Source organism: Neoarius graeffei, chromosome 5 (assembly GCF_027579695.1).
Source record: "Neoarius graeffei isolate fNeoGra1 chromosome 5, fNeoGra1.pri, whole genome shotgun sequence".
Taxonomy (NCBI): Eukaryota; Metazoa; Chordata; class Actinopteri; order Siluriformes; family Ariidae; genus Neoarius; species Neoarius graeffei.
Genome location: NC_083573.1, coordinates 8,923,476 through 9,051,411, shown reverse-complemented (window position 1 = coordinate 9,051,411; position 127,936 = coordinate 8,923,476). Strand labels below are relative to the sequence as shown.

The window sequence follows — 127,936 nt, the reverse complement described above, 5'->3', positions numbered from 1 at the left end:
TAAATGATAGTTATTGGGTAATCAATTGCTAAACTAGGTTTTACAGAATAACCATGAACAGCAGTCTTTTTGTAGTTTCTATCCACCTTGCTTAATCCAGTCCTACTATGCAGAAGTCTTAGGCACATGCTAAGAAATACTGTCGACCAAATATAGCTTAAAAATAATGAAATGAAATGTTTCAACATTAAAAAAAATACTATAAACAGTAAGCCTGTAAATGAAACAAAATCAATATTTGGTGTGAGACGACCCTTGGCTTTAAAAAAAATTGTAATCTCAAGTACAATCAGTGCAGTTTTATGCGGAAACGAGCTGTAGGTTTTACTGAGCATCTTCCAGAACCAGCCACAGTTCTTCTGGACACTCTCACTACGTTCACACTGCAGGCTGAAGTGACTCAAATCCGATTTTTTTCGCCCACATGTGACCTGTATCCGATCTTTTATTGACAATATGAACGACACAGATCCGATTTTTTTCAAATCCGACCCAGGCCGTTTGGATATGTGGTCCTAATTCCGATCCCTATCCGATCTTTTCATATGCGACTTCAGTCTGAACCGCCAGGTCGCATTCATCCGACTTACACGTCATCAACAAGCCACAAACGCCACTATTCTGCGCTGAAGTAGGCGGCGGGTCTCTCAAAAAAAAGTTACAACAACATGGCTTTGATGTTCCTTTGAATGGAGGTTGCAGTCACTACCCCGCAGAACGCCTGAGCCAAAACCCTTGCCCTCTTCCTTCTCAACCTCCTCCTTAACATCAGGCTATTGTGCATGTTCTGGCTCCGTCGCAACAACAACCGCATCATCGCCAGGTACTCCATGCTGGCTACTGTCATACACAGGAAACTTTAGATTACTTCCGTAAACACTGGCCATGCTCACTGCGTGTGACGTCGTCGTATCCTGCAATGCGCATGCGGAACACTTTTAGGTCGCTTTTCGTTCATACTGAGGATCACATACAAGTCGCATATATTTGTTAATGTGAACGACCTCACAAAAAAATCGGATTTCACAAAAAAATCGGAATTGAGCATTAAGCCTTGCAGTGTGAACGTAGTGTCTGACTGTCACACTCGCGTCTTCATTTTGCACCAAAACCCAGTCGCTTTCTTTTTTTAATCTGAAAAGTGTTCTCTTATGTCATATGCTGCTCAGATACAAACTTTGTTTTTCTGTAACATTTAATTTTGTGTTGGAAAAGAACCCAAACGTTTGGAACTCGAAAATGGTTTTGTAACGTACTGACTCGATAATGTCAAAGTCATAAAATAGAAATCTCTAAGGGTGCCTAAGACTTTTGCACAGTACTGTATTTATATTCAATATTACATTTATACACGTCTTCCATTTTCAGCATATCACCATACAGTAGAAGCTAAAGCCAACATTGTGGTGAATTACCAGCAGGCTGGATTTGAGGAGGAACGAATAGTGGCCTAATATAGAACCTTGTGGGACACCATGTTGCACTTTTTCAGGCTCAGAATAATCTCGGCTTATGATCAGGTTTAGTAGGCATGTTTGTGCAGAATGTTTGTTTCATGTTTCACAAGAAGTGCTCACTGTCTGAGCACCATAAGTGTAACCCTTCAGCACAAGGTGAGAACATTAATAGATTTCAGCAGTCGGCAGGGATCTGCTTACTAGCCAGAATCGACAGTCTAACTGACTTGCTAGCCTCCTGGTTTACTTTAGCTTAGTGCTAATTAGTTAGCATACAGTATATAGATATTTAGTTGACATACATCACTATGTCGACTGTCACGTACGCATAGTACTTTGCTGCTAAACAGTGAGTAGGTACAGATATTGTACATGATCTACAAAATCCTGTCACCAAACCAACTTACTGATGTACTCATTAACTAGCTTCCTAACCACCTAGAATAAATATAAGTATTCATGTCCGATGAATTGTCAGGCACAGGTGGCCTAGTTGAATCCATGATACTGTGGTAAATGGTAAAGTATATTTGGTAGGAAAAGTATTTCCATTGTCCAAGATATTATTACTGTGTTAAGCTACACTCTGAGAAGTATTCAGTGCGTATACTCTGAAAATTTACAGGCTGGTTCTAGCTGGTCAGGCCAGTTTTAGCTGGTCAAGTTTGTTCCAACTGGTCTGGCGAGTTGGGTTTGATGGTTTTAGATGGGTTTTGAAGATTTATAGACTAGTTCTAGCTGGTTCTGGATGGTCACGCTGACCAGTCTGCTTGGTCAGGGTGGTTTCAACTGGTCAGGTCGGTTCTAGCTGGTCAAGTTTGTTCCAACTGGTCTGGCGAGTTGGGTTTGATGGTTTTAGGTGGGGTTTGAAGATTTGTAGACTAGTTCTAGTTGGTTCTGGATGGTCACACTGACCAGCCTGCTTGTTCAAGATGGTTCTAGCTTGTCAGGCTGGTTCTAGCTGGTCTGGCTAGTTCGGCTGGGTTTGATGATTTTCGATGAGTTTTGAATATTTGTAGGCTAGTTCTAGCTGGTTCTGGATGGTCAGGCTGACCAGCCTGCTTCATCAGGATGGTTTCAACTGGTTAGGTCGGTTCTAGCTGGTCAGGTTGTTTCCGGATGGTCTGGCGAGTTGGGTTTGATGGTTTTAGGTAGGTTTTGAAGATTTATAGACTAGTTCTAGCTGGTTCTGGATGGTCACGCTGACCAGCCTGCCTGGTCAGGATGGTTCTAGCTGGTCTGGCTAGTTGGGTTGGGTTTGATGGTTTTAGATGGGTTTTGAAGATTTGTAGGCCAGTTCTTGCTGATTCTGGATGGTCAGGCTGACCAGCCTGCTTCGTCAGGAGGATGGTTTCAACTGGTTAGGTCGGTTCTAGCTGGTCAGGTTGTTTCCGGATGGTCTGGCGAGTTGGGTTTTATGGTTTTATGTAGGTTTTAAAGATTTATAAACTAGTTCTTGCTGGTTCTGGATGGTCACGCTGACCAGGTTGCTTGGTCAGAATGGTTCTAGCTTGTCAGGTTGTTTCTAGCTGGTCTGGCTAGTTTAGTTGGGTTTGATGGTTTTAGATGGGTTTTGAAGATTTGTAGGCCAGTTCTAGCTGGTTCTGGATGGTCAGGCTGACCAGCCTGCTTCGTCAGGATGGTTTCAACTGGTCAGGTTGGTTCTGGATGGTCTGGCTAGTTGGGTTTGATGCTTTTAGATGGGTTTTGAAGATTTGTAATCTAGTTCTAGCTGGTTCTGGATGGTCAGGCTAACCAGCCTGCTTGGTCAGGATGGTTCCAACTGGTCAAGTTGGTTCCAGTCGGTCAGGTTGGTTCTAGCTGGTCAGTTTGGTTTGGTTCGATGTTTTAGAGGGGTTTTTGGATGCTTGCAGGCTGGTTTTAACTGGTTGGGTTGGTTTTAACTGCTCAGACTGGTCCTAACAAGTCCAGCTTATTCTACCTTGTCACTCTAGAAGACCAACTAACCCCTGCCAGATTAGGAGGCAAACTGGACAACAAACTTGACCAGCTTAACACCAGCTAGACCAGCGTGAGAGATTATCTAAACCAGCTAAGACCAGGTAATTATGGTGAGCCATATATTTAGGGAAAATATGAGTAAAATATCCTTTTATTAACTGTTGACCGTGTTCCCCTTGTAGCACGAGTGTAAAAGTAAAGACACGAACACGAAACATGTCTTGGCTTTTTGATAAATAAGGGCTAGATTAGCATTTTTGGCCCAACACTCACCATAAGGGAGGCCAATGTGTGTGTTCAGTGTATGTCTGTCATTTCCTCAGCACACACATTCAGAGTCACAGCTTGGTTCTTTATTCCTCACAGCTGGAAAATGAAAGCAGATACAATGAAAAATGGTACAAAGGAAGAAAAAAAATGAACTGAATAAACAGCAATAGAAAATGTCTCAGCTTTAGACATTTAAAAAGTACATCATGAAACTCAGAATGAATTTCATATAAACTACATATATATATACATCTCTTTTCATCTTTGATCCCACTGGAATAAAATAGATGCTTAGCAATACATTTTTTTTTTGTTTCAAAGCTTCAGTTTGTAAACTGCTTATTATTATTATTATAATTTTTTTTTTCATTGAAACGAGTCATCGTTTCTTGGCACCATTTGGAAGTTTGTGTTTGGACTACAAATTGGCGTATGGACTACAGGTAAGATGGCAGCACAAAGAGGAGCAGAGTGATGAGCTCGTAGCAACATGCATCTTTGTAATCAACAACTACAGCAGCGCCAGCGGCATCGGTTCAATTTGGAGGACTGACTCTGAGAATCAGTGGCAGTTATTGGCTGTGGTTTGATGTAGATGAAGCCTCTAGAAAAAATAGAGACCTGTTTCTTCCAGTTACGTCCCAGAATTCCACAGGAGATGACACACACACACACACCTCTGCACTACTGAAGAAGACACAAGTGCCAATATGCACCCTTGTTGACTTCCATTCATGACTTGAAATACAGGCTAGTATTGAATCTTGCTAACTAGCCGATGTGCTAGTTCCACGTAGAACCCTTGAGGAGCCCTTATTTTCTTAATGTACATAATAAAGTTTTGTTCATGTTTATAAATATCGATATATTTCAGTGGCTATTTATGGTGAGATATACTGTATTTCGGGGAAAATTTGACTAAAATAGCTTTCCATTAACTGTTAGCGACGTTTAGTTTTACGCGACAATAATACAACGTACAACACTCGACTTTGGCAGCAGTGCGGTTGATGCTGTTTACTTTTAACAGTCACATCAGCTTGCTAACAAACCTATGTGCGAGTTAGCCTGCGTCCTAGCTCGATCAGAAAATGAAGTAGCTACGTTTCACAAATGTTTCACAAAAGTCGCATTGTAAATGTAACATTTGAATGATTGTATAATAAAATAAAGTGTAAATCTAGCTATGGTTACATAGTTACAGGTCGTATTTGTTTGTCGAGACACAGCATTCTGTCAGGCATCTATCTTACTAGTTAGCCGGTGACGTATCAGATTATTTACTAGTTATGGCATTTTTACTGACTCACGCTTATGTTGCAGTATTTCTGTGAACCAAACACCATCTACTTTTAGTTTCTCTTAATTCTACTTCCTAGCATGAATTGTAATCAGAACTAATATCAAGCTAATGTATGGAGCAGTGGCGTGCACAGACGTTTTGGGGGGCAAGTGCTCTGGGGCACTTTTTTGCGCATGTGGAACACCTTATTATAAAAGTCTGAGATTTAACCCTCCTCTTGTGTTCATAATCATATCAAAGTTTTGGGTATTTTTCTGTAGTTCCATCTTTAAAAAGTCTGATAAAGTCTGAAAGTCTGATCTTCCCGTCACTGACTTGAGTCTCAAGACTGTGTTTATTCACAGATTTCCGCGAGATCATCTTAAAATTTGTAACGAAATATACACACTCAATGGGCTCAACGGAGCTCTCCTTTATTTGCATAACGGTGTGCGTACTAGCATAACGTGATGTTCTTAATCATGTTATAAAAACAGGTCGGAATTGATGGAGAGTGGGGTTGCCTCAATGGTTTAGGCTACATTTAAAATGCTGTTCAGTTTGTTTCTCCATATGGAAAGGGAGCAAATAAGCTGGCAAAGGCTGCCATGTGCAGTTGTTTCTGTATGCGACGGGCTACTTCACGACAAAATAATTACAGCTTGGGCTGAGAGGGCAAACAATACATTTTCACTCGATTCATGTGTTACCTGGCTGGTGGGGCAGGGGAAGAGCTGACTGACTGCCCGATGTGTTGTCTGCGCTACGACAAGGCCGTGGCTTCCAGGACGCTATGCTGCTGCAACCTCACATTGAATGCACTGCACGCTTGTTCACGTGACAGAGCAAGAGAGACAGAGGTCCGGTGTGTGTGCAGAGGGGGCACACATCGGGACATTATTTTCACACACGCTTTTAATGCCGCGGTTTTTCTAAAAGATCATGTCGACATTGGCCTCAGTAAACTGTAAAAAAAAAAAATTCAAAAGGGCACTTTTTTGGACAGAGGGCAGAGGGGCAGGTGCTTGAGCACCACCTCGTGTCTATCTGTGCACGCCACTGGTATGGAGGGAATAAACTCTGAGAAAAAAGGGTTCCTCCAAGGTTCCTTCTCGTATATTATAAAGGTTCTTGGTGTCCGAAATGGGTTATCTCTGACAGGGAAATCCTGTTGTACAGGTCTACTCAATGTGCTAAACTGATGAATCGTTTAGGGTTCAAGTTTTCACTGTTACTTCTAATAGTTTTGCCCCTGCTTTGGATATCTTATATATTTTATTGCCCTTGTTTACATTTAGAAATCTCATCTCATCTCATTATCTCTAGCCGCTTTATCCTTCTACAGGGTCGCAGGCAAGCTGGAGCCTATCCCAGCTGACTACGGGCGAAAGGCGGGGTACACCCTGGACAAGTCGCCAGATCATCACAGGGCTGACACATAGACACAGACAACCATTCACACTCACACCTACGGTCAATTTAGAGTCACCAGTTAACCTAACCTGAATGTCTTTGGACTGTGGGGGAAACCGGAGCACCCGGAGGAAACCCACGCGGACACGGGGAGAACATGCAAACTCCACACAGAAAGGCCCTCGCCGGCCCCGGGGCTCGAACCCAGGACCTTCTTGCTGTGAGGCGACAGTGCTAACATTTAGAAATAACAGCCTGATTTTTTTTTTTAAAAGGAAATCAGATTTCAATGCCTTCTGGGTTCTGTTCCTGACTCCTCTAGCCATGCTGCCTGAAAAGGCTCATCTAACTAACTTTGTTTGCACTGACTCAGCTAAAATGTGTCACTATTGTATATTGCCCATTACGATGGGCACGGGTTTTCCTAAGAAAGAATTACCTGGGAAAGTCAACAAGGGCATGATAAAAATTAGACTGGAACACGGCCCTGAGCCTGTCTATTTCGCCTCTTGTGTCCTTTTTCCTAGAACTTCCCATTGCTGATATCGAACACCTCTCAACCAAGTTTAAAAAAAATTGCAAAGGGAAGATAACAAGTGGGAGTTAGACCAGTACTGGAACACAGGGTCAGACTGATGGTACTTCACAGCCTCTAACAGATGCCAAAACAGACATTTACACACCTTTCCTTAAAAAATAAGGAACAGCTCCACTATATAACAGTCTGATGTGCTACTCTCTCTGGATTCTATCAGGAACAATTAACACTTTTATTTTAAAAAATATACTGTTTTATAGTATTTTCCACCTTCTAAAAATGGTTTCATCATCTTCCTTACCTTCTTGCTGTTAATCATCTTCCTACTTCTCGCTTCTTCCTCGTCTCTCATATCCCAATCTTTCACTTTCATCTTCCTTATGGGCCTTTCGTGCTCTCTGATGAAGATTCATGATCCTCTTACCTCCTAACGCTCCACACAGTGCCCTACGATAAATTCACAGCCAGGCAGTGTTTCAACTTCATACTCTACCTCTGGCAATAAGCAGATCAACGGATTGGATAGAAACCTCATTTTTGGTGTCTCCAGGGCTTTGATAAACAGGGGATCAATTGCAATGAATACTGGGCCTGGTGTGCTGAAATTGAGACCAACTTGGGGTCAGACTTGTCTAGAATGACTATGACTAAGGAGAAATTCCCACTTGACAGCGAAATGCAAATTGTTTTTACGGGTAGAAAGAACCGTGGTGAGATAAACATATGACCAAATATCACACTATAAGTTAATACAAGATTAAACATATTGTGTACTGCTTTTGGAAATAGCATTTGTAATTATCATGGTCTTCTATAATTCCATGGTGGTCTTCACTGACATCAAGAAAGCCTTCCCTGGTATCAACGGTGGTCCACTCAGATATCAAGAATGGTCCTCCCTGACACCAAGAACAGTCTTCCCTGGTATCAAGAAGAGACCTCCCTGACATCAAGAGTGGTCCACCCAGACATCAAGAATGGTCCTCCCTGACATCAAGAACAGTCTTCCCCTGACATCAAGAGTGGTCCACCCAAACATCAAGAAGAGTTTTCCCTTGGCATCAAGAATAGACGTCCCTGACATCAAGAGTGGTCTACCCAGACATCAAGAACGGTCTTCCCCTGGCATCAAGAGTGGTCCTCCCTAACATCAAGAGTGGTGCACCCAGACATCAAGAAAGGTCCTCCCCTGGCATCAAGAACGGTCTTCCCCTGGCATCAAGAACGGTCCTCCCAGACATCAAGAACGGTCCTCCCAGACATCAAGAACGGTCTTCCCCTGGCATCAAGAATAGACCTCCCTGACATCAAGAGTGGTCCTCCCTGACATCAAGAATGGTCCTCCCTGACATCAAGAATGGTCCTCCCTGACATCAAGAATGGTCCTCCCCTGACATCAAGAACAGTCTTCCCTGATATCAAGAATGGTCCTTCCTGACATCAAAAGTGGTCTTCCCTGACATCAATGGTGGTCCTCTCTAACATCAAGAGCAGTCCTCCCTGACATCAAGAATGTACCTCCCTAACATCAAAGGTGTTCCTAGCTGACATGAGTGTCGATCCTCCCTGACATCAGTGGTGGTTCTAGGTGACATCAACGATAGCCCTATCCAACACCAATGATGGTCCTTCCTTCAAAAGTGGTTCTCCCAAACATCAAGAATGAGCCTCCCTTAAATCAAGAGTGGTCCTCCCTGACTTCATAGATTAGTTAAGCATGCATGCATGATGAGAATAAGGAGTGCAGGTTTGTGCTCATGATAGAGTTTTCCCAAATCACTCTTCGACATTTCATCTTAGCTCGGGAGAGAATACTGAAGAGGATTTAATTCCTTTTATTGGAACAAAGCCAAGTCTACCAATGTTCATTGCAACTGATCTTTTTTTGTAGTCCACAAGCACATGACTAATGTGTGTTTGAGGTGCTGCACTGGTTTAAAGCACATCTCGCATCATCATCACACAGCTCGACGCACAGAAGCCGAAAGCACAGAACGATGACTGGAATAAATAGAGGTACAAATAGAAATATACAGCTTATGGCACAAAAGTTCACAATACACACCTGCAACGTTGTCGTGCTTTTCCAAAAGGTCCACATCCCACCCAACCTTCCCCATCCCGCTCCGGTTTCATATAACAACCCCACAACCCTCCCCCTCCCCCACAGCGAAGTTAGGAATGTAAACAAAAATAAAGATATTTAATATCGTTGAATATACAATTTGACATTAGCAGCTTAGCGAATGGTAACTTGGCACTACAGATTTGAGTACTTTGTAGTGTAAGGCCTTCAGAAATCCTCACACGGATGAGATTTTCTGATATCTGGCAATCATAGAGTGAAAAATGCCCATGTAGGGTCTGTCCCAAACGCTAGCATTCTATTATAACATCAGCCATTAAAAAAAAATAATAAAAATAAAAATAAATCTCAAACGCAAGAACACAGAATCCATTTTACCAAGCTTTCTGGTTGTTACAAAGTTTTTCTCACTGGTAACACAAACAATTGTGTACTACCCATCCATAATGAGTGTATGTAGGCTACAAGCAGTGAGTGAGGTTAGCAAATGTAAAATTGGAATGATTGTGTAGTAAATTCAAGTGTAAAGTTAACTCAGTGTTCACAGACACTGTGTTCTGTCAGGCTTGAGCTGAAGGTGTTGATTTACGTAGCTAGAGTTTGATCGCGCTAGTCAACCACGAGCTAGCAGACTATTAGCTAGCTGCAAGAGCTGTACCTTATTTTCATTTTTCGGGACCCTTCTTTGTGTTGAGGTATTTTTTTGTGAACCATACAATGTCTACTTTCATGTTTTCTCAAAAGGTAGCTACTAGCAATCTCTAGCGTCTGGGACTTCACCTCAGTGTTTTCGAAGGCAGAATGTTGTTTCGGCAAAACGTTCTCCTGATTGCAGCTGGCTTGGATGAAAAAATGATAACGTCAGGGGTCATATTTTTTACTTACGATTTCATTCATAGGATTTTCACGACTGCTCCGAACTTTACGAAACACTTGCCATCGGTTGCCTGAACCAGTGATTCCACAATGAGAAGACACCTTGATAATGGCTACCATTGAGATGGGCTGACAGCAACCAAGACAACAGTTACCAGGTGACTCGCAAAGTCTGACATCAAGGACTTTACCCTCTGACTTCATGAAGTGTGAAGAATGTTAAAGGGCAAGAGCTGCACAAGAAAGGCTGGGCTTTAGATGGAGTGTGTGTGTGTGTGTGTGTGTGTGTAGGATCAGAAACTTTTTGAAATTGTGGTTACGTCCACACTAATACATTTTAGTCTTAAAGCACATCATTTTTGCTACATTTACGCTTGGTGTCTACACTACTCCAAAGTTTTCGAGCCCCAAAACCAGAGACTTTTGGAAATGTTCTTGGCCCCGTTTTAGATTGAAAACTCCGAGGTAGCATTTTAACATAGACGGGAGAAAACGGAGACCCTTGGAAACGAGGACGCAGACACCCACGCTTACTTCCTGATTGGGTCTTCCTTGATTTGTCACATTCCTATCCTATCATGTGACTCTTTTCCTGAAGAAAACAAACGGCATCAGCTGTTCATACCAGCACAGCACACGCGTCCCCAGTTTATGTGAACGGTCCTGTGATATGCATTTTCAGGCGCGATAGTATGGATAGAATTTGTTTCTGACACGGACGGAGACCGTTTTCATTTTAAAATGCCGTTTTCAAACTAAAACGTATTAGTGTGGACGTTGCCTGTATTTCCATTCAGCTTCCCAAAGAACACTGAAATACAGACAGTGTAACAGCAATAAAAAATAACAGTGCACCATTTTGAAAATCATAAAACCAAAAACCACTGAATATAACATTTGAACTGAAAAAAAAGAGAAAGACATACTGTATTTAGATGCCCGGTGATGAAAATTGGACAAAAATCAACCGAAGTGATTAAGTTCATTCATATCTTCCCATCCTGGCTTTAGAATTGGTCAAGTGGGAGTCTGTAAATGAAGAGTTTAAGTAGTACGGTAGGAAACGTCCTGAAAGAAAATCACTGTAAGAATTTCCAAACTTCCAAACTGTGTGGACCATCCGTCCACTATTGGTCAAAAGAGGGTGGAGCTGTAACAAAAAGGAGAGTGAGGCCATCAAGAAATCCAGTTTCTGAAGGTTGTGTGTGGCCATCGGCAGCCAGAGTGAGGAAACAGTTGGGGGCGTATCATCAGGGCGGAGGTGGAATCTGGACTCCCAGCAGCTCGTAAGCGAAGATGTTCCAGAAGATGGCGAAGAGTAGGAAGGTGACGAAGGAGAAGACGAGGACCCACCATGAGCACTGCTTGTGCAGCGACTCCTCGTAGCTGCGCAGGATAAGCAGGCCCATGCTGATACCCACCACGGCACCCGACAGGTGGGCCATGAAGCTCGGCTGCGGCCCTGACGAGGGCAACGGCGGCGAGAAGCGCAGCCACACGGCTCGGCCCACCTCTGAACTCACTACGGCAGAGAAAGTGAGAAAGCGAAGGTATTACACTGCAAAAAATGATATCTTGGCAAGTGAAAATATCTTGCAAAAAGTTGAAACAATCTAGAATTTCCTATTAGAAGAATACAAGACACCAATTCTGAGATTATTAAACCTAGTTCTAGATTGCGACCAACTAGTTCTAAGATCTCTTATCAAGTAAAAATATCTGTCCATGCATCAAGATAATATCACGAATATTAACCTCCTAAGGCCCAAGCTGTTTTTTTACATGCATTTTTTATTTCTCTTTGCTATTTGGGCTTATTAGAACCTGATTAGAATAAAAACTAAGCATCATCTTTTGATAAGATGTACTTTTAGAGAAAAAGTATGTCCACATATGTGGATTCTTGTTCCGAATTTCTAAAAAGTGCTGTCCACGCATGTGACCGCTAAGCCCTAGGAGGTTAAGTCATTTTCTCCTCAAATTCAGTTTTAAATTTTTTTTGCAGTGTAGTTCTTGGTTACAACGGCGTTAAAGCAAATTCCTCGATTGTTCATACAGTCAGTGAGACTTGCACACATCTCCTGAATGAAGTCATGGATATGAGAGATATAATGAAAGCCCCGGGTTTCCTGAACAAAATGAGAGGACTATTAGCTAATCTTCCATCGACTTTATGGCCACGGTGGTAGCGATAACATGAAATTGGAGTGCAAACATATTTGCAAGATTTGCTTCTGGCAGGTTCTGTTCTTCAAATTAACCTTTTACGCGTTTTGAAAAATGCAATTATGTACAGTATTTTGCGGACTAAATGTCTGCATGAATAGTTCAGCACAGCTATAAGCAGTCGTTCCCTCACCAGCCTCACTTTTTATTTCTCGTGAAAGTAATAAGACAAAACAAACACAGCTTATGTTACTGAGAAAGTGGAACCGTTTGGCCTGAAGACTTTCCCATGGTGGAAATGTTCCAGCTTTACCTTTGACTGATACAAAGTGTTGCCATTGGAGGCTCCTTCTCTAAAAGGTTCAATGAACATCTCCTTCTTGATTAAACAAAAAACACCACATCAACAATTATATTTTTCTTTGTTAAATACCAACGTGATCAATCAGCACTGTCGAATAAGTTTCCCTGAAATTAATGCATACAGTGTCTTGCAAAAGTGTTCATCCCCTTTGGTGTTAGTCCTGTTTTGTTGCATTACAAGATGGAATTAAAATGGATTTTTGGAGGGTTGGCACCATTTGATTTAGGCCGAATCCCATTTCACCCCTTGGACCAACCCCTTGGCCCTTCCCCTCCATTTTGCGCGTTCACGTGAAGGGGTAGGGGTATCCCAATCCCAGTTAACGCGGAGGGGTAGGGGAAGGGGTAGGGCTTCTGTACCCCTCCAAACGGAGATTTTCCTGGAGCTGACTCCGAACGAAGGGGTTTGAGTGATTTCCCACAATGCCATGCGGATTTCAGCGAGATTTCATGCGGATTTCAGAAAGATGGCGGTTCCCGCGGCGAAAGATTGTCATAAATGTATTTTCTCCATTATTTACGTGTTTTAAGTTGTTATCCAGAGGAAACACGCCGCTCGATTCGCTTTCGAGCTGAGAATGAGCAGCGATTTCTGAAATCCAAGCTGTTGCTAAAAAGCTTTGGGAGTGAGTATTGTTTTCGGTTGCTTGACTGCGTACGTTTTGTTCTGTTATTCTCGCTTTTATTGTTTACATGAGTGTTCTGACACCTCATTCTGTCGGATGTGGTGCACGAAGCGCCAAAGATATCCCATTCAGTGGTGTTAGTTAACAAATCACACCCTGCCAGCAGAGATTTCTGGTTCTGGCTCTGACTGTAGCGGCTGGTCGCAGCCAATGACGCATTTGGTCGCGTTTTGCTAACGTAAACGCTGACGGAGGTACGCGATGACGTATGCGATCGTTGAAGGGCTATCCCAATACGTAAGGGTTGAATTTCAAGCCCTATCCCTTGTAGCTCAGTTTCAAGGGGAGGGGCCAAGGGGAAGGGGTAGGGGTAGGGTTAGAAATTAGAATTGGGATTGGGCCTTACACAACATGCCTACCACTTTAAAGGTGCAAATTGTTGTTGTTTTATTGTGACACAAACAATAATTAAAATGAAAAAAAAAAAACAACAACCCAGAAATCTGGGGTGTGCACAGGTATTCACCCCCTTTCGTACAAAACCCCCTAAATAAGAGCTGGTCCAACCAATTCACTTCATAAGTCACATAATTAGTTGATTAAGATCCACCTGTGTGCAGTCACAGTGTCACATGATGTCTGTATAAATCAACCTGTTCTGGAAGGACCCTGACTCTGCAACACTACTAAGCAAGCAACATGAAAACCAAGCAGCCTCCAAACAGGTCAGAGACAAAGTTGTGAAAAAAAGTATAGATCAGGGTTGGGTTCTCAAAAATATCCCAAACTTTGAATATCCCATGAAGTACCATTAAATCCATTATAGCAAAATGGAAAGAATATGGCACCACTACAAACCTGACAAGAGAAGGCCGCCCACCAAAACTCACAGACCGGGCAAGGAGGGCATTAATCAGAGATGCAACAAAGACACCAACGAGAACGCTGAAGGAGCTGCAAAGATCCACAGCGGAGATGGGAGTATCTGTCCATACAACCACTTGAAGCCGTACACTCCACAGAGCGGGGTTTTATGGAAGAGTGGCCAGAAAAAAGCCATTGCTTCAGAAAACACGTTTGGAGGTTGCCCAACAGCATGTGGCAGACTCCCCAAACACACAGAAGAAGATTCTCTGATCAAATGAGACTAAAATTGATCTTTTTGGCCATCATGGGAAACGCCACGTGTGGCACAAACCCAACACCCTGAGAACACCATTTCTACAGTGAAGCATGGTGGTGGCAGCATCATGCTGTGGGGATGTTTTTCATCTGCAGGGACAGGAAAGCTGGTCAGGACTGAAAGAAAGATGGATGGCACGAAATACAGGGCAATTCTGGAGGAAAACCTGTTTGAGACTGGGTCAAAGGTTCACTTTCCAGAAGGACGATGACCCTAAACATACTGCTAAAGCTACACTGGAGTGGTTTAAAAGGGAAACATTTAAATGTCTTGGAATGGCCGAATCAAAGCCCAGACCTCAATCCAGTTGAGAATCTGTGGCATAACTTGAAGATTGCTGTACACCAACGCAACCCATCTAACTTGAAGGAGTTGGAGCAGTTTTGTCTTGAAGAATGGACAAAAATCCCAGTGGCTAGATGTGCTAAGCTAATAGAGACATACCCCAAGAGACTTGCAGCTGTAATTGCAGCAAAAGGTGGTTCTACAAAGTATTGACTTCGGAGGGTGAATACCGATGCACAATCCAGATTTCTGTTTTTTCATCTAAATTATTGTTTGGGTCACAATAAAACAACAGTGTGCACCTTTAAAGTGGTCGGCATGTTGTGTGAATCAAATGGTGCTAGCCCGGCAAAAATCCATTTTAATTCCAGCTTGTAATGTGACAAAACAGGACAAACACTAAGGGGGGGGGGGTGAATACTTTTGCAAGACACGGTATATGCTTGCCTTATTGCCAAATGGGTTATACAAACAGAACAGACACAATCTACGGACTACTGATCCACACTGTCCAGGTTTTTATTCTTCTTTGGTCCACAATTGCGTCCAAAGACAGAAATGAACCTGACTGATCATGTGAAAACACAAGAAACAGCCCTTTGATTATGCCGCAGTGTCCTATCAAATTGAACTAAGAAAAGCTCTCGTCTCCTCAGAAAAGCTGCACTGCCTTGGTGCTGTCCTGCTTTTCCTGCTGATTTCGTCTCTTGGATTGTTTTAGGAATATCATGTGATGATCCCATCGGATATAACCCAAAGACATCAAAGTTCACTGCTACCATGATACCAAAGATATATGCGATCCATATAAAAAGTGTAAAAATGAAACCATAATCAATCATGTCAGACAGGAATGTTTTAGGGGAAAGACAATACAAAGAAAAAAAAACGTATGATAACCTGGTTGCATCTCCTTGGTTTCATCCGACTACTGAAGCCACAAAAGTCGGCAAAAGTTTGGAAAGAGTATGTACGGAATCTCAGTCACAAAACCAAGATATATGTGATGTGAAAAATGAGACATAAAAAGATATGTTTGGTGCAAAAATAAGACCGCGTATCACCCAGAGAACACCATACCCATGATGAAGCATGGTGGTGGCAGCGTCATGTTCAGTTGGAACTGGGGCTCTAGTCAAGCTCGATGGGCTCATAGATAGCTCAATATATATACATGTTATGTAGCAGCTGGGAGGTCCGTATGGTGAAATACCGTGACCGAGGTCTTGAAAGTACTGAGCGAGGCCCAGGTCACGGTATTTCACCATACGGACCGACCTTAAGCTGGTAAATAATGTTTATTTTTTTCTTTTCCAAATTCTAACAGAAAACGAGAGCGCCCGAAAGGGAAAACCGAGCCGAGCCGCCATTTTGAATCCTCATTCACGGCTGTAATGCAAATGGCTTCCTTCTCGGTATACAAGTGCACTTCCATGGCAGGAAAAAAACCCCCTATATTTTGCAGCCTATGTAGTCCCCTATTTATACAAAATTGTGTCATTCAGGATTCAGACATGTTTTTGCTCGGCGTTAGCAAGTTAGAGGTTTTAGCTTTCTCCTGAAATGTTTTCTTTTATTTCTTCTTCCTCAGGGTAGTAAAACTCGCTTTCGCTGTGAACACTGTCGTTATCGCTGTCCATGCTGTAAAATTAATACTATTCTCCTGAGAAATGCTGACAAAAATTGATAAGATTTTTGATAATCTTATAAATAAATCTTATTAAAAAAAGATAAATGTTGACAAAAAAAAATGCGACCATGTTTGTTGTTGTGAACGAACGAGTCGCCAGAGGTCCATAACCGGGGTCCGTATTGTAGGATACGGACCCGCTCGCCAGCCAATCAGAGCGCAGGATTTGATGGAAACCGGACCGCGAAAAAAATAAGCTGAATTATTTTGACACAAAACCTGCAAGACTCTGATAGACAGCTGATGATGCAGAAATATTTCACTTTCCAGCATTCACGACCCGAAGAACAAAGAAGAAGAAGAGCAAGGTTTCAGAATGGCTGAGTCAGAGCCCAGCTCTAAATCCTATTGAAATCCTATGGAGTGACATGTAGAGCACTGTGCACATGACATTCCCTTGCAGTTTGATAGATCTTGAGCATTTTTCTGCAAGGAAGTCTGGAATAAAATTGCCAAATCAAGATGTCCTACGTTGGGAGACTCTTCCTCAAAAAGACTGAGTTGACCTTGCCCGGGACGGAGTCCACCAGGAGGCGAGGTATTGTTTTCGGTGGGGTTTGTTTGCTTGTTTTTTGTGCGCAACGTTACTGGAAAACGGCTGGACGAATCTTCATGAAACTTTCAGGATAGATGGGCATTGGTCTCAAATAGAACCTCCAACATTTTGAGGGTCATCCAATCAAGGTCAAGGTCACCAAAAAGGGCAAAATTGTTTTATTTTTTCATGATATCTTCTTTCATATTCATCCTGTTTACTTCAAACCAATTCCAAAATGTTCATCTTTCAATTCTGCTTCCATCGATATGCTACATGATGGGGTATCTCTCATAGTTTTCTTAGCAGTTGGGGGTCAAATGTCGGGGGGGGTCAAGGTCATTGCTAAAATTTGCAAATTTTCCATTATAACTCGAAAACGGTTAGAGACAGAGAGATGTTTATCATTATCAACATATAGGAAGTCATATATGGGCTTTCATTTGGCACCATGACCTTTGACCTTGTTTGCTTGTTTGTGTGTGCGTCTGTCTGTTAACAATCTAGCGTCTAGACGGTTGCACCGAATGACTTCAAATTTTCAGGGTAGGTGGGCAATGGTCCGTAGATTACCTGATTAAATTTTGGGGGTAATCGGATCAAGGTGAACGTCAAGGTCACGAGAAAGGTCAACCTTTCGGTCAAAATAACATTTTCCATTATAACCCAAAAACGGTTGCCGATAGACAAATGTTTACTATTATAAGCATATAGGAACTCCTATATGGCCTATATGGCCTCCTATCTTTGACCTCTAAAGGTCAAACTCAAGGTCACGGATTTTCAGAGGGTTATAACTTGAAAACGGTTGATGGTAGACAGATGTTTACCATTATCAACTTCTAAGAAGTGCCACATGGGCTTTCATCTGGCACCGTGACCTTTGACCTTGAATGACTCTGAAATGTCAAACTCAAGGTCATGGATTTTCAGAGGACTATAACCTGACAGCTGATGATTGAGAAATATTACCATTATCAACATATAGATCTAAAATAAGTGCTGCCGGGCGAGTTTTTTTGCCTGGCAACACTTGTTTAAGATAGGATTAGTTAAGGGGTGTGAACACTTATGCAACCAGGTTATTGTAAGGAGAACAGGAGGGGAAGAGAGCCGATTACAGAGGCTGCACATTCCAGGCGTGTTGTAAGAGGTAATGATAAGCTACTGAAGCATGGAATTATTTCCATAACATTACTAATAACCCATTATAATCTTCCAGTAAGCAGCAATACTGATTGTTATATTAATCCGCTGAGGGGGTCAGAGGATATCTCATGAACCAAAAGTTACATTTAAATCACAGAATTTGTACTAATCCAATACTCTGGGGTCAAAGAAACAGGAGAAGGGGGAAATCCTGCCGCTCCAATGGAGCATAAAGGGCTTTAAAAAAAAAAACGTTCAAGGGCACAATGATGGTGGGCAGTTTCCTGTGGTTATAATTAGCACACACACACTTAGAGCTGTATTTGCTGCTGCTAAACATAAAATTAGAAAGAATGCAGTCTGAAAGAATCAGCCACAGAACAGCGTGATAGGAGGATCGTATGAGTCATGTGACTTCCATACGTGCAGCGTTTATGGAGCACTTGCATGTGACGTCACAGCCGATCCAGATTGTGACAGACGCCATCTTGTCGGTCAAACGCCATATTTCCGCCTTCTACTTCTGGTTCTACTTCTACCTTTTCTTCTGGAAAACCCTACTATATACAATTCTACTACAACGGCTGTGGCTACAAGCTCTCCCTACCTGTGCACGTTTTTTATGTTTTCTGTGTGTATTTTTGTGTGTTGTTCGTCTGTACCGGACTTCAATATCCACTACAACCGTATGGACTTACTGGACATTGGTTTCCAGCAGAAAATGACGGTTTGTAGCGATTTCCATCGCATGCACAACATTCCGGACGAGATAGCGAGACCAGCGGGGTCTCCGTGGATTGTTATCGGAAGCAAAGCGAAGGAGGCGGCGCCGGGAGCGGAAGCAAAAGCGAGGCTGCAGAGCCGGCCTGTTGACTAAGCTCAGAAAACAGCCACTCAAATCTCCACTGCTAAGCCTCTATCTCTCCAACGCCAGATCCATGGTAAACAAAACGGACGATTTGGAATTACAGCTGGAATTACCTTATTCTATTCTATAATCGGCTGGTCAGTGCTATACTAGATACTGATATAAATAGTGCTAGTACTCAATACTTAAGTGACTTACCCGTCCAATGAGGATTGTTATTTTCTTGTTTACAAGATGCCACATCTGAGTCGCTGACAAATCCTGAATTTCTGTAAAGATAACTGTCCAGAGATTTATAAGCACGCAGTGCTTCACCACTGAACAGCGAGGGAAAGTTAATGAGGTAATTATACACGTCCGGGTATTCCGCTGGCAGTTCAACATCCACCGACACGGTCGTGAAAACTCCGTCCAGTAAGCCATAAGGGTCACTAATCTGTAGATCGTTTATTTTAGACATATATCTAGTTATCTGTTCATTAGAAAAATGAGCCGTGTAGTCCGTCGGTTAAAATTGATCCATTCTGTACACGAGTGCAGCAGTATTCAGCTGCGTTTTTTACCGACAAGATGGCGGCTGTGTACTTTCCGGTCACGTGACTGCAAGATCTCTATACCTTTACTGATTTTGGAGGTCTACCTGCCTGAGAATCTGGTAGTTTCAGAATCATGAGTGCTTTCAAAGGAAACACTAGTTTCATGGGCATTTCACAATATTAAATGTGATGGATGAAAACTATGAAGCACCTTCCTTTTTTTTTTTTCTTAAATTGGAAGCAAACAAAGAATCCTTACAAGACGGTATTTTTCCCTGAATCCACTTCACATGAATGCGGTCATTGTATAAACACTAGATTTTACAAGAACCCCGATAAAATCTTCTGCTTCTTATGTTGGAGCTAATTAGTGACACTTACTGCAAACCAGTGCAAGGATCATCCGCAGTAACTTGTACGGACACTTCATCCCGGCCCAGTTCTGAAGTACACACACACACACACACACACACACACACACACACACACACACACACACACACACACACACACGATGGTTAGTGAGGAAAGTGCATACCCAGCCATGTGTTTGTATGTATGAAGTAATTTTGAGATAAAAGCTATTCATGATTCATGATGGAATAAAAACACACACAGACCAGACGGAACTAAAGTGACTCACTCTGCTCCACTCTCCAGCCTTATTTGGCACAATAAATCTTACACTTTTACTCGCTCTGAACACAGAGAACACACACACACACTTGTGTACTGCGGTTTCCATTCACAATGATCAGTGATCACACCTGTTCCTACATCAATGTCTTTTTATGTCCCATTATGTGTTTTTCTGTCCCAAACACTGGAACACTAACTCCCTTTGTCTTGTGATTTTATTAGTGTGCTTGGCAAAGGCAAGCACACTATTGTTCTTCTTAAGTTTACATATTCTGCCTTATTCCGACACATTTTTTGGATCCACTACTCCTCCTAGGGCGTTCGAGATGGAGACACTGTTCCAACTCTGAGACGTCTGGCCCGAAGTGGTGTAGTGTGCTTGTATACAGCTTTTGGATCAACGTGCCCGTTCTCTTGTTCTTGTTGTTTTTCTTTTGTTTTTTTCCCCATAGAGAATGAACAGGGCTCATGAATCGAATCGTCCTACTCGGACACGCTCCATCGCAGATGCACGAACCTCATGTGATACTTCAGGCCAACTCCCCTGACACATACATGCAATCGGTTCTGACCCGCACTCATATATTTTTCCTTTCTTTTTGCTCATCCCTTTTTCCTCCATAAGCTTGCATTGATTTTTGGCCCCATTGAAAATGAATGGTGTTTCAGGAGAAAAACTTTCACTCTCCATCAATTTTTTTTTTTAATCAAGTGACCAAACTTCAAGAAACTTCACTTGATGCCTCAGCCCAAGTCCCCGCACAGATCCATCCCCTCATCTGAGACCTGCACTCGTCTTTTCCTTGGTTTTCACACATCTCTTTTTACCTCCTTAGGCTTCCATTGATTTTTGGCCCCATTCAAATGAATGGAGTTTTGCTCAGTAACACTTCACCACACATCCACCAAACTTCATACGGCACCTCAGGCCAAATCACCATCACACACACGATATCGGTTCTGACCCGCACTCGTCTTTGTCTTGCCTTTCATCCGTCCATTTTTTCTCCATTTTGCCGCTAATTAGTGGAAGCTTGACTGAGGCCCTGTCCACACGGCAACGGATTCAGGTGAATCCGATACAATTGCTTATCGTTTAGGCCTGGCGTCCACATGGCACCGGCGTTTTGGGTGCCCAAAACACAATCTTTTTGAGAACGGGTTCCAGAGTGGAAAGATCTGGCAACGTTGCCGTTGCAAAGTCGTCTGGATGAGTAGAACGGATTTGTTTACAATGACGTCACAACCACATGACTGTGAGTGCTTCACGCCGGGTAGAAGTGTAACGAACTCGATGCGAGTTGTCAACAAATCCTATAACTTGGTTCATGAAACGCACTTACAAAATATTTTCACTGTGAATATTTATTGTGTAATGGCGCAAAGTGAGAGAGAGAGAGAGAGAGAGAGAGAGAAAATAGCCCTTAGGGCAGAGTCAATCCCGCCAGCAAAAATAGGGGAAAAAAGGAGCGATCTCACCTCTTCAGATGTTGGTTTAAGTCCTACAATACATTCCTCAAAAAGGGCGTAGAACAACAAATTAATCCATCAACGTGTCGCATTCAATTTATTCCGGACCATTAAAGACGCCGCCTTCCGCGTAGAATCATACGTCATCCTCGCCGCCATAGCGGAGAATAAAGATGCCTCATTCATGTGCTGCGTTTAACTGTACCAACAGGTTTGCCGTCCAAACGAGATCACATGGGATTACCTTTCACAGGTGAGACTGGAAAAATACTTTTCATTGTATTTGGTCATTATAATGTAATTTTACGAACAGATTTTCCTGACTTTGTGGCTAATATGAAGTCTCGCGCATAATAGTTTATGCGCATGCGTCCTTACTTCTTCTATTGTTCTGGTGTCTCCGAAGGGACCGTCTTACAGCGCCCCTAGAGGTGTGGCATGTGTATTGCATCGTTTTCAGCAAGCGTTGCGTTGCCATATAGACCTGATATTTTACTGATCGTTGCCCATTTGGACGCAATATATTTTTAAATAACATCTCGTTGCCGTTGTCGTGTGGATGTAGCCTGAGTCATTCTTCCCTTCCCCCATAGATGATGATGCATTTGGCAAGGATCTGCTCATTTGAGACTTTGACAGCAAATCAACTTCAACTCAATGGCCACTTTATTAGGAGTACTTACACACACACACACGATAGCAATTAGCATATAAGCATTCACATGTTACCATGCTAGCTGTTAGCATGTTACCCATTATGATATCATGCCTGCTGTTAGCTCGTGAGTTGTTAGCATGTTCACCATTAGTATGTTAGCATGAGAGCTGTTAACATGTTAGGATTAGCATGGTAGCATGCAGAGTTCGCATGTTTGCTGTTAGCATGTCACCCTCAGTGTGCTAGCATGCTAAAAGTTAACATACTAGCCATTAGCATGTTAGCCTGTTAGCATGATAGCTGTCAGCATATTAGCCTTAAAGTGTTAGAATTTTAACAAATAGCATGTTAATCATTAGCATGTTAGAATGCTAGCTGTTAGCATGTTATCTATTAGCATGTTATCTATTAGCATGTTAGCATTAACATGTTAACATGCTAGCTTTTAGCATGTGAGTATGCTGTTAGCATGTTAGTATGTTAACTGTTAGCATGTTAGTATGCTAACTGTTAGCATGCTAGTTGTTAGCATGTTGGCATTAGCATGTTGGCATGCTAGCTTTTAGCATACTAGCATGATAGCTGTTCTGCTACAGCTCAGCAAGCACACTTTGCATTTTCTCTACAGAAATGCAGTCTAGTTTTATTTTGTGATTTCTAATTCAAACTCTTTAGTCATCTCATTTCCTTCACTTGTTTCTTGGTCCCTTAATTTATGATCTCTGCTTGCCTGAAAAATGGGCATCAGCTGCAGGTACAGTGAAATGGTTATGAAGTCTGTGATGTAGCTCTGACTCGAATCTGCGATGTAGCTCGGACTCGAGCCTGCGATGTAGCACTGACTTGATCCTGCAATGTAGCTCCAAGTTGAGGATGTGATATAGCTCTGACTCCAATCTGTGATCCAGTTCCTGGTTGAGTCTGTGATGTAGCTCTGACTCGAGTCTGTGAGAAAGCTCGTAGCTGAGTATATGATATAGCTCTGACTCGAGTCCATAATGTAGTTCTGACTTGAGTCTGTGATGTAGCTCTGACTCGAATCCGTGATATAGCTCTGACTTGAGTCTGTGATACAATTCATAGCTGAGTCTGTGATCTAGCTCCGACTCGAGTCTGTGATGTAGCTCCAAGTTGAGTGTGTGATATAGCTCTGACTCGAGTCTGTGATTTAGCTCTGACTTGAGTCTGTGAGACAGCTCGTAGCTATGATATAGCTCTGACTCAAGTCTGTGATGTAGCTCTGACTCGCATCTGTGAGACAGCTCATAACTATGATATATCTCTGACTCGAGTCTGTGATGTAGCTCTGACTCAAGTATGTGAGACAGCTTGTAGCTATGATGTAGCTCTGACTCGAGTCTGTGATGTAGCTCTGACTCACATCTGTGAGAAAGCTCGTAGCTATGATATAGCTCTGACTCGAGTCTGTGATGTAGCTCTGACTCGAGTCTGTGAGACAGCTCGTAGCTATGATATAGCTCTGACTCGAGTCTGTGATGTAGCTCTGACTCGCATCTGTGAGACAGCTCGTAGCTATGATATAGCTCTGACTTGAGTCTGTGATGTAGCTCTGCCTCGAGTATGTGATATAGCTCGTAGCTATGATGTAGCTCTGACTCAAGTCTGTGATGTAGCTCTGACTCGAGTCTGTGAGACAGCTCGTAGCTATGATATAGCTCTGACTCGAGTCTGTGATGTAGCTCTGACTTGAGTCTGTGATGTAGCTCTGACTCGAGTATGTGATATAGCTCTGACTTGCACCTGTAAGACAGCTCATAGCTATGATATAGCTCTGACTTGAGTCTGTGATGTAGCTCTGACTAGAGTATGTGATATAGCTCTGACTCGCATCTGTGAGACAGCTCGTAGCTATGATATAGCTCTGACTCGAGTCTGTGATGTAGCTCTGACTCGAGTCTGTGAGACAGCTCATAGCTATGATATAGCTCTGACTCAAGTCTGTAATGTAGCTATGACTCGCATCTGTGAGACAGCTCATAACTATGATATATCTCTGACTCGAGTCTGTGATGCAGCTCTGACTCGAGTATGTGAGACAGCTCGTAGCTATGATATAGCTCTGACTCGAGTCTGATGTAGCTCTGACTCGAGTCTGTGATGTAGCTCTGATTCGCATCTGTGAGACAGCTCGTAGCTATGATGTAGCTCTGACTCAAGTCTGTGATGTAGCTCTGCCTCGGGTCTGTGATGTAGCTCTGACTCGGGTCTGTGAGACAGCTCGTAGCTATGATATAGCTCTGACTTGAGTCTGTGATGTAGCTCTGACTCGGGTCTGTGATGTAGCTCTGCCTCGGATCTGTGATGTAGCTCTGACTCGGGTCTGTGAGACAGCTCGTAGCTATGATATAGCTCTGACTTGAGTCTGTGACACAGTTCCTGGTTGAGTATGTGATATACAGTAGCTCAGACTCGTATCTGTGAGACAGCTCATAGCTGAGTATATGCCATAGCTCTGACTCGAGTCTGTGATGTAGCTCCAAGTTGAGTATGTAACATAGCTCTGACTCAAATCTGTGATACAGTTTCATTTACAGAATTCATACTTGATTGTGCAGATCTAGTTTTTGAATAAACATGTCAATCCATTAAAATATCTCATCTCATCTCATTATCTCTAGCCGCTTTATCCTTCTACAGGGTCGCAGGCAAGCTGGAGCCTATCCCAGCTGACTATGGGCGAAAGGCGGGGTACACCCTGGACAAGTCGCCAGGTCATCACAGGGCTGACACATAGACACAGACAACCATTCACACCTACGGTCAATTTAGAGTCACCAGTTAACCTAACCTGCATGTGTTTGGACTGTGGGGGAAACCGGAGCACCCGGAGGAAACCCACGCAGACACGGGGAGAACATGCAAACTCCGCACAGAAAGGCCCTCGCCGGCCCCGGGGCTCGAACCCAGGACCTTCTTGCTGTGAGGCGACAGCGCTAACCACTACACCACCATGCCGCCCCCCATTAAAATATTATTGTCAAAAAAAGGGACAAAATAAGGAAAGCAGACAGGAGGTAATACTTTATCACAAAGTGTGTACCCGGGATTGTGTGTGAGAGGTGACAGAGTCATTTGGTCTCCAGGGAAACAGGCTGAAAACAAACAAAACACATCTATTCCATCTCTCTCTCTCTCATTCAGTGATGCACGCCATAGTCATTTCTGTGGCTAGGCTTGGTTACCATGACGACGTTGGCGAGATGGGCAGAGCAGAGTGCGTAGACTCCCCCAGAGCCCCCGACCACCGGAGCACGCATATCGGTGATGGAGACGGTGAGAGAACCTGCAGAGAGAGAAACGGAAAAGTCAGAAAGAGAGTGACAAAATAGAGAAAGAGGAGAGGGAGTGGTTGGCAGAAAAGTGTGTGCATGTGCGAGAGATGTCAGTAGCTGAAGTATTTTACTCTCCACCTCATAATTCCACCAAAGCTGATCAACCGTTACCATGGCAACAAATACCTCTATTATTGAAGAGTGGGCATCATTCTGTTGCCTGCAGCGCGTTTACGCAGATTTGAAACATTACCGGAGATCTCACGAAACATCAACAAGCTGATGGCTGCACACTTGGATACGGAGCAGAACACACACACACACACACACACACACACACACGACTCTCATCCATCCTCATCAAAAGTGCATCAAGATATCAGCACATGGTGGTAAAATATTAAATCCGTCTTCCGCTTCTGTACACACTCTCTCACTTTTCTTCCTCGCACTCCATGATGTTTTTTTTTTCTCACTCTCTCTGCCTTGTCAGTGCGATGTGTGTGATTATGTACGTACTGTATATTGCTAAAATGGGTGCAGAAATGGAATAATTAAAGTAATGATATCAAACCGTATTAACAAACTTTGTCTGATCACTGCTTCGCTATAGCAAGGGGTCCAAAAAAAAAAAAAAAAAATCGTATGACTAAACCAGAAATAAAATATTGGCACCTCTCAGCACACATGGAGGCAAAAGTGTGATGCACATTCTAAAGCAGGCACAGTAAATAATCGTGATGGAAAATACATAATCGTCAGTTGTGATAATTACATATTGACCGAACAAAGTGTGTGTGTGTGTGTGTGTGTGTGTGTGTGTGTGTGTGTGTGACAGATTGTCTATTACCGCCATGTTGTGCAGTGCTGCAGATGCAGTGCTCAGCACTCACACTCTCTCCATCGTTCTGTCTTTCTTCTGTGTGTCTGTCTCTCTGTCTGACACTACATCTCTATTACTTGTATCTTTCTCTTCTTCTCGTCCTCAATAGTATGCACTTAGCAGAGGGAAAAAAAGTGCGTAAATGTTTGCATTGCTGTGGCAATAACGTGTGTGCGTTTATTGAGTAGAAGATGACCTTGTCTTGCGGCTCGATTATGGATTCGCTACACTTTCTCCCTGCACACATTCACAGGCCAGCGTGTGTGTGTATGCGCGCGTGTGAGTGTGTGATGGGAGGCAGTGAATGTTATTGACTGTCCCAATGATCTATGGGGCATAAATATGATGCTGAATTTAGTCAAAATGCAACCACAGCACAACTAACACCTCTCTCTCTCTCTCACACACACACACACACACACACACACACACACTCACCTGCCACCACTCCTGCCATATAGAGAAGGCTGATTCTCAGAATTCCATGCACCATCTCCAGAGGAACGCCGATCATCAACTGGAGTAGCGCATTAAAGCCGAGCTGCTCCAATCTGCGCACACACACACATTGATTCATGGCAAGATTCAAGCTAAAAGCTCTCACAAATACTGTATATATGCAGAAGTGGATTACTCATAACTCATCGGCTAGCCTTCCCGATGAGTGACTGGTCCATTATGCTGAACACACGAGAAGCTCCATTCCGCTAAATCAGCCAAACTGTCCTCAGTCCTGATCCTCTTGGACCCCTCTGTAGTTTCAACATGTTTAACCACGATAAGCACTGGCTCAGCACGGCGGTGGATTGCTCTCTACCAGAAGGGACGCTTGGTCACACATCAGCACAATACAGACTCTTTCCTGGTGTCCCTCAAGGATCAGTACTCAGGCCTGAGAGTGTAACTAGCTAGAGAGGGTAACTAACTAGCTCTTCAATTATTTGAAGAGCTAGTTAAAAAAAAAAAAAGCAGTGGGTCTGTTCGAGCGGTAACACTGCTTTTTTTTTTTTTAACAAGCTCTTCAAATAATTTCTCAGCAAATCATAGGTGTTCCAGGAAGAAACTGCAACTCATTCTTGTTGTAAATGCAAGGAAGATGAGCTTGGAGATTTTTCTCTAGTGACAATGAAGTGAAATGAACAGGCTGAAGACCCACCTCTTCATTAAGCACCTCATATGACTCTTACCCTGGTTCCTGTCTACATGTTTCCTCTACAACATCTTGGAAGGTGCATTGAGGACTTGATACTTCCTCTTGTTGTGAATGATAGTTTTAAGTTTTGTTTTGTTTTTTGGGGGGGGGGCTTCTTTCACCTTTATTGGATAGGATAGTGTAGAGACAGGAAATGAGTGGGAGAGAGAGACAGATCGGGAAATGACCTCAGGTCAGAATCGAACCCAGGTCCCCGGATTTATGGTATGGCGCCTTATCCACCTGAGCCACGACGCCCCCGTGAATGATAGTTTGAAATGTTGTGTGTAGTGGCATCCAATCCAAGGGCTTTGAATCAGCCATGACCCTGACCTGGACAAAGCGGTTCAAGAAAATTACTGATTGAAGGAATCTTTCTTGCTTATGTATTGACTTGTTTCCTTGTTGGTATCTTTAGACTTGAGCAGAGCTGTACTAGCATATAGATATATTTTTCCAAAGTCGAGAACAGAGCACTTTCACCAATGTCCATCCATCCATCCATCCATCCATCCATCTGTAACCACTTATCCCGTGCAGGGTCGCAGGCAAGGAGGAGCCTATCCTGGCTGACTGTGGGCGAGAGGCAGGGTACACCCTGGACAAGTCGCCAGGTCATCGCAGGGCCAACACAGAGACAGACAACCATTCACACCTACGGTCAATTTAGAGCAGGGATGCCAGGGTGAAATTGGTTAGGGGGCCAGATTTTTTTAAGTGGGACCTCGGGGGCCGAATTACACCTTAGGTAACTCAACACATGGATATACTGTTTTTAAAATGATGCCAACAACACATCAAAAAGGAATTGTATTGGCACCACAATAGCCTCACAATGAGACATACAATTACATAGCAGATATTTACCCTTTGAAAATGTGACACGGACATATCCATGCAAGTAGTCCACATTTAGAAATGCAACAAAATAGACTAGGTGCCAATGCCAACACATTTTCTACAAATAACACAAGAGTAAACTGTAAATTATTTTGATCATATTTATTGAAGGCTTACACATAAAAGCATTGTTAGGCCAAAATTAGGCCAATTAAAAAAGTCAAGGCCAAACACTCCTAAACAAGTCACAGAAATAAGTGCCAGAACAAAGCAATCCAAAAAATAAGCAAAGTGACTTAATATTCAGTAGAAAAACGTAAGGTTCTTGAAAAAAAGCCAGATATGACCTCACATTACATTGGCTCAACAACAGATGGCACGTTTCCTTTGCCAGTCATACAACTCCAACCCACATTTTCACAAACCCATGCCTATGGCATTAGCCTACTGTACAGCATACATCAGTAAAATCCAACCCATTTTATTCCCTCCCAACCATATCACACAGGAATATGATGAATGGGAAGACAAACCTACTTCAGCTACATTTTACTTGTCGAAGCTAGACACCTTTTAACTTTCACTAGCTTGTCGACATTGGGGGACAGGTTCTGGGCCGTGGCTATTTTCATAACGTCATTGAGATGTTCGTGTGTCAGGCGATTACGCAGTTTCGATTTATTAATATTCATCACAGAAAAGGCCTGCTCACATAAATATGTTGTCCCAAACATACACAATATTTTGCCTGCAAATGCCGTCATAACTGGGTACTCTGGCGGCAAGTATTTGTAGAATGATTCGATTGCAACAGATGTGTACTTATCCTTCAACAGCGCGCAACACTGTAGGCTAACATCCTGGTCAGCGCACGCGCTGCAGCAGCTGAGGCGGGCAGCAGCAAAAGACAAACTGAAATAATTCCACGAAAATTGAATAAAAATAAAATGTCAGATTTAATTTTTTAAAGGAAAAACCATTAGATGAAAGTTTATTTTATTAAATTTTTTAATTAAAAAATGGCTCTCCCATATCAACCACGGGCCGGATGTGATGTCCAATCGGGCCACTTCTGGCCTGCGGGCCGTAACCATGGCATCCCTGATTTAGAGCCACCAATTAGCCTAACCTGCATGTCTTTGGGGGAAACCAGAGCACCCGGAGGAAACCCACAGGGAGAACATGCAAACTCTGCACAGAAAGGCCCCCATCGGCCACTGGGCTCGAACCCGGACCTTCTTGCTGTGAGGCGACAGTGCTAACCACTACACCACTGTGCCACCCGCCTTTGATCCATATTAGAATCAAGGTAGCAAGGAGAAAAAATGAAATTTATGCTTGTTAGTTTGGTTGATGTCTGTAGTGTAGTAAGCAGTGGGATTTAGGAATGAATAACAAGCTACAGGTACATCTTCAAGTTACCAATAAACACACAAACCATTGGAAATCTGGTAGAGTGAAAGGTATTTGTTTTGTTGGATAGAATGCTGATCATTGGGATATCAGCAGCCCACTGGGTTTACTGGACGATCCCCGACAAAACCAGAAAGCTTGGGAAATGGTCCCAGCTACGAAGGCTCCTGATTTGTCAAAATTTGTCTGTTGAATTCAGGACGTGTCATGCGTAGTGTATGAGCACAAGCCAAGAGCGTACGGATATTGGCATCCGTGTAGAAATGCGTATTCCTGATCCAAATCCAAAGTGGCAAACTACCACAATGCTCGACTGCACACACTTTGCTAAACCCGTTCCACCAAGGTTTAAATCTCCATCTGTGTTTGTGTCGCTATGTTCCAACTCTGCTGGCTCGAGTTGTGCAGTACTCGAGTGTGTGTGTGTGTCTGTGTTTGTGCTTGTGCTGTAGTGCGACACAATCGTAGTCAGATCGAGGTCAGAGAATTCCCTCTTGATCTTCTGGAGGATCCTGGCTTTTCTCTGTAATTTACACTGTGCAGCAGCTTTCTGCATTGATTATTTATTTATTGACTTAAAGGAGCTTATTTTTTTGAAACTTCAACTTATTTATTTTTTTTGAAAGTGTTGGAATTTAATTCAGACTGAAATGTGCATAGGCCCAGAATTGGTTATGCGTGACATGTAATGTGTGGAAGGAGCCAGGATCAAAAAAACAGGCAGGTAGGGGAGTACGAGGATAATCCAAAATCCAAATATGAAAACAGGTGAGGATCCAAACCAGAAAATACGACAAGACACAAAGAACACGGGAAAGTAAAGCTTGGGGTTGAGGACACGAAAGCATCGTCAGGTAACTGCCCCATGGAACAGCAACAACAGCAACAAAAGGGCAGAAATAACCGAACGACTCAAGGCGCGACATGGAATAGGTGAACACATTAGGATAATCAGTCAATTATAAGAATGGGAAGCTGGAGTCCGGACCAAAACCAAAACAAAAGTTACACTACAGCAGCAGTGGTTATCACACTGGGAAATCCACCATACACTGAAATGGGCAATTTGTGACCATATATACTGATCAGCCATTAAATTAAAAACACTTAGTGAATTACACGAATGATGATGTTACAGTGTTACCTGTCAATGGATGGGATATTTTAGGCAGCAAGAGAACAGTCAGTTCTTGAAGTTGATGTGTTGGAAGCAGGAAAAATGGGTAAGCGTTAGGATCTGATACCCCTTTTCCACCAAATCAGTTCCAGGGCTGGTTCGGGGCCAGTGCTGGTGCTGGTTCACAACTCGTTCAACTTGCGAGCCAGCTGAGAACCAGTTTGCTTTTCCGTAGCTCACAGTGCTAAGGGGAGACACGTCATTACGTTGCTGTATACGTCAGTTACGTCGCTGTATACATCAGTTACGTCATTACATTTGTATAAACCTTGGCGCGAATATCGAAGCAAAAACAACACGGAAGCAGCAGCAGCAGCAATAACAACAATAATAATGGATGACTTCGCGTTTGTACAGCTGCTGCTTCTCGTCGCTTAAAAATGGCGATCTTTCACGGTCTTGTTATTGTTGTTGGTCTTATCAACTCTCCCCCCCCCCGCTGACGTAAGCGGTTCTTTCCTCTGGCCCAGCAAAGAGTTGGTCCTAGCCTGGAACCGGTTTTTCGTTTTTCTGGCCCCAGAGCCAGTTCTTTGTCAGTGGAAACAGAAAACCTGGTTCCAAACTAAGCACTGGCCCCGAACCAGCCCTGGAACTGCTTTGGTGGAAAAGTGACCTGAGTGACTTTGACAAGGGCCAAATTGTGATGGCTAGATGACTGGGTCTGAGCATCTCCAAAATGACACATCTTGTGGGGTGTTCCCAGTATGCAGTAGTTAGTACCTACTAAAAGTGGTCCAAGGAAAGACAACCGGTGAACCGGTGACAGGGTCATGGGTGTGGAAGGCACACTGATTCTCACAAACTGCTGAAAAAGTTCATGCTTGCGAAAACAGAAAGGTGTCAGCATTAACTTTTTCAATAGTTTGTGCTACAGTAGCTCTTCTGTGGGATTGGACCATATGGGCTCGCCTTCATGCCCCATACAAATCAATGAGCCTTCGACACTCATGACCGGTTCACTGGTTGTCCTTCCTTGGACCACTTTTGGTCGGTACTTCTTCTTTTTCCAGCTTGTCCCACTTATGTATGTGGGGTCACTGCCATGTCCTTGACATGTCATATTAATTGGAGCACAGTTTTACGCCGGATGCCCTTCCTGCTCACGTTTCCGGCCTTGGGAAACAATCATTCATACACGCATTCACACCTATGGGCAATTTAGAGTAGCCAGTTAACCTAACTGCATGTCTTTGGACTGTGGGGGAAACCAGAGCACCCAGAGGAAACCCACGCAGACACGGAGAGAACATGCAAACTCCACACAGAAAGGCCCCCGTTGGTCACTGGGCTCGAATCCGGAACCTTCTTGCTGTGAGGCGACAGTGCTAACCACTGCACAACTGTGCCATCCAATTCTGGCCGGTACTAACCACTGCAAGATGTGCCATTTTGGAGATATGTCTGTGAAGGTTCTCAGTCATCCAGGTCATCGTAAACCGTAGGTGCTAAAGAAGGCAACTGGACTTGCTTGAAATCCTTGAAGACGTCTTCAAGGATTTCAAGCAAGTCCAGTTGCCTTCTTTAGCACCTACGGTTCATTTTGGAGATGCTCAGTCCCAGTCATCTAGCCATCACATTTTGGCCCTTGTCAAAGTCGCTCGAATCCTTACACTTGCCTATTTTTCCTGCTTCCAACACATCAACTTCAAGAACTGACTTCTCTTGCTGCCTCATATATCCCACCCCTTGACGGGTGCTACTATAACAATACAATCAATGTAGTTCACGTCACCTGTCAGTGTTTTTAATTTTATGGCTGACTGGTGTATGTTGAGGGGTTTTGAGATGTTTTGGGAATAAACCAATTGCTGCTTATATGACTTTATTAAAACTAGACGGCCTTTCGATTTCATAAAACCGGTGAAATTTCGTTCCCTCTGAAATTCGGTCATTGTGACATGGGTCTGTCTCAGAAACTGGGTACTGTGGGGGTACCCCACTAAATATACGCAGTCAATAAACTATACGGTTTTGAATGGTGATGGTTTTAATTTGAAATAAAATGATGAAAGAAATAATACAGACAAAACTAAATCTTTGATGTGAATACTTGATTCAGAATTTGGCAAAAATTCTGCAAATTTGTGGAAAAATGGCGGCTTGATCCGGGACATGATAAATGGTTGACTACATCGCATTCCCTTAAAAAGGTTGTACCACTGAAAAGTCTACAGTCATCACTGATTGCATTTTAAGTTGTAACTTTATACACCTAAGAATTGGGGCGCTCACAGAAAAATCATAACCGTAATAAAACATCATGCAAAATATTTGATCACTGTTGTAACTCCGTTTTCCGCATCCCCAAAACCAATACGATCGTGTGTTTTGATCTAAACGGAAAGCCTCAGGGTCAAGGTCACGACCTCACCAAAAGTAGTAACTTAAAATCACTACGCCGTATAAAAATTTAGTTATAAATCTGCGATTTTGTTTTTTAAAACGAAAGCTGAAAGTTAGGTATAGAATATGTTTCTTACAGAATATATTACGATGGTTGCTGGTCTTGTATGAATTTCTGAGCTATAAAATGAGTCGTGGTCTATTTTTTACCGTAGCGTGTTATTTGTGTGCGGGAAAGGACACACATTAACAATTTGCATGTGTAGAATGGAATTTTCCACTCCAACAGTTAGAAGTTGATCGTGCTTCCATTTGCGGTCTTTCTGTTACGCGGGTGATCTGTTCGGACATTATCGCTGAAAAGGTGAGTTGACAGTTTTATTTTGTTTTAGTCTTGCAGTATAAGGCAATAGAATGTGTTTCTTTTCCATCTTACTTTCATATTTCGTAGTGTTTGCGTATTTTTGGCCAATATTTTGCAACCACGGTCAATTTAGATCGAACTTTTGATAGAATCTATGGCCAGTGCGGTAGTGATGTCCCGTTTCTCGCTCGCGCGCCGCAGCAGAGACCCGTGCGACCTTCAGCCGGTACAGTCGCTGTTCTTTTACTGCTGCCGTTATTCTCATCTTTCCGGTGCGTTCTTGATTTTTCCATTGTGTCCCATTTCGCCATATCAAATACCCAAAATGTATCATATTATTCATATTTAAGTGAATAATCAATTCAGTCATCATAATTTGGCGTTTTTAACCCAAGCAATCAAAAAGAGGAAATTTATTCAATATTTTCACTCATCTGTGAAGGAGGGGCTTTAATTCTTCATGATGTAGTTATTTTATATGGAAATCAATTTGACAAAAGCATTTGAATTGTAATCAAAAAAGATTTTCCACAGTGGAGGCCAGATAAAGCAAGATACTACCTTTATTCTTATTGAACGTGACAAAAGAAACATTGAGTGTTGGGTAAATGCAAAAAAAAAAAAAAAATTAAAATTAGAAAATTTATTTTTTGACCATAATGTCCCAAATGAGAGAACAGTTTCTGAGACGGACCAAAATATGTTTATTTCTGTAATATCTCACAAAATATCAGGCCATTCTGTGGCTGGAAAGTTATTTAATTTGATGGGATTGAAGCAAATAATGTGCGCGAAATCGCTCGCTTTGCGCAGTCAAGCAGACAGAGGAAATCCGTGCGCAGGTTTACCTGCTTCTTTTTCTTCATCTTTTGGGTTTTACAGCAGCTGGCATCCAGTGTTGCATTACTGCCATCTACAGGTTTACCTTTGAGCGTGCACTGACAGTTCCATCATTCTGTTGCTAAACGAACAGCTGATCACACCGAGGTGCTCGCTGAGCACGGATATATATTTATTAGTTTGGTCCTGCGTTTCCTTTCCTTCGTATATAACATAACCTCTTTTCTTCTCGCTTTCTTTCCGTTACTGTAGTCGGTCTTTCACGTTTCATTCGCACACTCACGCCTTCCATTTTTCTCTTCGGTTTTAATTTGTATCCCACAATGCCTTGCGTGAACAGTGAAAGCCCACCACGTCATGCGTGACGTACCGGTAGTATCTTGTATTGGATCATGGTGAAGCAGGAAGAAATAGCGGGGAATTTAGGGCCATGTGGAGATAAATTCATTAATTGTTCTATTTAAAAAAAAAAAACTAATAAAATATTGGAAGTCCGTGATTCGAATCCAGTCCACTAAACAAAAAATGGGCGTCGGGGAAAATTCTTTTTATAACCTACACTTGAAAAATCTGAAAGGCAGCCTACCTTTAAGAAGAAAATGACCTGAAATTCACTTTATCGTTTTAATTAAATCAGTCCTGGAGTCATTTCATTTTTTATCCACTGTCAAGCTTGACTGTGACTTCCAACCGCAAACCCACAGAGCAATGGCATCATCATTGTCAGCTCACTACTACGACAAGCTGAGCTTCTTTTATGCTTGAACACAGAACAGGCTGTGCTTTCTAACACTAGTAAGAATGTGCAAGGCCAACAATGAACCTGACTGTGACAACACGCTCGCAGTCTGACAGCTCCGTTAACGTACACACATTTCTGTAACCTCAGTGTGTCTCTGTCTACTTTTCCCAGCAGCCATCTGTGAATAACTGGTTATAGGACAAATTGTGTTACATCTTTTGGACAGCATTTTGGACAACGTCTATGTTCTGCTTTGCACAGACAGCAAACCTCTTTTTTGTGAAAGTTCGCCAATAATTCAGTTCAGCAAGAGCCTCATTCATGCCCCTTTTCCACCAAAGCAGTTCCAGGGCTGGTTCGGGGCCAGTGCTTAGTTTGGAACCGGGTTTTCTGTTTCCACTGACAAAGAACTGGCTCTGGGGCCAGAAAAACCAGTTCCAGGCTAGCAGCAACTCTCTGCTGGGCCAGAGGAAAGAACCGCATATGTCATGGGGGGGGGGCGGAGTTGTTAAGACCAACAACAATAACAAGACCGCAAAAGATCGCCATTTTTAAGCGACGAGAAGCAGCAGCTGTACAAACGCGAAGTCATCCATTATTATTATTGTTGTTGTTGTTGCTGCTGCTTCTTCCATGTTGTTTTTGCTTCGATATTCGCACCAAGGTTTATGCAAACGTAGCGACGTAACTGACGTATACAGCGACGTAACTGACGTATACAGCGACGTAATGACGTGGCTTCCCTTAGCACCGCGAGCTATGGAAAAGCAAACTGGTTCTCAGCTGGCTCGCAAGTTGAACGAGTTGTAAACCAGCACCAGCACTGGCCCCGAACCAGCCCTGGAACTGATTTGGTGGAAAAGGGGTATCAGAGACAGCGACTTAAGTCCAAAAAGTCCATAGAAGTGTCTGAGACACAGGATGTCCTGAAAAAAAAAAAAATCAGGGATAGAAAATACGGACTGACGAAGCAAGCCACGTTTTTTTGTGGGTTTTTTCCTTCTGTCAAATATAATACAAAGTACGATAAAGGCAAGAGACAATTTAAAAATAACTAATGCAATGCTCATATGAATGAAAATTCACGAAGTATTGAAATACAACTTATATGGAGTCTCGCATATTGCCAATATATTACTGGATAAAATGGTCCGAATTGTAATTATAATATAATTCACTGGAAATGAATTCGGTTATTCAGCAGCTTATAAAACAGACCTTGATCCAGCACATCGTATTACTGGATTTTGAACTTATTTATATTGCACACTGCCAGTTAATTGACACACTTAAAAGGAGAACTGAAGGCAATTTTTTTATTATAAAAATTCTCTCATTATATTACAACCCCGATTCCAAAAAAGTTGGGACAAAGTACAAATTGTAAATAAAAACGGAATGCAATGATGTGGAAGTTTCAAAATTCCGTATTTTATTCAGAATAGAACATAGATGACATATCAAATGTTTAAACTGAGAAAATGTATCATTTAAAGAGAAAAATTAGGTGATTTTAAATTTCATGACAACAACACATCTCAAAAAAGTTGGGACAAGGCCATGTTTACCACTGTGAGACATCCCCTTTTCTCTTTACAACAGTCTGTAAACGTCTGGGGACTGAGGAGACAAGTTGCTCAAGTTTAGGGATAGGAATGTTAATCCATTCTTGTCTAATGTAGGATTCTAGTTGCTCAACTGTCTTAGGTCTTTTTTGTCGTATCTTCCGTTTTATGATGCGCCAAATGTTTTCTATGGGTGAAAGATCTGGACTGCAGGCTGGCCAGTTCAGTACCCGGACCCTTCTTCTACGCAGCCATGATGCTGTAATTGATGCAGTATGTGGTTTGGCATTGTCATGTTGGAAAATGCAAGGTCTTCCCTGAAAGAGACGTCGTCTGGATGGGAGCATATGTTGCTCTAGAACCTGGATATACCTTTCAGCATTGATGGTGTCTTTCCAGATGTGTAAGCTGCCCATGCCACACGCACTAATGCAACCCCATACCATCAGAGATGCAGGCTTCTGAACTGAGCGCTGATAACAACTCGGGTCGTCCTTCTCCTCTTTAGTCCGAATGACACGGCGTCCCTGATTTCCATAAAGAACTTCAAATTTTGATTCGTCTGACCACAGAACAGTTTTCCACTTTGCCACAGTCCATTTTAAATGAGCCTTGGCCCAGAGAAGACATCTGCACTTCTGGATCATGTTTAGATACGGCTTCTTCTTTGAACTATAGAGTTTTAGCTGGCAATGGCAGATGGCACGGTGAATTGTGTTCACAGATAATGTTCTCTGGAAATATTCCTGAGCCCATTTTGTGATTTCCAATACAGAAGCATGCCTGTATGTGACGCAGTGCCGTCTAAGGGCCCAAAGATCACGGGCACCCAGTATGGTTTTCTGGCCTTGACCCTTACGCACAGAGATTCTTCCAGATTCTCTGAATCTTTTGATGATATTATGCACTGTAGATGATGATATGTTCAAACTCTTTGCAATTTTACACTGTCGAACTCCTTTCTGATATTGCTCCACTATTTGTCGGCGCAGAATTAGGGGGATTGGTGATCCTCTTCCCATCTTTACTTCTGAGAGCCGCTGCCACTCCAAGATGCTCTTTTTATACCCAGTCATGTTAATGACCTATTGCCAATTGACCTAATGAGTTGCAAGTTGGTCCTCCAGCTGTTCCTTTTTCGTACCTTTAACTTTTCCAGCCTCTTATTGCCCCTGTCCCAACTTTTTTGAGATGTGTTGCTGTCATGAAATTTCAAATGAGCCAATATTTGGCACGAAATTTCAAAATGTCTCACTTTCGACATTTGATATGTTGTCTATGTTCTATTGTGAATACAATATCAGTTTTTGAGATTTGTAAATTATTGCATTCCGTTTTTATTTACAATTTGTACTTTGTCCCAACTTTTTTGGAATTGGGGTTGTAAATATTGGGATGCATTTTATTTTTGATCGCTATTTTTTCCTGCTACAGCAAGTTATGAGTGTTTGAAATATGCTCTGTAATATATCAGTCCATATGTCAAAGCTTCTTCTTCTTCTTCTTTTGGCTGCTCCCGATTAGGGGTCGCCACAGCGGATCTTTCGTCTCCATTGCTCCCTGTCTTCCGCATCCTTCTCTACCATACCTGCCACTTTCATGTCCTCTCTCACCACACCCATGTATCTCATCTTTGGCCTTCCTCATTTTCGTTTGCCTGGCAGCTCCATCCTCAACATTCTCCTTCCAACAGGCTCTGCATCTCTTCTCAGGATGTGCCCGTACCATCTCAGTCTCATCTCTCTTAGCTTCATTCCCAAGCTTTCCACATGTGCTGTCCGTCTGATGCGCTCGTTCCTTATCCTGTCCAACCTCCCATCGCAAACCTTAACATCCTCAACTCTGCCACCTCCAACTTTGCCTCCTGCCTCTTCGTTAAGGGTACGGTCTCCAATCTGTACATCACAGCTGGTCTCACTACTGTCTTATACATCTTACCTTTCACTTTTGCTGGGACTTTCCTATCACAAATGACTCCCGAAATCCTTCTCCAACTGCTCCACCCTGCCTGCACTCTCTTTCTCGCCTCACTATCGCAGCCCCCATTTTCCTGCACAGTTGACCCCAGGTACTTGAATTCACCAAGTCTACTCCTTGCATCTTCACTACACTCTCATCCCCATTCTCACTGATGCACATGTATTCTGTTTTGCTACTTTTCACCTTCATTCCTCTTCGTTCCAGTGCATACATCCATCTCTCCAAACCCAACTCAACCTCCTTTCTACTTTCACCACATATCACAATATCATACACAAACATCATGTTCCATGGTGACTCTTGCCTCACTTCGTCCGTCAAGCTATTCATCACTATAGCAAACAAGAAAGGACTCAAAGCAGATCCTTGATGGAGTCCCACCTTCACCTTGGACCATTCAGTCGTTCCAACTGCACACCTCACTGCTGTTTCACTGTTCTCATACATGTCTTGCACCACTCTGATATACTTCTCATTCACTCCACTCTTTCTCATACAATACCATAACTCATCTCTCGGCACTCTATCGTATGCCTTCTCCAGGTCTACAAACACACAATGTAGCTTTCTCTGGCCTTCCCTGTACTTCTCCATTAACATTCTTACAGCAAAAATCGCATCCGACGTGCTCTTCCTTGGCATAAACCCGTACTGCTGTTCACAGATTGCTACCTCTCTTCTCAGTCTCACTTCCAATACCCTTTCCCATAGCTTCATGGTGTGGCTCATCAATTTTATTCCTCTGTAATTACTGGAGCTCTGTACATCTCCCTTATTCTTGTATATTGGGACTAGCACACTCTTTCTCCATTCATTTGGCATTTTCTCATTCTCTTGGAGCTTATTGAACAATCTCGTTAGGAACTCCACAGCTGTCTCACCCAAACATCTCCAAGCCTCGATCAGGATACCATCTGGTCCGACTGCTTTCCCAGTCTTCATTCTTTTCATGGCTGCTCTCACCTCATCCTTACTAACCAACTACTTCCTGATTTGCTGTCTCCAATGAATCTGACCTTTTCTCTCTTGGATTCTCCTCATTTAATAAATCCTCAAAGTACTCTTTCCACCTTCTTAATACACTCTCTTTGTCAGCACGTTTCCATTTCCATCTTTCATCACTCTTACCTGCTGTACATCCCTCGCTTCCCTGTTTCTCTGCCTAGCTAGTCTGTACAGGTCTTTCTCGCCTTCTTTGGTCTCCAGTCTTTCGTACAACTCCTGGTATGCATCTGCTTTCGCCTTCACCACAGCTCTTTTTGCCTTCTGTCTCGTCTCTCTGCATAACCGCCTGCTTTCCTCATCTCTCTGCTCGACCCAGTTCTTCTTTGCTAGCCTCCTCTCTTTTATAATTTCCTGCACTTCTTTGTTCCACCACCATGTCTCCTTGTCTTCCTTCCTCCTTCCCGATGACCACCCTAGCACCTTCCTTGCTACCTCTCTTACTAGTACAGCAGTCGTATTCCAATCTTCTGGCAGACTTCCATGACCACTCAATGCTCGTCTCATTTCTTCCCTAAACTCCTTCTGATGTTCAACCTCTTTTAGTTTCCACCACTTAATCTTCAGCTCCACTATTTCACGCTTCCTATTTTTCACTTTCAAGCTCATCCTGCACATGACCACTCGATGTTGTCTAGTTACACTCTCCCCTGCCATCACTTTACAGTCTCCAATCTCCTTCAGGTTACCCCTTCTGCAGAGTATGTAGTCCACCTGTGTAGATCTTCCTCCACTCTTAAACGTCACCCTGTGCTACTCTTTCTTCTCAAAGTATGTATTGACTATTGCCAAATTCATCCTCTTTGAAAAATCAACCACCATTTGCCACATTTCTCTCTCTTACACCATATCTGCCCATCACGTTCTCATCAGTCCATATGTCAAAGCGATGGCCGTAAACGAGATTCGTTGAGACCTGTGCGAGACATCGTCGGACGGAAGTAAAACGGACAGCGGAAATCAAAGCGGCCAACGTTGTCAAAAGACGTCTTTCGAATGCTGACGTGATCAAGCCGGAAGTTTTGTTTGCTTTGATAGCAATCAGGAAAGTTTGAAAAAAAGTAGGCACTAATCGTCATTTAAATTCATTGTTGTGCAATATTGTGTTTGGAAAACAGTTTTCAAAATGGCGGCACCGACACCTGGCTGACACTGCTTCACGTTTCGAAGTCTCGCACAAGTCTGGTGAAGATCGCGCGGATAAGCGACGCCTACCATGGACCAAACAAACTCAATTCAACATGGCTAAAAACCAAATAGGTCGATAAGTACACAAATATTTAATTGCAATTGGTTGCCAATATGAGTCACGATATAAGGTTACTAAAACCGAAAACGTAATTGAATAGCACGATAATTAAGAAATAAAGCATGTTTAAAAATGACTTCAGTTCCTCTTTAATAAAGCCAAGAGGCACTAAATCAAGGTAATGAAATTGCAATGTGTGCACCGGATGTAGGCTATTTTATCACACATTTAAGTTGCTATTTAATAAAATAATGCCACTGTTTTTGTTCTTTCAGTGCTGTAAAGAAAATGTGCCAAGGGTTTTGGAGGATATGCTGACCAAGCACCCATCTACGACATTTACAGCTTGCTTTAAGTGCAGCTTATCATTTTATCAGTGAACAATTTGGTCCTCAATACAATGGAGCAATACAATGTCTCCAATTTAGATGCTTCAGTGTCTTTCATGCAAAAGAAACCCTATCTTTGAATTTTAAATGATTAATTAGTAGTATCAATTAATCATGTCATACTCTATTAAGGTATTTAATATGGGCATCAAATTGACCGATGTTACATGTGATGTCTTAATTCTAATGTGCTCATTAGTATTTCAGGATTAAATCCTCATTACGCATATGTCACTATTTGCACAATGTTTGTGTCTGTCGAAGAGTTCAATTTAGATGCATATGTGTTATTTAGCAGCTGGGAGGTCCGTACCGTGAAATACCGTGACCGAGGTCTTGAAAGTACTGAGCGAGGCCCTCTGGGCCGAGGTCAGTATTCAAGGCCGAGGTCACGGTATTTCACCATACGGACCGACCGTAAACTGGTAAATAATATATTTATTTTTGTCTTTACCAAATTCTAACAGAAAACGAGAGCGCCCGAAAGGGAAAACCGAGCCGAGCCGCCATTTTGAATTCTCATTCACGGCTGTAATGCAAATGGCTTCCTCCTCGGTATACAAGTGCACTTCCATGTCAGGAAAAAAACTACATTTTGCCGCCTATGTAGTCCCCTATTTATACAAAATTGAGTCATTCAGGATTCAGCCATGTTTTTGCTCGGCGTTAGCAACATACCTGTCAACTTTGAGGTTTGAAAAAAAGGGATATTTCCCAGATTTTTAACTCAAAATAAGGGAAAATTTCGGAAAGTCATACCCTTCACCAAAAGTGGGTGTGTAGTTGAATGGGGGGCAATTTTCTATCTAGTATTTGTGATTTCCTGTACTCTGGTGCATGTTGGTGATAGCCAAGACCCAAACTCAATATGCTTATGGTTTATAGAGTGCATTTGTGAATAAACTATACATTTATTTTTATTTGCTTTCAGTGCTACCAGTTATTTCCCAAATTAAGGGCTAAAATACGTATCTTATGTTAAAATAAGAAAGGTCATTATATAACCAGTCAATAAATTCAATTCCATTGCAATTTATTATGGTTTTACCATAATCATGGCCTCGGAACACTAGATAGATAGATAGATAGATAGATAGATAGATAGATAGATAGATAGATAGATAGATAGATAGATAGATAGATAGAGTAATAAATAGTAATATAAAATATTAAACCAAGAGTGATTTAAAATGGGTAAGTTTCAGATAGAAAATAAAATAGACAATGAGTGGATAAAACAGTTAATACACCAATTAGTTTACACTAGGCTATTTATGAGGCCTTAGCCAGGACATACTTAATGTAAACATGTGCAGCTTACCTTTGATTATTTGGGAAGCTTTCGTTTTCCCCATGGAAAATTTCTTTGCGATGGAAGAGTCTGGGAACATTCCAGCCACGCACTTGTTGAAATCATCAAAGAAAGAGAGGCTAATGTTTTTCTTAGCTATTAGCATCGCCATCTTCACCTCAGACCTAATCAGTGTTGCCAGATACTGCTGACGTTTTCCAGCCCAAAATATGTTCAAAACCCGCCAAAATGCACTTGAAACCACCCAACTTGGGCGGGAAACCGCCCAATCTGGCAACACTGGACCTAATCACTTGTTCAGCCTCGCCTCCGGACGTAGTTATGTAATTACTGATGCCTGAGAGGGCGGGGACGTGAATTCATGGCCCGACTTCCTGCTGTAAACTCCTGTCAGAGGCGCATCATGAAGTCTGGACCTACCGACTTTTTTATATTGTGAAAATACGGGACTTTTATATAATGTCAAAATACGGGGTATTTTCGGGAAAATAAAAAAAACGGGAAGACAGCGGGAAATAAGTCAAAATAAGGGATTTCCCGGGAAAAACGGGAGGGTTGACAGGTATGGTTAGCAAGTTACAGGTTTTTAGCTTTCTCCTGAAATGTTTTCTTTTATTTCTTCTTCCTCAGGGTAGTAAAACTCGCTTTCGCTGTGAACACTGTCGTTATCGCTATCCATGCTGTAAAATTAATGCTATTCTCCTGAGAAATGCGAAAATAAATGTTGACAAAAAATTGCTACGATGTTTGTTGTGAACGAACGAGTCGCCTGAGGCCCGTACCATAGGATACGGACCCGCTCGCCAGCCAATCAGAGCGCAGGATTTGATGGAAACCGGACCGCGAAAAAAATAATTCATGTTGCGTGTCAGTCAGCCGTGAAGGTAACTTGTTAACGTGTATAACATAGTACCGCTGGGAAAAAAAAGTGCAAAATCCAGTAACACAATATGCTGGCTCAAGGGCTATTTTATAAGCTGCTGGATAGCTGAATCAGTTTCCAGTGAATTATATTATAATAACAATTCGGACCATTTATCCAGTAATATATTGGCAAGACTACATATAAGTTGTATTTCAATACTTCGTGAATTTTTCATTCATATGATCATCACATTAGTTATTTTTAAATTGTCTCTTGCCTTTGCATTATATTTGACAGAAAAAAAACCCAAACACACACAAAAATGTGGTTTGCCTCCTCGGTCCGTATTTTCTATCCCTGATTTTTTTTTTTCAGGACATCCTGTGTCTCAGACACGTCTGTGGACTTAAGTCGCTGTCTCTGAATGAGGCTCTCGGTGAACTGAATTATGGTCTTACTTTCACACAAAAAAGGGGTTTGCTGCCTTCGCCAACTTGTATAACTTGCGAGGTTATTCAGCTTGATCTCTGTTATAAGATATGTTTATAAAGTCTGGTTTATTATTAAGACCCAATAATTGTTAATTACACTTAAATGTGGCACCAAATCTTGTGGGTTTTTTTAAAATCTACTATCTATTGGTAGCAGATTGCGAGTAAACAAAGCATAAAGTGTACAATGATACAAAATATCGTGCAAACCTTGCAAACTACCAAGGTTCTTACGATGTCACAAAATGCACATTTTTAAATAGCTGCCAAATCGACATCAAAGACAGTCAGCGTAACTAACTTCTGTGACTGTGGCATCACAGCTAAGTCCTCGTTTCTCAGACCTCCCGCTGTTTGCAGAAATAGCTCTCCGGATGATGCCACCTCTCTTTCTCCCTCACACGAACATTTCGCACCGCCTTTGAACATATGTACAAGCAGAACGCTTACAGTATGTCCTTTCTGTATGCGCCGTTTTCTTGACGATGGCTCAGTACTGTCAGGCCTGAAAGCATGGCCTTGGGGGAGCCAGGAGCTTGGCTTGCTTGTTTGTTGTTCTGCAAACAGATGCCGAGTTTCCTGGCAGCTTAAGCTCAAAATGGAGTTCCTCAGCTTAAAGGGAAACCCCATTTTAGTGGGAAACCATTCCAATTCTTGTGATTCATGCATCATCTCTTGTGTCCATTGGCAGAACGTACTGGAAAGATATCAAACCCTAAAGCTTTCTTTTTTTACTCTACTTTATTGATTCCTGATTCCTTCCCAATTCTATCAGTTACAGGTCTCTCCCCTTGAGGTTACCAACCGCCCAACATCAGGCAGCCTGACACATTTGGAGAACGCTTGCTGCTCAGTTCTAGCTAGACCATATAGCAAAGGCTTAAATTTAACTTGAACATTGGCAGAGCTACTTTTCCCAGCGGTCCTCTCAAGATGGCAAGTGATGTATTGGTTCATTAACCTTAAAAAAAAAAAAATCTGTTTTAAAGCATCTTAAAACTGACTTTCTTTTGGCTATCGTGCAAAATTTATCTTTAATCTATGTTCAAATAAGATTTATGATTTTCGGGCATTTCATAACACCTCATCTGCTTGTATAAAAGGTGACTACTTGCAGCTGACTCTGCTGATTTTGCTGGATTTAAGTGCTGCTTTTTGGCTGCTTTTTTTTTTTTTAAATACTCATGCGCCCATGATCCTACCGGAATGAATTAAATGTAATAATCTATATCTTTCTTTGAAACCTGGTTGTCAGTGGTCTTTAAAAAGCCACACTGAGTGGATGGTGGATGATAAAAACTGGAGGCTTTGCGTCTTCATCACAAAAAAATAACACGGGTTGTGTGGTATTTGGCTTCATGAATATGTAATTTGGGGTGTTTCTACTTAAATGTACAAAATGCACGTTTACTTCCTTTGCCACTAATTATTAATTACCAGTCTTGTAGTCGAGTCACGAAACCTCGAGTCGGAGTCCAGTCTCGAGTCCCCAGTGTTCAAGTCCGAGTCATTTAAGAAAATTTCGAGTCGAGTCCGAGAACAAGACTCCAACTGCACCGTTTGACGGTGGCTGTTGCTGCCTTTATGCGAAAGCGTCTCTGCTAAGGCCAATTTATGCTGACAACCCAGTCCTCGCAGACGGCGTCGCAGATGGTGTCTGCGTAGCCCCCCCACCTTCGCAGACGCTCTGCGCGCACCTCCCAAAAATTGTGACCACCGCAGAAGCCTCGCAGACAGCGTCGCAGACAAGAGGGCTCTGATTGGTCCACTCTACATCCGCTGTACACGCACTTCCGCTTCCCTACTTTCCCGGTTTGTTTTGTTTTCACGACCGCCATTTTTAAAAACACAAGCGAAGATGGAGCAGCACGAAGAGCGGTTGATCGAGGAAGTGAGGAAGTACGTACATCTATACGACTCCAGTTCTAGTCATTATAAGTAACCGGAGGATAAACACTCCACTAACCACACCCACCAACTACTCCTAGCGATTTCGCGACTTCGCGCCCCCTTGCGTTGTGGCGGTGAATAACATCGCGCACGCCTATTACTCCCCGCTCAACGATAAATTACAAGTGTCTGCGAAAAGCTATCTGCGAAAGCCTTGTCGCAAGAGCATGCAGAGGCCCCTACTGTGTTGGACTAATGTTTCTGCTCGACTGCCCCATTTTAGTTAATAGGCTACAGATAAAAAGCTTGTTCATCGCTCAGCAAGCCCCACCCACTCTCAACAGGGCAAATAACATGAGACAGGGTTAACACTAGCTAGTTTAATGCTCAGCAAGCCCTGCCCACTATCAACCGAACAATGAACATAGCACGTCATTTCCTTCTCTGGGTGGAGCCTTGCCAAATGACGATTGAAGTTCGAGGTCGTCCCCGTCGTCTCCTCGATCGTTCTTCGACATATGGAACACATCGCAGTGCATTTTTTCCCACCGCACGAGAAGTCTGTATAAGCAAAGGGGACAATCCTAGGGGCGTTCTGTCCAGGCATTTTAGCTCTATTAACGTTAGTTTGTTCCTGAATAGGTGGCTGTGCATTCTCTTGCACGAAATTAGTATAAAAATTAATGTAGGTATAAATATAAAATATCTTATGCCAACTTATTATGGAATGTGACAAAAATTAAACAAAAAAAAATCGGAGTCCTCGTCTCCAATTTACGAGTCCGAATGCAGTTAACGTACAAGTCCGAGTCATCAGCGTTCAAGTCCAAATCAAGTCACGAGTCCTGGACTCGAGTACTACAAGCCTGTTAGTTACTCATTTCTAAGCCTAAAACGACTTTAAAAAAAATGAAATTGTGTGCGCAAATTAATACATTAATCTGGAGAGCAGGTATTAAAATTGCGTCTTCTAATTAAAGAAATAAAGAATATAGAATTTACTCTCTCTTAATAATGAGAACATTTTTTCAATTATACCTTCTCAAAATCATGACTTGATATCGTATGATCGTGTTCAAGTTTTCGTTCACATTTACAGTACTAACATAATATGCACTTATGTCTACATTCTTCTGTTCATTTATTCGTATCATATTTTGAATATTTTTAACATATCTCGCTGCCTTTAATCTGTGCTAGATTTCAAGTTCCTTTGCCGCTTTGATATCTGAACTCACCATGTTGAATGTATGCAAAAATCTAAAGTAGACATTGTTTCCTCTCCATCTTTGGAATTCGCACAACTATTTTTTGTAAAATAAAAAAAAACGCCCACAATTTGCATCAATTTTCCCACTGTACAAACAAATTAGCAGTTATTATTTTGAATCCGAGTAAATCACAGCCTAAGGTTTTAAATTCAGTCATTCCTAATTGCATTTTAATCAAATGATAAACAATGAATCATGTGAATCGATTCACGGTTCGTCCAAAGGTTTTTAAACCCGTAAATGGACTACATTGCAGATTGAATATGCTTTATACACATGCTGCTTCTAGAACCTTAAGTTCCTTGTTCAAAGCTCATGTAGTGAACATTACTTTGGAAGACAGATCTAGGAAATACATTTTAGGGCATCGAAGTTGGACTCCTGGAATGCTCTGTTGTCCAGTTAGTCCAGAACGCAGTAGCCTGATTCCTGACTAGAACCAGAAACTTGTCCATATTGCCCCTATTTTATCAACACTAGATCGGCTTCCACCCTTCGGACTTGCCTGATCGATCGTGATGCTCTACTCTCCTGCCATGTAACTTCTTTGTCTAAAGCTTTCTGCGCTTTTAAATAATCTTACTTGGATACCCTAAAGGTTTGCGCTTCCAAGAAACTGCTGCTGTAATCAAAAGACTGCCATGTTTCTCCCAGGACTATTTATAAAAAGTGCATACCGAACATACTTTCAATACATCTAATAAGTGCATTTTTTCCTTTTCATGGTATAGCTGCTTTGAGTAATGATGAAAATCCCATTTGTTATCCAGAAGAGCATGGGTTCCCTTTTGAGTCTGGTTCCTCTCGAGGTTTCTTCCTCGTGTCATTTCAGGGTTTCTTCCTTGCCATTGTTGCCTCTGACTCGCTCATTATGGAACTGCATCTACTAACAGCATCCATCTTGATCATGTTGAAATTAATCTACCACAGTATACTAGTCCTGCATACAACTTGCAACCAGTGGTGAGTCTCAGGTCCAGGAGGACTCAAGTATTGGAGAAAGTGGAGTTACCCCTTAATCACCATTGCTCCCAGGTCTGTTCTGACCGAGACTGGTAGTACCTGCCTGGGTTCCAGCTATGGGTTAAATAGTGAATCACCAATAAGGCGCTGGCAGCAGGGTGCTTTTCGGTGCAATGAACCCAACAGGGTCAATGGCACACCACTGGATGGCATGCAGAAGAGCCACTCAAATGGCTAACAGATGGTATCACTCGGCAAGTCAGTTGTCACTGCGGGGCAACTTCCATACCTGTCAGGTCTGTGGCACTTTTGTGCACCACTTGGCATCAGGTCTGGAGGTCCAGAGAGACAACACGATGGGGGCACGACATCGTTTGTCTTACCTTACTGTGCAAGGCACTTCATTAGGAGAGGGGAAGACAAGCGTCAAAGGGAGCATACAAGGGCTCACAAAGGCAGACATTCCATGGCAGCTCAGCCAGGCCGTTTGTGTCACCTCTGCAGATGACTGTCACTGTGGTGCGGGCCTCGCGGCCCATCTGTGTTTCTGTGCATCCTAATGAAGCAGTCATCATCGCTAGCGATGGACAACCAATGACGACCACAGTATACAGAATTCCTCAGATCCAGAGTCCTCATAATGGTCTGGCTTGAATGACGTCAAGCTAAATTTGGCATGATCTAAGGTCTTTTTCTTTTTTTATTTGCATTTTCCACACCTTCCCAACTTTTTCTGATTTGGGGTTGGACATTATGGGGTCAACTTGCAACTTGACTTGCTTTCAGTTTGCTGATTTCCTGATCAAATCCACTTTTCTACTCCTCAGTTATGCTAACAGGAATGACTGAATTTCAAACCTTAGGCCCTGATTTACTAAGATCCAAAATAATAGCTGCTAATTTGTCATTTGTAAGTCTAGTCATTAACTGAGGAATGGATTTGATCAGGAAATCACCAAACTGAAATCAAGTCAAGTTGCAAGCTGACCCCAACCCCAAATCGGAAAAAGTTGGGACAGTGTGGAAAATGCAAATTAAAAAAAGAAAGCAGTGATTTAGGGCGGCACGGTGGTGTAGTGGTTAGCGCTGTCGCCTCACAGCAAGAAGGTCCGGGTGAAGCAGTGATTTATAAATATACTTTGACTTGCATTTCATTGCAGACAGGATGAACCCAAGATATTTCATGTTTTGTTGGCCAGCTTCATTTCATTCGTTAATATGCATCCATTCCTGCATTTCAGGCCTGCAGCCCATTCCAAAAAAGTTGTGACGAGGCAATTTAGGGCGAGTAATGAAAAAACCATTAAATCATGATGTGATTTGAAACAGGTGATGTCAACAGGTGATTGTAATCAGTATCCAGGAAAGGCCTAGTCTTTGAGAACCAAAGATGGGCCGAGGATCTCCAGTTTGTCAACAATTCATGAGAAAATAATTGAAATGTTTAAAAACAATGTTCCTCAAAGAAAGTTAGGAAGGGATTTGGATATTTCACTCTCTATGGTGCATAAAATCATTAAACGACTCAAGGAATCTGTTGTGTAAAGGGCAAGGGCTCAAGCCTAATCTGAACACCAGTGAGCTCCGATCCCTCAGACAGCACTGCATCAAGAACCGTCATTCATCTACAGCTGATAGAACCACGTGGGCTCGGGATTACTTTGGCAACCCTTTGTCAATCAGTACAAGACAGGGTTACATCCACAAATGACAGTTAAAATTTTTCTGTGCAAAAAGGAAGCCTGATGTTAACTGTGTCCAGAAGCACCGTTGACTTCTCTGGGCTTGGAAGGATCTTGGATGGACCATCACACAGTGGAAGCATGTATTTTGGTCAGACAAATCAGTCTTGAAGGTCTTTTTTTGTAAGAAATGGACGCCATGTGCTCCGGACCAAAGACGAAAAGGACCATCCAGACTGTTACCAGCAACAAGTCCAGAAGCCAGGGTCTGTCATGGTATGGGGTTGTGTCTGTGCCCTTGGCAAAGGTAACTTACACTTCTGTGATGGAGCATTAATGCAGAAAAGTACATTGAGATTTTGGAGCAACATATGCTGCCTTCAAGACAACACCTTTTCCAGGGATGTTTCAACAAGACAATGCAAAACCACATTCTGCACACATTACAAAGGCATGGCTGTAGAAGAAGAGGGTGCCTGTCCCCTCTGTCCCAATGGAGAATACTGTATGTGATGAAGGCTTCTTACTGTTGTAAGACCTGTTTGCAGGAAGAATGGCAGAAAATAACACCTGAAACGCTTCATCACTTGGTGTCTCCAGTCCCGAAACATCCTTTAAGTGTTGGGAGAAGGAATGGCAACATTATAAAGTGGTAAATGCTTTACTGTCCCAACTTTTTTTTTTTAATGTATTGATTTTGGAAAAAACAAAAAACACCCCAAAACAATAAGATTCATGTTCAAGTGCTGCTGTATTATTTTGAGTGCAATACAAGTCAAAAATTATTTACAAATCACTGTTTTCAGTTTTAATTTCAATTTCAACATACTGTCCCAAATTGTTCTGATTTCAGTTTGGACCAAGAACCCTTTGTTAACCCCCATTTTCCATAGGAATGCAGACTGGAGAATAGGAACTGGGGAAACTGGAGTGCTCATACTACTCCAAGGACTGCATTACAAAAGTAGAGCAGCAGCAACACCAAATCTGAGTGTCTCTTAGTAATGAAGATAATGAACAATGCGCAGCTTGCATGAAGAACCAAGTCTCGAGTGAAACCACAATGACAGTCCAGCATGGGTATCAAAAAAGGAAGTGCTCATTAGTAACTTGTGCAGAAAGAGAATAACACTTCTTAATTATGAGAAAGCAACAATGAAGTCAACCAAACCACTTCAGAGCTCTTTGATATCACCAATCTATTACAACTCACTTAAAAACAGAATGAATGGTGGTTAGGGTGAATTTGTCATCTGAAGCATATGTCTACCATATCTCATCGGTTAGTAGGTAAGGTTCTACAGTGGTGCTTGAAAGTTTGTGAACCCTTTAGAATTTTCTACATTTCTGCATAAATATGACCTAAACATCATCAGATCTTCATAGAAGTCCTAAAAGTAGATAAAGAGAATGCAGTTAAACAAATGAGACAAAGATATTATACTTGGTCACTTATTTATTGAGGAAAATGATCCAATATTACATATCTGTGAGTGGCAAAAGTATGTGAACCTCTAGGATTAGCAGTTAATTTGAAGGTGAAATTAGAGTCAGGTGTTTTCAGTCAATGGGATGACAATCAGGTGTGAGTGGGCACCCTGTTTTATTTAAAGAACAGGGATCTATCAAAGTCTGATCTTCACAACACATGTTTGTGGAAGTGTATCATGGCACGAACAAAGGAGGTTTCTGAGGACCTCAGAAAAAGTGTTGTTGATGCTCATCAGTCAGGAAAAGGTTACACAACCATCTCTAAAGAGTTTGGACTTCACCAATCCACAGTCAGACAGACTGTGTACAAATGGAGGAAATTCAAGACCATTGTTACCCTCCCCAGGAGTGGTCGACCAACAAAGATCACTCCAAGAACAAGGCGTGTAATAGTTGGCGAGGTCACAAAGGACCCCAGAGTAACTTCTAAGCAACTGAAGGCCTCTCTCACATTGGCTAATGTTAATGTTCATGAGTTCACCATCAGGAGAACACTGAACAACAATGGTGTGCATGGCAGGGTTGCAAGCAAAAAGCCACTGCTCTCCAAAAAGAACATTGCAGCTCGTCTGAAGTTTGCTAAAGATCACGTGGACAAGCCAGAAAGCTATTGGAAAAATGTTTTGTGGACGGATGAGACCAAAATAGAACTTTTTGGTTTAAATGAGAAGCATTATATTTGGAGAAAGGAAAACGCTGCATTCCAGCATAAGAACCTTATCCCATCTGTGAAACATGGTGGTGGCAGTATCATTGTTTGGGCCTGTTTTGCTGCATCTGGGCCAGGACGGCTTGCCATCATTGATGGAACAATGAATTCTGAATTATACCAGCGAATTCTAAAGGAAAATGTCAGGACATCTGTCCATGAACTGAATCTCAAGAGAAGGTGAGTCATGCAGCAAGACAACAACCCTAAGTACACAAGTCATTCTACCAAAGAATGGTTAAAGAAGAATAAAGTTAATGTTTTGGAATGGCCAAGTCAAAGTCCTGACCTTAATCCAATCAAAATGTTGTGGAAGGACCTGAAGCGAGCAGTTCATGTGAGGAAACCCACCAACATCCCAGAGTTGAAGCTGTTCTGTACAGAGGAATGGGCTAAAATTCCTCTAAGCCGGTGTGCAGGACTGATCAACAGTTACCGGAAACGTTTAGTTGCAGTTATTGTTGCACAAGGGGGTCACACCAGATACTGAAAGCAAAGGTTCACATACTTTTGCCACTCACAGATATGTAATATTGGATCATTTTCCTCAATAAATAAATGACCAAGTATAATAGTTTTGTCTCATTTGTTTAACTGGGTTCTCTTTATCTACTTTTAGGAGTTGTGTGAAAATCTGATGATGTTTTAGGTCATATTTATGCAGGAATATAGAAAATTCTAAAGGGTTCACAAACTTTCAAGCACCACTGTATGTTAGTCCTTGGAAGGTTGTGAGTTCAAATCCCAGACCGCACATCTCAATCCCAAATGGTGGGATCTTGAACAAAGATTCTCAGCTACTTTACTTGCAAACTGCCTTGGATTAAAGTGTTTGGGGTGGCATGGTCTAAGTCCAGGTTCCCCAGTTCAATCCTGAGCTCGGGTTACTGTCGGCATATCAGACGCTCGCTGGCCATGCTGGGAAAATTGTGCATGCAGACGCTCATCTAAGTTTCCAAATCTGTCATTGCTTAACTCTTGAATATTTTCTATTATGAATACTATCATTAAAAAGCTTATAATTTCTGCTTTCCAAAGAAATTTCTCTCGTCAAGATCTGTTCAGTAGTTTGGGAGTAACGGCAGGTTGAAGTTGGTACAACAGAGCAGGCCGGCCGACAGGGGGGGACAAACGGGTATGTTGTCCTGGGCCCAGGAATGGGGGGGGCCCAGAACTGGGCTCTCATGAAGTTGCGATTATTTTATTTCATTTCAAAATGTGTTGATTTGGGGGAGAAATGTGCTATATTTGCATTCAATAAATGATTTCTAGATCTTTTGCCTTTATTGTCTTTGAGAAAGGCGTTAAGAACCCCCTACCACCCCTAATGCAAAAATGGTTTGGTCTAACTCTTTCAGCCCGTCCCTTCTGTGTGTGTGTGTGTGAGAGAGAGAGAGCAGCCCCTCCCCCAACCCGCGCGCTGCGAGCAGAGTGTCACAGGATTTTCTCAGTGCACTCCCTCCAAACAACGGAGATTTACACGAAAACGGAAGGAGATGTTCACAAATTTCTTTCACAGTGAGCGCCACAAGGCTCTCCTGAACACACTGATGTAATTTTTTGTCTGTAGTGTAAAAAATGAGGTCACTAGAGCGAGTTAAAAACGAGTGACTTTTCTGCCAAGTTTATAATGGCAGTCTATGGGGCTGCGCACCTGTTCTCTCCTCACTTTCAGGCTTCTCATACAAAAACTGTAAATCCTATCATGTAGGTAGACACATTGTGTGAATCAGGACAAGTGTGGCTACTACTTTTGAGAAAATTATGTGTCTGGAGTGAAAATTGGGGCTGAAAACACAGTTTAAATGAGAAAGTTTGAGCTATTTTTCCAAGCTCTCTACACTCTAATAGAGTAGAGTGTAATAAGTTAGAGTCTAACTTAACGAGCTCCACTGGTGTGTAACGCAATAGACACCCATTATAAAGTCTGACTTTCTCAGGCTTTATAAGGGGGAGGGGGGTGGAGACGCGGGGGGGGGGGGGGGGAGCATGGCGAGGGCGGCATGTTTCTTTTCAAAATATGGCTTGCGGGAACCGTTATTCCAAAATCTCGTACTCCACCTTTAAGGGGGAAAAAACGACATCGTTCGATCATAGCCCTTCGACAATCAACGTGCGTGCCATTTGCCAACATGCAAAAGTCAGGAGCACAGAAAAGAAAAGAAAAGAGAAAAAGAGAGGAAGAAACCAAGAGACTCAGGGGCTCACTGCATAAATATTTTAAAAAAGATTCGGATGATGCAGCAGGTACTAGCAAAGGCAGTGGGGCAGCTGAGCCAGGTAAGACACAGCCAACTTTTTCCAGCCCTGTAAAGTAACCCCAACCAAGGCACGCGCGGCACGCAATTCATGTTACAAACGAGGGGAGAGCAAGTCACACTGAACACCATATCAAACGCACAGGGCATTGAATCATTTCATAACCACAACGGCTTAATAACATTGTGTTTCATATATCTGATTGAAGCTAAGAATATTCACATTAGCCCGCAATCATATCCCACCATTTCTCGAGCGGTGTGTTCTTCTCTGCTTTTCACACTGGACAGTACGCACGCACGCACAGTATACTATGTTCGCCCCCCAGCCCTGCCCGAAATCCCCCGTCCATCGCTGCTCCTTCAAGAGCACCCCAATCGCGTGAGTAGAGACTGGGATAAGAGAGGTGTGTGTGTGTTGGCCCGGGGGGGGGGGGGGGGGGGGGGGGGGGGGGGGGGCATTCAGAGCATTTTGTCCCGGGCCCAGCCAAAGCTGTCAGCGGCCCTGCAACAGAGTACACTCTGCTCGCGTGATGTCGGGAAACTGCCGGTGCTTTTTGAGTCACGGGAAAGCGGTCAGGCTCTCTCTCTTCTGATCGGCTTCCGACTGGATTACTCGTGAATATCAATCAGTATTCAGCAAAATTTTCCGACAGCTAGTTTTGATGTTATGTTCCATGGGAGACTTTGAGGTGCGTTTTCATAGCTTTACCTACAGTTAGGTCCATAAATATTTGGACAGAGGCAACAGTTTTCTAATTTTGGTTCTGTACATTACCACAATGAATTGTGAACAAAACAATTCAGATGCAGTTGAAGTTCAGACTTTCAGGTTTAATTCAGTGGGTTGAACAAAATTATTGCATAAAAATGTGAGGAACTAAAGCATTTTTTAAACACAATTTCAGGGGCTCAAAAGTAATTGGACAAATTAAATAATTGTAAATAAAATGTTCAGTTCTAATACTTGGTTGAAAATCCTTTGTTGGCAATGACTGCCTGAAGTCTTGAACTCATGGGCATCACCAGACACTGTGTTTCCTCCTTTTTAATGCTCTGCCAGGCCTTTACTGCACCGGTTTTCAGTTGCTGTTTGTTTGTGGGCCTTTCTGTCTGAAGTTTAGTCTTTAACAAGTGAAATGCATGCTCAATTGGGTTGAGATCAGGTGACTGACTTGGCCATTCAACAATATTCCACTTCTTTGCTTTAATAAACTCCTGGGTTGCTTTGGCTTTATGTTTTGGGTCATTGTCCATCTGTATTATGAAACGCCGACCAATCAGTTTGGCTGGATTTGAGCACGCAGTATGTCTCTGAATACCTCAGAATTCATCCGGCTGCTTCTGTCCTGTGTCACATCATCAATAAACACTAGTGACCCAGTGCCACTGGCAGCCATGCATGCCCAAGCCATCACACTGCCTCTACCGTGTTTTACAGATGATGTGGTATGCTTTGGATCATGAGCTGTACCACGCCTTCACCATACTTTTTTCTTTCCATCATTCTGGTAGAGGTTGATCTTGGTTTCATCTGTCCAAAGAATGTTCTTCTAGAACTGTGCTGGCTTTTTTAGATGTTTTTTAGCAAAGTCCAATCTAGCCTTTTTATTCTTGAGGCTTATGAGTGGCTTGCACCGTGCAGTGAACCCTCTGTGTTTACTTTCATGCAGTCTTCTCTTTATGGTAGATTTGGATATTGATACGCCTACCTCCTGGAGAGTGTTGTTCACTTGGTTGGCTGTTGTGAAGGGGTTTCTCTTCACCATGGAAATTGTTCTGCGATCATCCACTACTGTTGTCTTCTGTGAGTATCCAGGTCTTTTTGCATTGATGAGTTCACCAGTGCTTTCTTTCTTTCTCAGGATGTACCAAACTGTAGATTTTGCCACTCCTAATATTGTAGCAATTTCTCGGATGTTTTTTTTCTGTTTTCGCAGCTTAAGGATGGCTTGTTTCACCTGCATGGAGAGCTCCTTTGACCGCATGTTTTCTTCACAGCAAAATCTTCCAAATGCAAGCACCACACCTCAAATCAACTCCAGGCCTTTTATCTGCTTAATTGAGAATGACATAACGAAGGAATTGCCCACACCTGCCCATGAAATAGCCTTTGAGTCAATTGTCCAATTACTTTTGGTCCCTTTAAAAACAGGGTGGCACATGTTAAGGAGCCGAAACTCCTAAACCCTTCATCCAATTTTAATGTGGATACCCTCAAATGAAAGCTGAAAGTCTGGACTTTATGTCCATGTCCATTATATAACTATAACTTGAATATGTTTCAGTAAACAGGTAAAAAAACAAAATTTGTGTCAGTGTCCAAATATATATGGACCTAACTGTACTTATTTCTTCAAATAAAACTTCATTCATGTAAATAAATAACTATTTTAGAATATAATTGTAGTTGTTTTGATGAAAAATATTGAGCTCTTCGTGGTCAGAATGATATTTTTAAAATCCGGAAGTCAGAAACACGCGAGTGTCAATTTCATTTCAATTAATGTGAATTGTTTACTGGATGTGGCTCACACAGTTTTTGTGAGCTGTGAATATTATCGTTTATATTCTTTCATAAAAACACTAGTAGGCCCTACTTATGAGAAATACAAACCTACAGACCACAAAGACGGTATCAGAAATAATCTTTTATTACTTTTTTTTATTTTGATAGAGAATGGTAGATGTGAATGACATTCCTGACTGGGATGCATTCATGTCAGGCTCCAGATGTTACTGACTTGAGGAAAAACAGTTTACAAAGTCGCTGAGAAAGTTAAAATCAGTTATATTGCACAAATAATGCCATTTGATGAAACTTTGAAGAAGGGAGTAGACCGATTTCACTTTTCCCCCAAATTCATTCATTCATTCATTCATTCATTATCTCTAGCCGCTTTATCCTTCTACAGGGTCGCAGGCAAGCTGGAGCCTATCCCAGCTGACTACGGGCGAGAGGCGGGGTACACCCTGGACAAGTTGCCAGGTCATCACAGGGCTGACACATAGACACAGACAACCATTCACACTCACATTCACACCTACGGTCAATTTAGAGTCACCAGTTAACCTAACCTGCATGTCTTTGGACTGTGGGAGAAACCGGAGCACCCGGAGGAAACCCACGCGGACACGGGGAGAACATGCAAACTCCGCACAGAAAGGCCCTCGCCGGCCCCGGGGCTCGAACCCAGGACCTTCTTGCTGTGAGGCGACAGCGCTAACCACTACACCACCGTGCCGCCTCCCCCAAATTAGCAAAATTAATGCGAATTAAATACAGATTTGCATTATTTGTTTTTACTCGTTTTTGACATTTTGTATTCAGTATATAACCATCTACATGCCTGCCAATTTCCATGTAAATATCTTGAAAAATAGGAAAGTTATTAAGAAAAAACTTTTGATCTCATTCATTAATGAGGCCATTTTGGACCGTGTGAATTTCATTCAGAATATTACGTCAGTTTTCGAAAAAATTAAGCCGTTTCTTCAACCTTTGATTTGGAATATCTCAAGAATGGCTCAACATATTTTAATTCTGTAAAACAGCTCTTAGGACTTATTGAGAGGAACTACCCACTGGGGAGCTTCCCCGGAGAACTACATACCTTCAAGAGCTTTTTTTTTCTGTTTGCATTTGCACCACCAGTAGGAACCCAGAAGTGACGTAAGCTGGCTTGTTTGCATGACGTTAGCAAGAAAGGTTAGTGAAGATTTTTACGCTTTGCTTCGATGCATCAAAATCTCATCTCATCTCATCATCTCTAGCCGCTTTATCCTGTTCTACAGGGTCACAGGCAAGCTGGAGCCTATCCCAGCTGACTATGGGCTAAAGGCGGGGTACACCCTGGACAAGTCGCCAGGTCATCACAGGGCTGACACATAGACACAGACAACCATTCACACTCACATTCACACCTACGCTCAATTTAGAGTCACCAGTTAACCTAACCTGCATGTCTTTGGACTGTGGGGGAAACCGGAGCACCCGGAGGAAACCCACGTGGACACGGGGAGAACATGCAAACTCCGCACAGAAAGGCCCTCGTCGGCCGTGGGGCTCGAACCCGGACCTTCTTGCTGTGAGGCGACAGCGCTAACCACTACACCACCATGCCGCCCGCATCAAAATCGCACTGCATTTCCTCAATCGCATCTACGCTCAATAAATACTTCGCTGTCGACTCCACAGGAACCCTGACCAGGATAAACCAGTTCATGAAGACGAATTAAAGCATCTGCCAGGTTATGAAATCAGTGTCTTAAGCAAAGGTCCAAGGATTTGCTTGGACTTCACTCACACACGCTTCATTAATCTTGTGTGACACACACACAGTGGCATGCAAAAGTTTGGGCACCCTTGCTGAAAATGTCTGTGACTGTGAATAGTTACCGGTAAGTGAGCAGAAGATGAACTGATCACCAAAAGGCATAAAGGTAAAGACGAGACATTTCTTTCATATTTTCCGCAAGATTACATTTTTATTTCCATCATTTACAGGCGTAAAATACCAAAAAAATGAAAAGGACCTGAAGCAAACGTTTTGGCACCTGACATGGTCAGTACTTAGTAACACCCCCTTTGGCAAGTATCACAGCTTGTAAACACTTTTTGTAGCCAGCTAATAATCTTTCAGTTCTTACCTGGGGGATTTTCACACATTCGTCCTTGCAAAAGGCTTCCAGTTCTACAAGTTTCTTGGGCTGTCTTGCATGCGCTGCTCTTTTGAGATCTAGCCACAGATTTTCAATGATGTTTAGGTCAGGGGACTGTGAGGGCCCGGGCAAAACCTTCAGCTTGGGCCTCTTGAGGTATTCCATTGTAGATTTTGAGGTGTGTTTTGGATCATCGTCTTATTGTAGGACCCGTCCTCTTTTTAACTTCAACTTTTTTACAGATGGTGTGATGTTTGCTTCCAGAATTTGCTGGTATTTATTCAAATCCACGCTTCCCTCGACCAATGAAATGTGCCCTGTGCCACTGGCTGCAACACAACCCCAAAGCATGATCGATCCACACCCATGCTTCAGAGTTGGAGAGGTGTTCTTTTCCTGGAATTTGGCACCCTTTTTTCTCTAAACATACCTTTGCACATTGTGGCCAAAAAGTTCTATTTTGATTTCATCAGTCCACAGGACTTGTTTCCAAAATGCATCAGGCTTATTTAGATGTTCGTTTGCAAACTTCAGACGCTGAATTTTGTGGCTAGGATGCAGGAAAGGTTTTCTTCTGATGACTCTCCCATGAAGGTCATATTTGTTCAGGTGTCGCTGCATAGTAGAACAGTGCACCACCACTCCAGGGTCTGCTAAATCTTTCTGAAGGTCTTTTGCAGTCAAACAGGTTTTTATTTGCCTTTCTAGCAATCCAACGAGCAGTTCTTTCAGAAAGTTTTCTTCATCTTCCAGACCTCACCTTGATCTCCACTGTTTCTGTTCACTGCCATTTCTTAATAACATTACGATCTGAGGAAACGGCTACCTGAAAACACTTTGCTACGTTCTTGTAGCCTTCTCCTGCTTTGTGAGCATCAATTATTTTATTATTCAGAATGCGACGGAGTTGCTTAGAGGAGCCCATGGCTGTTGATTTTAGGGACAAGTTTGAGGAGTCAGAGAATTTCTACAGCTTTGAAATCTGCATCATCTGACCTTTCCTAACGAAGAATTTGAACAAGCCACAGCTCAATAAGCTAATTAAGGTCTGGAACCTCGGTAAAAGTTACCTGAGAACTCAAATGCATTGGGGTGCCCAAACTTTCGCATGGTGTTCCTTTTCTTTTTTCACTCTCCAGTTGTACAAAACAAAAATAAAACACAAATCTTGCAGAAACCGCTGAAAAGAAATGGCCTCGTCTTTACCTTTATGCCTTTTGGTGATCAGTTCATCTTCTGCTCACTTAACTATTCACAGTAACAGACATTTTCAGTCAGGGTGCCCAAACTTTTGCATGCCACTGGAGGTCACACCTTGGATGTGTCGAACTACCTTTTTTTTTTAATTTGACTTATCTATCTTTGTATAGATTTGTATCTTCTTGCTTGAATATTTATCTTGTACAGATCTTATTTTTTTCTTTTTTTTTCCTCTCCCCCCCCAATACTAAGTGTATGAACACACCGACTGGATTGTGTGCTTCAGTTTCACCGCACTGTACGGCGCAGTGACAATAAAGGAGTCTTGAAAAAAGTTGCACTTGTGAGACGTTTGAACATTGTGAATATTAACCGAAGCTCAGCAAGGGTGCCCAAACTTTTGCATGCCACTGTATATGCACTGAGGTACTGCAGAATCAGCACAGTTCTTCAGCACAGGACTTGAAACGGGTTTCTAATCTCAGGACATTGTCGTGATCAATAATATTGACTCTGCTCCATGCATCTGTATAAAAGGTATAAACAAGAGCAGCCCAAAAGCTATGGACTTTACACCAAGATCAAGTGTGTGTGCAACCATCCATCCATTATCTGTAACCGCTTACTGGATAGGCTCCAGTAAGCTGGAGCCTATCCCAGCTGACTACGGGCGAAAGGCGGGGTACACCCTGGACAAGTCGCCAGGTCATCACAGGGCTGATACGTAGAGACAAACAACCATTCACACTCACATTCACACCTACGCTCAATTTAGAGTCACCAGTTAACCTAACCTGCATGTCTTTGAACTGTGGGGGAAACCGGAGCACCCGGAGGAAACCCATGTGGACACGGGGAGAACATGCAAACTCCGCACAGAAAGGCCCTCGCCGGCCACGGGGCTCGAACCCGGACCTTCTTGCTGTGAGGCGACAGCGCTAACCACTACACCACCGTGCCATTCCGTGTGCAACCATAATGTATTATTTAACATTTATACGGCAGTCACTAAATAGATAGATAGATAGATAGATAGATAGATAGATAGAGCAACCACCTAAAATGCTGAAAGGCTAATGTGTATGGTCTTCTATTGAACTGATATCAGTTTGTATCCGCACGTCAGGCTGTGTGAACGTGTGCGCGTGTATTCTTACCCAACATGCATGAACATGTAGCTGAAGAATCTCCAGACTTGGGCTCGGTGTCCTGGATGATACACCAGCGGGCTCTTCATGAAGTCCGGCTGATACGTCTGCAGAACCCACTTGTTGAGCCTCACTCCGTAACACATAAACACCACAATCTAGCACATAAACACACACACACACACAGTCATGGCAGGTCCAAGGAGCTGATGCCATTTTTAGAAACAACAATACAAATATTATTTCGTAAGCTTGAGGCTTATGGAAAGCAATAACGACAGAAAAAGAAAGTGTGGTAGTGTGTGTGTGCGCTTGCACACCTGCACTATGGTGATGATGGCCATAAAGACAGGTGGAGGACAGAGCCTGTTCTGATGAAAGTACCAGCGTCTGTCTGTCTCACACGGGAGGATCTCGTACGCCACGTACCGCACAAAGCGCTTGTACACGCCCAGGCCCGTCTCGTCCAATAGGATCTCGCGCTGTAGAGTGCGCCGCCCATTAGCAATGGCACGCCGGAAACTACTGGAGCGTTTACTGCTTAGCTGAAGGAGACGGAAGGAGACGAACAGTGTGAGCCCTGTTGACTCTATGGTAATGATGTGGTGTAATCAATCAAGAGCTCTTTGTTCAAAAGACCACACACACACACACACAGTCTAAACATCGACATTATTTTCGCCAAGCTCACTTCCCTGGAGTCAAGAGGGCAGTGTGTAATGGGAGATGTAATTTGTGTGTGTGTGTGCGTGTGTCTCACCAGCTCGATGAGCTCCTGGTAGCAGACGTGGCCGTGCTGGTCGCTCTGAACGAGGGCCAGCAACATGTCCAGCTTGTTGGGGTCCAGCTGCAGCTCATGCTGCTCCGCCAGACTGGTGAAGTTCTCCACCGCAATGAAACCAGTCTGCTCGGGGTCCAGCTACACACACACACACACACACATATATAGAGAGAGAGAAGATGAGGGAGAGCAAGAAACAGCTAAGTATCTCCTACCAGATAAAGTAGCTAGCTAACTACACTGAGGCTACTTACTCAAACTGAGGGGAAAAAAAACTTTGAATTTTATTGCATTATTCATTTTTGCATATCATAAAATAAGAAAGTAGCTAAAACTGCTAAGCTACAGCCTAAATGCCCTTCTGATGAAGGTGCGAACAACACTATCTAGCGAAAAAAGTGTCTTAGCTGTTTAGCATGTCGCTGGTAAGCAGCTTCAACCGGTTCAAGCTGGTTCTGACTGGTCATGATGCTTCGAGCCTGGTTTAGTTTCATGGTTTTAAATGTGGTTTTTCTTTCTTTTCTTTTTTCCTCAGGCTTGTTTTAGCAAGTCATGCTAGAACTAACTCCTCTCAGGTAAACTGGAGAGAAAAGCCGAACACCAACTAGACCAGCCTCAGAAATTAGATAAACCAGTCTCCATTAGATTAGATTGAAATAAAACCAGAAAACCTGTTCATCTGTCCACTTCATAACACATTACGGGGTCAGAAGAAAGACAACACACACGCATTGGATATAAAAATTGTACACACCCCGTTAAAAAAAAAAAAAAACACGAGACCATGATCAATAATTTCAAAACTTTTCTCACCTTTAATGTGACCTATAACCTGTACAATTCAATTGAAAAACACATAAATCTGTGAGGGGAGAAAAGATATTTTTAAAAAATGTACAATAAACCGGTTACATAAGTGTGCACACCCTTAAACTAATACTTTGTTGAAGCACCTTTTGATTTAATTCCAGCATTCAGTCTTTTTGGGTTCACACCCGCCATCAGTTAAAATGACTCTGATTAACGCCAAATAAAGTTCGGACATTTACTCAGTTGCATCCTCCAGCAAAAGCCAGGGTTCATAGAGAGCTTACAAAGCATCATTGTTGAAAGGTATCAGTCAGGAGAAGGGTACAAAAACATTTCCATGGCATTAGATATACCATGGAGCACAGTGAAGACCGTCATCAAGAAGTGGAGAAAATATGGGACAACCGTGACGTTACCGAGAACTGGACGTCCCTCCAAAATTGATGACAAGACGAGACGAAAACTGGTCAGAGAGGCTGCCGAGAGGCCTACAGCAACACTGAAGGAGCTGCAGGAATTTCTGGCAAGTACTGGTTGTGTACTACATGTGACAACAATCTCTCGTATTCTCCATATGTCTGGACTACGAGGTAGGGTCAAAGAAAAACATCCAGGCCGGCTAAATTTTGCAAATTAAAAAAAAAATAAAAAAAATACATCAACTCTCCCAAAAGCATGTGGGAAAATGTGTTCTGGTCTGATGAAACCAAGGTTGAACTTTTTGGCCACAATTCCTAAAGGTATGTTTGGCGCAAAACCAACATTGCGCATCACCAAAAGAACCCCATACCCACGGTGAAGCATGGTGGTGGCAGCATCATGTTTTGGGGTTGTTTTTCTTCAGCTGGAACAGGGGCTTTAGTCAAGGTGGAGGGAATTATGAACAGTTCTAAATACCAGTCAATTTTGGCCCAAAAACCTTCTGCTAGAAAGATGAAGACGAAGAGGAATTTCATCTTTCAGTACAACAATGACCCCCAAAAAAGTTTTGGAACGGCCCAGCCAGAGCCCAGACCTAAATCCAGTTGAAAATCTGTGGGGTGACCTGAAGAGGGCTGTGCACAAGACACGCCCTCGCAATCTGACAGATTTGGAGCGCTTTTGCAAGGAAGAGTGGGCAAATATTGCCAAGTCGAGAAGTGGCAGGCTGATAGACTCCGACCCAGAAAGACTGAATGCTGTAATTAAATCAAAAGGTGCTTCAACAAACTATTAGTTTAAGGGTGTGCACACTTACGCAACCAGTTTATTGTACATCCCCCCCCCCCAAACAGATTTGTTTGTTTTTCAATTGAATTGTACAGGTTAATAGGTCACATTAAAAGATTGGAAAAGTTTTGAAATTATTGCTCATGGTCTCAGGTTTTTCTGATGTAAAAAAAATATCATTTTAACAGGGTGTGTACACTTTTTATATCCACTGTATCAGGCCACTTTAATTGGAACTTGTTCTTCATTCCAAGACTCCTGTTCTTGGCCGCAGGAGCGGAACCCAATGTGATCTTCTGCTGTTGCGTGCTGAGATGCTTTTCTGCTCACCATGGTTGTAAAGAGTGATATGAGTTACGATATCCTTCCTGGCAAAAAAGTTCAAACCATTCTGGCCATTTTCCTCTGACCTCTCTTATCAACAAGGCGTTTGTTTCCACCCACAGAGCTGTCCCTCGCTCAACTCAATGTTTTTTGTTTTTCGCACCATTCTGTGTAAACTCTCGAGACTGTTGTGTGTGAAAACCCCAGGAGGAGATCAGTAGTTTCTGAAATACTCAAACCAGTTCATCTGGCTCAAACCGACATCCATGCCACAGTAAAAGAAAGTCATAGTTGTGAGATCACAATTTTCCCCATTCTGATGTTTGAACATTGTGAACATTAACCGAAGCTCTTGATTTGTATCTGAATGACTTTATGCATCGTTCTGCTGTCAAAGGATCGGCTGATTAGAGAACTGCATCAACCAGTAGGTGGATGTATGGGTGTTCCTAATCAAGTGGCTGATGAGTGTCTCATCTCATCTCATCATCTCTAGCCGCTTTATCCTTCTACAGGGTCGCAGGCAAGCTGGAGCCTATCCCAGCTGACTACGGGCGAAAGGCGGGGTACACCCTGGACAAGTCGCCAAGTCATCACAGGGCTGACACATAGACAACCATTCACACTCACATTCACACCTACGGTCAATTTAGAGTCACCAGTTAACCTAACCTGCATGTCTTTGGACTGTGGGGGAAACCGGAGCGCCCGGAGGAAACCCACGCGGACACGGGGAGAACATGCAAACTCCGCACAGAAAGCCCCTCACCGGCCACGGGGCTCGAACCCGGACCTTCTTGCTGTGAGGCGACAGCGCTAACCACTACACCACCGTGCCGCCCGCTGATGAGTGTATATAGGCTAATTATAATAACACCAGTCCAATCTCTCTCTCTCTCTCTCTCTCTCTCTCTCTCTCTCTCACACACACACAAAACTAAAATGGCTGTGTTGTGATGCAACACCAGTAACCTATGATTTAAGTGTCTAAGTGTCTTATTTACATAGTGAGTGTGTGATAACTGAGAGCAGTTTAATTGAGCGTAAACCAGGTTTTAATTTTATTAATCTCCTTCACCACGCTGCACATTCACGGCTGTTTATTCACGAACGAAAGTCAGACAGGCACATGCATGTCCATCCACACTCAAAGACGAGTGTGTGAGACAGAGATGTTCGAAATGATGAAATCATAAAAAGGCACACACGTAGACACGCATGTTACGAGTTAAGGACGCGTCTGCCTCCACGCCGCTTTCCACATCAGCTCTGATCTCTGACAAGAACTTAATGCGTTAGTGGGAGCCTGGAGAGCTGACAGCAAATCAAATAACCGCTCTTTACAACTGAGGTGGGCAGAAAAGCATTTCAAAAAACACACATGTTGAGCCTTCAGGTTGGGCTTTGAGGCAAATCAGTGCCATCGATAGAAACACATTTGATTTGTTTCAAGGAGGAGGTTGTCTTTTAGGTCAGGAAATGAATTATTTCCCCATCTTCCCCGTGTGAGAGAGAGAGAGAGAGAGAGAGAGAGAGAGAGAGAGAGAGATTGTATCAACATGAGGTTGTGAAGTGAGAACAAGATGGAGGGGAGGGGCTACTAAGGGTTGGATGGATGGATGGATGGATGGATGGATGGATGGAGGGAGGAGACCCACATACAGTACCAAAGTGACGAAATAAAGGAAAGCAAACAGCAAAAGCGAGAGGCCACTGAGGTGATGAAGTGAGGCAGATGAGTGCAGAGGGCGATGGCAGAGAGAGAGAGAGAGAGAGAAAGAGAGAGAGAGGAATGAAAAACGTTACTGATTCGACGCAGACATGCTGCAGTGTCGCCATGGTTACCAGTGACCAAAGTGTCACCCATTAAGGTAGAGACAGAACGAGAGAGAAAAAGAGGTGGATAGGTTAAAAAAACAAACAAAAGCAAAGGATTGAGTAAAATCAGAGTGGCTGACTCACGGCAGGTGACCGAAGACGGTCTGATTGGAGAGAGGGAGGGACGGCTCGAGCGAGAGAGCGAATGAATGATGACTCTGTTAACCTCCAATTCTTGCTGACACTCACCTCAGCCACCATGACAGAATCCACTAAAACTAACAGAAAAGCACTAATCAAAGATGCTGTTATGCCTCAGTGAGACACCACTGACCATCTGATCTCCCTCAGTGTTGTTCCATTAAAAAAAAAAAAAACTAAACTATCTGCTGTTTCCATGGTTGCGGTTAACATTAGGGGAGATCTCTAAGCGCTGTACAGACTTTTGCTGGGTTTCCAGTACTGTTGGGATCTCCTGTGCTGTTTTAAAAGCGAGCTCAAGTGAAGTTCGGTATGAGACGTAGAGGTGGAAAAGACACACAGTTCAACAACTCCTCGGCTGCTACGCAGACACCAAGCAGGAACAAAAGAGCAGTACTATATGAACACTAGTCAACACTAACTACTAATGAATACTGGGTAATTACTTATGAAGTACGAATAAAAGTACTGGTCATTGAGAATGAAACAATAATCACCGAGTCTTAATTCTTTCCCGGCTGGCAACGTTTGTCGAACTAGTGATTTGTAATGAGTACGGGGGTAATGCAAGAACGTTATCCGCTCTCATACACCTGAGGAGGGTGGAAGCTAACACATGCTTCCTCTGAGACACATGAAGCCAGCCACCTTTTCAAACTGCTGCTCAGGCTGTGGAACACAGGGCAGTGGAACACACTCCAAGGAAAGCGCTATCCGCCGTCTTCCACATACATCTGCTCACCTATGAGTGGGGAGTGTCACTCTAATGTGGGGGGGGGGACCAATTTTCCGTTACTAAGCCACTGAAAAACTTGAACATTCATTTAATCAATCAATCATTGACATTCAAAATATAAATTCAGCATAATTACATTAATAACACGATATGATTGATATAATTAATACTGCAGTATTACAGTATTAAAGGTAGCCTGCCTTTCAGATTCTAAGTGTAGGTCATAAAAAGAATTTTCCCTGACATCCAATTATCAATTATCAACCACATGGCCCTAAATTCTCCACTATTTTTTCCTGCTTCACCATGACCCAATTCAAGCTACTACATCCTGTATCACGTAGTGGGCTTTCCCTGGTTGTGCAAGGCATTGTGGGATACAAATTTGAAACAGGAGAGAAAAATGGAGGACGTGAGTGTGCGAATGAAACGTGAAAGACAGACTACAGTAATGGAAAGAAAGCGAGAAGAAAAGACGTTATGTTCTATACGAAGGTAAGGAAACGCAGGACCAAACTAAGACTACGTTCAGACTGCACCCTGAAATGACCCATATCCGATTTTTTTGCCCATATGCGACCTGTATCCGATTTGTTATTGACAATCTGAACGACACAGATCCGATTTTTTTCACATGCGACCCAGGCCGCTTGGATATGTGGTCCTAATTCCGATGCATAACCATTATTTTCACATGCGACTGAAGTTTGACCAGACAGGTCGCATTCATGCGACCTACACGTCATCAACAAGAGACAAACGTCACTATTCTCATCTCATCTCATTATCTATAGCCGCTTTATCCTTCTACAGGGTCGCAGGCAAGCTGGAGCCTATCCCAGCTGACTACGGGCGAAAGGCGGGGTACACCCTGGACAAGTCGCCAGGTCATCACAGGGCCGACACATAGACACAGACAACCATTCACACTCACATTCACACCTACGCTCAATTTAGAGTCACCAGTTAACCTAACCTGCATGTCTTTGGACTGTGGGGGAAACCGGAGCACCCGGAGGAAACCCACGCGGACACGGGGAGAACATGCGAACTCCGCACAGAAAGGCCCTCGCCGGCCCCGGGGCTCGAACCCAGGACCTTCTTGCTGTGAGGCGACAGCGCTAACCACTAAACCACCGTGCCGCCCCGTCACTATTCTGCGTTGGCTAATCCCGCCTCTTTGGTGGAAAACAACAACATTTGTACAGTTTTCAGAATTTAAATAGACTTTTATAGAATTGATCAAGCTAATGGTGGATTTGGTAGGGACCTGGATGTTGATCTGTTAGCCTGATTAAATAAAACAGTTTCTATAACTGATTTATAACTTAAACCATCCTGTATTACAAGATTATAAGATTGTTCTGGAAATTTCCAGTAATTTGACACCTTCGGTCTCATTAGTCTGCTGCCCACATTAATCAGATTATTGTGTGAGTTCCGCCACCGCCACAAAAACCACATCGCCAGGTCTCGCCTCATCTCCGTGCTTTACTTGCAAACTTGAAGAGTGCGCTTTTTTTTTGTTTACGTATTACGTAGATGTGCTTATTACGTGTCAATTTGCACATGTGGGACACTTTTGGGTCGTTGTCTGTTCATATTGGAGATCGCATACAAGTCTCATATAATTGGTAATGTGAACGGCCTAACAAAAAAATCGGATTTCACAACAAATCGGATACGGGTCGTTTCAGGTTGCAGTCTGAACGTAGTGTAATAAATATCGGCGCTCAGCGAGCACCTCGGTGTAATTAGTTGTTCGTTGTTCGGCAAAATGATGGTACTGTCAGTGCACGGTTAAAGGTAAACCTGTGCATGCACACACATACACGGACTTCCTCTGTCCGCTTGACTGTGCGAAGCAGGTGATTTCATGCACATTATTCGCTCAGGAATCCCCTCAAATTAAATAACTTCCCAGCCACAGAATGGCCTGATATTTTGTGAGATATTACAGAAATAAACATATATCACAATGACCACATTTCAGAGGGAACTAAATTTCACCGATTTTATGAAATCGAAAGGCCGCCTAGCTTTAAGGAGGCTTTCTGTCGTGCCTCAGTTTTCTTTTCAGAGCAACAGAAACAACCAACTAGTTTGCTGCTTTCTAGAAAATGTCACTTTGCTAGCTAGCTAATATGTTAGCATGCAGAGTCTGTACGTGAATCAAACAGGAAGTACTGATCATGTAATGTAAAAAAAAAAAGTTTGAAGCAAGTAAATTTTCAAAAGATCACCTCAAATATCTTTTTTAAATGGTTAGCTAGTACGAAGGGGTTTTGATCGCAAAAACACGATTAGGAACAAAGCCAAATCATTTTAAAATCCAGTCTCAGTTATTAAAACATGGTGGGATTCTTTTACAAACGGTACTGAGAGAGTGAAGCATTGTGGGAATGTAAGATTGGCCGAAGCAGAGAGAGAGAGACAGGCTGTGGCGTAAAGCAGATTAGCACAGTGTGTTCAGGGAAGTCGTGGTGCAGTTTAATTTAGAGCGCTGATTAGTTGCGTTGTGGACTCGAGCTCCGTCACCAGAGACTTTCCACTTCTCCAGCAAAGAATTCTGGGTCTGGCTCATTTCCCTGCATAGCACCTTCTCTGCACAGATGGTGCCTGCACACTCATACACGCACAAATGTACCTACACACCCTCTCTCAGACACACTTACAAACATTTCCTGTTCTTCATTTAGTTCCAAGGCACATTTTCTACTCATAATGGCCAACAGATATGGTGTGTAGGCAAGACAACAGACAACGCATCAATATGAGACAAACTCGGTTCTAATTCTGCTGACTACAGCAACACCTTAGCCAGGATAAATCTAACTCGAAGGATAAATCTGGGAATATTTACTTGCATTATCTATACTAATGAAGAAGAAAAGCTAACGGGAAGTAGTTAGCACTGCACTCGAGGTCCGAACTGCTCCCCAGTAGCTTTTCGAAATATGCAATTTGAAGTGAATAAAGACAACACTGTAAAGATAAAAGCAGTTCCTGGGTGGATATTTAGTTGGCTACTGTTCATTTTTCAGTTGCCTATTGAACCAGTAAACAGAAGCATCATTTAAGCTTAATGTGCAAGTCGAGGACGCAGCAGCTACATAAAACCGAACTGCTCATTGACTTGCCTGCGTACCTTTTGTACACCAGGAGGAGTTATAATTCTGCCCACTAGGGGCAGGTGAGAGTCTAAAAACGCCTCAGCGGCACGCGGACGCTCTCTTTGACCACTTCTTCGGAGTTTACAAAAACAACGTGAACAGTGAAGCTGGAGGGAGTTAATGTGTACGTTGAGAAAACGTTCAGATGATGTATGGTAGGCCGTTGAACCAATCACGTTGTCCCTAAAATGACAACCCCAAATCAGAAAAAGTTGGGACGGTATATTGAAATTTAGGTTCAAACTGAAAACAATGATTTGTGAATCATCTTTGACCTGTATTGAACTCAAAACAATACAACAGCACATTATTTGATGTTTTACCTCATGAATTTTATTATAAATAAAAATTAACACATTTCAATTCTGATTCTGGCAATACATTTCAAACAAACAGGGGCGTATCACCCGCGGGGGATGCGTACGTTTCATCCCCCCCACTTTTGTTGAAACACAACTTCATCCCCCGCACTTTTGTCAGATTAAAATGACATCATTATGAAAATTATACAGCTACTATAAAATGTGTAACAAGGAAGTAAACTATTGCCATAACGTTAGACAAAAAACAGCCAAGCAACGGACTCAAAACAGTTTTTCTCACCCGACCAATCAGCAGTTGCGTGAATATACAGTGGTGCTTGAAAGTTTGTGAACCCTTTAGAATTTTCTATATTTCTGCATAAATATGACCTAAAACATCATCAGATTTTCACACAAGTCCTAAAAGTAGATAAAGAGAACCCAGTTAAACAAATGAGACAAAAATATTATACTTAGTCATTTATTTATTGTGGAAAATGATCCAATATTACATATCTGTGAGTGGCAAAAGTATGTGAACCTTTGCTTTCAGTATCTGGTGTGACCCCCTTGTGCAGCAATAACTGCAACTAAACATTTGCAATAACTGTTGATCAGTCCTGCACACCGGCTTGGAGGAATTTTAGCCCGTTCCTCCGTACAGAACAGCTTCAACTCTGGGATGTTGGTGGGTTTCCTCACATGAACTGCTCGCTTCAGGTCCTTCCACAACATTTCCATTGGATTAAGGTCAGGACTTTGACTTGGCCATTCCAAAACATTAACTTTATTCTTCTTTAACCATTCTTTGATAGAACGACTTGTGTGCTTAGGGTCGTTGTCTTGCTGCATGACTCACCTTCTCTTGAGATTCAGTTCATGGACAGATGTCCTAACATTTTCCTTTAGAATTTGCTGGTATAATTCAGAATTCATTGTTCCATCAATGATGGCAAGCCGTCCTGGCCCAGATGCAGCAAAACAGGCCCAAACCATGATACTATCACCACCATGTTTCACAGATGGGATAAGGTTCTTATGCTGGAATGCAGTGTTTTCCTTTCTCCAAACATCACACTTCTCATTTAAACCAAAAATTCTAATTTAGTCTCATCCATCCACAAAACATTTTTCCAATAGCCTTCTGGCTTGTCCACGTGATCTTTAGCAAACTGCAGATGAGCAGCAATGTTCTTTTTGGACAGCAGTGGCTTTCTCCTTGCAACCCTGCCATGCACACCATTGTTGTTCAGTGTTCTCCTGATGGTAGGCTCATGAACAGTAACATTAGCCAATGTGAGAGAGGCCTTCAGTTGCTTAGAAGTTACCCTGGGGTCCTTTGTGACCTCGTCGACTATTACACGCCTTGCTCTTGGAGTGATCTTTGTTGGTGGACCACTCCTGGGGAGGGTAACAATGGTCTTGAATTTCCTCCATTTGTACACAATCTGTCTGACTGTGGATTGGTGGAGTCCAAACTCTTTAGAGATGGTTTTGTAACCTTTTCTAGCCTGATGAGCATCAACAACACTTTTTCTGAGGTCCTCAGAAATCTCCTTTGTTCGTGCCATGATACACTTCCACAAACATGTGTTGTGAAGATCAGACTTTGATAGAACCCTGTTCTTTAAATAAAACAGGGTGCCCACTCACACCTGATTGTCATCCCATTGATTGAAAACACCTGATTCTAATTTCACCTTCAAATTAACTGCTAATCCTAGAGGTTCACATACTTTTGCCACTCACAGATATGTAATATTGGATCATTTTCCTCAATACATAAATAACCAAGTATAATATTTTGTCTCATTTGTTTAACTGGGTTCTCTTGATCTACTTTTAGGACTTGTGTGAAAATCTGATGATGTTTTAGGTCATATTTATGCAGAAATATAGAAAATTCTAAAGGGTTCACAAACTTTCAAGCACCACTGTAATAGCCAGTTTGCGTAGCGTGCCGAAAGCGCTCAATAATACAGTATCTGTCTGCAGAGCTGCAGAGCCAACACCAGTTTTACCGCTCCTGATTCACCGTTCCAGGTTTGACGTCGCATGCGGTGCTTACTGTGCCTGGCTCTGTGGCTCTGAAAGCAGAAGCTGAAAGGGGTTTCAGTAGCCTCCGAAGGCTGAAAACGTGGCTGCGAAGTAGCATGACACAAACACGTCTTAATAGTGTAGCTGTGTGTCATGTTCAGAAGAACAAACTTGACCTGTTGGACAGACAAATGATTGCTCAACAATTTGTTTCTTATAAGGAGCAAAGAAAAAACACATTGTTGTTTCAAACACAAATAGTGTGTCAGGGTAAAGTAAGGTTGTCAGGATTTGTTGACAGTGATGTTAGTTACTAGTTGTAAAGTCAGTTGAGGCAAGTTTTTTATTACGAGTGTGTGTGTTTGTACCAAGTCTACTTTTCATGCATTATAACTGCTTATCACTTTTTAGAAGAGAATGCTGCACTTCTCCAACATGAACTGATTAGCCATGCCTCCTGCTCACACAAAGCGATCCCAGTCCAAACTGTTATGCATGATGGTGTATGATCTATACACTGTGTATGACTTCTTGGGCTATGTGAAGTTTTTGGTTTTGTTTATATCAGTGTATACCAGTGTAGGCAGCAATACTGACATCTCTGTTATAGAAGAGTATCCTGTTACCCATGTTAGGACTGGGACTGTTTTGGCCTCTAGAGGCCGCTGTTATTTCCATCTTGTCATGTTTGTTTTGGCCTCTAGAGGCCGCCACTGTGTTTTTGTGTTTGTCTTCATTGCCTGTTTCCTACCCTGCCCTGTTCCTTAATTAGTGTGTGTATAAATACCCCTCTGTTTGTTCCCTTGTCATGGAGTCTTTTTCCTATGCTATGCCTGTTAGTGCTAGTTCCCTCTGTTCCATGTTCCTTGCCTGTGTCTTTGTGGTTTTTGTACTTTGCTTTCTTTTTGGACCTTTTTGAATTTTGTTTTTACCAGTTTTGAGATCTTCTGAGCGTTTGCATTTTTGCCTTTTCTTTTCTTATTTTTGGACTTTGAACTTTTGGATATTTTTTTATTTTCCCTTTACCTTCTGAGCTTTTGGATTACTTTTGTTTTTTGCCGTGGATTGTACATTTTGTAAATAAACTTTTTGATACTTTTCTACTTCCGCCTCACGCCTCTGTGCTTGAGTCATCCCCCTGGTGGCCTATTGGGGGTTTACTGGATTATCACACAAGCAAACCAGGTTTGAATCCCAGCAAAACCCTAACAACCTAGAATTATCACTCAATACTTTTTGCCTTCACTTACTGAATAATTACATAGCCCTGGCAGTAACAACACCAAAACCCAACATGATCTCTGCATGAAATGCAGAACTTGGCTGGAGTCAACTGGATTTATAGGCTTTCTGCTGTCCTCCCTTTCATTTGCATCCATGGACCATGGGTATGAAAAAGTTCCATATCGGTCATTGACAGTACATCACAGTGTACACGCCGGGCGTGTATATAGCCATAAACCAATTTCTAATGATATGGCTTCCTCATTCCAGAACACCCCCACTTTTGGAAAGCTTGATACGCCCCTGCAAACAAAGTTGGGACAGTAAAACAATTACCACTTTATAATGTTGTCATTCCTTCTCACAACACTTAAAAGATGTCGTTTTCATATATATATTTGTTTCAAACTTCACCACATATTCTCTATTGGGGACAGAGGAGACAGGCACCCTCTTCTTCCACAGCCATGCCTTTGTAATGTGTGCAGAATGTGGTCTTGTTGAAACATCCCCGGAAAAGGTGTCATCTTGAAGGCAGTATATGTTGCTCCAAAATCTCAGTGTACTTTTCTGCATTAATGCTGCCATCACAGGAGTTACCTTTTCCAAGGGCACGGACACAACCCCATACCATGACAGACCCTGGCTTTTGGACTTGTTCCTGGATGGTCCTTTTCATCTTTGGTCCAGAGCACACGGCGTCCATTTCTTCCAAAAAAAAAGACCTTCAATACTGATTCGTCTGACCATCATAGACGTTTCCACTGTATGATGGTCTATGCCAGATGCCTCAGAGCCCAGAGAAGTTGATGGCGCTTCTGGACACAGTTAACATAAGGTTTCCTTTTTGCACAGCAAAGTTTTAACTGGCATTTGTGCACGTAACACCGTATTGTAGAGCTTAACAAATGTTTGCCAAAGTAATCCTGAGCCCCTGTGGTTATATCAGCTATAGACGAATGACGGTTCTTGAAGACAGCATATGTTGCTCCAAAATCTCAATGTACTTTTCTGCATTAATGCTCCATCACAGAAGTGTAAGTTACCTTTGCCAAGGGCTCTGACACAACCCCATACCATGACAGACCCTGGCTTTTGGACTTGCTACTGGTAACAGTCTGGATGGTCCTTTTCGTCTTTGGTCCAGAACACATGGCGTCCATTTCTTACAAAAAAAGACCTTCAAGACTGATTTGTTTAACCACAATACACATTTCCACTGTGTGACGGTCCATCCCAGAAATGACAGTTCTTGATCTAGTGTTGTCTGAGGGATTGAAAATCACGGGTGTTCAGATTAGGCTTGGGCCCTTGCCCTTTATGCAATGAAATTCCTCCAGATTCCTTGAATCATTTATGCACCATAGAGGGTGAAATATCCAAATCCCTTCCTATCTTTCTTTGAGGAACGTTGTTTTTAAACATTTCAAAAATTCTCTCATGCATTTGTTGACAAACTGAAGATCCTCGGCCCATCCTTGCTTCTCAAAGATTAGGTCTTTCCTGGATACCGATTTTGTACCGAATCATGATTACAATCGCTTGTTTCAAATCACATCGTTATTTTACTGTTTTACCTCATTACTAGCCCTAAACTGCCCCTGTCCCAACTTTTTTGGAATGTATTGCAGGACTGAAATGCAGGAATGGATGTATATTAACAAATGAAATGAAGTTGACCAAAAAAAAAAACCCATTAAATATCTTGGGTTCATCCTGTCTGCAATGAAATACAAGTCAAAGTAAATTTAGAAGGTCACTGCTTTCTTTTTTTTTTGTTTCCATTTTCCATACCGTCCCAACTTTTTCTGATTTGGGGTTGTTGAACTGTAAAACAATTTACAGTGTTTTGTGTACACACTTTGTGAGGACATGTTTATTCATTACGTATGGAAGGAGTCTCTCGTTTCAGTGCTTTGTAACAACGTATGGAGCGATTTAGTTATTTAGCGAGCTGCTATAAAGCTAACAAATTCAGAGTTATCCTCGCCATAGCAGCCAGCAAAAGTCCCCAATTCCTCCTTTCTGTAGTTATTTATATGCACTTGGGCACACGTCAGATGCAGCCAGGATGACTTGAAAACACAGTAATCTTACCACCTCCACTCGACTGGAAAAGAGTCACAGGTTACGTAGGCTAAGTCACTGTCTTCTCAATGTGTGCGCGCTATCCAGGATCAGCCCCGACCAAGCTAACAACTTCGCACAGCATGAAGGAAACTCCATGTGAACTGCCAAGGTAACTTGCTTTTAACCACAGTGTGCTTGCTGCCAAGGTCGAGTGTGTTCTTGTCAAAATATCTGCTCCCTATTACACACTCCTGCCTGGCGCTGTGAGCACGACTCGTGTGTCACAGACAATGTGGAATTCAGAGTCGTGAGAAGAAGTCAACAGCGCTCTGGAACACAGCCCAGGGAGAACTGTGTAGTTTGACTGCTAGAGACTTTTCATTAATAGACCAATGTATTCTTCATTAATAGCCCAAGTTACACTCAAAACACCCTCCAGCAACGCTAAACACAGTATGCGCTCCAGCACTGTTAGCATTAACGATTTTGGATAGCAGGATTTCAGTGCTGTTAGCACTATGAGACACTGTAAATCTAGTCTTTGCTCTGTTACTCTGGAAATGAGTTTACATTAGAGGAAGATAAAGGAAACACTAAGCTCCTTCATCGCTATATTGGTTTCCACTGCGTAACTAATATTTATGTAACACTGATCATAGTTAGACGGACCGCCATATTACACTCATTGGCCACTTTAATCGTGAAACACTTGCATCAAGGAGATACAGGTCAAGCACTTCACCACTCTTTACAACCTTGCTGAACAGAAAAGCATGTCAGAATGAACAACCTGTCGACCCTTGAGAGCGCAACACCAGAAACCTGCGTCAGGTTCTACTCCTTTTGAATCAGACATTTGAAGTCAGCCAATCATTCGACTGGCCTTCATGGATGCGAGTTTGTTTGGTGACTAGGTTAAGACTGTTAGTTTTCTCTTTGCTCCAGTTTTTCAGTTGTTTCTTGCTTGATTTGTTGGTCTCTACTACGGATGGATACAGATGCAGCTCTCTGATCAGCCGATCCAGCAGCACGATGCATCAAATCATGCAGATACAAATCCAGAGCTTCAGTTAATGTTCAAACATCAGAATGGGAAAAATTGTGATCTCACAGTGAAGTGTGATTTTCTTTCACTGTGGCATGGGTGTTGATTTGAGCCAGATGGACTGGTTTGAGTATTTCAGAAACTGCTGATCTCCTGGGGTTTTCACACACAACAGTCTCGAGAGTTTACACAGAATGGTGCGAAAAACAAAAAACATTTGATTTGAGTGAGCGACAAATTCTGTGGGTGGAAACAAAAAACGCCTTGTTGGTAAGAGAGGTCAGAGGAAAACGGACAGATCGGTTTGAACTTTTTTGCCAGGAAGGATATAGCAATTCATATAATCACTCTTTACAATTGTGGTGAGCAGAAAAGCATCGCAGCATGCAACAGCAGAACAGAAGAGCACATTGGGTTCCACTCCTGCAGCCAAGAACAGGAATCTTAGAATCAAGATCAAATCAAATCAAGTTTATTTGTATAGCGCTTTTAACAATAAACATTGTCGCAAAGCAGCTTTACAGAATTTGAACGACTTAAAACATGAGCTAATTTTATCCCTAATCTATCCCCAATGAGCAAGGCTGTGGCGACGGTGGCAAGGAAAACCTCCCTCAGACGACATGAGGAAGAAACCTCGAGAGGAACCAGACTCAAAAGGGAACCCATCCTCATTTGGGCAACAACAGACAGCCTGACTATAATATTAACAGTTTTAACAGGTATAACCCTCAACTGTCCTCATGGGGCCGTCCTTCACAGGAGCGGTGCGATAAAACTCCGACCAGACACAGGGCACCAGGATGGATCAAGCAGGTCCGAGGGGCAGAAGAGGCCAGCATCTCAGTCAAGCTCCTGTGAAAGTGGCCGGTGAGCGTATATCAACTTGATGGGAGACCGTGATAATGAAATCTCCACCATCTATAAAATGAAATGTATCACAAAACTGCTGGTATATAACGTCAGAAAAATGTTATTTTTCAAGATGTTGAAATCCAGATTTAGATTGCACAGTTTCAACACAGTCTTTTAAAATGTTACTCGTCACATTGTGCGAGATCACAATAAAATCTTGTCCGATTTCTATAACAGATTGTGCCTTAACGTGTCAGATTACACAATGAAGATCCTCTGACGATAGACCTGTGATTAAAGAAATCCATCTGGGCTTGTGAAAACAGAAACAGAACCAGGTTTAGGTAAATTCTTCAAATTCAGCTTGTATTAACCATAACACCAGTTTATACATTCTAAGACCACCAGTCTCAACCCACAACTGGAGAATCCTTTTGATCTTTATTACAGGACGTTGTTCTAAAGGAATTTAATATCATCCTGTTTGAAAATGTGACTTCGGAAGCATATGATACTGAGAACCGCAATATTGGTTTGAATCATTGTCCTGCCAATAAGTTATTTTGATCTCGAGTTCTAAGATAAGCTTAAACAGTGTCTTGCAAAAGTATTCATCCCCCTTGGTGTTTGTCCTGTTTTATCGCATTACAAGCTAGAATTAAAATGGATTTTTGGACGGTTAGCACCATTTAATCAACACAACTTGCCGGCCACTTTAAAGGTGCACATTGTTGTTTTATTGTGACACAAACAATTAAGATGAAAAAAAGAAAAAAAACCAGAAATCTGGAGTGTGCATAAGTATTCACCCCCTTTCGTCTGAAACCCCTAAATAAGAGCTGGTCCAACCAATTCACTTCATAAGTCACATAATTAGTTGATTAAGATCCACTTGTGTGCAATCAAAGTGTCACATGATCTGTCATATGATATCTGTATAAATCAACCTGTTCTGGAAGGACCCTGACTCTGCAACACTACTAAGCAAGCAACAGGAGAACCAAGGAGCCTCCAAACGGGTCAGAGACAAAGTTGTGGAGAAGTATAGATCAGGGTTGAGTTATAAAAAAAATCCCAAACTTTGAATATCCCACAGAGCACCATTAAATCCATTATAGCAAAATGGAAAGAATATGGCACCACTACAAACCTGACAAGAGAAGGCCGCCTACCAAAACTCACAGACCGGGCAAGGAGGGCATTAATCAGAGATGCAACAAAGACACCAACGAGAACGCTGAAGGAGCTGCAAAGATCCACAGCGGAGATGGGAGTATCTGTCCATAGGACCACTTTAATCCGTACACTCCACAGAGCGGGGTTTTATGGAAGAGCGGCCAGAAAAAAGCCATTGCTTAAGAAGACACATTTGGAGTTTGCCCAACAGCATGTGGCAGACTCCCCAAACACATGGAAGAAGATTCTCTGATCAAATGAGACTAAAACCGATCTTTTTGGCTATCATAGGAAATGCCACGTGTGGCGCAAACCCAACACCCTGAGAACACCATTCCAACAGTGAAGCATGGTGGTGGCAGCATCAAGCTGTGAGGATGTTTTTCATCTGCAGGGACAGGAAAGCTGGTCAGGACTGAAGGAAAGATAGATGGCACTAAATACAGGGCAATTCTGGAGGAAAACCTGTTTGAGTCAGTCAGAGGTTTGAGACTGGGATGAAGGTTCACATTCCAGCAGGACAATGACCCTAAACATACTGCTAAAGCTACACTGGAGTGGTTTAAAAGGGAAACATTTAAATGTCTTGGAACGGCCTAATCAAAGCCCAGACCTCAATCCAGTTGAGAATCTGTGGCATAACTTGAAGATTGCTGTACACCAATGCAACCCATCTAACTTGGAGTTGGAGCAGTTTTGCCTTGAGGAATGGGCAAAAACTCGAGTGGCTTGATGTGCTAAGGTAATAGAGACATACCCCAAGAGACTTGCAGCTGGAATTGTAGCAAAAGGTGGCACTGCAAAGTATTGACTTTGGGGGGGGGGGGGGGGGGGGTGAATACCTATGCACACTCCAGATTTCTGTTTTTTCATCTTAATTATTGTTTGTGTCACAATAAAAAAAAACAAAAACAATTTGCACCTTTAAAGCGGTCGGCATGTTGTGTAAATCAAATGGTGCTCACCCTCCAAAAATCCATTTTAATTCCAGCTTGTAATGCGAAAAAACAGGACAAACACCAAGAGGGATGAATACTTTTGCAAGACACTGTGTATTTGGATTGCTAGATTTTGAGTGATGAAAGCAGCCCAATGGCCAATCAAAAGGAGTCCCAAAAACAGCTGTTTGTGAAAATGTAATAACACCTGCAAAATAATGCCCAAGCTGATTTACTAACGTTCTCATAATGGCTGTGGTCTGTTTTATGTGTTTACCTGAATGAAATTGAAATTTGGGGTATTTCTGCTTAAAAGTGCATAATACATGATGGCGTGGAAGCAAATTCATTAATCTAACCCCTGCCGTGTGGTTTACTTCAGCCGGAAAGTTGCCTCGGAAACAGTGAAGCATTGTGTGGTTAAATTAATACAGCCAAAAGGCAGATATTACATCAATGTGCAGAAGCCCATTTCTTTCATTTTAAGACAAAATAAAACCTTTGGGTTTCTAGAAATAATGAGAAAAGTTTTTTTTTTTAAATAATATTAGATTTGGTACAAATTCATATCTCTAATTCTAACTGCTTTCAAAGAGCCTGTGGACAGGACTTTCATTTCATTTATCACTCAAGAACACAGTCATGTCAACATGCTTTCAATTCACATTCATCATGACGTTTCACCACCTTTAAATCAACATACCTGACTGCGACATTGCTACAGGTACATTTACGCAGATGTGTTAATTCATCACGTCTGTGATACGATATGATGTTTTCACATCTGATCATTTTCCCCTACAGCACATCCAAGTGCTTTACTCCTCTTATTTCAAAGTGATTTTCCAAAGCCAAGACATTTTCACTGAGTAAAGAATGAAGAAGCTCTTTCCTGAAGATTTTCTGGATTGGAAAACTGAATGCTAGAAAAAAAAAAAGAGCAAAATAAATAAATGTCTCCTCTTCGAAAAATTCATCATGTCAACAATTAGAGACCTTTTTTAAACCATTTATATGGCGCTTTCTGCCGTACGAGTCCCTGTGTATTTTGCTACGATAGAAAGGATAACGTATTAGAACGGGCGGACTGAAACAAAGCGTGATTTGCCTTGAAGCCAGGTCTACTTTCCAAATGAATCAACAATCAGAATCGAGAAATTCAGCAGTGCTGTGGTAAAATATTACACGGGTGAGTTGTAGTTTTTCAATTCAGTCCAAATTGCTTGAAACGACTCTCCTTGAATTCAGAATTGAATGCAGAACATACTTTTTACAGAATTACAACCCCTGGTAAAAAGTATGGAATCACCAGTCTTGGATGAGCACTCATTCAGATGTTTTATTCTGTAGAACAAACTGAGATCACAAACATGATACAATAATAAAGTCATTCCAAAGTGCAACTTCTTGGCCTTCAGAAACACTAAAATAAACGAAGAAAATACATTGTGATAGTCAGCAAATGTTACTTTTATAGACCAAGCACAGGGAAAAAATATGGAATCACTCAATTCTGAGGAAAAAAATATGGAATCACTCAATTTTCAGGTAGAAAATAAGGACTCACCCAGTCAATTTCCTTTCCCTAAATTGACACCTGCCTCAGATTACACTGTGTGCACAATTATTAGGCAAGTGAGTACTCTGACCCTACCATTATTTCTATGCATGTTTTCCAACCGCAAGCTAGATACACTTGAATGCTAATTGGATTTAAGCATTCTCAGGTGGTATTTATTTGTGTAATGAGGGAGGGTGTGACCTAAAGTCATTAATACCCTATATTAAGGTGTGCATAATTATTAGGCAGCTTCTTTATCTCAGGCAAAATGGGCCAAAAAAGAGATTTAACAGACACTGAAAAGACAAAAACTGTAAAATGCCTATCAGAGGGATGCAGCACTCTTGAAATAGCTAAGCTATAGAAATGTGAGCACAAAACAATCAAACGTTTTGTTGCAAATAGTCAACAGGGTCGCAAAAAGTGTGTGGAGAAGAAAAGACACAAATTAACTGCAAAAGACTTGAGAAGGATTAAACATGAAGCTACCAGGAACCCATTATCCTCCAGTGCCACAATATTCTAGAACTGCAACCGACCTGGAGTGTCCAGAAGGACAAGGTGTTCGGTGCTCAGAGACATGGCCAAGGTAAGGAAGGCTGAAACACGACCACCACTAAACAAGACTCACAAGTTGAAATGTGAAGATTGGGCCAAGAAATATCTGAAGACAGATTTTCCAAAGGTTTTATGGACGGATGAAATGAGAGTGACTCTGGATAGACCAGATGGATGGGCCCATAGCTGGATAACTAATGGACACAGGGCACTTTGACTCAGACACCAGCAAGGTGGTGGAGGGGTAATGGCATGGGCTGCTATTATTAAGGATGAGCTAGTTTGACCATTTCAGGTTGAAGATGGACTTAACATCAACTCCCAAACCTACTGCCAGTTTCTAAAAGATACATTCTTCAAGCAGTGGTATGGGAAGAAGTCTGCATCATTCAAGAAGGCCATGATTGTTATGTAGAACAATGCACCATCACATGCACCCAAGTACTCCACTGCTTGGCGAGCCCGCGAAGGCCTTAAAGATGACAAAGTAATGACATGGCCCCCTTCGTCACCTGACTTAAACCCTATTGAGTACTTGTGGCCCCTTCTTAAGCATGAGATTTACAGCGAGGGAAGACAATACACCACTCTGAATAGCATTTGGGAGGCCATGGTTGCTCCTGCACAAAAAGTTGATCGTCAACAAATCAAAAAACTAACAGACTGGATGGAAGGCTCATGGCAGTTATTGAAAAGAAGGGTGGCTATATTGGTCACTGAATATTTTTGAAATGCTAGAAGTGTTTATTTGTTAATTCTGAGTTGTTTATTTGTTACACTGAAAATTAAAATAAACAAGTGAGATGGGAAACTTTAAGCTTTTCATTTAGTTGCATAATAATTCTGCACACTAAATGTTGCCTAATAATTCTGCACACTTGTATATTCCCCTGAGAAGGCCTAAACTCCCCTTTCCTTTGTTAATCATTCTGGTTTTAGGTTTATTAACAATTTGGATTGACTGAGAGCACTGTATTTGTTCAACGATAAAATTAATCATCAGGAATACAACTTGCCTAATAATTGTGCACACAGTGTAGATCTGCTCGTTAGTCTGCAGTTAGAAACAGCACAGTTATCACACCTTGGAGGGCTGCTGGACCAAGTGGATTGGCAAGAATCATGGCTCCAACAAGAGAGATGTCTCTTGAAACAAAAGAGAGGATTGTCAAACTTCTTAAAGAAGGTAACTCTTCACGCATGGTTGCCAAAGATGTGGGCTGTTCACAGTCAGCTGTATCTAAGATATGGACCAAGTACAAACAGCATGGGAAGGTTTTTAAAGCCAAGCGTACTGGTAGACCAAGGAAGACATCAAAGCATCAAGACAAAAAACTTAAAGCCATATGTCTTGAAAACCGAAAAAGTACAACAAAACAAATGAAGCATAAATGGGAGGAAGCTGGAGTCAGTGTACAAGTATGCGACCGAACCGTGAGAAATCGCCTAAAGGAAATGGGATTTTCATATAGGAAAGCTAAAAAAAAACCATCACTGACACCTAAACAGAAAAGAACAAGACTACAATGGGCTAAGGAGAAGCAATCATGGACTGTGGATGACTGGATGAAAATTATCTTCAGTGATGAATCACGAATCTGCATTGGACAAGGTGATGATGCTGGAACTTTTGTTTGGTGCCGTTCCAGTGAGATTTATGAAGAGGACTGCATGAAGAAAACATCCAAATTTCCACAATCCTTGATGATATGGGGCTGCATGTCAGGCAAAGGCACCGGGGAGATGGCTGTGGTTACTTCTTCAATAAATGCACAGGTTTACATTGACATTTTGGACAGTTTTCTTATCTCTTCAATTGAAAAGATGTTTGGGGATGATGAAATAATTTTCCAAGATGACAATGCATCGTGGGCGGCACGGTGGTGTAGTGGTTAGCGCTGTCGCCTCACAGCAAGAAGGTCCTGGGTTCGAGCCCCGGGGCCGGCGAGGGCCTTTCTGTGTGGAGTTTGCATGTTCTCCCCGTGTCCGCGTGGGTTTCCTCCGGGTGCTCCGGTTTCCCCCACAGTCCAAAGACATGCAGGTTAGGTTAACTGGTGACTCTAAATTGACCGTAGGTGTGAATGTGAGTGTGAATGGTTGTCTGTGTCTGTGTGTCAGCCCTGTGATGACCTGGCGACTTGTCCAGGGTGTACCCCGCCTTTCGCCCGTAGTCAGCTGGGATAGGCTCCAGCTTGCCTGCGACCCTGTAGAAGGATAAAGCGGCTACAGATAATGAGATGAGATGAGATGAGACAATGCATCGTGCCATAGAGCAAAAACTGTGAAAGCATTCCTTGGTGAAAGACACATCCAGTCAATGTCATGGCCTGCAAATAGTCCAGATCTCAACCCAATAGAAAACTTGTGGTGGAAATTGAAAAAAAAAAGGTCCACGACAAGGCTCCGGCCTGCAAAGCTGATCTGGCAACTGCAATCAAAGAGAGTTGGCACCAGATTGATGAAGAATACTGTTTGTCACTCATCAAGTCCATGCCTGAGAGACTGCAAGCCGTTATAAAAGCCAGAGGTGGTGCAACTAAGTACTAGTGATGTGTTTTGAATGTTCTTTTGTTTGTCTGTTTTTCATGATTCCATATTTTTTTCCTCAGAATTGAGTGATTCCATATTTTTTTCCCTGTGCTTGGTCTATAAAAGTAACATTTACTGACTTCCACAATGCTTTTTCTTCATTTATTTTAGTGTTTCTGAAGGCCAATAAGGTGCACTTTGGAATGACTTTATTATTGTATCATGTTTGTGATCTGAGTTTGTTCTACAGAATAAAACGTGTGAATGAGTGCTCATTCAAGACTGGTGATGGAAATACTTTTTGCCAGGGGTTGTAAAATGTTTATCCATCCTTGAGATATTACAAATCAAAGATTGAAAAAACGGCTTCATTTTTCGAAAACTGACGTAATATTCTGTATGAGGATCACGTGGTCTAAAATGGGCCTCATTAACCAATGAGATCAAATGTTGTTGTTTTTTTTCTTAATAACTGGCAGGCACATAGATGGTTGTATTCTGAATACAAAGTTTGAAAAATTAGCAAAAACAAATTATGCAAATTAGTATTAATTCTGCTAATTAGGTAAACTGTTAAATCGGTACACTCAATAAAAAAAGTAATAAAAGATTATTTCGAATCCCCTCTTTGTATTTCTCAAAAGTAGGGCCTACTAGTGTTTATATAAAAGAATATAAATGATTATTTCGATTAATATTCACAGCTTTCAAGGCGAACCTCGAAAAAACTGTCTGAGCCACACCTAATAAACAATTCACATTAGTTGAATTGAAATTGACACTCGCGTTTCTAACTTCTAGTTTTTTAAAAATATCATTCCGACCACTAAGACGTCAATATTTTTCATCAAAACAACTACAGTTATATTCTAAAATACTTATTTATTTACATGAATCAGTTTGATTTGAAAAAATAAGTAGGTAAAGCTATGAAAACTCACTTCAAAGTCTCCCGTGAATCAGAACATCAAAAGAAACAGATGGAAAATTTTGCTGAATACTTCATCAGAAACAATGAGAGCGAGAGAACATCCCTATAAAAGTTATCTGATTGATATTCCTGAGTAATCCAGTCGGAAAACGATCAGGAGAGAGAGAGAGCCTGACCGCTTTCCCGTGACTCAAAAAGAAAAGCAGAGCAATTCCAGCGTTATGGACGTGACACTTGAACTCAAAATGGCAACAAATGACCCAGTGCATGTTTTATTGTCTCCCAGTATTTAAACAGGTGTTGCATATTTTAAGGCTGTACCATACTGGAGAAGTGATAGAACAAGAACAATTCCCATAGTACATCTAGGGCATGCCAGAAAATGCCAATAAAAGATGCGTTATGGACGTGACAGAAAAAGTATCACTTTTCTTGGGTGACTGTACATTTTTATCAAACTCTGTGAAATTGTAAACCTAATGTCGAAATGGAGATATCCGTTTGATAGAGGGGTCCAAGGTGAATATTAAAAAATCTTTGTTTAAAATATTTTGTATTTCATGCAGAGTTTCGGAAGGAAAAGTCAGCGTTATGGATGTGACGAAATTCCGTTATGGATGTGACGCGTCTGAAATAGACATGGCATATGTTTAGAAAATCAGCAATTTAACCACCATAACCCTTTGAAAAACTCTCTAAATATCAGCTAAAACTATCAAAGTTCTTAAATAATATTTAGGATGGCTATTGTTTTGCTGTTTTGTGGATTTTAGCATACATTTCTGTGGCTTGTGGCAATAATATAGAATTGTACATGATCAAAGTTGATTTTAGCTTGGGGTTTACATTATAAGAAAGAAAGACTGACAGTGACATATTAGGTTGGTTACAAATTGGTTCAACTTATTCACATCTGTAAAATACAGGCCTAGGTGATATCTCTGGGAGTGGTTTTGATGTATTACATGTTGCTTTATTTTTGCATGGTGAGGTTGACATTTACATGGAATTGCCCAGCACCGGCAGAGCAGAGAGTTTTTACGCTGTTGTACCGACTTCAACCTTCCGTTACTCCCAAAGTCCTGACCAGGTCTTAACCAGATACATTTCTTTGGAAAGCAGAGATTATAAGCTTTTTGCATTCATGACAGAAAATATTCAAGAGTTAAGCAATGACAGATTTGGAAACTTAGATGAGTGTCTGCATGCACAATTTTCACAGCACGGCCAGCGAGCGTCTGATCTATGCCTAGTTAAAGGAAAAGCTCATAAGTGAACAGAATGAAGATTATGTAGAAAAATTATGCACTTTTCTGGCACCTGCTTGCATTAAACAATGCAAAATAAAAAATTAAAGGTTTTCATTTGACTCCACTGTAGTATTTACCACAGTGCATTCACCGGCCACTTTATTAGAAACACCCATCCATCCACCCGCTGTTTGATGCAGTTCTCTAAATCCGCCGATTCCTTGACAGCAGCACAATGCATAAAATCATGCAGACACAAATCCAGAGCTTCAGTTAATGTTCTAAACATCAGGATGGGAAAAATTGTGATCTCACAGTGAAGTGTGATTTTCTTTCACTGTGGCATGGGTGTTGGTTTGAGCCAGATGGACTGGTTTGAGTATTTCAGAAACTGCCGAACACACAACAGTCTCTAGAGTTTACACAGAGTGGTGCGAAAAAACTCATTTAATCACTCTTTGCAACCGTGGTGAGCAGAAAAGCATCTCAGCACGCAGCATCAGAAGAGCACACTGGGTTCCACACCTGCAACCAAGAATCTTAGATTCAAGAACGTGTTCCTATTAAAGTGGCCGGGGAGTGTATATCCACATTCACAAAAAAAGGTTGTGGACAGGTATGAATGCATGAACGAATACGAGCAGTTCAACAGAGGGGTTGTTGTGTAAAAGTAACAACTGAGGATCTGGCAACGACGATAACGTTATACGAGTTATTCCTGTACATACTCTGGTTGTTTATATTCTTTTAAATTTAATATATTAATAGATTTATCCCTACGAACAATATCGAGTCAATTTCTCCTGAAAGATGAGAAGGAATACAGTTTAAAAAAAAAAAAATGTGCACAATTTTCCACTTTAGCGCGTTCGCTAAAATGTTTGGTGTCTGAAGTTTGCTTTGTTCAGTTTGCACTAAAGCTATGCGGCTAATGTAGCTAAAGTATTTCCTGTGAAGATGATTATATAAATACATGACGAAAGCTTTACAGACTATCTTTTAATGCTATAAGCAAGATTAAAGTTCAGCTTTCTGCTCCGAATCCTGCTTTATGGCGTATTCACACCTACGTTGTTTGGTCCGGACCAAACGACCAAACGAACCAAATTTCCCTTGGTCCGGACCTTTTGGGTTGGTCTGAATACAAACCACCGAACTCTGGTCCGGACCAAACAAGCGGACCGAGACCGAGCTGCAAGGTCGGACTCGGTCCGGACCAAAGGAACCCTGGTGCGGATCTTTTGGAGCTGTGAAAGCAGACCGGACCTAATCCGACAGTTTTGCTTTTTTGTACCTCGGGAGCTTCCGTCGTTTGTCGAGCATTATGGGAAACAGAGTCTTGACACTCCACCGCAAAGTGCAAACACTGTTTCGGTTGTCAAGGGAACCTTACAACAGTCGTTCAGTCATTCAGACCAGTGGTAGGCTGGACTACAGAGTACAAAAAATGAGTAGGGGGCAAACGTGGGCCGAGGAAGAACCGCGTACCCTTGTGGATATATGGGCAGATGTCCACATATCTGAGCTTTTGGAGAGAACACACAAAAATGCCGACGTGTTTGCTGTATTCAGTGAGAAAATGAAGAAGGGGTTCACGCGCTCCCCAGAACAATGTCGGCTAAAAGTGAAGAAACTCCGTCAGACCTACATTAAAATCAGAGACATTCTTTCAAAAAGTGGCGGTACTAGCGACGCAAAAAAGAAATTCATCTATTGCATGAAGAGCCAGAACTGTCACAACATGATGTGCGCTCATCAGCGCTATCCTCCGTAGCTGCCTTGCCCTTTGTCATCGTCGTTGATAAATTACTTGTACAACAGCATAGTAATCGCACAATTGTGAAAATTGTGGTGCCCGTGCTGACCAATAGCTGAACGACCTCAGGGCGCGTGGCTTTGTTGACAGATTTTGGTCCGCTTACTAAAATGTACAGTGTGAAAGCGAACCACACCAAAATGAAAAAAAAAAAAAACATTTGGTTCGGACCAAAGCAAGTGAACTATCGAACTATCCTGGTCTGAATACACCCTAAAACTGTGCGAGGCAGAGGAAAACAGAGCTGAGGGAAAATAGCAACTCCAAGATGGCCGCCTCATAAATGTTACACCATTCAGGTTTGTTTACAGGTTACAGTAAGTCAGACTCTGTCCTAAATTACATCAGCAGGGTGAAAAACATCACTGAAAAAAAAAAACAACTCGATGTTGTCTGAGGTGGATGTTTACACAGAAGATTTTGGCTGAGACTCCATGTGTTAGCTTTGTTAGCCTTATAGCATTCGTGCTAATCTAAACTAGCGAACTCTGGAGAGCAAGGCTGTCATGGCTAATGAAATATCTCGCCTTGTGAGGAAAACCATATCAGTTTAAGTTCTCCACAGAACCATTTATCTCATCTCATCTCATCTCATTATCTCTAGCCGCTTTATCCTTCTACAGGGTCGCAGGCAAGCTGGAGCCTATCCCAGCTGACTACGGGCGACCATTTATTTAATCTGTAATTGAATTGGACTCCAACACACTTGTTAAAAAAAAAAAAGTGCGAGTAAAACATTAGCATCTAAGCATTTTCTAAAGCTACGAAATGAGAACGTCATCATATTCACTTCTGTGAAATATCCTGAGACATATTTCTGTGTTCAGGTGTGTATGGAGTGACAGCAAGATGACGTGCCATTGCGTATTACACTCGGTCCCCATCTAGTCAGCTTATGCAAGCAATACTCAGCCTTGTGTGTGTGTGTGTGTGTGTGTGTGTGTGTGTGTTTGTTTTACAGCCAGAAATAGCTTGAGCTCAGCACTCCTGCCTGTAACAGAAAACTCATCAACTCAATGAAACAGCAGTCGGCAACACACACACACACACACACACACACACACACACACACACACACACACACACACACACACACACTTCCTAATGTGCCATGCTCAATAGTGCATGCATGGACACACACCCACTACATCGCAGCAAAATTACCAGTCTTTGCTCGACTCACACGCACACACACACACACACGCGCGCGCGCATATGGCATGCACCCACACTGTCAGCAACATCCTGCTCTTGTTCCTCACACACACATATACCCTTAATTGGAGAGTCTCATGTGATCATTCACCTCAGGAGCAGTGAATTACCCTCTCCTCAGAATGACTGACATGTCAAACTGTCTGTCAATCAACGCATTCTTTCAAGATCAACACACACACACACGAAGCAATTTAATCAGACACTGCTTATCTGGATTTCCATAAAGCACCCGTGTGATTATGTCTGTTGTTAATAGCACAATATAAGTTAAAACAAATTGAATTCGCAGCTACGCTGTCCGATTCGAACCGACCGAGGCTACCATCGATGAAGATTTCCCATCGCTCCGTTCGCTATACGCAGGCTTCATGAAAGTTTGAAACGCACATCAGCCGGCACTGCTTCTCTAAACGAGTGTGTTTACTTTACATGCGCGTTAATGACCCAATCCTAATCCGATCTATCGGTCATGGAAACCGCATACTGATCGTCGAGATCAGATTTGAGACAGGAGTAACGATGAGACAATCCGATTCCTCGGTTTCTCTTATAAAATACTGATATCGGAGGCAAAGCTTGATACTCGTGACCTCACAGAGTAACAGAGTTGACTTTCTGTAAGCTGAGTGACACAAGAGGAGTGTCAGGTCAGCATCACACACACACACACACGACAGCCAGGATGTCAAATGGATCATGAGATACAGGAAATCGGTGAAAAACACCCGATTTTAGGCCAACCAGCTTATACATGGGTATATAGTTACTCGTAAAGACATAACTGGAGATAGAAAATCATCAAAAAATAAGTTTAAATATTCATTTTTTTGAAAAAGGAAGGGTGCCGATAGTTATGGAGGGCAATATATACTGTATCAAATGTTATGCTTTAAAAATACCGAGCTTAACAATTTAACAGGCTGGTCCTTTGCTGAAATGCAATATTGTCCTGTAGTTCAGTTAACAAAGCGGACTTTGGACTTCCCTGAGCTTAGAAAGATCTTAATTCCTTTTCATTCTACAAATCTCTTACTTTTGCATACTTAAGTGTTGGCTTTAGCAACATTGGTCTTTTATTTTCATTGACTGTACTCAATAATACTACTACCCCTAACCTTACCAACAATTTCAATACCCCCCCCCCCCCCAAAAAAAGAAAAATTTTTGTTTACAAGCTCTAGCTAAATGTCTCCACAAGGTCATGGTTTTATTAATATTTGAACATTCTGGGTTGTATTCAGAATTGGCGACTTTTACTGACAAAGTTTTGTCTATAGATATCTTGCATGTGACGTCACAGCCGATCCAGATTGTAACAGACGCCATCTTGTCGGTCAAACGCCATATTTCCGCCTTCTACTTCTGTTTCTACTTCTACCTTTTCTTCTGGAAAACCCTACTATATACAATTCTACTACAACGGCTGCGGCTACAAGCTCTCCCTACCTGTGCACGTTTTTTATGTTTTTTGTGTGTATTTTTGCGTGTTGTTCGTCTGTACCGGACTTCAATATCCACTACAACCGTATGGACTTACTGGACATTGGTTTCCAGCAGAAAATGACGGTTTGTAGCGATTTCCATCACATGCACAACATTCCGGACGAGATAGCGAGACCAGCGGGGTCTCCGTGGATTGTTATCGGGTCTGGCAGGTGAAGGAGGCGGCGTCGGGAGCGGAAGCAAAAGCGAGGCTGCAGGCAGAGCCGGCCTGTTGACTAAGCTCAGAAAACAGCCACTCAAATCTCCACTGCCAAGCCTCTACCTCTCCAACGCCAGATCCATGGTAAACAAGACGGACGATTTGGAATTACAGCTGGAATTACCTTATTCTATTCTATTCTATTCTATTCTATAATCGGCTGGTCAGTGCTATACTAGATACTACTGATATATCTAGTATCAGTACTAGTACTCAATACTTAAGTGACTTACCCATCCAATGAGGATTGTTATTTTCTTGTTTACAAGATGCCACATCTGAGGGCGGCTGACAAATCCTGAATTTCTGTAAAGATAACTGTGCAGAGATTTATAAGCACGCAGTGCTTCACCACTGAACAGCGAGGGAAAGTTAATGAGGTAATTATACACGTCTGGGTATTCCACCTCTGGCAGTTCAATATCCACTGACACGGTCGTGAAAACTCCGTCCGGTAAGCGATAAGGGTCACTAATCTGTCGGTCGTTTATTTTAGACATATATCTAATTATCTGTTCATTAGAAAAATGAGCCGTGTAGTCCGTCGGTTGAAATTGATCCATTTTGTACACGAGTGCAGCAGTATTCAGCTGTGTTTTTTACCGACAAGATGGCGGCTGTTTACATTCCGGTCACGTGACTGCAAGATCTCTATATTTCTCCAAGGAAAGTGACGTGTATCTAAAACAAGAGTCATCAGGAGATGACATATCCCCCCGGCCCCCACGTGAAACCCCATTCCAAATTTTCAGAAGTTGAATTGGTTGCCATGGAAATACGAAAAAAAAAAAAATCACAGAAATCCCAAAATGTCAAAAGGCACAACTCCTCTAGTCACTTAACATAACTGTCAGGTTTCATGAAAAAATTCCTAATAGTTTTTGAGTTATGCTCCGGAAACTAAAATGTTTACAGACGGACAGGGCGATAGCTATATCCCTGTGCATTATACTGTATGCCGGGGGATAAAAACACTTTGCGGAGCTGCTTAAGTTCAATTTCTGCCTGGTGTTTCTCAGTAACATCGAAACCATCACAACCTTCAAACACAACCTTTAAAGCTGAATAAACAAACCCTGTGGGATAGAAAATACGGACTGAAGCAGATGATTGGATTTTTTTTCTGTCACTCGGATAAAAGAAAAAATATTTATTTATGATAAAATTAAAAAAAGACTAGTAAGGATGATGAAACGCAGTCTATTGCTGCATGAATAGTCCTAGCTGTAACAAAATGGCTTCCGCTTTAATTATTCAACAGCTTCTCAAATGGCACTTGATCCAGCACAACCTATTTTGCATTTTATTTATTTTTTTCTCATGCGTTGAGATTGAATCGTGTGAAATGCTACATCGAAATCACAACGTCTAAGCGAGGTTTAGGTTTCGATTTTTCTTTAAATCACATCTTTAATTTGCATCGGTTAATGAATTCAATGCGCTCTCCTGTGAAGGAGAAGCTGACCAAGCACTCATGTGTTATACTGAGAGCTCACTTGAAGTTCATTCATAATTTTATCCGTAAAGATTTCGATTGAGATCAACAAAGTCTCCTGTCTCGTCCATTTTCCTGGAACAGGAAATTAAAAAAAAAAACTTTTTGTGCCCTTTAAAGCCAGTAGGTTACTTTAGTCTGAGGTCTGAATAGTGATGTGCGGTATTAAATCCTCACTCCGCTTGCTTCACTGAACTTTGAATACAGCTCTTGGTTTTCAGAAAGCATTCACACGAACACATACACAATCTTGCAACATGTCTTTAGTGAAATTTTATCATCTCATCTCATCTCATCTCATTATCTGTAGCCGCTTTATCCTTCTACAGGGTCGCAGGCAAGCTGGAGCCTATCCCAGCTGACGATGGGCGAAAGGCGGGGTACACCCTGGACAAGTCGCCAGGTCATCACAGGGCTGACACATAGACACAGACAACCATTCACACTCACGTTCACACCTACGGTTAATTTAGAGTCACCAGTTAACCTAACCTGCATGTCTTTGGACTGTGGGGGAAACCGGAGCACCCGGAGGAAACCCACGCGGACACGGGGAGAACATGCAAACTCCGCACAGAAAGGCCCTCGCCGGCCACGGGGCTCAAACCCGGACCTTCTTGCTGTGAGGCGACAGCGCTAACCACTACACCACCGTGCCGCCCGAAATTTTATCATTTGTTACAATAATATATATTATGTACATACAGGCCACTTTTTCCATGGAATAAAAACATGCGTTCTGTTCCCTTCTAGCGGGTTTATTAATAGCATGCAATATTGTTATCATATCGCTTATCCTCCATGTATTATGCCACTCTTCCCAATGGAGAATGAGCGTGCAATATTGTTACAATATCGCATATTGTCAAGACAACACAACGTTACACGTCGGAGATGTACAACTTCCGCGTTAGCGAGCGACAATTTGTAAACAAACATGGCCGCCAGGTTTGCTTCGTTAAAAATGGAAGATTTTGAGAAAATTTTGGCTGCCAGGTTGCTCCGTTGTGTGTAGCTGTCGATGTTGATTTTAAAAAGTAACTAAGTGGGGGCGTCATGGCTCGGGTGGATGGGGCGCCGTGCCATGGGTCTGGGGGCCCGGGTTCGGTTCCAGCCCGGGGTCGTTTCCCGGTCCCTCCCCGTCTCTCTCTCCTGCTCATTTCCTGTCCTGTCTCTGCACTGTCCTATCCAATGGAGGTGAAAAAAGCCCAAAAAAAATCTTTAAAAAAAAAAGTAACTAAGTAAATTACACAGGGAAAATAATAATAATATTCAGCTTGACTGCACTAGCATTGGCCTTTGCTACTGCTACACCGGGTGGAAGGTAACTGGACTGCTGCGCTAACAGCACCGAGTCGTGGGTAAACTAGCATCGGCCTTCGCTAACGCTACTGCTACACTGGGTGGAAGGTAACCGGACTGCCGTGCTAACAGCACCGACTTGTGTGTTAGCTAATAATAATAACAAATCAGTTAAACTTGGATCGCACCTTTCTCATACCCAAGGTTGCTTTACAATTAGGGGGAAGAAAAAAAAAAGTCCACCAAAAAAAGGTCAGGATGTCATTCTAATGACATAGCTACCACAGTCCCACCAAAAGGCATACGAGGATGCCGCCTGTACAGCCGCCGCGACACCACCGAGCAACACCGCGTTACACACCCACAAAGTAAGCACAGAAACACCGCCACGCAGAACGCCGGTATGTCCCATGCTGCCTGAACAGGCACCGCGACGCCACTGAACAACATTGCTCAGAATACCTTCACAAAAGCACCGCCGCACAGAGCGCTGGACAACCACGATGTTCAAGAGAGAAACGAGCTCACTGCAGTCCACAGCGAGGAGCACGGGCACCACCAATGGTGAACCCAGGCCTGGAGAGAACCGACACCCAAAACTGGGTCCGGAGCTACGCCACAACCGGCGGACAAAACACTCAAACAAAAAACAAACAAACTATACAAACACAAAAAAGAAAAACAAAAGAGAAAATAAAATAAAAATAAAAAAGCTCCAGGGAGGAGCGGCAGCCCGAATGCGCACGGCGTACTCTCAATCGGAAACGGAAACTGGGTGGAAGCTAGCGTTGGCCTTCGTTAACGTTACTGCTACACTGGGTGGAAGGTAACTGGACTGCTGCACTAACAGCTCACTGCAGTCCACAGCTTACAGTTGTGGGTAAGCTAGCATTGGCCTTTGTTAACGCTCCTGCTACACCGGGTGGAAGGTACCTGGACTGCCATGCTAACAGCACTGAGTTGCGGGTAAGCTAGTATTGGCCTTTGCTAACGCTAGACCAGTTGGAAGGTAACTGGACTGCTGTGCTAACACCGAGTCACGGGTAAGTTAGCATCGGCTTTCGCTAATGCTACACCGGATGGAAGGAAACTAGACTAGCTAGCGTTGGCCTTGAATTCTGATATGAAGAGAGTGTGTATTTATAATAATAATAATAATAATAATAATGGCTTTTTTAGTGGTCTATCAGACATATTCTATTCAGCTACTCGTCTGCAACTTGTTCAATATCATGCTAGCTGAATGGAATATATCTGACATACTACTCAAAGCCAGCCAACATTATTTAAATATACGGTGCTATTTACTGTAACACACACACACACACACACACACACACACACACACACACACACACACACACACAATATACTGTAAGGAGAGGAAGCCTTGGGAAGTTTGGACAGTATTGAGATCCTGAGGTAGAGTTTCATTCAGAAAGAAGCATAGGAAGAGCTGTCCTGGGTCGTTTTGCTCAAATCGAAGACAAAGTGTTCTTCACATTAGTCATCCAGTCACAACAGGACTCGCCGGTATTGATGAACTAAACTCGCTAATTAAAAATTCAAATGCATTAAAGTCAAGATGAGTCTTCTGTTCGAAAGATGATGTACCGGTTCATGATTGATTTACGATCAGTAATGATGACTGATAGGAAAATTCAATCACCGATGTCCAGCACACTCCGACACATCAATAGCTTCGTGTCCAATCCGTGTATGTTACATCATACAGAATACCATACCCAAGGACCAGATGGAAAGCACCTACAAGGTTTCAAGGTTCAAAGGTCATGACCTGATATGAATTGCAAGAAATGAATCATGTGATTATGATCCCCAGATGCTGCTGCTGATGATAATGAGCTATACTTCGAGGCATTGTGGCTGGTGCACTTGCTTCCCTGAGGCCACGCTGCAGTGATCACAAGCCCTGTGTGTGTGTGTGAGGGGTGTGTGCACGCGTGTGTGTGGACGTATAGTAACGCCACTACCCTCACCTAGCCTGGATGTGACACCGTGTCCTGCTTTCACATCAGTGCCAACCTGACTGGGTCACAGCAGGTTTTCCAGACCAGCATGGATGCTGCATTTGTATTACCATCTCACACACACACACACACACACACACACACCCATCGTTCTTTTTTGTCCGTTCGTCTCAGCCTGTCTTCCTTCTCTGCATCCCTCCATCTCTGCAAACACACACACACACACACACATACGTACAGACATATGCATGCACATGCACGGAGGAAGGAGACGGTTGCCATGGCAACCGCGCCGTTGCTTGCTTACCTGCTCCTGAATGAGCTGAAACAGTGAGCTCCTATCCATATACCGGGCCCTGCTTCACCAACCGCCGCAACGAGATACACACTCACACACACATGCTCACACGCCTGCACCCACCGGGGCGCCACACACACCCCCTTCACACCCCTCTCTCTCTGTCTTCTCAAACAAGCAGAGGCTGCGGAGGCTGGAGGACGATTCCGAGGGTCCCCTCCGGTCAGAGAGGAGGAAAGGGCTGTGTCCTTATGTGGGAAGGGGGAATCCAGGACAGATCTGTCTCTCGGTCTGCCTCTGCAGATGCACTTGCCTCCTTCGGCTCCCTCTTGGCAGAATGCAGCTCTCTCTCTCTCCCTCCTTCTGTTTTTCCCTCTTCCTTTCCTGTCGTCTTGCTGTACGCGCCTCCTTCTACCTATATGTAAATCTCTCTCTGTCACTCCCTCTCTCTGCCCTTCTTACAGGCAGCACTGCCTGAATGCTAATAAGGAAGGGGAGGGAGGTGGTGTCCGCCAGCCAATAGGAAGACAGTGGGGCGTGTCCATCAGGCCACAGATTTGCCTCTCTCTCTCTCACACACACATTTGTAGTATGCTTGTACTAAGCCTTTAACAATAAGCATGTGTTTTGTTTTGGGTTTTATTCTTCTTGCAAAAAATATCAAATCATCAATACAGAGTGAAACACGACAAATAAAACAAGGCTGATGTTATGGTCAAGAGATTCGACAGTATAATCGTCATATTAAACCGAATAAACATTACATAACCTAAAGTACCATAGTGAAACTGTAATAGTGCCCTTGTTATACTGTATATGTCATAAAAATACACTCTAAAGCAGGGGTTCTCAACCTTTCCTGCTTTCAGGCCCACCTATTCATACGTGTAACGAGTCGGGGCCCATTAAAAAAAGATCCCCAATTATTTTGGCTCATCTGTTCTATTAGAATCTAATAATCTCTTGTAAAGTGTATTACTGGGATGCAGCTTCGCTCTTTGTTACAGATGGGAGCCCAGGAATTAAATAAATGAAATAAAAACAAACTGTTTCTCAAATCAGTATCAGGTGTTTCCCATAATGACTGGGTCCCAAGAGTGCGCACAATGCCTTCTCCATGAGTGAGCGCAACCCCTCAAGCTGCGCAAAGGCGTGACAGTCAAGTGTTCACCTGCTGTGCGACCACAACTTTTAGCTCACGTGTATATCACCAAGCATCACCACCAAAATGCCTCATTTTCACATCGATAACCCATCGCAGAAGCATCGCGAGCTGGAGTGTGACCGTAGCTTAATGAGGCGGATGCGACGTCTGATGCAACCCAGCAATTGTACCCTACTACGAGTAAAAATTAGCTTCAACTTGGGGGGAAAAAAAGTGCTCCCCACTAGATGGTGCTTCGTGGCCCACTAATGGGCCGCGACCCAGTGGTTGAGAAAAACTGCTCTAAAGGACACCGTAGTAATTATACATAGTACACAGTAACTATAACATACCATAACATTATTTAACAATTATTCATTTTATTACATATTACGTAACAATTAACATATTATTCACCGATTATTATTCCTGTCATTTATGGACTCCCCAAGATTCACAAGGAAGGAGCTCCACTCAGACCCATCAGCAGCAACATAAACTCAGTCACCTATAACATTGCCAAACATCTAGCCACCATCCTGGCTCCCCTTGTTAGAAACACGCCACATCACATCAATAACTCCCAAGATTTTGCCACTAAAGTTGCAGACCTAAAGCGAGACTCAGATGAAACCATGGTTTCCTATGATGTCACTTCTCTTTTCACCTGCATTCCCATCACAGAAGCAGTCGAATCGGTTAGGAAATGACTTCAAGACAGCACCTTACCAGACAAAACGAACCTCGCCACAGATCACATTTGCACCCTGCTTGACCTCTGCCTGACCACCACCTATTTCCACTTCAACGAATGCTTCTACAGACAGAAGCATGTATGCACCATAGGCTCACCGGTGTCCCCTTTTGTGGCCAATCTATCCATGGAGGAAGTGGAAAACAAAGCCTTGATCACTTTTTCAGGAGTTGGTCCCAGCCACTGGTTCAGGTACGTGGATGACACCTGGGTAAAAATCAAAACCCATGATGTGGAAGCCTTCACAGAGCACATCAATGCAGTGGATATCAACATCAAGTTCTCTCGGGAGGACATCAGTGGAAACAACCTAGCCTTTTTGGACTGCGGCGTGCACATCAAACAAGACAGAAGCTTTAGCATCAAGGTCTACCAGAAACCCACACACACTGACCAGTACCTGCTGTTTGACCATCACCACCCACTGGAACACAAATTGGGGGTCATTAGGACCTTACATCACAGGGCTCAGAATATTCCTACAACGTTAGAGGGAAAAGAAAAGGAGCAAAAACACATCAAGGAAGCACTTCAGAAGTGCAGGGATCCCAACTGGGCTTTCGTCAAGACCAGAAGGAGAAGCATAACGGAGAGGGAAGAAAACAGCAACAAACACAAGAACATTGTTATTCCCTTCTGGACTATCTGAGAAACTCAGGAGGATCTTCTACAAACACAACGGCCCTGTACACTTCAGACCCAGTACCACTCTGAGGCAGAAATTGGTCCACCCTAAGGACAGAATACCCAGACACAAACAGGACAACGTAGTGTACGCAATTCAATGCAGTGAGGAATGCACAGACCTGTACATCGGGGAAATGAAACAACCGCTTCACAGGCGCATGGCTCAACGCAGGAGAGCCAGTTCCTCAGGCCAGGACTCTGCAGTCTATCTTCATCTCAATAACAAAGGACACTCGTTTCAGCACTGCAATGTAAGCATTTTAGCCAGAGAAGATCGGTGGTTTGAAAGAGGAGTAAAAGAAGCCATCTTCGTCAACCTGGAATGACCGTCACTGAACAGAGGAGGTGGTCTGAGACACCACTTATCATCTACCTACAATGTAGTCCTTGGCACAATTCCCAGAAAACTGAATACACATCCACACCAAGACTCAGCTGACTTGCATTTTCTTTCATCATTTGTAATTCTTCCTCACTTACAGTGACGAAGCTACTGGCTACCATTTTGCCGAGTCGCTCGGGGTGCTTCTCGAGAAATAGTCCAAATCTCTCGACCAATCAGTGCATGCGAGTTCCTACAATCACCTGCGTATTTATACTAAAGGAAAATAATCAACAACGGAGTGAAAATAACACATCCTGAAGTGTTTTATTCCTCTTCTACCACGGCAAGTTGACAAACCACTGCAGAACGACATCATTTTTATCCATTTATAGTTACCTTTACAAAAAGTAGGACGTCCTCAAAATCAGTTTCTGTTATCATTACCATTATAGATGCAACATCCTGTTTTTTCCTCTCTCAATCTGTCTGTCTTTCAATTCATATGTTTGTCTATGTCTGTTAATATGTCTCTTTATTTATCTATATACATATCTGTCCATCTTTCTCTCTCTGTTGATAGAGTTATCTTTTTTGTCTGTCTGTGTTCCTGTCTGTCTGTCTATCTATCTGTCTGTTATTCTGTCTCTCTCACTCTATTTATCTATATACTGTACGTGTCTATGTTTCTCTGTCTGTTTATATGTTTGTCTTTTTTGTCTATCTGTCTGTCTGCCTTTCTGTCTGCCTTTCGATTAACATATCTGTCTGTCTCTCTATTTGTCTATAGATATATCTGTCTATCGTTCTGTCTGTCTCTTTATATATTTGTCTATCTGTCTGTCTGTCTCTGTATTTGTCTACATACATATCTGTCTGTCTTCGTCTCTGTTTGTAGATTTGTTTTTTTGTCTGTCCGTCTGTCTCTCTGTCTGTCTGTTTCACTTCCATCTCCTTTTTCCTTTCTTTGCTTTTCCCGACAGACTACTGTATTGCAAACAAAGCTCTCTCTCTCTCTCTCAGCCCGCTGTCTGAGAAAACCTTAAGCACTGACACTGGAGACTCCTTCTATCCACGCTAAATAAACAACTCCATCCATACAACGAGTAAACACCGTTACCACATCTTCAACTGCGATAACGTTTGCATGTTTACCAGACGTACTGTCAGCTGCTGTCAGTAGAAAATAAATCAACACATTCTGACCAATCAGAATCGAGAACGTGGCGCATTAGGCATAAATCAGAACCATGATACTATTACGCTTCTGTATATGATACAGAAGAAAATAGGTCATAAATATATCAGTTAGCATAGAGCATCAGATTAAAACTGGAGTGGATAAATATGGAATAAACGTAGCTATCATTATACGCCATCACAACAACCTTGGTAGCATTATGGTTGAAATTGTATACCTTAAAATGTTCACAGTGTTTACAAGATGATTCCATATGAATGTCCACCTCTTGTGGTTTTCACAGTTTTGGATGTTTTCTGATCATTCATGACTTCATAACATGATGCGTTTACAAACATCACAAAACCCATAGCAGTTTGCGTTAGCATTGCTGCTAAGTGTCATTGTAGTCATTTGAAGCCTTTTCTTAGCGATTCTTAGAGATTTACCATCATATCTGAGAGAAATGTTGATATTATAGATTGTTTTGTGACTTTTTCACTGTTATTATGCCTTTCCTTTGGACATAAATCAGCTATGGGCGAGCTAAATACATCGGTAGCCTCAGTAATTAGCATGCTAACCATTTTAACAGATAATAAATGATACAGTATTTGGCTATACCGATAGTTACGACAGTATCCCATTAACATGTTTACTGTTACCACAGTGAGTTTTCTGGAAGGGAGGTTCAAATTCAGATTGATATTCAGATCATGGGTGCAATTAGCGCATGGCTTTCTCCGTATCTTCTATCTTAGAGAGTATGCAGTGTGACGTCTGTCTCTGATCTGACATGCGCGATTGACTTCAGTGGAGTTAGAGAAAGAGAATTTCTTCTGTCTTAGAAAATGTAAAGTAGACACTGTAGGCATATTGATTCAGTGATTGATTTATCACACTCCCTCTCCATCCAGCCTCACTCAAAAAGAGAACAGCAAAATATATACTTGGGGCACGATTATAAAACAATACAGAAACTGACGGAAATTAATGAGTATTTTGTTCTCCAGTCTGTCAAACATGCCAGCTAGAGTAAGCATGCTAGATGAAAACATGACGCTATTGTAAAATAAATCATCTGACTATCAGCCACAAGATTTAAAGCCCATATTGAATCAGCCAAAAAAATGATGTTCACACAAAATCCCAGCTGTGTCGTTTTGAAATGAAGTGCTAATATTGCTAACAACTAACTGCGATGTTTATAGGGGATTTTAACGTGACATCATCGTAACTGTGGATTTGTTTACGCGGCCACGTTGCCTGGCGAGCTTTGTGTTTGACAACAACCGGCACAAGTGTACGCGAGTGATTGTAAGCCCAATTCAGTAAACATCTACAGATAAACTTGGAGAAGTTATATCTAAAAGAACAATGCCAGAGAGCTGTAATGCTTTTGGATGTAATAACAGACGTGGACATAAGCCTGGTTTAACTTTTCACCGCTTCCTGACAAACCCAGAAAGACGAGAAAAATGGTGAGCTGCAGTTAAACGGGAAGACTGGATGCTAACAAAGCATTCCCATGTGTGGAGAACATTTTATATCAGGTTAGTATGAACGCTCTGTGCACCTGTTATTTCTCATAACACTTTTTCTAGCTCAAGCCCATTCACTTATAAAAATCGCATAGATCTAGCTCTAGCCTCGGCGTATTAAAGCTAACATTCAACAAGTCCGTAAGTTGGCGTAACAGACAAAACAGGTTGCATGGTCTAGCACTACCCAGTACAGCCTACTGGTACATACACAAGCGTGTCACACTTAGCAACTCTACTTCACTACAAAAAACATGCCAAATGAGTTAATGAATTTTAAAATGAAGGTCTGGATGTGGACACGTCATATTTTATTAGACCTAATTCTTATCTCGGCTAGCAGCATGTTTGTTATGTACTGATAATGCAGACTCGGTTAAACACCATAAAATATGCTAGATCTAGGCCCTGGCTTGTTTATTACTCTTAGAATTCCACATTTGAGCTTACCTTTGTCATAATAAGGTATTTTTCTTTATCTGTCAGAATGCAGGCACTGACTGATGTATGCTTAGAGGACAGCAGAGAAGTAGACGGTCGACAAAGCCAAAACAGAAGACAGAAGCGAGGTCACGAAACAAGCGTGGGTCGGGCGATCGGCAAACAACGTGGAATGGGCAAGACAGGAGTCGTAGTAGAATAACACGAGCAAAAGTCAGAAACTAGAGAGACAAACAGGAGAGTACGAGGCTCGGTATGTACTGGGCAAACAGGACAATACTTCGCACTGAAGTGGAGTGAGAGAGTGGCTTAAGTAGTTGGAGTGCTGATTAGAGGAATGCGTGACAGCTGCGATTAGTACTCAGGTGACAGAGGGCACTGTGGTTCTTGGGGCTTGTAGTTCTGAGTCTCCATGTTTGTAGTTTGTGTGTTTTCAGTGGATTTACTGACATTATCGGGAATTTCCCATAACATTCCAGCACAAAACCTGCCTCGAAATATTGGTAGGCATCTGTACTTTCGGAGATGCCTTTAGCATCTACGGTGTATTCAGAAGTCCAAATGCTAAATATTTCAGGATGTCATAGTGTCCCAAATCCGGTAACTGGTTTCCCAAACACTTTTCAAGTGGAATAAATATGTTTGTGGGTAAATTATATGCATCTGTGATGCCTGCATGTTTCAGTTTTTGGATGTAACATGATTTGCTGGTATAAAATAATTTTAAGCATTTCAGAAAGCTTGTACTGACTTCAGTCATCTCGATTTTCATTATTAACTGTCGTGGCCATGTTTCTTTGTTTGCCCGGCAATATGACGGACGCTTCTTGATGAACAAAAATCTGTGACGTCAGTGAAAGACCTCTATAGACTCCAGATTATGTAGCATTTCATAAGCTGGTGTTAGGGGTTATGGTGAGAACATAGGACCCTGGGAACATAGCTACAGTCCCTCGTCTGATAACAATTATCAGAGCTTTTTTTAAGGATTTTCCACTAGGAGACCAACTGGTCTGGGCAATACAATCACAGGCCCCAGAGTCCATGCGGCTGCACCACTGCGGCATATTCTGTGATGTAAATTGCTGCATTACAAATCCTCGTTTCAGCCAGCATAATATCAACATAGTTAATGCAGTGCCAAGTTTTCCTTGTTAAATGTATACTTACATGGTACTTGGTTAATTAAATGCAACTGATTGAACCAAATAATAAGACATAACCTGGTTTAAAATTTGGTCTCCCAGTGAAGCTGGTTTGGCATTGACTAGGAGACCAAATCTGGCCACTGGGAGACCATTTGGTCTCCCAGTAACTATGTTAAAAAATGCTCTGACAGTTATACTGTTGAGTTGTGATTTTGTCGAGAATGTCAGGTCAAGTCAAGTTTATTTGTATAGCGCTTTTAACAATAAACATTGTCGCAAAGCAGCTTTACAGAATTTGAACGACTTAAAACATGAGCTAATTTTATTCCTAATCTATCCCCAATGAGCAAGTCTGTGGCGAAGGTGGCAAGGAAAAACTCCCTAGTGGAAACTAATACAATGTTTATGAATAATATCACCCAGAGGTAACATATATAAAGAAAAAAGCAGTGGACCCAAGACAGAACCTTGTGGAACACCAAACTTTACCTCAGTATGTCTAGAAATATCACCATTTATATCAACATACTGATAATGATCAGTTAAATAAGAGCTGAGCCAGGAGAGGGCCGTTCCCTTAACTCCCACAACATTTTCTAGTCTATCCAGAAGAATGGAATGATCAATGGTATCAAATGCTGCACTAAGGTCAAGCAACACAAGCAGCGAGACACAGCCCTGATCAGACGCCAACAGTAGGTCGTTTACTACTTTAACCAGAGCTGTCTCTGTGCTATGATGAGGTCTAAATCCTGACTGATACATTTCATGGATGTTATTCCTATGTAAATATGAGCATAACTGCTGTGCCACAGCTTTTTCAAGGATCTTGGAGATAAAGGGGAGGTTTGATATCGGCCGATAATTGGATAGCTGACAAGGATCAAGGTCAGAATGTAAGGGTAACTTTTTGTTTTCGCACAGGTTTTTCACATAGAAGTATAAAAGCATAGTTTTGCTGTAGCAACAGGTGTAAATGTGTAAAGGCTACGGCTAAACCGTAAATTTTGGAAGCTCCAAACTTGTCTTGGATGGTTGAATTCATATCAGCGCAAACTGTTTTTTTTTGTTTGTTTTAACTGCTCAGTTCTGGATTGGTTTCTCGTTCCATTGTAGAACTTTTAAAAAATTAATAAGTAAATGTGAAATGAAATCAAATTGGATGCAGACATGAATTTTTACACATTCCATCTGAAAGAATTCTTCAGAAATTAAACACACTATCTAAAAATCCTCAGCAGACTGTTTGTGTTTATTTTTTGTCGTTATTTTTGTGGACCTTAAATGAAGCAGATGGAGCCCACGTTCTTCAGGACTTGGCACGTTCCAGCGCTCATCGTTTCTTTCGACTCGAAAACCACATTCCCACAGCCAATAAATGAGGATGTAATAATAGCGCTTCATTAACAGTGAGCATTTCGTTGGATTATGACAAATACAACAGCCATCGCGCTCAGAGTAACTGCCAGTTTTTACAAGAACTGACCACAGACGGACTCGCTGTTAGCGCTGAGACATAATTCCTGTCAGACTGCATTAAATCTACAGTGATCTTACCCTGCTGCTATCCACAAATAAATTGGGGCAACTTCAAACTTTAATAAATGCATCCAGACAGAGAGTGAGAGAAGCTCAGTACAGAAGCACATGGGCCTCATTATTCACTTCAGACCCTTATTTAAACAGTCAGAGAGAGAGAGAGAGAGAGGGAGAGAGACTCGTTTACAATACAGCAGTCTGTTGGGAAAAGCAGAAAAAAGAAAAAGGAGATGGAAGTGAAAATCCAAATATATACACTTACTATTAAAAAAAAAAACTCTCCAAAAACAACCAGTAACATCAGCGAAACGCTCCAGGAAACAGACAGACAGACAGACATGTGAACTCAAAGGCAGACAGATAAGTATAGAGACAAGCACACAAACAGACGGACAGACAGACAGACAGACAGACAGACAGACAGACAGACAGACAGAAGCACCATCAGACAGACAGACAGACAAGAACACAGACAAAAACCAACAGAATGAAAAGTCGTGCAGAGCACAATACTTGTGAAAATCACAAAGAAACAGAACTTATGGCCGATTAGGTGTTTTTACAAGATGTGACCTTGGGGACCTTGACCTTTTACCTTGACCCATCAAAAACTAATGATGTTTTTATGTGACCCTAGTGAGTCGTCCTGTGCATTTTGGTGAAGATTGGTGAAGAAATGACGATGCTAGAGCACCAACAAACAAACAAACAAACAAACAAACAAACAAATGGACCCATGAACAGATCAACATACTTGCAAAAATCTCTGATTTTTGAAAGTAAAGATAGACAGATATTTATATAGACAAATAGAGAGACAGACAGACACACACAGATAGAGAGAGAGAGAGAGAGAGAGAGAGAGAGAGACAGACATGTTAGTTGAAAGACAGTTTGACAGACAGAAAGGCAGATGGATAAATACAGAGACAGACAGACAAAAAAGACAAATGTATAAACAGAGAGAAAGATAAACAGATATGTACAGAGACAAATAGAGAGACAGATACATAGACAGACAGACAGACAGACAAATTGACAGACAGAAAGGCAGACAGGTAAATCCAGAGACAAGCAGACAGACAGACAGACAGAAAAGACAAATGTACAGGGTGGTTCAAAAAAATTTGACATTCCAATAATTTTGCCAATTCTCATTCAATTGACCTCAAATTTTAACCGCATATGTGGAAACAGGTCAAAATTTTATATTTAATGTTTTTTTTTTGTTTTTCTCTCTTTAGGTATAGAAATGCCATTTGCAGGGGGGAAAAAAGGTGTTTTTTGTGTGTTAGAGTCCGCTCGAACACAGTCGAACAAGCCTGTGCAGCATGCATTTATGAGAGAATTCTCTAAAAATACACTGTTACCGGAAAAGACTGTGACCAAAGACATACTGCAGTGTGTTTGGCAGGAACTGGACTACCGACTCGACGTGTGTCTGTGTCTCAGGCGGGGCGCGTATTGAAAATTTGTGAAATCGTTCATGGAATACATACAGCTTTGAAGTTCTCATTCAAATTTTGAGGAATAAATCTTATATTGCTCAACATTAAACCTGCTCAGTTTCATTTGCCTCGACGATGTAGTTTCTGGGATATTTACGTCTCAGTTCATTTCAAACTTTTTCAAACACCCTGTATAAACAGAAAGATAAACAGATATATAGACAGACAGACAGACAGACAGACAGAAAAGACAAATATATCAACAGAGAGAAAGATAGACAGATATGTAAGTAGACAAACAGAGAGAATGGCAGAATCATAGAATAACAGACAGACAGACAGACAGACAGACAGACAGACAGACAGACAGACAGACAGACAGAAAAACTGATACTGGACAGACAGACAGACAGACCATCATACATAAAGATGGAGAGACAGACCAAAAAAAGACATATACTCTATATGTCCACATAGATAGATAGAGAGACAGACAGAAAGAAAGACAGGCAGACAGACAAATTGAGAGACAGACAGGTCGAGTGATATACTGAAGAGCTCCCAAAGATTGCCGTGTAATCGTACTGCATGCTGTAACGTCTCCTGTATTACACGTTAAACATCCATCTGTGACTCATTAGTTACTAAACCCAGGATTTCTACAGTAATTCTACAAACTGAGGGAAAACGAGTCGTTCGCATGCGGAGGAGAACAGAGTTCCAGAGTGAATTATGTAGAGTCGAGAAAGGAACAGGTATGCAGGCCCAGGTATGAAGGTGAATGTGTAAGGTGTGTATGTGTGTGTTATGGAGAGGTAATTATTCAGAGTTGGCTGAATGAAGCTTTTAAAGTGAGAACATGGAAGACTTTGCCTTCTGGGCTACAAAACAGATCCTGCAGGCTATTTTTTAAAAACGTTTTTAGCATTTTGTGATGTGAGTGTCACAGCTGCCAGGGCACACATTCAGAGAGAATTCAGGGCTGTGTCCCAAACTGCATTAATACACACCTTAATAATCATAAAAATAATCATGGGGTGGCACGGTGATATGCTGGTATGCAGGTTTTCATATAAAATATTTAGTTGTTGTTGTTATATGCAGGTGTTTGTATAAAATATTTTGGCGTTGTTATATGCAGGTGTTTGTACAAAAAATTTAGTTGTTGTTATATGCAGGTGTTTGGAGGAAACATTTTGTTGTTTTTGTAGAAAATATTTAGTTGTTATATGCAGGTGTTTGTACAAAAAATTTAGTTGTTGTTGTTATATGCAGGTGTTTGTACAAAAAAATTAGTTGTTATATGCAGGTGTTTGGATGAAACATTTTGTTGTTTTTGTAGAAAATATTTAGTTGTTATATGCAGGTGTTTGTACAAAAAATTTAGTTGTTGTTGTTATATGCAGGTGTTTGTACAAAAAAATTAGTTGTTATATGCAGGTGTTTGGATGAAATATTTTGTTGTTTTTGTAGAAAATATTTAGTTGTTATATGCAGGTGTTTGTACAAAAAATTTAGTTGTTGTTGTTATATGCAGGTGTTTGTACAAAAAAATTAGTTGTTGTTATATGCAGGTGTTTGGATGAAACATTTTGTTGTTTTTGTAGAAAATATTTAGTTGTTCTATGCAGGTGTTTGTACAAAAAATTTAGTTGTTGTTGTTATATGCAGGTGTTTGTACAAAAAAATTAGTTGTTATATGCAGGTGTTTGGATGAAACATTTTGTTGTTTTTGTAGAAAATATTTAGTTGTTATATGCAGGTGTTTGTACAAAAAATTTAGTTGTTGTTGTTATATGCAGGTGTTTGTACAAAAAATTTAGTTGTTGTTATATGCAGGTGTTTGGATGAAACATTTTGTTGTTTTTGTAGAAAATATTTAGTTGTTATATGCAGGTGTTTGTACAAAAAATTTAGTTGTTGTTGTTATATGCAGGTGTTTGTACAAAAAATTTAGTTGTTGTTATATGCAGGTGTTTGGATGAAACATTTTGTTGTTTTTGTAGAAAATATTTAGTTGTTATATGCAGGTGTTTGTACAAAAAATTTGGTTGTTGTTGTTATATGCAGGTGTTTGTACAAAAAATTTAGTTGTTGTTATATGCAGGTGTTTGTACAAAAAATTTAGTTGTTGTTGTTATATGCAGGTGTTTGTACAAAAAAATTAGTTGTTATATGCAGGTGTTTGGATGAAACATTTTGTTGTTTTTGTAGAAAATATTTAGTTGTTATATGCAGGTGTTTGTACAAAAAATTTAGTTGTTGTTGTTATATGCAGGTGTTTGTACAAAAAAATTAGTTGTTGTTATATGCAGGTGTTTGGATGAAACATTTTGTTGTTTTTGTAGAAAATATTTAGTTGTTCTATGCAGGTGTTTGTACAAAAAATTTAGTTGTTGTTGTTATATGCAGGTGTTTGTACAAAAAATTTAGTTGTTGTTGTTATATGCAGGTGTTTGTACAAAAAAATTAGTTGTTGTTATATGCAGGTGTTTGGATGAAACATTTTGTTGTTTTTGTAGAAAATATTTAGTTGTTCTATGCAGGTGTTTGTACAAAAAATTTAGTTGTTGTTGTTATATGCAGGTGTTTGGATGAAACATTTTGTTGTTTTTGTAGAAAATATTTAGTTGTTATATGCAGGTGCTTGTACAAAAAGTTTAGTTGTTGTTATATGCAGGTGTTTGTACAAAAAATTTAGTTGTTGTTATATGAAGGTGTTTGTACAAAACATTTAGTTGTTGTTGTTATATGCAGGTGTTTGTACAAAAAATTTAGTTGTTGTTATATGCAGGTGTTTGGATGAAACATTTTGTTGTTTTTGTAGAAAATATTTAGTTGTTATATGCAGGTGTTTACATAAAATATTTAGTTGTTGTTGTTGTTGTATGCAGGTGTTTCTACAAAAAATGTTGTTATATGCAGATGTTTGTATAAAACATTTTGTTGTTATATGCAGGTTTTTGAAGAAAATATTTAGTTGTTATTTGAAGGTGTTTGTATAAAACATTTAGTTGTTGTTAAATGCAGATGTTTGCATAAAATATTTACTTGTTATTGTTGTTGTTGCTATCTGTAGGTTTTTGTATAAAATATTTAGTTGTTGTTGTTATTTGCAGGTGTTTGTACAACCCCAATTCCAAAAAAAGTTGGGATGCTGTGTAAGCTGTAAATAAAAACAGAATGTGAAGAATTTTAAATCATAGAAACCTGATATTCCGTTGAAAATAGTATAAAGACAGCATATCAAATGTTGAAACTGAGAAATTTTATTGCTTTTTGAAAAAATATATTTTGAATTTGATGTCAGCAATATGTTTCAAAAAAGTTGGGAAAGGGGCAACAAAAGACTGAAAAAGTTGTGTAATGCTAAAAAAAAACCCGAACAAACAAACAAAAAAACTAATTTGGTTAATTGGTAACAGGTCGGCGGCATGGTGGTGTAGTGGTTAGTGCTGTCGCCTCACAGCAAGAAGGTCCAGGTTTGAGCCCCGTGGCTGGCGAGGGCCTTTCTGTGCGGAGTTTGCATGTTGTCCGCGTGGGTTTCCTCCGGGTGCTCCGGTTTCCCCCACAGTCCAAAGACATGCAGGTTAGGTTAACTGGTGACTCTAAATTGACCGTAGGTGTGAGTGTGAATGGTTGTCTGTGTCTATGTGTCAGCCCTGTGATGACCTGGCGACTTGTCCAGGGTGTACCCCACCTTTCGCCCGTAGTCAGCTGGGATAGGCTCCAGCTTGCCTGCGACCCTGTAGAACAGGATAAAGCGGCTAGAGATAATGAGATGAGATGAGATTACAGATGTTTTATGAGAATAAGACCAGCTTTATTGTATACATCCACTGTGACGCCGATCAACATGAACTAGCCTGCTGACTCGACCTAGCTAATCAAAAAACAGCGGAGAGAACAGAACTATCACCTCTGTTCGCTTCCCCTGTGTGTATTTTAAAGCCAGGACTCCATCAGTCTTTACTGTCTCCTGATTGAGCATAAACACTGACATGTACACTCAGAAGTCCGAGTCTCAAATCTATAATAAAACTTCAGACAGCACAATTACGATTGGATTTTAAAATATGTCAATACTACGTCAACCATTAATGCGATACGGGGTTCGTTTTTATTCTCTTCTCTTGGCCAGAGAGTATCGACTCTGAGATTAAATTACATCGTCAGAAGAGCTTCTATCTGACAAAACCGGTTTGTCTATGACGAAACTCAATCAATGTACAGAAACTGGATTATATAAAAAATGCTGAAAGACAAATATAAAAGGCACAGGTTCGGTTTTCAGGCCAATAAGGCTCTGGACGTGTCCTTGTTGACTCCCAGATCGTCGTCTAAAGTTAATTTTATACTCAGTTTCCCTTCAGTCAAGTCAAAGCATTTTTATTTTTGTACTCTCATGAAGAATCCAATCTGGGTAATACTGTAAATAAGGGGAGTTTATAGCTAGCAGGTTAGCATTGCGATGGAAATCGAAATAACGTTTCACCACACCTCAGAAACACCTCTGTGATGCTAATCTCATTGCTGAAAGCTTTACTTACTGGAAAAGTAAAGACGCCAAAATTAAACATTTCAGCTACATGACCCAATTTATTTAAAAACAAAACAAAAAACAGCTCGCTGGTTTTAACTGGGAACCAGCCTTAGCTATTTTGGGCTTGTTTGGTTTCATGGTTTTGAGGCTTATAGGCTGGTTCTAACTGGTCATGCTGGTTCCAGCTGACTAAGCAAATGTGATTTAATGTGGTTTTTTTTGTCCACTTACAAACTGGTTCTCGTTGTTTAGTTTGGGCTGGTTTGATGGTTTTAAGGGACGTTTGGATGCTTACAAGCTGGTTCTAGTTACTCAAACGAAAAGATCTACTAAACCCATGTCAATCTGGGAAAGAAATTAGACAAACTAGACAAAGGCTTGCTGTTGGTGTTTAGCTAAACCGGCCGAAACCAGTTGCGACCATCTTATACTGGTTTACGATGTTGTTTTAGTCAACCTGAGTGTAGATTTCAATCAAAAATGGTGGATGAAGTTATTTTTCAGTGGACACAATAGCAATCAGTGCGGCATGGTGGTGTAGTGGTTAGCGCTGTCGCCTCACAGCAAGAAGGTCCGGGTTTGAGCCCTGTGGCCGGCGAGGGCCTTTCTTTGTGGAGTTTGCGTGTTCTCCCCGTGTCCGCGTGGGTTTCCTCCGGGTGCTCTGGTTTCCCTCACAGTCCAAAGACATGCAGGTTAGGTTAACTGGCGACTCTAAATTGACCGTAGGTGTGAATGGTTGTCTGTGTCTATGTGTCAGCCCTGTGATGACCTGGCGACTTGTCCAGGGTGTACCCTGCCTTTCGCCCGTAGTCAGCTGGGATAAAGCGGCTAGAGATAATGAGATGAGACAATAGCAATCAAATAATTCATATTTCAAACAAACAGCATTTGATTTGCTAAAGTTTGGAGCTAACTGTAGATTGATAGCTAGTTATTTAGCGAACAAGCTGTTATCAAGATTAGTCCATATATCTACAAATATCAACAACAAAACTTTGGTACTGGTTTCCTTGGTGATTTAATGCAGTGCATTCTGGGAAATACATTGCTCATTGGACACCTGGTGAGAAGCTCTGGCTGGTGGTTTGTAAATGTCTGTATGAATTTGCATTTTCAGTACTCATCTCATTATCTCTAGCCACTTTATCCTGTTCTACAGGGTCGCAGGCAAGCTGGAGCCTATCCCAGCTGACCACGGACGAAAGGCGGGGTACACCCTGGACAAGTTGCCAGGTCATCTCATCACAGGGCTGACACATAGACACAGACAACCATTCCCACTCACATTCACACCTACGGTCAATTTAGAGTCACCAGTTAACCTAACCTGCATGTCTTTGGACTGTGGGGGAAACCGGAGCACCCGGAGGAAACCCACGCGGACACGGGGAGAACATGCAAACTCCGCACAGAAAGGCCCTCGCCGGCCCAAGGGCTCGAACCCAGGACCTTCTTGCTGTGAGGCGACAGCGCTAACCACTACACCACCATGCCACCCATTTTCAGTACTGTATTAGCAAAAATAATAATAATAAGTCGACTAGCTTTCTACCGTAATTTATTTAGGAGAGAGAGGGAAAAAATAATCAGCCACAAGAACGTGAAGACCGCGTGATTTTTAAAAGGTTTGGTAAATGAGGAAAACACTTGTCAGAAGTGGGATTTGAACCCACGCCTCCATAGGAGACCAGAATCCTCACCGCAGGAAGGTTTAACACACCTTGAGTCTGGCGCCTTAGACCGCTCGGCCATTCTGACACACACGCGAATCTCAGAGAAGTAATATTTAACGTGATTATAATACGCTTCCCTTACTTTCTTCTATCACTCACTGTAAATGGTTGTGGGTTCTGCGATCTTGAAAAGACAAAAAACTGTTAGAAAATAAAACAAACAGAACTGAGACGCTGTTCTGGTTGTCATGGCCGCCAGTTAATGCATCATCGCCCCCTGCTGGTCAAACAGTTTAACTCCACGCTCAGTCAGGAGGCATTCGGGCTTCACAAAGCGGCGCGCGCGTTCGTCTGACGAGCTGAAGCTATTCCAGTGACGTCATTATTAATTTACAGACATCACCAGCCTTCAGCTCCAGGAGGAAACTTCATTCAGAACAAAACAGATTAAAGCCGCAGTTTTCCTCTTGGAGACGATTATCAGCCTATTAGAGGATTATATTAAATAGTGCTGTTATATGTTTGGATAAAATATTTTGCTGTTGCTGTTGTTGTTGTTGTGATATGCAGATGTTTGTATAAAATATTTAGTTGTTGTGATATGCAGATGTTTGTATAAAATATTTAGTTGTTGTTGTTGTTGTTGTTACATGCAGATGTTTGTATAAAATCTTTTGGTGTTGATGTTGTTGTTATATGCAGATGTTTGTATACAATATTTAGTTGTTGTTATATGCAGATGTTTGTATAAAATATTTAGTTGTTGTTATATGCAGATGTTGGTATAAAATATTTACTTGTTGTTGTTGTTGTTGTTGTTGTAATATGCAGGTGTTTGTGTAAAATATTTTCTTGTTGTTATATGCAGGTGTTTGTATAAAATATTTAGTTGTTGTTATATGCAGATGTTTGTATACAATCTTTTAGTATTGTTGTTATATGCAGATGTTTGTATAAAATATTTAGTTGTTGTTATATGCAGATGTTTGTATAAAATATTTAATTGTTATTGTTATATGCAGGTGTTGGTATAAAATATTTACTTGTTGTTGCTGTTGTTGTTATAATATGCAGGTGTTTGTATAAAATATTTAGTTGTTGTTATATGCAGATGTTTGTATACAATCTTTTAGTATTGTTGTTGTTGTTATATGCAGATGTTTGTATAAAATATTTAGTTGTTGTTATATGCAGATGTTTGTATAAAATATTTAATTGTTGTTGTTATATGCAGGTGTTGGTATAAAATATTTACTTGTTGTTGTTGTTGTTGTTGTTGTTGTTGTTATAATATGCAGGTGTTTGTGTAAAATATTTTCTTGTTGTTATATGCAGGTGTTGGTATAAAATATTTACTTGTTGTTGCTGTTGTTGTTATAATATGCAGGTGTTTGTATAAAATATTTAGTTGTTGTTATATGCAGGTGTTTGTATAACATATTTAGTTGTTGTTATATGTAGATGTTTGTATAAAATATTTAGTTGTTGTTATATGCAGATGTTTGTATAAAATATTTAGTTGTTGTTATATGCAGATGTTTGTATAAAATATTTAATTGTTATTGTTATATGCAGGTGTTGGTATAAAATATTTACTTGTTGCTGTTGTTATAATATGCAGGTGCTTGTATAAAATATTTTGTTGTTATATGCAGATGTTGGTATAAAATATTTACTTGTTGTTGTTGTTGTTGTTGTTGTTGTTGTTGTTGTTGTTATAATATGCAGGTGTTTGTATAAAATATTTAGTTGTTGTTATATGCAGGTGTTTGTATAAAATATTAAGTTGTTTTTGTTGTAGTTGTTGTTATATGCAGATGTTTATATAAAATATTTTGCTGTTGTTGATGTCATTATATGCAGGTTTTCATATAAAATATTTAGTTGTTATATGCAGATGTTTATATAAAATATTTTGCTGTTGTTGATGTCATTATATTCAGGTTTTCTTATAAAAAATTTAGTTGTTATATGCAGGTGTTTGTATAAAATATTTTGTTGTTGTTGTAGTTGCTATATACAGATGCTTGTATAAAATCTTTTGGTGTTGTTGTTGTCGTTATATGCAGGTTTTCATATAAAATATTTACTTGTTGTTTTTATATGCAGGTGTTTGTATAAAATATTTTGGCGCTGTTATATGCAGGTGTTTGTACAAAAATTTAGTTGTTGTTATATGCAGGTGTTTGGATGAAACATTTTGTTGTTTTTGTAGAAAATATTTAGTTGTTATATGCAGGTGTTTACATAAAATATTTAGTTGTTGTTGTTGTATGCAGGTGTTTGTACAAAAATTGTTGTTGTTATATGCAGATGTTTGGATAAAACATTTTGTTGTTATATGCAGGTTTTTGAAGAAAATATTTAGTTGTTATTTGAAGGTGTTTGTATAAAACATTTAGTTGTTGTTAAATGCAGATGTTTGCATAAAATATTTACTTGTTGTTATTGTTGTTGTTGCTATCTGTAGGTTTTTGTATAAAATATTTAGTTGTTGTTGTTGTTATTTGCAGGTGTTTGTACAACCCCAATTCCAAAAAAAGTTGGGATGCTCTGTAAGCTGTAAATAAAAACAGAATGTGAAGATTTTTAAATCATAGAAACCCGATATTCCGTTGAAAATAGTACAAAGACAACATATCAAATGTTGAAACTGAGAAATTTTATTGCTTTTTGAAAAAAATATATGCTCATTTTGAATTTGATGTCAGCAATATGTTTCAAAAAAGTTGGGAAAGGGGCAACAAAAGACTGAAAAAGTTGTGTAATACTAAAAAAAACCCCGAACAAACAAACTAATTTGGTTAATTGGTAACAGGTCGGCGGCACGGTGGTGTAGTGGTTAGCGCTGTCGCCTCACAGCAAGAAGGTCCGGGTTCGAGCCCCGTGGCCGGCGAGGGCCTTTCTGTGCGGAGTTTGCATGTTCTCCCCGTGTCCGCGTGGGTTTCCTCCGGGTGCTCCGGTTTCCCCCACAGTCCAAAGACATGCAGGTTAGGTTAACTGGTGACTCTAAATTGAGCGTAGGTGTGAATGTGAGTGTGAATGGTTGTCTGTGTCTATGTGTCAGCCCTGTGATGACCTGGCGACTTGTCCAGGGTGTACCCCGCCTTTCGCCCGTTGTCAGCTGGGATAGGCTCCAGCTTGCCTGCGACTCTGTAGAACAGGATAAAGCGGCTAGAGATAATGAGATAAGATGAGTTGGTAACAGGTCAGGAACATGAGGTATAAAAAGAGCATCCCAGAGAGGCGGAGTGTCTCAGAAGTAAAGATGGGGAGGGGTTCACCGCTCTGTGAAAGACTGCGGGGGCAAACAGTACTACAATTTAAGAATAATGTTCCGCAATGTAAAATTGCAAAGAATTTGGGGATCACATCATCTATGGTCCATAATATCAGTAAAAGATTCAGAGAATTTGGAGAAATCTCTGTATGCAAGAGACAAGGCTGAAAACTGACACTGGATGCCTGTGATCTTCAGGCCCTCAGGAGACACTGCATTAAAAGCAGACACGTGTCTGTAGTGGAAATCACTGTATGGGCTCAGGAACACTTCAGAAAACCATCGTTTGTGAAAACACTTCATTACTGCATCCACAAAAGCAAGTTAAAACCAGATATAAACAATATCCAGAAACACCGCCGCCTTCTCTGGGCCCGAGCTCTTTTACGATGGACTGAGGCGAAGTGGAAAACTGTCCCAAGGTCTGACGAATCAAAAGTCAAAATTCTTTTCGGAAATCAAGGACACCACGCCCTCCAGGCTAAAGAGGAGAGGGAACATCTGACTTGTTATCAGTGCACAGTTCAAAAGCCAGCATCTGTGATGGTATGAGGGGACATAAGTGCACATGACATAGGGAGCTTGTACATCTGGGAAGGCATCATTAATGCTGAATGATATAAACACGTTTCAGAGCAATATGCTGCCATCCAGACAAAATCTTTTTCAGGGAAGCCCTTCCTTCTTTCAGCAAGACAACGCCAAACCGCTTTCTGCACATATTAAAACTGCATGGCTCTGTAGTAAAAGAGTCCGGGTGCTAAACTGGCCTGCCTGCAGTCCAGACCTATCTCCCATTTAAAACATTTGGCGCATTATGAAGCGCAAAATATGACAAAGGAGACCCTGAACTGTTGAGCAAGAGAAATTGTATATCAGGCAAGAATGGGACAAGATTTCTCTTTCAAAACTACAGCAATCAGTCTCGTCAGTTCCCAAATGTTTACAGGGTGTTGTTAAAAGTAGACGTGATACAACGCAGTGGTAAACATGCCCCATCCCATTTTTTTTAAACATGTTGCTGACATCAAATTCAAAATCAGCATATATTTTTTCCAAAAACAACAAAATTTCTCAGTTTCAACATTTGATATGCTGTCTTTGTACTATTTTCAATGAAATACAAGGTTTCCATGATTTGCAAATGATCACATTCTGTTTTTATTTCCAGTTTACACAATGTCACAACTTTTTTGGAATTTGTGTTGTATTTTGTTGTTGTTGTGATATGCAGGTGTTTGTACAACCCCCATTCCAAAAAAGTTGGGACAAAGTACAAATTGTAAATAAAAACGGAATGCAATGATGTGGAAGTTTCAAAATTCCATATTTTATTCAGAATAGAACATAGATGACATATCAAATGTTTAAACTGAGAAAATGGATCATTTAAAGAGAAAAATTAGGTGATTTTAAATTTCATGACAGCAACACATCTCAAAAAAGTTGGGACAAGGCCATGTTTACCACTGTGAGACATCCCCTTTTCTCTTTACAACAGTCTGTAAACGTCTGGGGACTGAGGAGACAAGTTGCTCAAGTTTAGGGATAGGAATGTTAACCCATTCTTGTCTAATGTAGGATTCTAGTTGCTCAACTGTCTTAGGTCTTTTTTGTCGTATCTTCCATTTTATGATGCGCCAAATGTTTTCTATGGGTGAAAGATCTGGACTGCAGGCTGGCCAGTTCAGTACCCGGACCCTTCTTCTACGCAGCCATGATGCTGTAATTGATGCAGTATGTGGTTTGGCATTGTCATGTTGGAAAATGCAAGGTCTTCCCTGAAAGAGACGTCGTCTGGATGGGAGCATATGTTGCTCTAGAACCTGGATATACCTTTCAGCATCGATGGTGTCTTTCCAGATGTGTAAGCTGCCCATGCCACATGCACTAATGCAACCCCATACCACCAGAGATGCAGGCTTCTGAACTGAGTGCTGATAACAACTTGGGTCGTCCTTCTCCTCTTTAGTCCGAATGACACGGCGTCCCTGATTTCCATAAAGAACTTCAAATTTTGATTCATCTGACCACAGAACAGTTTTCCACTTTGCCACAGTCCATTTTAAATGAGCCTTGGCCCAGAGAAGACGTCTGCGCTTCTGGATCATGTTTAGATACGGCTTCTTCTTTGAACTATAGAGTTTTAGCTGGCAACGGCGGATGGCACGGTGAATTGTGTTCATAGATAATGTTCTCTGGAAATATTCCTGAGCCCATTTTGCGATTTCCAATACAGAAGCATGCCTGTATGTGATGCAGTGCCGTCTAAGGACCCGAAGATCACGGGCACCCAGTATGGTTTTCCGGTCTTGACCCTTACGCACAGAGATTCTTCCAGATTCTCTGAATCTTTTGATGATATTATGCACTGTAGATGATGATATGTTCAAACTCTTTGCAATTTTACACTGTCGAACTCCTTTCTGATATTGCTCCACTATTTGTTGGCGCAGAATTAGGGGGATTGGTGAGCCTCTTCCCATCTTTACTTCTGAGAGCCGCTGCCACTCCAAGATGCCCTTTTTATACCCAGTCATGTTAATGACCTATTGCCAATTGACCTAATGAGTTGCAATTTGGTCCTCCAGCTGTTCCTTTTTTGTACCTTTAACTTTTCCAGCCTCTTATTGCCCCTGTCCCAACTTTTTTGAGATGTGTTGCTGTCATGAAATTTCAAATGAACCAGTATTTGGCATGAAATTTCAAAATGTCTCACTTTCGACATTTGATATGTTGTCTATGTTCTATTGTGAATACAATAGCAGTTTTTAAGATTTGTAAATTATTGCATTCCGTTTTTATTTACAATTTGTACTTTGTCCCAACTTTTTTGGAATCGGGGTTGTATAAAATATTTAGTTGTATGAAACAGGAACCCGAATGCCATATGCTTCACATAAACTAATAAATATCTGTGTGTAATAGTTTACATGGCAAAATGAAGATGTTTATTCAACATTTTTGGAAGGAGTCTCCAGTGTCGGTGCCTTGTAACAGTGAGTTCAAGCAGTGACTGAGTTTTCTGCCAAGGGAAAGTCTTCAGGACAGAACGTCCTGAAACGTTTGGGAACTGAGGAGACCAGTTGCAGTAGTTTTGAAAGAGAAATCTTGTCCCATTCTTGCCTGATATACTGTACAATTTCTGTTGCTCAACAGTTCAGGGTCTCCTTTGTCATATTTTGCGCTTCATAATGCGCCAAATGTTTTAAATGGGAGACAGGTCTGGACTGCAGGCAGGCCAGTTTAGCACCCGGACTCTTTTACTCCAGAGCCATGCAGTTTAATCTGTGCAAAAAGCAGTTTGGCGTTGTCTTGCTGAAAGAAGGAAGGCCTTCCCTGAAAAAGATTTTGTCTGGATGGCAGCATATTGCGCTGAAATGTGTTTATATCATTCAGCATTAATGATGCCTTCCCAGATGTACAAGCTCCCCATGCCATGTGCACTAATGCCCCCTCATACCATCACAGATGCTGGCTTTTGAACTGTGCACTGATAACAAGCCAGATGTTCCCTCTCCTCTTTAGCCTGGAGGACATGGTGTCCATGATTTCTAAAACGAATTTCTACTTTTGATTCTTCAGACCTCGGGACAGTTTTCCACTTCGCCTCAGTCCTTCGTAAAAGAGCTCGGGCCCAGAGAAGGCGGCGGTGTTTCTGGATATTGTTTATATCTGGTTTTAACTTGCATTTGTGGATGCAGTAATGAAGTGTTTTCACAGACGATGGTTTTCTGAAGTGTTCCTGAGCCCATACAGTTGCACAGTCTGATTTCTTTGTACCATGACAAGCTGCGCTCTCTTTCATCTTATTAATTTCAAGAGGACAAAGGAAAAGTCTGGTGAGGAAACAACTTATAGCTGCTTTAATGCAAGTGATAACAAGCCCTTGTTTAATGAATGTTCCACAACATTATAACTATAAACTGATCAAAAACAGTTCACTCATTCATAAAATAATGTGACCATTTCTACAGTCCATCCTATCACACTTTATTCTTCAGCAACTATTTTTCGACAATAAGCCTTTTTTATTTCCACTCACTGTCCCTTAGGTCTTGCTGTGTAATGATGCTCTACATCGATTGGAATAATAAGGAATAAATAATACATCACTGTTGTGTAACGAATGCCTGAGAGTTTCGTTTCTAAAAATTTCACCTCATGTAAATTTCATAGCTTTGGTTATGAACGAGAGCGAGTTCATCCACATGATGACAGAAAATCTCTCACGGCGAACTCCGCCACATTACTGTTACTGTAACCTCGACTCGTTTATAACTCTTGTTTTCCTGATTAACTGATATGAGTGATTTCACCAAAAACAACAACAACAACATATGTTGTAAGCTTTTGAATTTGCAGTACATGCTGTATGCTGATCTGATGCCAAACTATCAAAACAAAACAACTTCACGTGGATAACTTGATGTCTATTAAGATCTTGTCTTTGGATTGTAACTGGGTTATAAACAATTTATAGACATGATTGCTGAGATATCATACCTTTTCTGGTTACGTATTGAACAGTTATTCCACGAAATCGAGTCGTACATAAGCCGTGTCGGACGAGATTGAGTGGAATAACTGTTTTATTATTTGCACATTCACTGGATTTTGAGAAACGGAGCATTTTTATTTTTTGCAAATTCGATAAATTAAATCTTTATAAAAAGCGTCCGACAAAATAATTCCCGCTGAGAATGTAAACAAACCGGCGAAATGACACGAGCGATTTGTGAAAAATGCGAAAATAATAATAATTCTTGAAAAGTAAAAAAAGATACGTTCTTATCATCAAATACTTTGGGTTTTGTTTTCAAGTCGAGTTTTTATTTCGTTCTTGGTTGATTCAGGAAAACACGCTCCGCCATTTTGTTTTTCTCTACTCAGGGTATATGAGCTGATAGCCTAGTAGTAGTCGAGTAGCCAATCAGAGCATGCGATTGCTTTATTTATTTATAATCCTTTTTTATTTCCGCTCACTGTCCTTTGGGTCTTGCTGTGTAATGATGTCGCACATCCATTGGAATAATAAGGAATAAATAACACATCACTGTTGGATTATTTTTCTTTGGGTTTTGTTTTCGAGTAGAGTTTTTATTTCGTTCTTGGTTGATTCAGGAAAACACACGCGCCGCCATTTTGTTTTTCTCTACTCAGGGTATATGAGCTCATAGCCTAGTAGCCAATCAGAGCGCACGATTGCTCATATCTAGTGAATGTGGATAGAATAATTCGATGTTATACTATTTAGTATGTATTTTTTGCTTGGAAAGTTTGAGTACGTAAACATAAACATAACCCTTAAGCATGACTGTTGTACTGTTCAGGAGCTTTTTGAGTCAAACTTTACACGTACAGTGCTGAGCGTAAATGAGTGCACCCCCTTTGAAAAGTAACATTTTAAACAATATCTCAATGAACACAAACAATTTCCAAAATGTTGACAAGACAAAGTTTAATATAACATCTGTTTAACTTATAACGGGAAAAAGTAAGGTTAATAATATAACTTAGATTACACATTTTTCAGTTTTACTCAAATTAGGGTGGTGCAAAAATGAGTACACCCCACGGAAAGTCTCTGGAGCAAAGCTCAATTGTAGACTACAAATGTCTAATTTAACAACAACACATTCACAGGTGAGTCAAATTAGCCATTACACAGGTGTCCGGCAGAGAGTTGACTATAAAAGGGTGTTACTTAAAGAAAACCCCTTCCCGTTTCATGCTGTCAGCAACGGCACCACATGGAAGAGAAATGACACAAGACCTGAGAAAGAAAATAATTTCTTTCCACCACAAAGGTGAAGGCTACAAGAAGATCAGCAAAGCTTTACTTATCAGTCAGAATACTGTAGCAAAAGTGGTACCAAAATTTCAGAAAGACGGAACTGCAACCATCTCACAAAGACGTCCAGGCCGTCCACGGAAGTTAACACCTCGACAGGAGCGTCTTCTGATGAGAAGGGTTGAAGAAAATCGGCATGCAAGTTCACCGCAGTTATCTAAAGAAGTAGAAAGCCAAACTGGGGTGACTATTTCCCGTGACGCAATACGGCGTACGCTGCAGAGGAATGGCATGCATGGATGCCGTCCACGAAAGAAGCCTCTCCTAAAGCCCAGGCACAAAAAAGCCCGCCTAGAGTTTGCCAGGGCCCATGCTGACAAAGATGAAGACTACTGGGACTCTATACTCTGGAGTGATGAGACCAAGATGAATGTTTTTGGAACTGTATAGCGTCGCAAAGCTGAGGAATACAAAGAAAAATGCCTGGTGCCTACAGTGAAACATGGTGGTTGCGGTGTCCTTATGTGGGGCTGCATGAGTGCTGCTGGTGTCAGGGAGCTGCATTTCACTGACGGCATCAAGAATTCACAGATGAAAGAGAAGATGCTACCATCACTCCGTGCCCTTGGTCGTCGTGCACTTTTCCAACATGACTAAACGCACATCTAAGGCCACTGTTGGATTTGTGAAGAAGAACAGGGTGAAAGTGATTCAGTGGCTCCTGATCTGAACCCAATCGAACACCTATGGGGAATTCTGAAGAGACAAGTTGAGCATCACTCTCCATCCAGCCACTAAAAGAGGTCGTTGTTGAAGAATGGAAAAAGATTGATGTTGCAAAATGTCGCCAACTTGTTCGTTCCATGCCTAGAAGACTTGGTGCCGTCATTAAAAATCATGGAGGCCAGACAAAGTACTAGATGGAGTAGTTTTTGTTGTGGGGTGTACTCATTTTTGCACCACCCTAATTTGAGTAAAACTGAAAAATGTGTAATCTAAGTTATATTATTAACCTTACTTTCACGTTATAAGTTAAACAGATGTTCTATTAAACTTTGTCTTGTCAACATTTTGGAAATTGTTTGTGTTCATTGAGATATTGTTTCAAATGTTACTTTTCAAAGGGGGTGTACTCATTTACGCTCAGCACTGTAATATAAAGTACAGAATTACATACACTGTATGGGCACTTTTGTATGTGTGTATGGATGTGGCCCATTTTAGCTGAAAATCTCACTGGTTAAGCTAAAATGGGCCAGTACTGAAATCGGACTTTCTTTTAAAATTTCATTTAAAAAAAAATTTTTTTTTTTGAAAGAGCCTGTCAAAACATTGTTCATAAACATTTGGTAAGCTTCCTTCTAATTGTTTTGTCACTCTTATTTTTAAAGAATGAAATTTACTGTCATCTTCACTGACCACACGATTCCTCTGACGTCATTCATCTTACACTCTGCCCCGCCCACTCATTTTTGCACCACCCTAATTTGAGTAAAACTGAAAAATGTGTAATCTAAGTTATATTATTAACCTTACTTTCCCGTTATAAGTTAAACAGATGTTATATTAAACTTTGTCTTGTCAACATTTTGGAAATTGTTTGTGTTCATTGAGATATTGTGGGGTGTACTCATTTTTGCACCACCCTAATTTGAGTAAAACTGAAAAATGTGTAATCTAAGTTATATTATTAATATATATTAATATATTATTTTTATATAATTAATTATTATTATATTATATTATTTGAGATATTCAACCTCAGACCAATCAAAACTGTTATAATAATATAAAAATGTCTATTATATTATAAGATGCAGGTGTGGGCGTGGCTAGCAAGCACTGGCAACACGCCCAGCAACTCAACTCATCGTTTGAATCGCAAAATGGCTCCCTATTGGACAAACAGTGCACTACGTAGGACGCTCGAGCCTTTCTTTTTCCTCCCCTACATAGTGCACTTACTGAGGAAGTGAAGAGCTGTTTGGGATTCAGCCTGAGCCATTCATTCTCCTACATTATGAATGATGATATAAATAAATAAATGAATAAACAAGCAAACAAACTGCAGGCTATATCCGGTTTATTCTCTCTGTCAGTCAGCTAAATTCGTCTTTTGCTTCAACTACAGTCCAACACACACACACACACAGGTTTAAAAGAGGAGAAAAGTTTATTGTTGTACAGTATAAAGGTATCCAAACAAGTTATTACACTTACAGACCGATGCTAATGTAGTTTACAACCTGACAAACATCATGATTAGCGTTCAGACCTCCACCTGATGCTCCACCGTCAAAAAGACAAAGACAGACAGAGAAAGAAAGAAAGAAAGATGGGCTCATCTAGACGAAGTTTAATGCTTCAGGTGTTATCGAGCCAAACAAGTCATTTACTAAAAAAAAAAAAAGTAGCCTATTTGAATGAAGTTTTTATCCCAGTAGTGCAAAAGGTGACGGCAGGAAGTGTCAGGCCAACACACAGACCTTACATAATAATAATAATAATAATAATAATAATAATAAAGCAAAGAAACAAATCCTCAAAAAAGTATATTTACAGGTGTGTGTGTGTGTAATGAGTCTGTGTCATCAGAGCTAACTTTTGTTTATAAAGTCACTTCTTCTTCGCCGTTTTCTTGCTCGCCGTCTTGGCTTTGGGTTTCTTCTTCGCCGCTGTGGTTTTCACCTTCTTCGGCTTGGAGGCTGTTCTCGGTTTCTTCACCGCCTTCTTGACCTTCACAGCAGACTTTTTCTTCTTCTCCGCCGCCTTTTTGTTCACTTTCTTGTCAGCCCCGGCTGCTTTGCTCTTCCTCGCTTTGCCTGGAGACTTGGCGGCCACTTTTTTGGGTTTGGGAGCTCTTTTGGGCTTTGCGGCGGCGGCGGCTTTGGGGTTCCTGGCTTTCACGGCGGCTTTGGGTTTCTTCTTGGCCGCTGGAGACGCGGACGCCGGCTGCCTCTTTTTCTTCTTCTTCTTGGTCGGCTCCTCGGCTTTGGCGAGCTTGAACGAGCCCGAGGCTCCGATGCCTTTGGTCTGGCGCAGGAAGCCGGCCGCGACGAGCCTCCTGAGCGCCAGTTTGATCTGCGCGTCGGCGCTGTCGCCCACTTTGTAGTGGCTCTTCACGTACTTCTGGATGGACTGACGCGAGGCGCCGCCGCGACTTTTATCCGCCTCCACCGCCGCCTGGATCATATCCGAGTATTTCGGGTGCGACGTCGCCTTCTTCGCTGATTTCGCCTTCTTGGTTTTGGCCGCCGCCGGAGCCGCCGCCGTTTCCGCCATGGCTTTCAAGAGTCCCGATGAGAGCCGCACAATAAATAAATAAATTAATTAATTGCGCCTCGTGGTGTCAGAACTCTCAGAATGAAAACAAACCGGCACAAAAAAAAAATCAGGAACTTTTTATCAATTAATGATGAGAATAATAATTAATATTAATAATAATGATAATAATCACGTCACGAGGATCGATATCAAACTCGTATAAACGTACAAGTGTGTGTGTGTGTGTGTGTGTGTTGCGCTCACGGTAGGAAGTCTAATGAAGCCTCGGCGCGGACGTGATTGAGAACACCAACGGCCAGCAAGCTGAGTGAGCGTGCTTCCATGAAACCCGCGCGCTCCGGTTTGTGTTTCTTGTCGCCCGAACTCGCGCCGAATTCACGCGGCCCAATCCGGCACGAGCTCTCCGAACCTCAGGGTCCGAGAGAGGACACTTCAGGCTTCGCGAGCGCCCGAGCGTCCGGTCAGAGAGACGCGCGCGAGAAACTTTTTTTCCCGGAAAACCGACCTGGAGTGGCGCGCGCTGCGACGCATTTTGCCGGATTCGGCCCAAATCGACCCGAAACCGCGCGAGCCAGCGTCGCGACACCGCATGCACCGGAAAGCCGGATCATCGGTGAGCAGCACGAGGCGGGTTCGAGTCGTGCAAAACGCCGTTTAGGCTTTTAATCGGCTGACGGGTTTGCACAACTAACACAGTCCTCGCCGTGAGTCCGCGTGACGTTGTTGCTCTTATTTGCGGTTAAAACGGCTATAAATTAAATCGGCGTGAATTAAAGTGGCGCCGAAATCACTCCCGGGGCACGCGCGTGCGAACAGGGTGTCGTAAAAACGGACGCACGCGCCTGCTTTTGGTGCAAAACGCCGAAATTCGAGTATTAAAAATCGATGCTTTAGTGCACCGGGGCTCTCTGAGCCGGCTCCAGGAAAGTTGCCAAACAGGCGCTCGAGCCCCGGGACCGAGCACGAGGCCGAATCAAACCCGCACAGCTGGGATTAGTGTGATTAATCACAGGGTCGCGTGATTCACACGGTCAGTTCACGCTCGCGCGCGTTCTTTTGTTGTTCTCGCTGCCCGCAAACCCGGCGCTGCGCGAGCCCTCAGTCATCTCCAGCGCGTGCACTCACAAGCACATCACTATTATTCACCACGGCGAGGCTCTTCACACTGCAGCCGGGTGTCTGTGCCCTTTCCACGCTCACTGGACGTGTTTTTAACGCGGCTTGAACGCCATCTTGGCTCAGCTGGAATTCCTGCTGCACTTCAATTAACCACAGCTGCATTGTTCATATTCACTGCGAGTCTGATGCAGATTTGAACCTTTGTGTTTGTTTGGGGCTCTTTTTTTTTTTTCTTCCCTTTCTTTCTTGCAGTCGGTCGCCATGTGGCTTTGAGAAGAGCTGGGAGCAAGTGATCGTTCACACTGCAGGCTGAAGTGACTCAAATCCGATCTTTTCGCCCATATGTGACCTGTATCCGATCTTTTATTGACGACACAGATCCGATTTTTTCAAATCCGACCCAGGCCGTTTGGATATGTGGTCCTAATTCCGATCCCTATCCGATCTTTTCATATGCGACTTCAGTCTGAACCGCCAGGTCGCATTCATCCGACTTACACGTCATCAACAAGCCACAAACGTCATTATTCTGCGCTGAAGTAGGCGGCGGGTCTCTCAAAAAAAGTTACAACAACATGGCGCATAATGACATCAATGCGAGGGACGCTTCGGGCTGTGAAGGTTCTGAATCTTCTCAATGGAAGGACGCAGAGGTTAGGGAGCTGATTTCCATTTGGGGGGATGCAGCTATTCAAGCTAGATTGGATGGGTCATACCGTAACCGGGCGGTTTTACTTCCGTAAACACTGGCCATGCTCACTGCGTGTGACGTCGTCGTATCCTGCAATGCGCATGCGGAACACTTTTAGGTCGCTTTTCGTTCATACTGAGGATCACATACAAGTCGCATATATTTGTTAATGTGAACGACCTCACAAAAAAATCGGATTTCACAAAAAAATCGGAATTGAGCATTAAGCCTTGCAGTGTGAACGTAGCGTAACACTACGTTCAGACTGCAACCTGAAACGACCCGTATCCGATTTGTTGTGAAATCCGATTTTTTTGTTAGGCCGTTCACATTACCAATTATATGAGACTCGTATGCGATCTCCAATATGAACGGAAAACGACCCAAAAGTGTCCCGCATGCGCAAATTGACATGTAATAAGCACATCTACGTAATACGTAAACAACAACAAAAAAAAGCGCACTCTTCAAGTTTGCAAGTAAAGCATGGAGATGAGGCGAGACCTGGCGATGTGGTTTTTGTGGCGGCGGCGGAACTCACACAATAATCTGATTAATGTGGGCAGCAGACTAATGAGACCGAAGGTATCAAATTACTGGAAATTTCCAGAACAATCTTATGCCGCTTTTCCACTACAAACGCGGCTGAGTTGGGCTGAGCCGTGCCGGGCTGAGTCGAGCTGAGCGGGGCTGTTGGGGTTGCATTTCGACTACAACCGCGCTGAACCGTG

At 41.8% G+C, this 127,936-nt stretch overlaps 2 protein-coding genes and 1 non-coding gene across 4 annotated transcripts; all 3 read right to left on the bottom strand.

The window, feature by feature from the left end:
- Positions 1-9,131: 9,131 nt before the first annotated feature.
- On the bottom strand, positions 9,132-96,520 carry rhbdl1 (rhomboid, veinlet-like 1 (Drosophila)). 2 transcript variants are annotated; one of them, XM_060920389.1, is made up of 8 exons: positions 96,463-96,520; positions 62,027-62,185; positions 61,587-61,811; positions 61,276-61,424; positions 26,667-26,779; positions 25,256-25,356; positions 19,667-19,727; positions 9,132-11,406 (listed from the first exon to the last, which is right to left on the bottom strand). In XM_060920389.1, exons 2-8 carry the CDS (start codon positions 62,090-62,092, stop codon positions 11,135-11,137), a joined length of 987 nt encoding a protein of 328 aa, XP_060776372.1. In that variant the 5' UTR covers positions 62,093-62,185; positions 96,463-96,520; the 3' UTR covers positions 9,132-11,134. The 2 variants fall into 2 exon arrangements, with proteins under 2 accessions (XP_060776372.1, XP_060776371.1); XM_060920388.1 differs by lacking the exon at positions 96,463-96,520 and adding an exon at positions 62,302-62,450.
- A 16,491-nt stretch (positions 96,521-113,011) lies between these two features.
- On the bottom strand, positions 113,012-113,121 carry trnal-caa (transfer RNA leucine (anticodon CAA)). The gene is made up of 2 exons: positions 113,084-113,121; positions 113,012-113,056 (listed from the first exon to the last, which is right to left on the bottom strand). It is a non-coding gene; the product is annotated as a tRNA-Leu (tRNA).
- Positions 113,122-124,264: 11,143 nt separating this feature from the next.
- Positions 124,265-125,621, bottom strand: LOC132886475 (histone H1.0). The gene has a single exon (XM_060921152.1). It carries the CDS (start codon positions 125,390-125,392, stop codon positions 124,727-124,729), a length of 666 nt encoding a protein of 221 aa, XP_060777135.1. The 5' UTR covers positions 125,393-125,621; the 3' UTR covers positions 124,265-124,726.
- Between the last annotated feature and the right edge of the window lie 2,315 nt (positions 125,622-127,936).

Excerpts from the sequence above, each read along its gene's own strand:
- LOC132886475 (XM_060921152.1), bottom strand. The coding sequence starts at position 125,392 with ATGGCGGAAACGGCGGCGGCTCCGGCGGCGGCCAAAACCAAGAAGGCG.
- rhbdl1 (XM_060920389.1), bottom strand. The coding sequence starts at position 62,092 with ATGTTGCTGGCCCTCGTTCAGAGCGACCAGCACGGCCACGTCTGCTAC. Across the intron at positions 26,780-61,275 it reads TACATGTTCATGCATGTTGG|ATTGGAGCAGCTCGGCTTTA; the intron begins GTAAGAATACAC and ends GTGTGTGCGCAG. Across the intron at positions 25,357-26,666 it reads TATGGCAGGAGTGGTGGCAG|GTTCTCTCACCGTCTCCATC; the intron begins GTGAGTGTGTGT and ends CTCTCTCTGCAG.